Below are 144179 nucleotides of genomic sequence, written 5' to 3' on the forward strand. Positions count from 1 at the left end.
AAGTGTCTAAAGCACAAAATAGGAGCATTGGTTTGACCAGCTTTGGCGTTATTATATGTATAAACGCTGTTTTTATTTTGACATTGAATTGCAAATGGCGGTCTTGAATGATATCACACAAATACGGCATATAAAGAGGTATTTAAAACATCAAAAATGCTCTTATTAGACAATATAAAGTATTCTTGAAGTGGCAAGAAGACTACTTTTATGAAAAAATGTTCAACCGTTGAGTTTGGGGTAAAATATGCCTATTTCTGAAAAAGGCTGCAAACTCACCAGTTTAACAAATTGACTTTAAAATGTTCTTCTTACTATGATGAGATGTCTTAAATGTATGATATATGAGTATTGTTATTAACTGAAATGCCCCCTTTAAGCCATATTTGTGTAAAATTATTCACAGCCGCCATTTGCATTCCAAGGTCCAAACAAAATAAGTGTTTATACGTACATACAGTAAAATCCGGTCAAACAAATGCTTCTACCCTGTGCTATACACTTGTGATCATAACAGCTTGGCTATTTTTCAGGTTTGGTCATTTGCGTGACTTAGAATTATTCCATGCTACATTTTACCACAAAGTTACTCTATAGAAGAAAATGGTAGCATCTATAGCAATTTATTGGTGATTGTAAGAAGCTACATCTCCAAACAAACATTTTGGTATATTACATGACATTTTTTGTGCAAATATTTAGGTATTTATTCGTGTTTGCAAATCTTTAGGTATTTATTCGTGTTTGAAATTCAACATTATTCTGCTATATAGATGACCCTTAAAACAAATCTTAATCATGACGATAAAAATACACAAAAACTTTTTTCACACAGGTCAACTTTATTTTACAAATACATACACTTAAATTTCAATCTTAACCTTTTTGCCGTTCTTTACGACGATGACCATACCGACACTGTCCGGAACATGAATGGTTAAAGAGTCGTTCGAGTTCACTAGCAGTGCATTTTCAAACATATTTTCCTTAGATCCGTCGTCCGGGTTCTTTATCGCTGAGGAGTAACTAGGGGTAGCACCTGTACTTGAACTTGATTGTAAAGCAATAGAGTTTTCAATATTCTGGTTTTCTGTGTTTCTAACAGGGGGTTTCAGAGAGTTACTGATATCCTTGAGCATATGCGTGAGTTCGCGCTTGTATAGATTTACAGCAGATGCGGTGCCAGGATCTTGAAGTTACAGCTTTATCATCAAACCCCTGGTTATAGATTGTAGTACAAGATGTGACACGTCCGCTATGATTGGAAATATATCTACCACTTGTATCAATACCGGCCTCATTGTAGAATTTTTTCATCATATTTTTCATGTCTTTCTCGGGAATATCTGCGGCACCAAATCGAGGATATTTGTATTTGTCAGACAATGGTAATGGTTTCTTGTAAAAGTTTCCTTTTTCCAGGAATAAGGGACATGTATAATGAGTACAATTTTACCAAACACCTAGGAATTTCTGGACTAGCAAAATGTTTTACCTTTTTTGGTGCTACTTTCCGGTGGTTCAGTCCCCCTTGAGTATTTTTGGTTACTCTGGATTCGTAAAGAATGTATTCCTGTCCGTTTTCACGATCCGTTTCAATTTTGAACTGTTCCGCTTCCAAGTTTTTGTGCTCCTCCATGCCTCTAATTCCGAATGCCTTGCAGTTGTAAAAAAAATACTGCATTTGATAAACCTTCCGCCGTATTGAAATTAAACACTCATGATTCCCAGAATGTATTCTCCTCTCCAGGTAACACAGAATCCTTTGTTTTAACGTGTACACCAATTCCAAGAGAAGTAAGCTCTTTCATACGGGAATCCAGTGATTTTCTGAAGTTATCAAATGTAGCACTGTTACGCTGAAACAAATTTATTTCCTGACGATTCAATTCGTCGCGCAAATGTCTCTAAATTCCAGATCCAATCTGAGCTAGAGTGTTGGGAGGGTACGGCGTTCCGTCTTTCCTCATCAGTTCGATAATAATCTGGACAGCCAGAAATCTAATGCTTTTGTATCGGTCATACTCAAATCCAAGGGAAGTGCGTACTGTTCATTATATGTTTCCGGCAACGTTTTCCGGTGAACCACCCGGTCGTTCCATATCGAAACACACCATTTAGTATTTGATCTTGTTTTCTTTCGAATCCTGTCAATGTGTTTTTTAGCCACATCCTCCGACGATAACGCGGGCCTAAAGCGTTCGGAATTCCTCGATACTTGAGCATTATCAGTTCTAAATGCCGATAAATTCAGTGTCGGAATAAAAGTTTCTAATTGTGTCAAACTGACAGACGCCCAGCTCCGCCCCTCTGAAAATCATGAAGATTTTTCTTAATATCATCTAACCTTTACTACCGTAGCAGTTTCCAAACCAGATAGTCGGAGGATAAGTCAGGGAATTTCTGATGCAAGAACGCTTTACAAAAGAGTATTGGAGGTGTATGATTCTGGCAGTGAAATGGCTATAGTTTGGGCCGGTAAAATTGAAGGGCTAAAGCCAGTAAGAGGCTAAATGTCTGCATATTAGAATCCCGAGAAACGCCCAGTAATTTCATCTATTCGACGAGAACTTGAGTACAGATTGAATCGAAGTAATAACATTGCTTCCATAAAACCATCATGTGTGATTATTTCAACAAAACAATCACTGTACGGGGTATAGTATGGGCTACATTTTAAGCTGTACAGTGTACATTCTACAAACGGCAATTCAAAAACAAAAGCTTTTTAAATTTTACTAGTAGACTACATATATCTTCAGCGCAGTGTTGCTAAACATGCTCAAATGGGGGAAATGTGCCAGGTATGGGGATGCATAAACAAGGACAGATAACCATGTAAATTCACTTATGAATCATGTTGAAAGGTTCTACCGAGTTTACCGTCATATAAATCTTGTTCATGCCCAAGTTAATGTCCTAGACATGTATAAATCATGGGGATCTTATGAGCATACTTAAAATCTTATCCCTTCAAATAACGAAATGGTATAGAAAATTTCCAAATAAGATGAAGAGCCCAGCAATGCAACATATCAATTTAATTACAGTGAAACATTGGTATTTAAACCTCATTAGAGACTTGACAGAATTGGTAATAGTGAGTGTGACCATGCGGACAGGTCTTTCCAGTTGCTATTTTTCAGTATATTTTCATAAGTATTTAATTAGCAAGTGGGCTTCATTATATTAAACAGTAGTTGCTTAAGCATTGAACTGCATTCAGTTGCCATTAATGGGTATATGAATGCCAACTACACAAAGGCAAATCCAACGAATCAAGAACAATGCTTATATTTACAATTTTTGCAATATGTTCATCACATAAAAAATCACTGCATTTTAATTTTTTTTATCATTTGTGATTGTGCAGTTGGAACAGCCATCGTCCATCAGGGTATGTGGTCTCCAACGTTACAATTATAACGTCGTAATAACGATGATGTCAACTATTACTAACCTATAGTTGAACTATAGGTCCATGGTAGCTATTGAGTTTGGAAATGATATATCAGTCTATGATGAGGTCAATATAGTATTATACCAACCTAGTAGAGTGAAATATTAGCCGAGAGCGAAGCCCGAAGTCAATATTTTAGATATCAAAATATCGACATCTACATGACTAGGATTTCGCCAATGAGAATTGAGGAAAATCGGAGGATATCTATATTGTATGCATTCAGGTTTATATTTTACATCCGGCGGACCCGTATATTAGTGCAAAAGCCTTCCTGCGATAGTGTTTTAGTGAGGTATTCTATATCTTTAATGATATATTGAAAAAATATGTATGATCTAATCATATCATTGTTTTTGAACATTAACCATCTTGAGCAGTTTATTACCCTGTGCATGGGCTCTGCTTCAAAAGCACATCAGCATATCGGCTATAAGATATGTACAATGCAACAATGATGAATTTTTAGAAAATGTAATGATTTCATCAGTGTGATTTTTGGACAAAGTGTGTGTGTTTTATTGTCGTTATAATATGATAATTATGACAAAGTGTCCGGTTTTCTTTAAATTCATTTTTCTCAGTGATTATTTAAAGGATAATTTAGGTCGATAAGCCAAATATCTTGCTCACATGCGGTGTCAGATCAATTAATAGCGGCGACGAACATTGATGTACAATGCTATTGAAATGTTCATTTCTATATTATTAACCAAAGGTGAAATTATGCAGTACATTTGTACCTACTGTTAAGATTTTTAAATTAGGCGTTAACAAAGATATTTTTTAGCAGAATGGTCAAAGCACAATGTAAAAACAACACCGCATTTGAAACAGAGTTTATTTTGTTTCATTTTAATGCAATATACACAATGTATACAAGTTAACACTTTGTAGTACTAAATAGTATCGCGACATTGTATTTATTCACGTACTAGTATGTATAAATAGTCAATCGTTACCACAGTTCCATTATTCTAGACTTTGGGAGACAACATTACTTCAAAACGTCTAGTAAAGCTGTAAACATTCTTATTGCTTCATTGGCCGTCCTTGGTTGCACAAGCTCGTCGCGATTTGTATCTGAAAGTAATTCCACAATTTGCAGAAAATCGTCATTGCAGTCAAACTTTGGAAATGGGACGGTATAAATATCAGCAACACGTTCCACGTCTTGTTGTTCAAAGGGAACAGGGAGAGAATAGTTGTACCAAATAATTCTGGTTGGAAATACAGTACATTTGGTATTCCACAGTAACAGTCACTTAAATGCTGTTGTCGTATGCGGTGCCTGTTCCACATGTATCTAAACTCATCAAGCTGTCTCTGTATTGCGCCAATAAAACAGAATATTACGCACTCAATATGAATAGGATATGTATCTTGCAGTATCCCAGAATCTCTCAGGTCTTTGAAAAGTGACTTCCAAAACTGTATTACATGTCTGTTAAGGAAACCCCAAAACATTTCGATCCTTTGATTGGCTGTGGAACGTCCTTTCAGAAATACGGGCTGGCCTGCTACTGCATCCGGATAACGTGATCGCAGAGTTTTATGCAAGTCTTCGATTATTACATTTTCTGTACCGTTATCAGAACGAATACATCTAGGAACAGTCATGGTTCGTAAAACCTCATCTATATAAAATCATGCATTATATCGTGGGTTTCAACCAAACAATTCGTCGCGAAAATCCGTCGATTGAACCATGTATCGCAATACCGTAAGGTTTAAGCTTATCGAATCCATCGATGTGCATCAGGAAATTCGGTCCCTTATTGTAGTATAACCGTCTCCGTAGTCTGTGACTTCTGCAATTATTTACGCCTTCATTGTCAATTAGTCGTAGTGCATGTCGAATCATTAACTGTGTAACACGCAATCCACACCTAGTATTCAGCAGTTTCCATACCGTTCTGTACCCGACGTCAATTAGACCTGCATCCCGGAGTTATAACGACGCAGTCGTTGTCTATGAAGTATTCTTTTCAGTTGCCGTCAACTCAAAACAACATCATGATGGATCAAAAGAAATCCAAGGATTTCATAATACGTATAACCATCATTGAAGTAAAACGTGACCATTTCGTCCAGATTTGAATCATCATTTATGAATATGTCGGGGTCATCTGCGCCGTTTACTGCCACCACAAGGAAGATTGACAACACTAGTACAATCTGTAAAATGCAAAATGACCACAATACCATCTCAAATAACAATTGGTGTAAACATGTTTCGCAATGGATCTTCTTGAAAACTTCAACATCTCGGTAAAAGACACTTATTGTTCTTATTATTTATAATTTATAGTAACATTCCAGTAAGTTTTCTTTATTTAGAATAATTAAAATTGATACCAATGTCTATGCATTGGATATGCATTACGGAAAATAATTCATTAGCAGTTCTCGATTATACAAATAAATTTAATGCAATTGAAGGAAATTTCGCCCCCTGAAAACATCAACAGTACTAAATCGAAATACATCAGTATGAGCTATTGTAATAACCAGACAAATCGTTTTACTACAATTAAGCAATTAAGATTTAACTTGCCAAGTCGAGAAGTTTACCTACATGTAGCCGAGTATAAGTTAATATCTCAACAAAACCTACGTCGAACATGAACTTTCCAACTTAAATTCGAGATTATATAAATCGTGTTCAAATGTTATACCTTATTCTTACCGGTTTATTTTCTTAAGATGGCAAGATATATTTCGCAAACACGAGTTATAGTATTTTGAGATATGAAAAAAACTATAAAAAAACCCACAAACATTAAGTTAAAATGTGAAAGTACAAGGCTCTAATACAACAGATTAGATATTGAAATAACTAAGTATATGGATAATTCAAGATAGTGTTATAAGGACTTAAAATGACATTATGTATATCGACATATGTTTACTCTAGATAGATGAGTTTATGTGTATAAGTTGGATTATTTAACTGTAAAATGTGAAGATAAAGTATGTTATGTCGACATATCTATCTCAAGATAACAGTAAATATGTTTGTAAAACGGGATATGATGACTATACATAATGTATTATAAATAACTTATACCCGGCTACATTTAGGTAAACTTCTCGACTTGGCAAGTTCAATCCTAATTGCTTAATTGTCGTAAAACGATTTGTCTGGTTATTACAATATATCATAATGATGATGGGTTTCGTGGTTGAAAACATAAGACATACAAAAATACGCTGCCATGCCCTCTACATGTTTATTCAGAACGAGGCTGGTATATACAATTTTTAGGAATGTATACTAGTAGTAAATTACGGATTGAAATAAGTGCGGAACAAATTACAAATTATCAACATCCCTTTTTCCTTTTTTTAAAAACTTCTTCTTTTTTTAAACTATCTAAGTAGCACTGTCCGAATTGTAAGTAAACTGACCAAGATGACTAGAAGGCTCGACTAGACAATAAATTGTGTTGTGTTTTCCTTTACCATTTCCTTAGCTATTATCGTAGCATTGAAAGTATAAATTGTCCAATTAAAATGTCTGTTGAACTTTATAAAACACTTTGAATAATAAAGTCATAACTTAAACACTTGAACTAACTATAACTATTGAAATGAAAAAGTTTCAGTAACGGTTCAAACACTATTGTCCTGATGATCTGAACACTACTTGCTGATACGCGCAATTAACAATAGGAGTTCATATATAAATCACAAAGTCTTTCAAGTGGGACGTAAGAATTGTACCTGCTGCCCCCATTGTATGATCGTAAGAGGCGACTAAACTTAGGATCTTATCTTTTCTCTTCTTCCTGAACAACTTTCTTCTTCCTAATGTCTCCCTTGACTATGCTTCACTTTGATGTTGAGCGTTCGCCGCTGTGAGGAAGGCTTTGGGTTATGTCCTCAAGCCGAGACATACCAGAGTCATTAAAAATGGTAGTTGCTGCTCCTGCTTAGCGCGCAGCATATTAGGAGTGGGACGACCCTGTACGATTTAATCTGTTGGATGTGAGAATTCGAAAAATGAAAAAAATAACGTGAACACCTTTTGGTTTAATGGACTGAAATTACAATAGTTTTAGACACATGTACAAGTCTCAGTTCTCTAACTATACTACTTTTTTTTAAAGTTTGACATTGAGTATATTATAGCTGTCATGAACAAGAGCATTTACAGGAACCATGCCAATAAAAGTTTCATTTCCTATAGCTAGTTAAAGCAGTTGTTCATTAGTTATTGACTTACATACGTGCATTCAATGAATCCAAGAACATTATCTGAAGCTATGGACAGAATATAATTAACATCAAGAACATGTTGGGAACAGTTACCCTTTTCTACATAATCACAAACTTCAAATGTTTGCACATCATATGGGACATCTAAATGACATAGAAACCAACAGAAAAAAAAGATTGAACTATGGGTTTGAATTCAGCCAAGTAATATAACTTTTGATAAGAATTTGTACGACTGAACAGGTGAAATTTTGCTTGATATATTGGATCTTGATAGCTATAGATCAACTGAGACTTCAGAGTGAAAAGCCTCTCATTGCTCTAATTGTATATATATTATAGATATATTATCATTTATTTACAGAAAATGAATTAATTACATGTATATACATTTGTACTAATTACAAAAATATCAAAGTATACTTTCAAATTGACTCACTATTTACAGGAATCTTTAAAATTCCTCTTCTTGGTCTCTCTGCAGCCTGTAAAGGATTTTAATTTTTTAAGCACTGGTAATAGATACTGCCACAAAAAGAAAATACAGCACTGCAGTGCAATGCAGGTTCTACATTAACAAGAGGCCCACGGGGCCTGTGTCGCTCACCTGGTTGGATTTGACCAAATGTCAAAATAATGTTCATGTTCAATTTGTTAATACATATACTCTCAAAGGGACTGAAAGACCCTACGGATGAATTTTACAACATAATTGTGTTTAAAGAAACTAAGTCCCTAAGGGCCTATTTTTACATAAGAATTGTGTGTATCCCTTAACGTCCAGCGATGCTATACATATTTATGGGATGGAGGGTCACAGTAACCATATATGCAAAAGCTGTTCCCCTTTCACCAAGGATGTTTCTGACCAAATTGGGTTCAAATCCATTCATAACTTCATGACTAGTACTGTAGTGATTTAAATGAATTGCTTCTATTTCCCCTATTTGGCCTTGCCCCTTTCGCCCCTTCGGGTCAGAGTAAATATTTACCCTTCCTGGCCAAATTTGGTTGATTTCCATTTAGAACTTCATGACTAGTAGTGGTATACAGACAAATCTCTATTTACCCTATTTTGCCCCACCCTTCAGGGCCCATGGGGTCAGAATCAATATTTATACAAACTCTTTCCCCCCTTCCCCCAAGGGTGTTGCTGACCAGATTTGGTTCAAATTCATTCAAAACTTTATGACTAGTAGCGATTTAAAGGATTAACCCATATTTCCCCTATTTGGCCCCGCCCCTCAGGCCACTGGGGTTCAGAGTAAAAATTTATAAAAACTCTGTTCCCCTTCCCCCAATGATGTTTCTGACCAGATTTGGTGAAAATCCATTCAATACTTTAGGACTAGTAGCAATTTAAAGAAAATGACGACGGACGCTGCGCCATGGCATCAGCTCACCGGCCCTACATCCTCCCGAACGATTCTTAAAGAACAACAAAAAATAAACATAACATTTATTTTTCATTTTTAATAATATTAAATAATATTGATTGATACGAAAAATACAGTTGTTGTAATATATGTCATTGATAACCATATTTGATAGTTCTAATATATGTAACTCATATATGACAATCATACATGTACAGATCTTATACTGACAGCAGTATCTGATACACACTGTCAACTGACAGCCATATCTGATACACACTGTCAACTGACAGCCATATATGATACACACTGTCAACTGACAGCCATATCTGATATAGTCAACTGACAACCATATCTGATACACACTGTCAATTGACAGCCATATCTGATATCTGCCCTGCAGGTAGGGCGTAAGAATTTACCTGCTGTCCCCATTGAATGATCGTAAGAGGCGACTGAATTTGGGATCTTATCTTTTCTTTTCTTTCTTACAAACTGTCTTCCTAATGTCTCCCTTGGCAATGCCTCACTTTTGGCCTTTAGTTGAGCGTTCGCCGCTGTGAGGACGGCTTTGGGTTCTGTCCCCTGGCCGAGACATACCAGAGTCTTTAAAAATGGTAGTTGCTACTTCTGCTTAGCGCTCAGCATATTTGGAGTGGGACGACTGGTTCACCCGTTGTCAGTATAATGTGACCGGGTGGGGTGTGCTGCTGGGTGTCTTCGGCAGTATGCTCCAGTGAGGTAGCACTATAAATCGGCAAAAGTTCCGGCCGATCACAAGGAGACTGAACACGAACATACCGCAGCCTCCCAAAACACACATACGCACTCACCACACACATTCATGTCGCACGCACGGGAGACCGTCCTTAAATGACCTTAGCTGTTAATAGGACGTTAAACAAAATAAACCAAACCATACCAAATATATGATATAGTCAACTGACAGCCATATCTGATACGCATTGTCAACTGACAGCCATATCTGATACACACTGTCAACTGACAGCCATATATGATACACACTGTCAACTGACACTCATATCTGATACACACTGTCAACTGACAGCCATATCTGATACACACTGTCAACTGAAACTCATATCTGATACACATATCTCGTATGTCAGTATGACTATTGAGAAGTCATCATTTAAGATTTTAGGCTATTTGACCCCTGTAACTTTGAATGTAGGTCAAGGTCATTCATTTCAAAACCTGGTAGCCCTTCAACCAAACATGCTACTGGCCCAATATCAGGTATCTGGACCTATTGGTTATTGAGAAGTAGTTAAAAGAGTATAGCCTGTTTGACCCTAGGCCTATAACCTTGAATGAAGGTTGGGGTCATTCATTTGAACAAACTTGGTAGAGCTTCACTTCAGCGTACTATAGGCCCACTACCATGTCTCTGGGTCTCTTGTTTATTAAGAACTCATTTTAATTGAAAAGTTCATGATGGATTGACGAAGGTTGGACGCTGCACCACACCATGAACTAAATTAATCGGATGTCATGAACAGGCACAAAATCTTGTAGTCCATATCTGTATATCAACTATCTATAACGAGTGAATATTCAAATAGAAGTATATTCGATTAATATTAGTGGACTGATGAAGGAGCAAATGTGGGAATACTTAGCCCTATTTATAATACCACAACAATATAAAATAGTTTTTCAGTCCCTTGTCTATAATGCAGTTAAACTATTGATATACGTGTACATTTATATATATATATATAAGTAAAACAAACACCATTTGTATGTGCATTAGCTACTGAGACTAATTTAGTTTCGTTATAACGTGAAAACCAATCATTTATCTGCATACCTGTGTCTTCAAACTGTTTTTCATCCAGGGATTTTCCCTGTAGACTTGCAACATTTCCTTAATTAACAGCATGGAGAATTTTTGATACTTTTGCAATTTCTAGTATGCTCTGTGGCAGCCTATAGTACTCCCTATGTTCTCTAATATCGTGGCCTAAAAATGTAGCCAGCAGGTCTTGGTCAGTGTTTGATAGTTTTAGTACTTGTGATACAGTGGTCAATTGTTTCCTCATGGCTGTGGAGCGAATGAGATGTGGATGCTTACATCCAGATTTCTGGCTCAGTTTTCGAAGAACGGCTGTACCTCTAACAGGGTATTTTGAATCTGCCTTTGCAAAAACGTAGTTTGAAGCAAATGTTCTTGAAAGCATTTCATCAATGTTCCTTTCCATGGTTATTGTTAATATTATTGGAACATTTGAACCCTTTTTTCCCATGATTTCTATTGTACTATGACTTTGCAAGAGTGCAACCTCAAACTTACTCAGGGCATTGAAAATATCTTTATCAGTCTCACTGTTACTAATAGCTTTATAATCATCCATCTTGATCCTTTCTGCTTCCCCTCTCCTTTTACGATTAAAGGAAATGACCTGGCCAAGCACACTTCTGTAAGTTCATTGAATTTTGAATTTTCATCCTTAGTTAGCTTATCTGCCTCCTCATCAAGATAATGGTGAAACACTGACAAATCCTCAACAGAGGGGAGTAATCTCACGTTGTTGAATTTCTTAACATGAAGAGTTGTGAGCGCTTTTGCAGACACTCTGTCATTCCAATCGTCATTGTATAAACTCAAAACACTTTCTGCTTTTTCTTGTTTGGTCCTATTTTGTCCAACTGTTCCTTTACTTTTCAATATCTTTGCACACTTTTGAAGACTGTGCCCTAGTTTTAAAGGCAGAGATGGAGTGTCATAAAAGCCAGTCTCTTCATTCAGTCCAGAAACGCATTTAACAGCTCGAAGGAGTGACTCCCAATTTTCTGGAGAAATACACTGTTCAACGGATGCAATTGCTGGGTCAATGTCTTTCATTTGAATAAGCAGCCGAGATAACTGACGCATTCTTTGTGAAATGTACTGGTGATTTTGCTGTAAATGTCCAATTTTCTCGTACAAGCGCGCTCCAAATTTCAAGATATGTTCATGATTTTGCAACTTAGCACCAATTTCATCATCCCTCAAATTCAACAGTACATTTTTGTGTAGTCCCTTCGATGGACTCGTTAAAGGCAGAAGTAATTCTCCATCATGAATAGACCCTCCTTTGACATGTTGTTTTTTTCCACAAGCACCTGATCATGATCTTTTAGGCTTCAATAAATCTGTAGCAATGAAGATGTAGTAACAGCTATCACATGGAACACACTTGTTGGGCTTCTTTCACTTCTCCCTTTCTAGGGCGATATTTTGTTATTAAAGTTCCTTTAGCGACAAGTGATTCCCATGCATATCTTCTCGCTCTCGACTTTTTTGGCATCATTAGAATTTTAGCTACCTGTTTTCTATATGCCTGGAGAGTGTTGTTATCAATTTGTCACAATAAACACAGCACTGCCTCCTTTGTTCTCTACTCTTCCCATCAACAGTTGACTGTTGAATGGTTATTCCTTCCTTTAGAACATTCCTAAATATGACGGAATTAATTTCGTCTTACTCTCCTTCACTGCCTGGTACTATCATCTGGTCAGTTTTTTTATCAGTATCTTTCACTGTCCCATCATTTACCACCTCTGTGTTTCTGTTCCTATCTTCACTTATGCTGCTGTCATCACTTGAATAAATATTTTCATCCTCATCAATCATATCCTCATCATAATCAGATGGCTCATAGTCTGAATCATTATCTGTATGTATGCTATTATCTGTGTCATAGTCTATGTCATCATGTGCTTCATTTTCATGGTCCTGTATGCACTTTCTTTACAACCCCGACTTTTACCTTCTTGTTGCATGTCCATGACATCTGTATGATCCTGTGGTGTTTCCATGAAATATTTAGGATCCTGTGGTGTTTCCATGACATCGTTAGGATCCTGTGGTGTTTCCATGACATCTTTAGGATCCTGTGGTAATTCCATGCCATCTGTTATGTCCTGTGGTGTTTCCATGACATATGTAATGTCCTGTGGTGTTTCCATGACATTTTTAGGATCCTGTGGTAATTCCATGCCATCTGTAATGTCCTGTGGTGTTTCCATGACATATGTAATGTCCTGTGGTGTTTCCATGACATCTGTAGTATCATGTGGTGTTTCCATGACATCTTTAGGATCCTGTGGTGTTTTAATGACAAATTTTAAGATCCTGTAGTGGGTCAATGACATCTGTAGTATCCTGTGGTGTTTTCATCCCATCTGTATGATCCTGTGCCAATTTCATGACATCTGTAGTATCCTGTGGTGTTTCCATGACACCTTTAGGATCCTGTGATGTTTTCATCCCATCTTTAGGATCCTGTGATGTGTCCATGACATCTGTATGATCTTTAGTGTAATCAGGATATGGCTAGAGGACATTAGTTGAAACTGTGTCCAGTAGCCAAGTTACATCTAAAACATTTGATGAAAGCCATGAAAGGAGATACAATCAGAATTGTGAGCCACATGTATTACTCCCCACTCCGACTTCAAAATACAGTTTGGCAAACACATCAGGGAAATGGGCCTGTATCACTCATCTGATACTCTTATATACGTTTTAAAAATTGACCTATCCCATTATAATGCTAATACTAAGCCGATAACCACATTCAAATATCTGAGTATTGAGAATAAGTCGATTAAAAACTTTAGCCTATATGGAATCTGTTACCTTTACCATAGGTCAAGGTAATTCATTCTAACAAACTTTGTAGCCCTTCACCTCAGCATACTTCAACCCACTAATATCAGACCTCTGTGCCTTTTGGTTATCGAGAAGTTGTTTAAAGTTGTTTTACCCTGTTCGAACCCTATTACCTTGAATGCAAATCAAGGCCATTCATTTGAAGCTGTGTAGCCTTTCATCCCAGCATGCTACAAGCCTAATATCAATCACTTTGCATGTGTTATACGGGCAACCTTCTCCACAGTGACAATGTATCATGTAAAACTGAAGAAATTTTGGCCTTCTGTTAAGGTAATGTAACTTTCCTGTTCGTTTGCCAAGCCAGCCGTAACGCACAAGATGAAAGTTATTATTTGGGTTGCATATTTCAGCAAACTCCAAATATTGGGATTCGGTTCCAGCCTAGCACTTTTCCATAAAGAACTCGAGTCAGGATATAAAGTTAATTTGAATTGATTGATATTCTAAATCACACAATAAATATAGACTATACTTCATCAGATGTTGGATACAGAGACTGGATTTATTAAACACCCACACTGAGGTTTATAAATTTCTAGCAGAACATTCAAAACTGATCTCGAATTAATTCTAGTTATTTTATGCACAAATTTCTGGATATATCTTGTCAGGAAATAAATATTTAAAACTATATTTCTAGTAAATACTAAACTTTACTGTTCATAACTTGGCTTGTCCATATACGGAGACGGTTCTCCGTTTTCCATATTCGGAGACGTTTCTCCGTTCCCACTACTGGACATTCATATCCCAAGATTATGACAACTTTATCGTAAGAGTTGTTTCCCTTGGATCGTTAACGTTCCAATATTGGAACTATGAACCACTAATAGGTCATTTGGTTTTGACAACTCTGATCGCTTACCATCTTGTTCCGATAGTTGGGACAGGTCTGTGGTCAGAGGAGATGTGTCGTCCGTCTGCTTCGGACGTTCTTTTATACCCTGCGTCGTTGCCAACCGGACAGTCGTTATCCAATCAAATTGCTTGTTACATAGCGCGTGGGGATGCCGCGAATTCCAGCATCAACAAATGGCGAAATACACGGAGAAACGTCCGCTGCGATAGAGATGTAACTTTAGCTAAAATATGACAGTTCCTGGTCCAACATCGTAACAACATCACTCAGGTAACTCATTAAAACCCAACCTGACGTAATTATATATGTTTCCGGCTATAAACATCAATACTTTGTGTTATTTTTACCATTAGTCGAGTCTAAACTTTGACTCGTGTTTTGGCGGCCATATTCAAACTGTTGGTCTGTTGGCGATTTATAATCAAACAAACAACCATTTATAACAAACTACACTCTCAATGAATATAAACAATATTAATGATAACTATCTATATGTTTCTCTGCATCTCGATTACGCATATCGCATTCAGGAGAGTTGAGTTTTATATGCATTTCATCAGGTCGGAGCTATCCCTCCGTTATTCTGACTGGAGATAAGATAACGCCATACAGCTTTCACTACTCTATAAATATTCGATGTTGAGGCTCGTAACACTACCCCTCCTTCTTAAAAACATTCGTCCCAAATGTAATATAGGAGTTTGTGGTATTTCATTTTGCGAATATTTATTTTTTTAGGAATTGTTGAAGGCTGTGCATATATGTTCAATCAAATGGAACGGAGCTCGTGCACTGCACGCACCTTGGTGTTTGATCCAATCGACATCCGGTGTTTCATCAACAAACCATTTTTAGGTAAGTTTCAAACAATTTGTCAACAGGTATCTCCAGCCATTGTTTACTCTCCTATTCCATGCATATGCTAAAAATAACAGAGAATTAAATTTCGAATTTCATTATTTATATAATACTAATATGTAATATCAACATAATTAAATCCAATATTGTAATATATATATTAATACAAGTAACAATATCTACATTTATATAATATATGTAACTTATCAATGTAATCCCTTCTCAGACTATTATTCTACATTGTAATATACAGTAAGTAATATCAACACAACAATGCTTAATATTCAATAATTAAGTCCAATAGTAATATATCTCCACATAGTAAACCACTTTGTAAGGTTTACTCTATTACTGTATTACAGTTGAAATCCGTCCTAAAATCATTTGGACCAAGCCGTCCAGTTCATAAAATGATGCCTCCATTAATATTTCCTGAAGGTCAACGTAACTTGTTGGCAGAACTTTACTGAACGAACCTTGAGCACCACTTCTTAAATAATTCAAAATGGTTCTAAGGTGCTTGTTGTCACGATCTATAAAGTAAGTGTACAAATATCTCGCATCATACGGTCTCATTGGGGAGTCGTTCTTTATCATTTTGGCTAATACACTTGATGGATCCTGTGTCAAAGTTACAGTAAAACACTCACATTTTTCCCTTCTATATTTATCAGGATGCGTTTCCCTTGTGCCTCATACAGTCCTTATAATTTAACTCTGGTCGGGTCAATCATTTTCTCTACTAACATATCCTTATACGTTGGTTTGTAGATAGGAGCATCTTTGATGGTGTCCACCTCGTATTGAGATTGTATCGTGATGCAGTCGTTAATATGAGCTTCTGCCACTGCCGAAACAGATGACTCCTCAGAATCAGATGGAATTTCCAGATCTTGCTCCAAGCTCTGTCGTCTTTTGCTCGTTTCCTTCTCTTCATCACCTATCTCCTTTTCTCTACTATCTTTCATCGTCTTCTTCCTCTTATTGTATGGCATCATAGGGGTTGTGGCCTTCCTCTTAGTTGTATCTAACTATTTCTGTTCCATCATGCCATTTTCTTTCTTCTCTGGATTTATCTCTTTCCTTATGACTTTAACTTTCCCTGCCCTGTTCCTCATAAATTCCTCATATTCATTTTTCTCCTCAAAGCTATACGTGTTCCTTTTAACAATTGATGTGAGTCTACTCTCACAGTTAGGATGTTTGGCATCCTTACGAGATATAATTATCTTGCAGGTTGTGCACTGGAACACGAAGCCACTGTGAACTGACAACAAGTGCCTCTCACAAAAATACCGTTTCCCGAAGTCGGCCTCACAGAGGATACACTGGTATCTGACTTCTGCCGTCTGTAACATAACAAATAGGATATTGGTAAGAAACATGATTAAATGAATATGTACATAATTATGGAATATCTAATCCTTTAACCAAGTTGGTGGGTTATTGCCTTCATATGCTTTTAGATAATTGTGATGAACCACCTTTGGTTTGGACCTTAAGGATTTTTGGTATTTTGTACACTACATCATTTATTCTCTGGACTACCACAAATGGTAATTCCCAAGAACACCTGAATTTGGAACCAATGCCACTCTTTTTAGGATTATATCGCCAAATTGGATCACCCCTTTTGAATTGGTTTAACTGTGTGTGTCGGTCATGTTCATGTTTCATTTTGTATGTAGATAGTGTAATCTTACTCGAGCAAATTCATGAACTTTATCAATAATCTTCCTGAGTTTAGTTGTATAATCTGTACATGTGTTCATTTCGGGTTCAACCCGCCCTAGAACAAGATCAACTGGAAGATTTATATTTCGGCCAAACACCATTTCACAAGGAGAGACCCCGGTGGATTCATGGGAAGATGACCTGTAAGCCATCATGAATAGGTTAATGTGTTCGTCCCAGTCTCTTCGATTCTCTGCCACAAATGCCGAGAGCATGTTTCCTATTGTTCTGTTTGCTCGTTCAACCATGTCATCAGACTGGCATGTATGGTGTGGTCCGAGTTTTGTCTAATCCCAAGATTATACACATTTCTTGGAAAACATCTGATTCAAAGTTCAAGGTACCTTGATCAGAGTGAAGTTGCATAGGTACACCAAAAATGGTTACAATTCTATCAATAAATGTTTGTGCAACTGTAGTAGCCTTTTGATTACGCATGGGTATTGCCTCAACCCATTTAGTGAAATAATCTGCCACTACTAGGAGATATGAATTTCCTTTGTTACTCAAAGGTATCTCTCCATTGGAAGACCAACACTGTAAGTTACAGGGTGATTTCCGAGCTGCACATTTGTCACAGCTTTTCACCCATTGTTTTACATCTCTGGACATTTTATCCCAGAGGTATATCTCTCTAATTTTATAGAGTGTTTTCTTACTCCCTAAGTGACCACCAGTCAAACTATCATGCAATTGTTTCATCACAAATTCTTTCAGGGATTTTGGTATTATCATTTGTATCAGGGGTTGCCCCCCTTGATTGGTTTCCCATTTGTGACATAGTATCTCATCTCTTATAGTGAGTGATTCAAATCGCATCCAATAACATTTGGTGCTTTCATCAGATAGGGCTATATCAGGCCATTTTGGTCTTTCCCTCCGTTTTACCCAGTTCCATACAACTTTGAGGACTGGATCAATTCTCTGACTTTCTTTTATTGACATGAGTGTAATACTGTCATCTTCTGTTTTAGGTACATCCGGTTGAACCGGTTTGGAACCCTTGGCTGTTGCCTTATGAACATCAAACTTCACTTGGATTTGACCAGAACCCGTGGATTTTGACATTTGGGGAATATCTTCATCCGAGTCATTGGCATAGTTTGTTTTATGAGATCTTGTAGTAACCCTTAACATTTCTTCATTATCTGTAGTCTTAGGAGACAGGTTGAGTTGTCATACCTTTGTTCTGCTTTGGTACCATGACTACAATTTTTCTCTAAACAAGGTCTCCTAGATAAGGCATTAGCATTGCCATGAGCTTTCTCTACTCTGTACTCAATTTTGAATTGGTAGGCTGATAAAAACTCAAACCATCTAGCCATTTGTCCTTCAGGGTTTTTAAAATTGATCAACCAAGTAAGGGCACCATGGTCACTCCTGACCAAGAAATCCTGCCCATATAGATAATGGCGAAACTGTTTTATGGAGCTTAATATTGCCAGTAGCTCTCTACGTGTCCCACAATATTTTCTTTCAGACCTACTGAACAATTTCCTATAGTAACATATGACCTTTTCTTTCCCATCTTGTAGTTGAGAGAGAACTGCACCTAGACCTGAGTTGGAAGCATCAGACCTTGGATATGCCAGTACTGGGGAGCTTGTCAACGCCCTTTTCAGAGTATCGAATGCACTCTGACAATCCAAGGACCAGTGTAGTGGTCTAGCTATGGTAGCAAATCCTTGGACAAACTTCCTGTAATAAGAACATAGTCCTAAGAATTGTCTCTCCTCTTTAACAGAATTAGGGACTGGCCAATTTTTGACTGCCTCAATCTTTTCAGGATCGGTGGAATTAAAGGTGGCAGGGGCATTGCACAGACCAAATGGCATAGATACAAACTGCCACAGTCCTCCTCCAGGTATGGAAAATGCTGTTTTCGGCCTGTCTCCAGGTGCTACTTTGACCTGCCAATAGCCGCTCTTGAGGTCAATGGTTGAAAACCAGCTATGACCTGATAGTGAATCAAGGGTACTATCAATCCGAGGAATTGGATGACTACCATTGATAGTTACGTCATTCAATTTCCTGTAGTCTAGACAAAATTTCAGACTTTAATCCTTTTTCCGTATTAAGACCACTGGAGTTCTCCAGGGACTATCAGAAGGTTCAATTACCTCTTTTTGTGCCATTTCTTCTATCTCCTTCTCAACCTCTTTTATACATGATAGAGGAACCCGCCGAGGCGGTTGTCGGATAGGTGGAGTGGAACCAGTGTTAATTTTGTGTTCAGCTAAATCTGTCATACCCAAGTCATGTGATGACTTTGAGAAAGTATCTTTGTATCTAATAAGTAATTCTTTTAATTGACCAGTTTCATGCTCATTCAAATGTTCACAAGATAGCTTATAAAGGGACTTCAAATGTTCCGGTATAACATTAGTTTGTGGTTGGCCCACAGTGACTTCATTAACTTGCACATTCTTGTGCTTTTGATCCACTATTTCATCTATAATATCCATAGTTGCCACAACTGAATTATTATATACTTAACGTTCATTATCGCTAAAGTTCAGAATTCTTAAAGGCACAATACCCATACTTGGGTTGACAACAGCTTTTGCCACTAACACCTCATGATTTTGCATGAAACCTGGTGAAGGCTCCACCACAGCTGTATTTTGTCGACAAATTGGATCAACACATTTACCTGGAACTATCATCTCACAATTTGGAGGTATAATAATATCCTCTGATCAGGAGACTCTACAACAAGCCGGTGTTGCATCAGCCTGGTATCGGCATTTCCCAATAAAAGGGGTCTTATCTCCTGTAGCGGTTATCTAATTTAATTTGACCGGTTCTACAATAGAGTTTTCGATACCCAATTTCTGGAAGCAGTTATTGCTTAGAATGATTACAGTTGCACCCGTATCCACAAGTAGCGGAAGCACTAAGTCCTCAATTTGTGCACAAACAAACAAACCAGTGTGATCATCATTATTTATGCTGCTCACAACAATATATGTGGGTCTCTCCACCTTTTCTACTGAATTCCGACCCTCGAATTCAGTATCTAATAGTTTCCCGGGGGTGACTGTAAGTTACCACCGTTGGACCGAGTAGTTGGAGTGTAAGTGGGGAAGTGTGACATTTGACCTTGAACCCTGGTTTCAGTTCCAATTGGAACTATTACTAGTTCTGTGATCTTATGAGTCAAATCTAGGACCGCTTCTCCTATTTTGGGAATCAAATCTGTGGTTTTCACTATAAGGAACTATATTCTGATTTGTATTTTGGGTGTAATTACCATTCTGTGCTTGTCTCCCATGATGTGAGTTGAACACTTGGTTATTCCCATTACCATTCCATCTATTTCTAGGTTTATAACTCTGTCCATTTGAGGTGAAACTTGTGTTTTTCTGATCTACCAATTGTTTAGTAGTTTTGTTCAGGGCCTGGATGGACTTATTTAATGTCACAATATCAATGCCCTCGTGATCATGCATCTTAGCTGGTTACATTGTCTGAGTATGGCACACAGGAAGATCATCTTGTGAGATCATGTGTATGGCCTTACTCCTTTGCTTATCAGCCAACCTATGAGCCTCAAGCCTGATGGCATGTGTCTCGGCCTCATTTAGGTTCTTTGGTATCAGTTCCCTGATCCGTAACCGGGTATCAGAGTCTGGAATGGCATCAATAAAGTGATCCAGTGCTAGGATATTTATTAGTGATGCATCAGCCATGCCTGTCGAGTCATTTTACGGATAGACTGAGCCATCTCAGAGAGTGTCTCATCTTTCCCTTTGACTCTTGTTTGGAGTATCGCTCTATAAATCTCCAAGCGTTCCACTGACCCTATTCTTACATTGAGTAACCTTAATCAGGTATCAAAATCTTGTGTTTCTCTAGCATTGAGCTCTGTTAGGATTGCTCTTGCACTTCCACTTAGGCTCCCAGCTAGGTAGAGATTTTGTTTTGTAGTCCCACCCATTAATTTGAGCTACTATTTCAAACTGGGACAGATATTCTTCTAAATTTTCCCCACCAGAATATTGTGGAGGTTTCAAACTGTGCTTTGATTTTTGTGTACTGTTTTGTGTGTTCGAATTCAACCGAGGTGATCCACGACTATTGTTATTTATATTATCCAATGGTGAACTACAAAAATTAGTACTCTGGTGTTCTTGGAAAGGATTCAGTTCCCTTTGACCATGAATTATATCTTCTAATGATACACGTTCATGTATACTGCTAATTTCTTGTCTAAGATCTCTATTCAGTTCCCATAAGCTTCTCTTATTTTCCTCTCTAAATCTATCAAACTGTTTATTTAAACTGTCCATGAGAACATTAGCTAAATTTGTCTCGTTTTGTAATTTTTCAGATGCTGATGCTACCATTAGTGGAGTAGACATATCATCAACCTCAGCATTCTCCATATCCATACCGTCATTCCTTGCCCGGAATGTTACTTCAAGATCTGAATCAGACATCTCTACAATTATGTGATTTAATAAATTACTTCAAATCAATTTTGGAATTCAAATTATGATTTCACTTATGCCAAAAATATGGTAAATGTTCTTTATGGAGCCACTAGACACTGGAACTCGGTATCCCATTTCTGACACCAATGTAACTTTCCTATTCGTTTGCCAAGCCAGCCGTAACACACAAGATGTGGCTTATGAAAGTTATTATTTGGGTTGCATATTTCAGCAATCTCCAAATATTGGGATTCGGTTCCAGCCTAGCACTTTTCCATAAAGAACTTGAGTCAGGGTATAAAGTTAATTTGAATTTATTGATATTCTAAATCACACAATAAATGTAGACTATACTTCATCAGATGCTGGATACAGAGACTGGATTTATTTAACACCCACTTAGGTTTATAAATTTCTAGCAGAACATTGAAAACTGATCTCGAATTAATTCTAGTTATTTTATGCACAAATTTCTGGATATATCTTGTCAGGAAATAAATATTTAAAACTACATTTCTAGTAAATACTAAACTACTAATTTACTGTTCATAACTTGGCTTGTCCATATACGGAGACGGTTCTCCGTTTTCCATAATCGGAGACGTTTCTCCGTTCCCACTACTGGACATTCATATCCCAAGATTATGACAACTTTATCGTAAGAGTTGTTTCCCTTGGATCGTTAACGTTCCAATATTGGAACTATGAACCACTAATAGGTCATTTGGTTTTGACAACTCTGATCGCTTACCATCTTGTTCCGATAGACGGGACAGGTCTGTGGTCAGAGGAGATGTGTCGTCCGTCTGCTTCGGACGTTCTTATATACCCTGCGTCGTTGCCAACCGGACAGTCGTTATCCAATCAAATTGCTTGTTACATAGCGCGTGCGGATGCCGCGAATTCCAGCATCAACAAATGGCGAAATACACGGAGAAACGTCCGCTGCGATAGAGATGTAACTTTAGCTAAAATATGACAGTTCCTGGTCCAACATCGTAACAACATCACTCAGGTAACATATTAAAACCCAACCTGACGTAATTATATGTTTCCGGCTATAAACATCAATACTTTGTGTTATTTTTACCATTACTCGAGTCTCAACTTTGACTCGTGTTTTGGCGGCCATATTCAAACCGTTGGTCAGTTGGCGATTTATAATCAAACAAACAACCATTTATAACAAACTACACTCTCAATGAATATAAACAATATTAATGATAACTATCTGTATGTTTCTCTGCATCTCGATTACGCATATCGAATTCAGGACAGTTGAGTTTTATATGCATTTCATCAGGTCGGAGCTATCCCTCCGTTATTCTGACTGGAGATAAGATAACGCCATACAGCTTTCACTACTCTATAAATAGTACCCTGCAGGTAGGGCGTAAGAATTGTACCTGCTGCCCCCATTGCATGATCGTAAGAGGCGACTAAACTTGGGATCTTATCTTTTCTCTTCTTTCCTGATAACTTTCTTCTTCCTAATGTCTCCCTTGACAATGCCTCACTTTTGGCCTTTAGTTGAGCGTTCGCCGCTGTGAGGAAGGTTTTGGGTTCTGTCCCCTAGCCGAGACATACCACAGTCTTTAAAAATGGTAGTTGCTACTCCTGCTTTAGCGCTCGGCATATTTGGAGTGGGACGACTGGTTGGCCCGTTGTCAGTATAATGTGACCGGGTGGGGTGTGCTGCTGGGTGTCTTCGGCAGTATGCTTCAGTGAGATAGCACTTTAAATCGGCAAAAGTTCCGGCCTATCACAAGGAGACTAAACACGAACATACCGCAGCCTCCCAAAACACATACGCACTCACCACACTCATACATGTCGCACGCACGGGAGGCCGTCCTTAAATGACCTTAGATGTTAATAGGACGTTAAACAAAATAAACCAAACCAAACCAAACTCTATAAATATTCGATTTTGAGGCTCGTAACAGTAAACTACAATTATGTACTTCTGACAATATTCCCTGCTTTATTTTTTAGTAGCAGTCGCATTGGTCTTTCTTTTAAACACTTATCACCATGTGAAATTTTAAGAAATTTTGGCATAATGGATTTTGAGATAAAACTCGAGAAATGAAACTGCTGGCCTGTACAAATAGATGAATTAAAATTAAAAACATGTCCATGAATAATGCAGCAAATCTATTACATTAGCCATTTAATTTGCCACAAACAAGTTACACTTTTTGCACCTGGACCAAGATTACTTCTTTTGGATTAAGGCATGAAACTCCATCCACCACTATACCACCACATCTTAATATTAGGTCATGTACACTCTCTGAAAAAAAATTGTAGTCATTCAAAATTAAGAAATATTTAAATTGTAATCTTACATTTGCAAAAAAATATAATTGACATGATGGCCCAATATTTTTGGTACCTACAATGTCACTTTTTAAACATTTTACTAAATTTAAGCTTCACACTATATAATTAAACAGAATGGGAGTTCCAATTTCCTATACAGTGCTTATACACATAGCAATTTTTAAGACTCATTTGTCAGGAGTGTATCTAGGGATCTTTTATGATGTATGTATGTCTCCCTATTGACATAATTGCTCTACAGCTCCATTCTTTTACTTATGTTAACAGAGCATTCCACAATTTTCACTTGAATTTTAAATAGAGTATACTAACTACTCCATTACCATATGAGATTTCTGGGTTTTCTCCCGTTACCAACTGGAATGTATACCCCTGCAATATGCCCGCTGTCCGTATAATGTGACCGGGTGGGGTGTGCTGCTGGATGTCTTCGGCAGTATGCTTCAGTGAGGTAGCACTATAAATCGGCAAAAGTTCCGGCCTATCACAAGGAGACTTAACACGAACATACCGCAGCCTCCCAAAACACACATACGCACCCACCACACGCATGCATATCGCACGCACGGGATGCCGTCCTTAAATGACCTTAGCTGTTAATAGGACGTTAAACAAAATAAACCAAGCCAAACCAAACCAAACCCCTGCAATATCGGTGATGATGTTTTAGCTGCCTTCGGTCCATAATGCCTTCCAGTTATGTTGTCTTCTTGTATCTCATAAGCTTCCTAAAATTGAATACAAATTCCAATTTTCCAGTGATGTTCTGACTTCGAATTAAGTAGCTCTGCATCTGATTGTGTATTTAATGCTCTGGTTTATATAAAAATTAATACTCGATCTGTATACATTACTTAAAATAATAAGGATATGTCCATTTGAAAAAGAAAACACCTAAGTTTTAAATTGTCGTAAAAATGATTAATAAGGCACGAGTAATTAGAGGCACATTTTATACTTGATAAAAATGAAATGATTTATTATATTAATTCAATGTTATAAACACACTGTCATGGTTGCAAGATTTTAGTGTAGACATACAAAGAAGTAATTGGGAATGAATCTTTTATTCATTTTCTAATTTGAAACTTAAAGATGCCTACAAATCAGGGTTTTGGTGTAGTTCAAGCAACAAGAACATCAAATCTGTTGAAAAATATTAATAGACATAACATTGTATTAAAATTTAGGATGTCAAAATGAAACTAAATGGAAAATAGGTTCTAGATAACGTTTTAGATTAGGAAACATTGTACTCCCTCTGATGAAGGACAGAGATACATACATGTAATCCAGATACTTTTGCTGTCATAGTAAAAAATATATAACTGATAACTGACAGTCACATCAACATTTTCCATGTCACTTAAATTAAAAGATTCCGTGTTTTGAGCTTTGCCAATGCATTTTCTTTTTTGGTTTGCCGTCATCGTTGATTTGTGTTCATTGTCCATATAAGTTAATAATATGATATCATAGTGTTTTATATAATTACAAGTTTATTATTACTGCAAAGACTGATGGTACTTGTGTATGATTTATCATGAACATTTTGCATGTGCATTCTTGTTTTGTATAAGTTGTGTATAATATAATATAATAGGGCCGACTTGAATAGTAAATTAATTCATGGACCTTCATACCTACATGTTTAAGCTCTAATGCTACATTTACATGTGAAATAAACATATGAAATAAATTGTAGCCAAAATCCTACTATAAATATAAGGTATATATGGTAACATTTGTGAATTACATGTTCATTAATTTTCAGATTGACTACTAGAAACATACTTCCATTTCTGGATATAGAGTCATGGAAAACCAAAGCACAACGTAAATTAACACTGGGTTTTGACACTAACTGTTGCTGGGTTGCCCAAATTGTTTTATTATTAGACATGGCAAATCCATTTTCAAGTCTCATTATTGTTCCTCGAACTCTTTCTGTACAGACTCTTGTCATATATAGACGACAAAAATGCGAAGCCTACTCCCCATTGTTGTATATATGTATACACAAGGTACTTTGTAAAAAAAAAAACCCATTAAGATTGTCAACAAGAGTGTTCCGAGAATAGCATACTGTCAATCGACAAAACACATCCTATAACATATAAGTGAAGTTTACATATCATGTCATTTGGAATTTGTGATTATTTTAATTTACCAGGGTTTATGGAAACCTGCTGGCACCCAGGAAAATAATGTTTGTGTCAAAGCCTGTAGTCAAAGTTAAATGTTAATTTTATTGGGTCATCGGACCCAAAGGGTCGGGATGACCTGTTGTCATCGTGCTTTGTTCGTCGTCGCCCACTGTCCTTAAATTTTTCCTTTAACAATATTCTTCTCTATCACCAAAAGGCCCTAAGTGCTGATATTTGGCCAGTAGGTACCTGGGTTGGCGTGCCACAAAGTTCCCTCATATGAATGACCTTTACCTACTTTTAAGGTAAAAACCTTATGACTGAAAAGTCCAGGGTAATGAAATTTGGTCAGTAGGTTCGTGGAGTTGAGTGCTACAAAGTGTCTTCAGATGAATGACCTTGGCCTATTTTCAAGGTCACATGGGTCATATATATGAAAACATTTAACAATCTTCTCAATAACTGAAAGGTGCATGGTAATACTATTTTGCTAGTAGGTATGTACATTTGTAATATTGAGTGCTACATAGTTTCTTCATATAAAAGACCCTAACCTTTGTTAAAGGTCATATTGGTCAAATGTCTTAAAATCTCAAGAAACTTCTCCACAATAACCAAACGACCAGGGGTACTGATATTTGGCTAATAGGTAAGGGTACCATATGTGTTCAAATGATTGGCCTTGATCTACTTTCAAGATCAAAAGGGTCTTACATGTGAATTTAGATGTAGATCTATGTCAGGTGACCGTTAAGACCTGTAGGCCTCTTGTTTTACTAATCCTTGTTTTTGTTCATCTATGCCAAATGCTACAGGTGAATTAAAATTATTGCTATATCAACACTTCTCACACTTTGACAGTGTTCCAGTTGATCTGCATCAAGTTTAATTTATAAAGCAGCGCCATTAATTCTGTTTCATTTCATCACGTATGATGCTTTCATTAGAATAAACTTCATATTATTGAAATTTCTATATAATATATTCAGTATTTTGGTGTGATCAATGACCTGTTAAGGATATATATATTTGTAACTTCTGTTTGGTTTTCATTGAATTTTTTTTATCCAAATCATTATATTGCCGGAGAACTAAATTGATATTATTCAAAGTGAATATAAATATGAGGTACTCGCCTGTAACTTAGTGAAAGCATAATGTATAATGTTCTTGTTGTTTGTATTTACAGAAAAAAATCTACAACACGCTATTTAGTTATTCGTTCAATGTTGGTAGCTCCAATCCTAAACATGGTGTTTGATATTTTATGTTAGTTTTTAGTATTTACTAACTTATAATTAAACTAAACCTTTACGAATTTGGGTTTATTGTGATATTTTTTTACCAAACGTCAACCAATTTTAAAAAATGAATGCAAAATATTTCAGAATTGAATTTAAAAAATAATTAACACTGACTGCACAAATTTGAAAGAGTGCCATTGAGATGACGTACCGTATAAGTCCTATTAACAGCACCTCCCCTAATATTGGCACCATGCAAGAATACTCAGAATGCTTATAGAAACTTCCATTAAATACTCTAACATCATCAATTTACACAATTTAGAAACGTAACATTAATCAACGCTCAAAATTGATTGCAGAAGAGAAAATTTATGAAACAAAATAAGGATTTGTATGGAGATATAATCTGGTCTGGAAGAATAAGCATGATCCCAATCTACTTCATCACTGTGAAAGTCTAGGTTAAATCTGGGTCAAGTGACAATCTCAAATGGGGATCAAGCGGTGATAAATTAAGTGAACCACTAGAAAGCTTTAATCAAGTGAACCACTAGAAAGCTTTAATCAAGTGAACCACTAGAAAGCTTTAAGGCATACAAGAATCACTGTTAACTGTAAAAATTCTTGTAGTGTTCATTCAGGCTAAAGCCTGTTTCATAAATGTCGCAGAAATTTCATAAATGTCGAAGAAATATTAACCAGTGACTAGAATTGTTTCCGACAAATTACGAAAACAATTATCTGAAATAAAGGCATCCGTCCTTGCCAATAACCTGCGCCCAACACCCTAAATAAGGATTAAATGATGCGTTTACTCATTGTACAACAGTCTTTTACCAACACTGAAACTGTTTGCTTATATATTCATATGATAAATGTGATCTGTTGTAGAATTACTGAAGAGGAAGCAGAAAACATTACAGTTGTGGCAGGAAGATTTGGAGTGGGCTGTTAAAGGTGTGTTCATTGTCAAAAGATTTATAACGTTGCTAGTGTTTGCTCTGGATCTGAAAAGTATTTGCAAATATTAGCCAAATCAGATTTCTATTGGCCAAATTTGTATTTGTATATTTCAAAAGGTAATCATTATTCCCGCACAAGCTGGCAAAGAGGATATATTTAAGTGCCATGTTCTGTACTTCCATGGGAGACCAAACCATTGGGGATATTTTCAATGGCCTTGTAACTTACGAACATAGTTTTTTTCTTTTGATTTTCAAGGTCAAAGTCACAGGTTAAATATGGGGATTTGACTTAACACGATAAAGACCAAACTGTTAGGGCATTTGCACAGGGATGCTTTGTTCTGTCTTGCTCTTGTTTCTATGGTTTTAGATATTTCTTTTTTTACCATCAAATATATGCTTCAGAGGAGCAGAAAGCATCCAGCGAGAAGCATGGGTCTCCGAAAGCTAGTGTTCAGGTGACAGCTTCAGCCTGTGAAGATGAGGTGTCCACTGACATTGAGAAGGATGTGTCTCCTATAGCTAGTGTTCAGATGACAGATTCAGCATGTGGAGGTGAGGTGTCCACCGTCATTGAGAAGGATGGGTCTCCTATAGCTAGTGTTCAGATGACAGATTCAGCATGTGAAGGTGAGGTGTCCACTGACATTGAGAAGGATGTGTCTCCTATAGCTAGTAGCGAGTGAAGATGAAGTGTCCATTGCAATGGATGTGTCTCCTGTATCTACTGATACAGATTGGGTGCCAGATTCAGCGAGTGAGGATGAAGGGTCCATTGAGATGGATGTTTCTATTATATCTACTGATACAGATTGGGAACCAGATTCACAAAGTGAAGAGGAAGTATCCATGGAGATGGATTGGTCTCCTTTATCTATATTTACCGATACAGCTTTGATGCCATATCTAGCAATTGAAGATGAAAAGTCCACTGAGAAGGATAGGGACAATGATCGGGTGCCTGATACAGCGAGTAATGATAATGATGAAAACAGGGAGAGTCCCACTTGTTGTCATGAACAAATTGCAGAAAGTCTTATAGAGAGGGATTTAAAACACCCAGAGATTTTTATCCGCAAAACGCTGTCTTCAAAAGTTTCTCCAACAGGAAGAAATAAAGCCTCAACACGTGCCTGGAACAATTACCATTGTTGCTTTATTTGCAAAAAAACTGCCTACTTACATCGTCAAACACTTGCTTACACACCAAACTAGTGAGGAAACACGCGAGTTAAAATCACTTAAAGATTCCAAGGAAGAGGAACATAAAGCGAGAGCCAAATCAATGCAGACCATGCTAAGGAATAGAGGGGACCATGAGCATAACTTCGCTGTTAAAAATGGCGGCGGAGAACTAATCATAGCCAGAAAATCAGGTAATTTTAATTCAGAAAACTACGGACCATGCCCACAATGTCTTGAGTAGATCAAACCGGATTGCTACAGTACCAGACACCAGTCGTTATGTCCTACATCTAAACCTGGAGGAAAGATGATGACACCAGTCGAAAGGAGAAGCAATAGTCAAGTCGTCCGTAGTCTTAGGGGATGTAAGCGACATTGCATCCAGGAAGCTCGTAGCATATGTTTACCCAGTAATGACACGCGATGAAGTAACCCAGTGCTCCAAAGAAGACCCTACGATTGTTGCACTTGGAAATAACTGGCTGAAGAGAAATATGGGAAATTAATTGAAAAGGAAATACTACACTTCTACCAGAATGAGGGGAGCTGCCAGACTACTGAACAATTAGAGATCATTGACAGGAAAACATCATCACAAAGATTTTCTTACTCCAGCATACTTTTACTCTGTGTGCGAGGCTGCACTTCTATGTGCACACATGGAGAACGATGATGAAGACCTTAAAAGTCCCTCTGCGGCACTCAAAATTGGGTTTGATATCGGGAGAATGTGCAGTATTAAACTAGGTTTGGCTTTGCGTGGAGGAAATGAGAGGCAGAAAAAGGAAGCGGAATAATTCACATCCCTAATGAAAATGGAATGGTCAACAAGAGTATCACGTATGGCCCATTTGAAGTTAGGAGAGGACAAACTGAACAGGCCTCAGAAGTCGCTTCCCATTCCAGAAGTTCTGTCTGTCTTAGGAGGGCGTATGATGGAGGAACTGAAAACCATGGATATGAGGAGGAACTTTGACACGTACAAGCGTGCAGTAATGCTTGTACAGACCAGACTACTCACTTACAACAAGCGTCGATCAGGAGAACTTGAGGTTTTGAGGTAACTGTTTCCAGAATAAACAATAGTATCCTTATCAAATCTGACTAGGGATTAATTTATGAAGATAAAAAGAAATTTCATCACATTGAGTAAAAATTTGAACTCAACATGTTATATATATCAGCATTAGCTTGTTATGCTGGTACTGGTTTTCATTGTAAACATTTATTTCAAAATCCAAGCACATTACATGTTGCACATTAAGAACTTCAGAATAATTTTCATCAAATGAATAGTGATTTAAAATTTTAAATCTACAGCCTCAATAACTACAAGACCAGGTCAAAGGGCTTAGATGAGGCAGACAAAGCTTTAATGGGAACAGACATGACAGATCTGGAGAAGTATTTGATGGAAAACCAAGAAATAATAAAGATCAGAGGGAAGGTATGATATATATCTATATATGTTAAATAGTTAACATTTATAATTGCCAGGCCCAGTTTGGACATCAATTGAATTATCTTAAATCTGCTATGTCCAATATTGACCACCTACTTCCCCTATATGACTTGATGATTTTCTGCATTAGGCTATTGTTTTTGTCAAATGTAAGAAAGGTTCTTGTGCAAGTTTGTCATGGTACTTCTCATTTTGGTGTGAATGCAGATCACTGATGAATTTTGATGACTGTACTATTGTTTGGACAAATAGAAGTCTCGATTATACCAGGCAATGTGTCATTGAACCATTTATTTTTTACATTTACGCTGCAGTCCCACTAGATAACCTTAACAAGGCCATACTTTCAAACCTCTAATTAATCACTTACATTAAGTCCCCAAACGAAGTGGGGACCTTATTGGTTTTACTCTTTTTCTCATTATTATTCTTATTCTTCTTCCGCCGTGAATTTTTTCTGCAAAATTTCTCGAAAGTTATTTGGGGGAGCTTAATGAAACTTTACACGAGTATTGGGGAGGGTAAGGAAAGGTGCAAGAACACTTTTTTTTGGCGGAAAATGGCCGATATTTCCGGGTCTCTGTTTGGTAAAAATCTATATATTGTCCTATTTCGGTGAAAGTTGGTATATGGGGGTTTTGAAGGAAGGCGAACACAATGATACGACTGCGGAGGGTTTGGGGGACTTCTGTAAAGACTAGGGGCCAGTAACTAGAATATTGTTCTTAAGTTGGGAAATAAGGGAACGATAAGATGATGCAAAGATTTTGTTAAGAGCGTAACTGGAAACCCCTCTTAGCACGCCCTTAACGCACACTTAAGGTGATACTTTGCTAAGGATGAAATATTTACGGAGTCCGTACCTTGGCTCTTTGACTACTTTCTCCAAAAATCACAGAAACGCTTTATTAGCATGCAGAAAAACACATAAAAATCAAGCTTCCTTGTGACTCCACTTTCGTTTTAACTTGAGAACATCATGGCTTCAAATACGACAAAGAGGGCTCGGAAACCAAATTTTACACAACCGGAGTTGGAGATACTTGTAGATGAAGTGAGTAAAAATAGAAACATCCTTATGGGGAAGTTCAGTGACACTGTCACAAATGAGAAGAAAAAGAAAATATGGGGACACATAACAGTTAAGATCAACTCATCATCGCACTCGTCACGAGAAGTGGACGATGTGAAAAAGAAATGGCAGGACTGGTCCAGCATTGTTAAAGGGAAGGCATCTAAGTTACAAAGGGAAAGGAAGAAGACAGGGGGTGGAGAACAAACAGAACCTTCACTTTCCGCCCTAGAGGAAAAAGTCCTGTCGGTGATTGGGGTCACTGCTGTGGAAGGGTTAGATGTAATGATGCCTGACACATTTGAAAGGTCAGTAGATATTGTAGATACCACTGATCATTTAACGACATGCACAGAAACTGATTCAACTGATACAAGTATGTATGGGAGTAATGAAATTGAAAAACTTTGGGACACATCAATAAATTCGATAATCGAGCAACATACAAATACAAGTAGTGCTACAGCAACGTGCACACACACATCGCCCCCTCCCTCATCTACGTTTGAACCTTCTGTATGTAAAACTTTGGGTAGGAAACGAAAAATAGTTCCAGATTCTCACGAGGAAGAAGCATCAAAGATCTATGCTTTAGAAAGAGAAAAATTAAGTATTGAAAAAGAACGCTTGAAAATAGAGCAGGAGCGACTAGCTGTAGAAAAATCACGACAGCGGTGTGAAGAAGAAATCCTCAATATTTTGCAATGCCATGTCACCGGTACTACAACAGGTGCTCAATTACCACAGGATGAGATGAACACATCAATGCATTTTACATGTCTTTAAGTAAGTACATACAAACTGTCGCGCACCTCCGTTTGACTATTGTATTTCACTTACTAGTTTTTGAAACAGTTTCAATTCAGTAGAATTCAAAATATAACTTGATTCACAACTTAATGTATTACGACATTCAGTCTCCATCTCAATGGATAATATGAAATTAAGACGTATACATGCATAGCAATATACATTTTACTTAACACTTTAATCGATGTGTAGAACTTAATGATTTAATTATTATTGATTATTGCAGGTTAAACGAAAAGTGCGGAAAACACATTTATGGCGAAAATATCCGGGAACATTGGTTTAATGTGAAACCGGACCTTAACGACAAGGACCTGTCGAATTTTTCAATAGAGATTGAAAGTTTATGTACTACCCGAATGGTTACACCAACGTCAAATTTGTCTTCGCCATCATCTGTGAATTCCTTTTATGGAAACAGCATTCCATTATCAGCTTCCGACACTATTCAGATATCGCCTGGATCTATTTTCACATTAGAAGAGTTCCACAGTGAAGTCGTCCGACGTTTATCTCAATTTTACTATGATATTTGACTTTTTGTTCGGTTTTATTTTCAAGCTCAAGACAATGGGTTAACTATTACTTGAAAGTTTAAAAACTGGTGATATTTATTGAATCTATCATTGATCTTACCGGAAAAGTATTCCTAGAAAACTTAGTTTTGTAATTTGTTTGATTTGTTAAATACAGCAAATTTCATTTACAGTTGGTTTTACCAAATTTACTTGTTGGAACATTTAGCCATAAGGCTTAGGGAAACACCTAACATAAGCAGTGAAGTTTTGATGATATTCTTGTGCATTATTGTGAGACAAAATTTGTACATGTATTAATTAGTACATTTTATTCTAAAATAAAGTTTGTCAAACTGAAATTATATTTAACATTGTCAGATGGACTATTTTGAATCGCTTTTCGTCGGTGGTTCGTTGTCTGTCGTTCGTCTAGCCGTCGTCTGTCAACAATCTCCGTAATTCCAATCCCCAAGAAATCCCATAAAGAGTCTGATATCAAAATGGCCAACATGTATAGCCATCTTTAATTTTGACGTTTGAAGTTTGTTATCAATATGCTGGAGACATTTTGGAAGAATACATCTTAAAGTCGAGTTGAAGTTCCATTCAATGCCAAGTATAACTTGAAGTTTGTTATTGCTGACATTTTTAGCCCACCATCATCAGATGGTGGGCTGTTCAAATCGCCCTGCGTCCGTGGTCCGTCGTCCGTCCGTCCGTCCGTCCGTCCGTAAACAATTCTTGTTATCGCTATTTCTGAGAAAGTGCTGATGGGATCTTTCTCAAATTCCATATGTAGGTTCCCCTTGGTGCCTAGTTGTGCATATTGCATTTTGGGAACCATCGGAAAACAACATGGCCGACAGGCAGCCATCTTGGATTTTGACAATTGAAGTTTGTTATCTCTATTTCTGAGAAAGTATTGAAGGGATCTTTCTCAAATTTCATATGTAGGTTCCCCTTGGTGCCTAGTTGTGCATATTGCATTTTGGACCCATCGGGAAAAAAACATGGCCGACAGGCAGCCATCTTGGATTTTGTCAATTGAAGTTTGTTATCTCTATTTCTGAGAAAGTATTGAAGGGATCTTTCTCAAATTTCATATGTAGGTTCCCCTTAGTGCCTAGTTATGCATATTGCATTTTGGGACCGATCAGAAAACAACATGGCCGACAGGCAGCCATCTTGGATTTTGACAATTGTAAGTTTGTTATCTCTATTTCTGAGAAAGTATTGAAGGGATCTTTCTCAAATTTCATATGTAGGTTCCTCTTGGTGCCTAGATATGCATAATGCATTTGGGACCGATCAGAAAACAACATGGCCGACAGGCAGCCATCTTGGATTTTGACAATTGGAATTTGTTATCGCTATTTCTGAGGAAGTACTGAAGGGATCTTTCTCAAATTTCATATGTAGGTTCCCTTTGGTGCCTAGTTATGCATATTTCATTTTGGGACCAATCGGAAAACAACATGGCCGACAGGCAGCCAACTTGGATTTTGACAATTGGAGTTTGTTAACGCTATTTCTGAGGAAGTACTGAAGGGATCTTTCTCAAATTTCATATGTAGGTTCCCTGTGGTGCCTAGTTATGCATATTGCATTTTGGGACCAATCGGAAAACAAAATGGCCGACAGGCAGCCATCTTGGATTTTGACAATTGAAGTTTGTTATCGCTATTTCTGTGAAAGTACTGAAGGGATCTTTCTCAAATTTCATATGCAGGTTCCTCTTTGTGCCTGGTTATGCATATTGCATTTTGAGACCAATCAGAAAACAACATGGCCGACAGGCAGCCATCTTGGATTCTGACAATTAAAGTTTGTTATCGCTATTTCTGTGAAAGTAATGAAGGGATCTTTCTGAAATTTCATATGCAGGTTCCCCTCAGTGCCTAGTTATGCATATTGCATTTTGAGACCAATCAGAAAACAACATGGCTGACAGGCAGCCATCTTGGATTTTGACAGTTGAAGTTTGTTATCGCTATTTCTCAGAAAGTAATGAAGGGATCTTTCTGAAATTTCATATGCAGGTTCCCCTCAGTGCCTAGTTATGCATATTGCATTTTGAGACCAATCAGAAAACAACATGGCTGACAGGCAGCCATCTTGGATTTTGACAGTTGAAGTTTGTTATCGCTATTTCTCAGAAAGTAATGAAGGGATCTTTCTAAAATTTCATATGCATGTTCCCGTCGGTGCCTAGTTATGCATATTGCATTTTGAGACTAATCGGAAAACAACATGGCCGACAGGCAGCCATTTCGGATTTTGACAATTGAAGTTTGTTATCGCTATTTCTGTGAAAGTACTGAAGGTATCTTTTTCAAATTTCATATGTAGGTTCCCCCCAGTGCCTAGTTTTGCATATTGGAACCAATACGAAAACAACATGGCCGACAGACAGCCATTATAGCTAAATCTTAAATTCTGTATATAGGTTCCCCTTGTTTGAACAGTACTAGAGGGCTGTTTCTGAATTTACACAGATAAGTAAGACTTAGAGGAAGGGAAAAGTAGGGAAAAGATCAATCTGACATGGAACCTATAAAGATCATTCAATGGTGGGCGCCAAGATCCCTCTGGGATCTCTTGTTATGAATATTCTTATCACATATACTACAATGGAGGTTCTCTTCTTTTTAGCCTACCACCATTCGATGGTGGGTCGTTCAAATCTCATTTGTCCGTCGTACGCCACTTGTTATCACTATATTGTATTGTATTTCTTAAAAAGGAAACTGGAAGGATTTTTTTTTCAAACTTCATATGTAAGTCTCCTTTTTCAGTATTTATATCCATTAGATTTAGACTGATCAAGAAAACAAATGGCCGACAGTCAGCCATATTTGATTTTGGTAACTTGAGTTCATTATGGCTATTTCTTGAAAAATACTGGAAGGGGTTTTCTCAAACGTCATGCATAGGTTTACCTTGGTTTGGTTTCGTCTTTGATTTTAGGTGCGACTCAGAAACAAAATTGCAGATAGATGGCCATACTAGTATTTGATTTTGACTATTTCTGGTTTACAGAAAGTTTAGATTTCTCACAATAGCTAAATTACTCATTATGTCATTAAGATAAGATCCGCTGTATACAAAACGAATAAAGATCGCCAAGATCCCTCTTGGATCTCTTTTCAAGAGATATGATGATAGATGAAAAAGGGTGTATGATTAGTCAAACTAATAAAGAGCAAATTAAGCTGATTTTTCGATGGACCTAAGTATATTTATATTTAGATAATATCCTTTAATCTGAGATAAGAAATGAAATTTGAAGTATATCAGAGTGTGTCAAACTTTGTCGACATGTTGTATTATCTAATAGCTCACCTTCAGATGTTGAGCTTTTCAAATCGCACTGCTTCCGTGGTCCGTCTGTCCGTCTGTCCATAATCAATTCTTGTTATCTCTATTTCTTGAAAAGTACCGGAGGGATATTCCTCAAATTTCACATGTAGGTTTCCCTTGGTCCCTACTTGTGTCATGCTAATATTGAGACTGATCAGAAAAGAAAATGGCCGACAGACAGCCATCTTCGATTTTGATGGCGGGCGCCAATATCTGTCTGGGATCTCTTGCATTGTTTTATAACAATGTATGTACATGAAGAATCAAAACCCAAACATTGCTACATACATCTTTATCTTTATGCTTTGAAGAATATGTTGAAACAGGAAGTTCTATTTGTAGCATTAACATTACTAATTTTGTTGGTCATTTTGTTGTTGAAAACAATAAATGTTAAACAACCGCTTCTTTGATTTTCATTTTGAGTAAGACATTCAAGTTAATCAATGTTTGTAAAGACACTTGCTATGACGCTTTCTCTACCTCTGACGCCTGGCAAGGAATCATCCATCTGGGAGTTTGACAAGGTGTCTTCATTTCGATTGTCATCCTCGTCATCAGGCAGCAGATCTTCACAAGGAAGCCTTTTGTCAATGCAGATGTTGTGCAGCACTGCTGTTGTCATAATAACACGGACTGATCTTTCAGGGGACAAAGTAATACCTTTGTGGAGACATCTAAATCGCATTTTCCAAATACCGAAGGTTCTCTCTATTACACAGCGAGTTGCACGGTGAGCTACATTGTACCTCCGATCACCGGGTGTTGCTGGTGCTAATTTCGGTGTCATTAACCAAGGTCTGAGACCATAGCCACTGTCTCCGAGCATATAACCGTTAGATATTTGACCAGACTCGAAAGTAGCGCAAACTCCACAGTTGTTCCAGATGTGGGAATCGTGCGTTGATCCGGGCCACTTTGCCACGATATTGAGAAATCTGTAGTTTGAATCGCAAATTCCCTGTATGTTCAGTGCGTGAAACCCTTTCCTACAAACATAAAGGTGTTCTTCCTCTGATGGAGTATGGATGGGTATTAAACTTCCATCTACAGCTCCAAGGACATTAGGAAACGCTCGAATCGCAAAGAAATCCTGTTTAATCTTAGCTTGCTCCCTGTTAGTTAAGGGGAATTTTATGTACGACCTAGCATGGTTTGATAGAATGAGTGACACATCCCTGATGGCACGAGAAACAGTCATCTTACTAACACCATGGGCATCTCCTATAACTGACATGTAACTTCCGCTAGCATAATATCGCAAGGCAATCATTGCTTGCAAAGAAACCGGGAGAGCCATATTCCTTTTGGTTGTCCTTATCAGATTATTTTGAAGCAAACCACACAATTCATAGATGCTCTCCCTGTCCAGACGATAATCGTTAATAATTGCTTGGTCGCTTAGAAAGTCTAGCGGATTTTGGCGATCTCTGAACAATCTGTGAGGAATGGCTTCATCACCATCCAACAGCACATGTAAATTCATCAAAATCAAAGCCATGTTTCTTGTCCGATATTACGCACAAAGTGGATGTAAGGGGCGGTCATAGGCACCCTTAGCCTAAGATAGACTTTTTCCAGTAAGTATAGCATCTGGTTACACTCTTAAATGCTAAAGAGAGGTTTAAGAGTGTCTTACGACCACCTTAGAGTTTAAGGGTGCTTCAAGTTACCGGAGTAAAATAAGGGCGTGCTAAGAGGACGCTAAGAGGATATGTACAGTTAATCTTAAAATTTAAGGTTATACTTGGGTAAGATACCTTCTAGTTACACCCTTAGGACTTAAGACAAGGATAAGATGATATTAAGGCCTAAGATAGCTTCTAGTTACTGGCCCTAGGAATATTTTATTTTTTTTATAAAACCTTCATGTTTTCCCTTTAAGGAACAATTCCTGTATATCTGATAATTACTTTATCCCTGGTGTTACAGTTAGGGGAATATAGTTCATTATGGGACATGGGTCAGATGTTACAGTATTTGTTAAAGTAGGTTTGTGAACTTTGCTCCTTCAAGTCTCTTTTTTTTCTTCCCATGCTGCTTTTGGTTTGATGGTGAATGACAACTCTTTTGATGTATTCCTCTATTTAGAATGACAAAACTGTTCCAATCCTGGTACCTGAGGATGTGAAAAAGGCCCCAGAATTCATCACATCAGCTAACGTCAGAAGGGCTGTCGGGGTGAAATCATGGAACAACTATGTGTTTGCAAACACTGGCAAGATAATTTTCTTTGTCTTTGTTATTGTAAATTACAAACTAAAAATGACAGTTCAGGGTTTAGGATTAAAAGCAATTTGTATTTCAGGTTTTCTGTAATATAATCAGTGAAATATATGAAAAAATATGGCTATGAGTATATTTATCTTGATATTTTTTTTTGAATTCTGTGTAAATATTGCAAACTCGAACACATTTTCTCGGCGACTCATAAAGCATACCTTAAATGATTCATCAAGTATTAGCTGTTGTCTAACATATTCAATGCACACCTTTTGTGATATATGTACTTGGAAAGGCAAATAGAATTTATCAAATCTAAAAATATTAGCTATAACCTCGCATTTTTACAAGTGATGCTTACATTATTTCCTTTCTGTCATCAGGTGATGGCGTTATGCGTGCATATGATTCCTTGAAAGCAATTTGTGGGGAGCTTTCGCTAGGAGCACCAGATCGTATCACATCCGTTTCGATGAGGAAATACATTGTAACTCTCAGTCAGGTTTGTAATTCAACTTCTGAATTTAGTTAAGTTTGATAGCTTAGAAAGTCAATGTTTTACCTAAAAAATGCTGATAAATTTTCTTTTTTTTTAAATTATGGCTTCAGACATATTGCAGTTAAACAATTTGGGTATGAACTTGATGAACATTGGAAAAAAGTGAAGTGTATGAATTTGTTATGTAAATAGCTATTTTCTGTTAAACTTTTTCAGGTGATCGATATGAAAGAGCATGAGTTGGAGTGGTTGTGTAACCATTTGGACCATACAGCCCAAATCCACAAATTACATTACCGTTCTACGAGCGGTTTCATAGAAAGGGTCAATATTGGAAAGCTGATGCTGCTTCAAGACGTCAACCTTGCGGGGAAGTATGCAGGGAAACGACTGAAAGACATCAACTTGGCAGGTATATGGTTATCTCTGCTACATTGCTAGGTTTGATGTCTCTGTTTGTCAATGTTGAAATGAATGAAGGTCACAGAAATAACAAGTGTTGAAATTTTCAAAACAATCTCATGATAAAGATTGTTCATGTTGATAATGTTCGGACAATATCATGCTGCAGTTAAGAGCTAGCTAGTTTACTCAATATCACAATGGTCAAATGTGTTTAATTCTTTATTGCATTCATCTGAATAACCAAATATGACATTTAGCAAGAAGTTTGCTGGAAATGGTCTTTTCAAATGAATTGTCATTGTTTTGCTTTTGAGGTCACTTGAATTATTTCTTTAGTCTTCTATTAGGATCTTTTAAATCAAAACATTTTTCCTGTAGCTTTATCAATAGCAGTTGCCACAAAGGAGCATGGTTATACTTCCGAATGATCTATATATAATGGCAATCTTTTTTCTAAACCTATTGGCATTTTGTTATGCATGTGCTTTTAGATATATCATAAACAACTTGCCTGGTAAGTAGATGTCTGCACATCCAAGGTGGGATAGCCAATTCAAGTGTGAAACATGTAAACTTGTAATATAAATCTGTCTAGTTTGCAGAGACACACAGAGACACACAGGAAAGTCCAAAACAAATGTACATGTAGCTCCAAAATACCTCTCGTCACAATGTGTATATATCATGATGACTTTATAGTTATATTCTGTTTTCATAGGTGTTGCACAGTAGCACAACTACAGACCCGTGTACGTTCGCTGTTCCGTCTTAAACGCAACGGAAGTGCTACGGAAATGCTACGGAAGTGCTACGGAAATGCAACGGTAATGCTACGGAAGTGCTACGGAAATGGTACGGTAATGCTACGGAAGTGCTACGGAAATTGTACGGTAATGCTTCGGAAGTGCTACGGTAATGTTACGGTAATGCTACGGTTGACGCTAACAAATAATCGACCGTTTCTGAATAACTTGTCTGGTTCTTTTAAAAAGCGGATCCTAGACGAAGCGAACACGTAGAAACGACTGAAATGGTGTCTGAGGAGTAAATGTTGTATCGGGAAGTGGAAGAACGTTTTATCAAACCGTACTGCTATAGAAAACCTCAGTATGCGAAAATTTGTACAACTTTTAGAAACCGGAAATATTAAGGTCATAATTTATTATTCTCGGCAACAGAAGACGATAGCATCTCATTTTAAAATAAAATAGCTCTCTACACTAGCGCTGCGGTCGCGTATGTGTTGTCTCTGTGTGTCAGAACTTTATTGTTTTGTTTTTATGTATTTATCTGTAGACTGTGTATATATTTATACAGTTGTATATAGTTGTATTATATATATTACTCTACATAATCCGGGCCTAGCCTGTCCATGTGTGCATGTTAGTGTCGCTTGATTGAGAGAGTGGAATGTATGAGTATCAATCACCTGTGACTGTGCATGCATCTCGAGAATACTCGAAGTTGCATGCGCAGCCACATGCCATCACACACCTCAATCTCTTTCACTCTCACTTGTACCTATGGCATGGAGCTGGGCGGTTGGCCTGTCATCCCCTGGAACCTGGTAAGACAGACTAACCAGTATACTGTTGATATGTAGTAATATTATAATAGTGTAATAATATCTTCATTTATATTATAATATTCATGTAAAAGTATACTCTATCTCTTATTATCTATTTATTTCCTACAATTATCCTGTCCATTGGTATTATTAGTATTTTATTTAATTGTAGGCTTCCATCTTATATTAATAAACACCTGGACTAGAAACTCTGGCGTTCAAGAGATTGTGTGTTCTCCTGAAACGGCTACATATCTATATTTTCACTGCATTTATTCACTGCATTTGTACTGATAAACCGTAAGGTTTAAGTAATAAACTAATTGAATTGTAAAACTTGTATCAACGTGTTAATTTAGGAACAGGTAAACAGATCAAGAATTCTGAACACAGATTGACCAGGCTATGAATAGACCCCCTATAGGGCGAATTGTAAAAGGAGAAACTGACCAGGTGTGGTGATGACTTACACACCTGAACCCGATGACTCCTAATCAAGTGTATATCCATGGCCATCAGGTGAAGTTGATGGTGGTTGGGAGGGGGGTGGGGGGGGGGGGGGGGGGGGGGGGATTAGTACCCATGGCAACAAGTTAGGGGGGCAATTAAGTCAAGTACATGTACATGTCTGGCAAGTCTATATATAACAATCACTGGTACATATTACTGGTGTGTAAGCATTGACGATTTGTTTAAAAGTCTGATGTCGGATCAGAGGAAACTCTGGCTGGGGAGGGATGAAAACTAAAAACAAGACATCAATAGTTATATGCTTAAGAATATACAATGTGCATGTGCAATCAGATACGTGTACATCACACGTCTGCAATGGAGCGGACTCTGTGTGTTTACGTGATAATGGATAACACTCTGAAAAGCTTTATTAATGGACTTGTTTTGTGATCTAACCTTCAGTTGAGTGACAATCAGTTAACCTTTGCAACCTAGGAGAAGTGAGGAGTGCACGAGATTTAAGGTACTGAAGTAAACGTATACTTAGTGCACAACAGTTTTTTTAAACTTATTATCACAAAGGACATAACCCGGTAATTCACTGTTTCAATATATAAAGACTTCAACAGTGTAGAGTGAAATATCTACTTTTGAAATTAATTTTGATGCTGTTTGGGATCATTTTAATCATTACATGCTTCTATTACAACATATCAGTTTGTGTCAGAGGCCTAATAATGGCTGACTCAGGTGTAAAACTGTACATGTACTTCATGTAAATATTTTGTCAAACAGAGACAAAATATTAATATTTTATACATTGTATGTTCTGTCGACAGATCTTGAGACATGTACATGTCCAGACTACATTTACATTACACTGAAGCCAAACATCTAGGAAAGGCTTGTTGCCAATGGCCAACTGGGCGCAATATGCAACCCCACAGCCTTGAGGACATGCATCCTATCACACCTTCCCTGTAAGATGCTGATCAGTCTAGCTTTTTTTGTGTCTGGCACATGGTACACCTGGCCAGGTGACATGTCACCAATTAGCCAACATACCGAAATTTACCTGTATTACCTGGCCAACATGTCAAATTTTACACCTGAGTGAGTTTTAACTATCGCAGTAGCCTGTTCTTACTCTTACTTTTATGAAAGAAATTATGAAAATGTCAAGTTGAATATGACTTATAAAATAATGATTCAAATGAATTTATGTAGGCTACTTATCATAACAAACAAGTCTACATATATCATGAAATCATCATCTCAAGAGTTTAAATTACAAATGTATGCTTTTAATAATAGAAGTATTAGCAAGTGTCTTTAATGACTGTTATTTAAATCTGTGTATATGTGTGAGGGTGTGCGTGTTATTTTTTTTTTTTTTACAAAATAACAATTTTAGAAAAGACACCAAAGGAAATATGTGTTGTGCATACTAATACTTATAAAATTCTATCAAACTAGCAGCGGATGTGTTTCTTAATGAAGTAAAGCAACGTTGCCACGAAGAAAAGTTTTTGCTATTCCAACTTTGACATGGTATTCGGCGAACTCCGCGATAGAGACTTTGATGATGATGATGTTAGTGTGATGATACAAAACATATCTGTATAATATCAGTCATGAAACTACGCGATACAAATGATTCACCCTCTCTTTTACATTTTTTCAAAACTTTCCTTTTTGCCGATGATGGCAAATTTTGTAAAGCAGCACGTTATATTCAAGACTGTGGTGAACTCCTATCCGATATTGACAGTCTACGACTGGTGTAAAACTTTAAAATGTACGTTTAATATAAAGAACAATTGTTATATAACGTTTAGCAACAACAGATATACAACTGAGTATCCCGACAGCTTGGGTGAGGAATCTCTAAAGAAAGAAACACATGCTAAAGACTTGGGCCTATGGCTCACTCCGAATCTTAACTTCTTATTACAAGTTAGATAAGGGTTGGTAAGGTCATGCCAATCTACATATTTGAATTTTCAAAATGTTATTCGTTCCCTGTACATTAGTGCGGTCAGTTAGATTGCTGCTCTGAAATATGGTCAACATATCAATCAACACTCGTACACCAGATTGACGTTGTAAAGTTTTTTTTTTTTTTTTTTTTAATTTCAGTGTTTTAAATAAAAATTAAACGATAATAGTCTATATTACATGTAAATGTGTACACAATTCAACTTACCTAGTCTGGTATGTAGGCATTAATACATATATTTTTATTCAAATCTGTACATAGCCTGCTTGATCGAACTTTTACAGGATAATTTAACTTTTTAGTTCCACATCTTTTTTTGACTAGGTCGAGTAGCTCAACCCTGCTTTATCCCTGTAAATGCTGGATTATTGTAAGAAATCGTAATGTTCTTAAAAGAGTCCTAATTAATTTTAACTACCTTCGTCATGTTCCTGACAGTTTTTTAACGTCTCACTTGAGAGATTTATGTCGGACGAAGATTTGTTTTCAGAATTAGGTTTCTTTTTTACTGTTCATAACAAAACTTCCTTGATTGTCTTGATGATTTTTATTTAGGACATCAGTTCTATTTCACATGTGCATGCACTTTATATACCGTATTTGCTCTTACTATGTAATTAATTTGCTCTTGTTAAACTTTATCAGAGACATATATATATCACATATGTGATATATACGTCTCTGATTTTATCAATTTGTTATCAATTCTGTGATTAGACCTTTGGGTTTCAAAATTGAACTTAATAATGAATATCTCCATAGATCACGATGGCATTCTCATTAAAGTTGGAAGTTTTATGAAGCAGTCTATAACCTTACCTGTAGGCCATAATTATCTCTTATTGTTCTACCTTTCACACCTAGTATCACTTGGTCCACAGAATACCTTACCTTTAGTTAACCCACAAAGTTAACGGACAAAGTTTAGCCTTCAAATTCAATTTTGTATTTTTCAAAAATCTTGTACCACGTAGAATATGGACTACATAGTACCACATATTTCATGGACAAGCAATACCTCAAATTCCACTACACATTTGAATAGTGTATGAAATTTTGAACTTTTGTACCACATAGTTGGTGGACATGAAATTGCACAAATCTTAGCCTTCGAATTAAATTATGTAATTTTAGCTTGAAATCTTGTACCACATAATCTCTGTTCTACATTTTACCACATAATTGATGGACATGAAATGTACCACAAAGTTGATAGACATGAAATGATACAAAAGTTAAGCCTTCAAATTTAATTTCCAAAATATTGTACCGTATACAGTAGGGATACCACATATTCCACGGACAAGCAATACCTCGGTTGTTTTTTTTTTTAACTTAGTACCACATAATATTTGGACTGCATTGTACTACATAGTTAATGGACATGAAATGACACATGGTTTTTGTCTTCATATTTCATTTTGTACTTTTTCAAAAATCTTTCACCACATAATCTTTGGACTACATAGTACCACATAGTTTATGGACACGAGCTATACCTCAAATTTCACTACCACTTCGAATGTTTTATGAGTTTTTTCCACATAATCTTTGGACTACATAGTACCACATAGTTGATGGACACGAAATGACAAAATTTAGTCTTTGAATTTAATTATAAATTTTTATTTGCGCTTTTGTACCATGTACATTATCTTTTGACTACATAGTTGATGGACATGAAATGTACAATATAGTTGGACATGAAATGACACAATTTTGACTTTGAATTTTATTTAGTATTTTTGTATATTTTTTTTAAATCTTGTACCACATTAAATATTGACTACATTGTACCACATAATTGATTGACATAAAATGTACCACATAATTGATGGACATAAAAGTACCACAAAGTTAACGGACATGAAATTTGGGATCTTATCTTTTCTTTCTGAACAACTTTCTTCTTCCTAATGTCTCCCTTGACAATACCTCACTTTTGGCCTTTAGTTGAGCGTTCGCCCCTGTGAGGAAGGCTTTGGGCTCTGTCCCCTAGTCGAGACATACCAGAGTCTTCAACAAGAGATCCCAGAGGGATCTTGGCGCCCACCATTGAATGTTCTTCATAGGTTCCATGTAAGATTGATGTTTTCTCTACTTTTCTCTTCTAAGTCTTACTAATCTGTGTAAATTCAGAAGAAGCCTCTAGGAATTTTCAAACAAGGGAAACCTATATATAAAATTTAAGGTTTATGCACCAAGGGGAACCTATATATGGAATTTGAGAAAGATTCCTTCAGTACTTTCTGAGAAATAGCGATAACAAACTTCAATTGTCAAAATCCAAGAAGGCTGCCTGTCGGCCATGTTGTCTTCCGAGGACATGAAATGACACAAGGTTTAGCCTTTGAATTTATTTTTGCATTTTTATTTGAAGTCTTGTTCCATTAATCTGGACTACGTTGTACCACATATAGTTGATGGACAAAGAGTGACAACAATTAACATTTGCATTTTATTTTGTTATTGTTTGAATTCTTGTATCTATGGACATCATAGCACCACATAGTTCATGGCCAAGCAATATCACCACACACCTTCGGGTAATAATGAGATACTCAGGCATTTTACTTTATCAATATCACCACAAAGTTTGGCCTATATATTTAATTTTGTAATTATTGTTTGAAATATTGTATCAATGGACAATATTGTATTTCATACACAGGTGAAGGACGTAAATTATCACACAAATTTTGGATTTCAAATGTGCTATTACTGTTTTGAAGTTAATACGTAAAATCTATGTATTCAATTATGCATCTCATACATTGTTACCTTGTTTCGTCTGCCCTGCAGGTAGGGGGTAAGAATTGTACCTGCTGCCCCCATTGCATGATCGTAAGAGGCGACTAAATTTGGGATCTTATCTTTTCTCTTCTTTCTAAACAACTTTCTTCATCCTAATGTCTCCCTTGACAATGCCTCACTTTTGGCCTTTAGTTGAGCGTTCGCCGCTGTGAGGGAGGCTTTGGGTTCTGTCCCCTGGCCGAGACATAACACAGTCTTTAAAAATGGTAGTTGCTGCTCCTGCTTAGCGCTCAGCAAATTAGGAGTGGGACGACTGGTTCGCCCGTTGTCAGTATAATGTGACCGGGTGGGGTGTGCTGCTGGGTGTCTTCGGCAGTGTGCTTCAGTGAGGTAGCACTCTAAATCGGCAAAAGATCCGGCCTATCACAAGGAGACTTAACACGAACATACCGCAGCCTCTCAAAACACGCATACACACTCATCACACGCATACATGTCGCACGCACGGGAGGCGGTCCTTAAATGACCTTAGCTGTTAATAGGACGTTAAACAATAAACCAAACCAAACCAAAATCGTAATGCATTTCTTTGTAAATAGTATCTATATTAGACCAAGGGGGGAAAAATGTACGATCAGCTGAAACTGAGAGAGTGTTAAAAAGTATATGCTGACTTGTATTAAATATAAACTTTTTAATGAAGGTAAAGTGGTTTTCAGGTGGATTTTCAAACAGTAAGGGAACATTTTTTTTCAGACTCCAGAGCTATGCTTCCAGGAGCAAAGGCCTAGATGCAGTTGATGAGTCATTGGCAGCAGATCTTTCAGAAGTTGAGAAAAAACTTTTGGAAACACAAGACCTGATGAAAGTCAGAGGGAAGGTAGGTAAATCATAATGATATGGTACTTAAAAAACCTGTGATGAATGTCAATAAATGAGAAGTATTTACATACATAATTTTAATATAACGATTAACTCGCTGCATAATTAAACCCTGTTATTGTTATTGTTATTGACCCGATGGGTCAGGATGACCCCATAGTCATCATGCTTCGTCGGTCGTCATCCGCCGTCGCCCGTGCATACACTTTTCATTCCATCGACTTCTTCTCATGAACCGAAACGCCCAGGGTACTCAAATTTGGCCTATAGCATGCTGGGATGAAGGACTACCATGTTTGTTCAAATGAATGACCTTGACCTTCATTCAAGGTCACATGGGTCAAATAGGCTAAAATCTTTAAACAACTTATCAATAACCAAAAGGCCCACAGACATGATATTGGTCCTGTAGCATGCTAGGATGAAGGGCTGAAACATCATTGCTTGTTGACAGACAATTTATGTCAAAGAGGCTGGTTTGATTGATTGGAATGTAGGTGTCCCTGCTGTAAGTGTTTGTCAGTTGACCGTTTAGGCCCATGGGCCTCTTGTTGATACAAAAATATATTTTACCTGAAGTAGAGAAGCATGGTAATTTTGGAAAACAAATCTTCAAAATTAAGTTATAAATACAAAAAATTCCAGCTGCAAAATGCTAAATTCAGAAAATATGTTCCTTTCTGTGTACTAGTCACAGCAATTAACCTTCTTTAGGTTTACTGTTGCAATTGATTTTCCCCCCATAATCATCACAAGTAATTTGTTGGTATGTTTGTAACTTTGCAGAGAGGCAGACCTGTTCCTGTTTTGATTCCTGATGACACAAAGGAGGCATTAGCTTTTCTGGCAGATGGAAAAAAACAGAAAAGAAGCAGGGATCACACCAGGCAATCCTTACCTATTCCCTAATTCTGGTTAGTATTTAAGGTCACCTTCAACCTTGTCAGTCTTTAAACAAATCATGTTATCTTTATATCTGAAAAAAAATTGGATTGCTCTTTCACATATTGCATATATAGGTTCCACCTTCCTCCCTATTTCCTTGTGCCGTTTGCCACAATTCAGAAAACAACCTGGTCAACAGGCAGCAATCTTTGGTTTAGACAGTTATAGTATGTTATTAGCTCACTTGGTCCGAAGTCCTTCGGACCAACGTAAGCTTATATCATACTGTGGCGTCTGGCGTCCATCGACAAATTAACATCCTGCTTTGAAAGAACCAATTAAAATCAATTGATGCTGGCATCAAGATCCCTTTGTTAATACAGTAGAATATAAAGGAGAAACAAAAAATATAACACCTGTCATATCTCCAAGAACCAACTGAAGTCAATTGATGGTGAGCATCAAAATCCCTTTGTAATCTCTTGTTTGTTAATAATATATCAAGGAATGACTTTATTGACTTTTTCATAATTTCAGCCAACAATTACGCACGGGCCTACGAGTCCTTAAAGAAGATTTGTAGTGAACTAAACATGACAGCACCCCACAAAATTACGTCTGTGTCGATGAGAAAGTATACAGCCACTCTGACACAGGTATAATGTTATTTAACAGTATGAATTATGGATGTCATTTTTGTAGATACAGTGGAACTTGGTTAATATGAATTAAGAAAATTCGACAATCTGACTTAATACATACTTTGTCGGTCCCGGCGGAATACCTCTTAATCTTTGTTAAAAGGACTCAAAAACTTTGAATTCACAAAACTTGGAAAAGTTAAAGTGAAATTTTGGTCTGAATGAGAGAAGACGTATATAAAATGTTCGTATAATTCGAAGTGCCAACTTTTTGGATTTTGAAGTGCTTACCAATCTCCGAAAAATGTTAATTTTTACATGAATTTGTGTATTGGCACTACAAATTGAGATATCCTGTAGCATATTGTAACAGTCAACATTAGTATTTATAATTATGACTTGCATATACATTATCAATTCAATTGAAATTTGAGCATTTTACCAATTGACATGGTGAACATCACACAATACAGATGCTGTCGCCTGTACTGTGTCATCACACGAGCGGAACTAAGCTCTACCACACAACACCGCTACAATCACAACCATTGAGTGGTACTCGATCAGTGTTTTTACAGGTGTACACATGAAACAATTATCATTTCAGAGTTTGTGTGAAAACGTCGGAGAATACTTGATAATTTCAACGATAGACCCAGTTATTCGTTAGTAGATACAGTCTATCAAATTGTGAACAACTATCTGACTAATGCTTCAGACTTTATCGTACCCTGTGAAATAAGACTTTCTGCGGTAAGGTACCAATCATCATAGCCTACAATATCTGCGACAATGTTCAGTACTCGTGTGTTTACTGATCACAGTTGACGTAAATAATAATGATTGTCAGTTATTTATGACCTATGATTCTGTTACAGCCTATGTGTGTTGAATACTTTTTTGTGATGTAGTCTTATATTTTAGATAAATTTTGTTTTATTGTTATCCTTTTACAAATGACATGGACAATTTTGACAGCGTTTACATCATTTTAAGACATGGCACTAGTACACATATGTAGAGAATAACTTGAACCAAACTTGAAACCTTGTTTAATTTGAACACTCTGATAACTCGAAAATTTTCTCAAGGTCCCTTCAAGTTTGAGTTAACCGAGTTCTACTGTATTTTACTATCCAAATATTTGTGCAACTCAGAATTCAGGTTTAAATTTAATACCTCCTCTTCCAATATTTATCATTGAATAGTCCCTCATAATTTATTCACCATTTGTGACTATGAAGCTTGCTGATGATGTCTGACATGATCATTGTTTTTGTCCTGTTTGAAACAGATGTTGAACCTTGATAAATATCAAATGGATTGGATTTTGAATCATCTTGGACATACCAGAGCTGTACATAAAGAGCACTACAGGCAGATGTCTGGACTCCTGGAGAGGACCCAAGTTTCAAAGATGCTTCTTGTACAAGATATGAATTTGATGTCAAAATTCAAAGGAAAGCGATTGGAGGAGGTAGACATAAGAGGTATTTTCAGAATTGTATTCAGATATTTATTCCAAAAGTAATTTGAAATTTGTTCTGGTAATAAAGAAATATTATTGTAACATTTTCATTGGGTAGGTGAAACTAACTTTTTGTCAATGTTTTTTGTGGGATTGGAATTCCAAGATGGCCGCCAGGGCCTACTTCCTGTTTTCCGATTTTGGAGAAAATTGGTACACATGAGTTTAAAAGGATGCCGAACGAGTTAATGATTGCGAAAAGATTGATTGTCATTTGCATGGTAACAAAATGGAGGTCTCTGATTGGTCGAAATTTAGATGTTGCTAGAAAAAGATGAACATTGGTACGTAGGGGTTATGAGGGATACAGAACATAATGATAGACTGTGATGTTGTTTAGGGGACATTTGTAAAGGTTCCCATTACAGTATTTACTGCTTTAATCAATAATGATCCTTTTACATTAGTTTACTATTAACTTGGCTGAATATTATTTTCATCTGTAAATCATTTAAGACATTGTGTTTCCTGACCAAGAGAAAACTGATGATGAACCAAAGGATTTGTGAGTACTTAACAAATTATACTGACCAGTGCTCGAGCACTTATATCGTTCTCAGTCCTATCTCAGTTCTCCTTTCACAAAGCAGCCGATGTGTTCACAAATGCTGCATAATAACATGCATTGTGATTATTTTCTAACTGTAGGAAGAAAAGTTTTTATAACACCGTGGCAATGTAAAACTGAGCAGACAACTGCATAGACATACCTGTATTTTCATGCTTGAAGTCGACAATGCAAGTAAAAGGTTTTCATGCACAGATACAAAAAAATATATGTATAAAATGGTTTGGAGACTCCCCCTACAGTGTCTAAGGAAGTGGGCGACATTTTTACTTGAAAGCATACCTTGCCATCAAAGGTACATGTATATATTAAACCAGAGCAACTTGTCTGACTGGTTTTCATTTCAAAACTGACTGCCCCTAGGTGACACACTTGTATACGCATATGAACAAGCACATGTACAACTCCAATAGTTTCCACTCGCCTTACATGGATGAACTGGCGTAAGATTTTCCAAAGAGGATATCGATTCAACAAGATACTAATAATAAAGCTGTTAATTACAAAACATTCCTTTAACCAATCACATTTTCAATTCATGTGCATATAAATTTGTATGCGGTATTTGTCGCATTTTTGTTTACCGACAAATCTGCTTCGTGAAAGCACTTCTACAGAAGGTGGTCCACAACAAGCTGATATTGTTTATAGTCGTTGAGATCGGTATACAAACCGAAAAATTTTAACCCAACATTATCATATAGTAGGCTAATGAAATAACCATGTGTCCATGGTCCACAAAATAATATTTGTCATGAGAATTAGTTATTAAATACTTATTTGGAACCTTCATGATGACTTTTCATTATTTGAAATTACTTTCCTCAATGTGTGACATCAATTCTTCAGAAATGTTTTGTATATGTACTTGATTTCCTCAAGGTAAACTATTTATGTGACAGGTCCTTCCCAACTGACTCACTTGAATGCGAAGAAGTTGCAGATGTCTTCCAGACAGAGAAGATTCTTGAAGAGGAAAAATCTGGTGATGGTGATGATGATGATGATGAACAGAATTGCAATGAAGAAATGGATACAGATGATGGCGGAAATCCCGTGCAGCACAAAAAGAAAAAAAGGCAAACATGCAGGAAACGTTGGTCGATCACTGAAAATGAAGAGATCAAGAAATACTTTAAAGAGTATTTGCGTACTAAAACAACACCCAGGGCAAAGTATATAGAAGAAGTAAAACTGAAGAGCAGAAGGAACAATGGTGAAATTCATAGGAGACAGAATCACCTTATTATTAAAAAAAAATCTCAAATATAAACCATAGCAAGTAGCAAACGAAAAAAGAGACAATGGTATCCACAAGTGGGAAAATATAACGTAAAGTTATATATGTGCCATATAACAGCGAAAATTTTGACATTTTTTCTTCCGGTTCAAGTCTATCTTTTAAATAGGACTCTATTGAAACCCACCAGTTTTGATGAATTAAATTGTGAAAGTCATTCAAAGGCACAGAAAACTATGTATGATGCTTTATAGTAACAACACAGAATTTATGCACTGTACAAAATCTTGTTTCTGATGTTATATGTATGTTTAGATGAAAATACATGTTACAATTAGTTATAACATGTAAAAATGTTAAATAAGATTGTAGATCACTGCTTGGCTTCTTAGTCTAAGTGTATATTCATTTTACTGCACATTTGACGTAAATGTCTTTATTTTTGGCAATACTGACAAAATTCATTTTGAACTCTTATTTGACATTGTAAAATTAAAACCTAGTAGACCTTGTAATTCTCAAAATGTGATGAATAACATACCAAAAGTTCTTCTTGATTTGTTGGTATGAAAATTACGGCACATATAACTTTATTTCAGGACATAGAAGAATATGACATTTCAACTGCATTTCATTGTATTCACAATGCTTATATTATTAATCAGTTATGATGTGGAACTCCCAAAGGACATTGAGAATATGTTCATGGATTGTTTTTTCATTTGAATGCTGAGGTCTATACAATTTATTTGAATATTAATACAAAAGACCAAATCAGTCAAAAGAGTGTAATAATGTAGAAAAAGTATGCCATATTTCTGTCAAAGAGTGAAATACTGTAAAGTACATAATATTGATTCTTTTTGTTTTGCTGGCAGAAAATTGACCACAAAAAGATATGATGCCAGTGTTGCCTTTGCCATTTGCACATAGGTTTGTATGCAATATCTTTAGTTCCTGTGGATCAATAAAAGCATTCTCCCTCTGATACAAAAGTGCTTGATTGCAGACACATGGTGAAAGTGGTCATGTGTAATTGGTCTATTTTGTTGCCCTTTGTAGATTTATTTAAAATATGGGTATGATTGACCTAGATGAATGTGTCAAGTTCACCTTTGTTATCCTGTGGCAAGACAATTGAATGCGTTTCTAACACCTTAGTTCAGAGTGGATGAGCTTGGGACTGGACATAATGACCAAACTCAGCACGACTAGTTTAGTTTAGTTTAGTTTATTTTGCTTAACGTCCTATTAACAGCTAAGGTCATTTAAGGACGGCCTCCCGTGCGTGCAACATGCATGTGTGTGGTGACTGCGTATGTGTGTTTTGGACTAGAGGAGGACAACTGACGCATGTACTGATAAAATTTGTCTGGGTCTATTATTTACTTGCACCAGACAGGTGGAATAGATAGTATTAAATATGGATAAGATGTATTTGTTTTGGAAAACTTTGATGATTTGGTAATGTACATGAATTGCTATTATATAAAATGATGATATTTGCATTCTTGCATGAACATCTTTTTTTATTCCATAACACAAATGATCAATCATCCTGTTTGATAGTATTAAATACCAATAAAATTGTAAACTTTGCTTATTTGATATTGTAAATGGATTGTTTATTGCATTCTTGCATGAACATTTTTAGCTGACCTGGACCGAAGGTCCGGTGAGCTTATGCCATGGTGCGGCGTCCGTCGTCCGTCCGTCCGTCGTCTGTCAACATTTGCTTCAAATCGCTACATGTCAAAAAGTTATTGGATTTTGACCAAATTTGGTCAGAAACATCCTTGGCAGAAGGGGATCAGATCTTGCATAAATGGTGACTCTGATCCCCGAGGGGCCCCATAGGGGAAATAGAAGTAATTCCTTTAAATTGCTACTAGTCATAAAGTTATGAATTGATTTGAACCCAATTAGGTCAGAAACATTCTTAGGAGAAAGGGAACATATTTTGCATAAATGGTGACTCTGACCCCTAAGGGACAAAGGGGCTGGGCCCTATAGGGGAAATAGAGGTAATTCCTTTAAATTGCTACTAGTCATAAAGTTATGAAAGGATTTGAACCCAATTTGGTCAGAAACATCATTGGGGGAAGGGGAACAGATTTTGAATTAATGGTGACTCTGACCCCGAGGGGCCAAAGGGGCGGAGCCCCATAGGGGAAATAGAGGTAATTCCTTTAAATCGCAACTTAAAGTTATGAATGAATGTTCTAAAAACAATTCTTGAGGTCTTTCAGACCCTTAGAGAGTCTGGATTTCATCATTTCTTTAAAGCAGTTGGGATCCCCACACCATAACCATATAGAGCATTGTTTGAGATTTACAAATAAAACGAATTGAACATGAACATTATTTTGACATTTGGTCTAATCCAACCAGGTGAGCGATACAGGCCCCATGGGCCTCTTGTTTTATTCCATTACACAAAAAATAAATCACCCTGTTTGATAGTATTAAATACCAATAAAGTTGTAAATTTTATGTATGTGAATTGCTAAATGATGTTATTTGTATCTTGCATGAATATTTTTTGTTGTCAGTACACAAGGATTAAATAGAAATCTAAGTTAACAATTACTTTTTTTTTTCTTCATCATGTAATTATTCAAAGTGCAGTGGAAACCACTTAATGTATTGGTTTAATGTCACTTTCTGCTTAATATCATGTTTTCTTGTTACAGGATTATACCACCAGGCATCATTTGATATGCCTTATGCTAGCCAATTAACTCTTTCTGGATAACTGCTTGATATTTTGTTCAAACAATAGGTCAAAGTTAAAATGACAACTGAACAGAAATATTGTTTCAAGTAATTATCTAACAATTACATTGATTCTTTTGTCTGTCACGAATATTATCTTCTGTAAACTAATTTAGTGGGGAAAAATGATATTAATTTTATCTTTTTCTTATTCAAAACAACCTTCAGTTAAAATATGACTTTTCATGAATTATCATGGTGGCATCACCTGTTTTGATGATGAAAATGATTGAAAATGCTTTCAATTGTTAATGTCACATTCCTCTTAATGTCACATTTTTGCCTGACAAATGGAACATGACATTAAGAGGATTCCATTGAGTTGCATTGCATTCAATCACACTTTGAAGTAATTGACCCAATATCTTATCTATCTATCAAACCTTGTTTAGTGGAGTTGAGGCCCCTTGATTTACTAGAAATTCATCTTCTGATGTTTCTGTGGAATATTGACTGATTTTCTGCAAACTTTGTAACAAGGTCAAATGACTTAAGGGCTCCGTCAAGTACAATCATATGTCCTGAAAGCAGGGGATATGAATTCCACTAATTTGTTTATTATTGAATTATTATTGTGTATTTGTTTAAAGAATAGGCGGAGCTGATATGTTATCAGCCCATTTTTCAGATCTATCTGATAGAAGTCTGGTGAACTGCCCAATTGTCTGCATAATTAGAAAGTGGAAAAATGTATATGGAATTTTTTTTTATGTTTGCAAATTTGATTAAATGAATTAAAATATAAACTGTTTGTAACTTTTTTCTTTGTGTAAAGAATCAAGGAGATTTCATGACATTCCTTTGTTGAATGTATTTTGAATGAGTATCAAAACATTTTATAGTGTTATTTCTTTAGGTGTAGAATTTAATAACTTAAAATGGAATTCGCCAGATAAACAAATGTTTTGAAATTACAAAAAAATCTTGAATTTCTGTATTTGGCACAACGTTTGAACTTTATCATTTATCTTTCATTTGGTGTATATTCTTGCACCATTTCATTTCTGAAAGGCATTTTGATGCTCTTTTTCATATTGATTAACATATTTCTGCAGTCTCAACAAAGGAATACCCCCTTTAACTTTTTTAGGAGAGCATTGCTCCAACATTTTGTGCTGAAACAAGAATATAAACTATTCTGTTTTTAGTATAAATATGTGACTAAAATGTTCCTAACCAACATTTTGAACTTTATACAGCTGATAGATTCTAACGAGAATTACACTACAAATGTTGCATTATTAAAAGTAGTTTTTGTTCTCACTTCAACTTTATCAGACCTAAAACATGATGCACAATAGATTGTAAATGAGGAACTACACCGACACCATCACCATTAATTTGCAAGTTTTGTTGAGACAAGTCCACTGTGAATTACAACCAAACCTGCTGGATATGATTGATGTGACACTCTTTACTTTGACTTGTGTGACAGTTTTAATGATGTAAGTGACACACTGGTTTATTTGGCACGATACTTTGATTCATGTGACACTGTTAACTTCCATTTATGTGACAGATTATACTTGGATTGATATGACACATTTTAATTTTATTTGTGTGACACACTTGATTTTGATTCATGTGACACAGTCTACCTGATTTATGTGACACAGTCTACTTTTATTTGTGTGACACACTTGACTTTGATTCATGTAACACAGTCTACCTGATTTCTGTGACACAGTCTACTTTTATTTGTGTGACACACTTTACTTTGATTCATGTGACACAGTCTACATGATTTATGTGACACAGTCTACTTTTATTTGTGTTACAGACTTGACTTTGATTCATGTGACACAGTCTACCTGATTTATGTGACACAGTCTACCTGATTTATGTGACAGTCTACTTTTATTTGTGTGACACACTTGACTTTGATTCATGTGACACAGTCTACTTTTATTTGTGTGACACACTTGCCTATGATTCATGTGACACAGTCTACATGATTTATGTGACACAGTCTACTTTTATTTGTGTGACGCACTGGACATTCATGTGACACAGTCTACCTGATTTATGTGACACAGTCTACTTTTATTTGTGTGACACACTTTACTTTGATTCATGTGACACAGTCTACATGATTTATGTGATACAGTCTACTTTTATTTGTGTGACACACTGGACATTCATGTGACACAGTCTACCTGATTTATGTGACACAGTCTACCTGATTTATGTGACACAGTCTACTTTTATTTGTGTGACACATTTTACTTTGATTCATGTGACATAGTCTACATGATTTATGTGACACACTTGACTTTGATTCATGTGACAGTCTACATGATTTATGTGATACAGTCTACCTTTATTTGTGTTACAGACTTGACTTTGATTCATGTGACACAGTCTATCTGATTTATGTGACAGTCTACTTTTATTTGTGTGACGCACTTGACTTTGATTCATGTGACACAGTCTACCTGATTTATGTGACACAGTCTACTTTTATTTATGTGACACACTTTACTTTGATTCATGTGACAGTCTACCTAATTTATGTGACATAGTCTACTTTTATTTGTGTGACACACTTTACTTTGATTCATGTAACACAGTCTACCTGATTTATGTGACACAGTCTACTTTTATTTGTGTGACACACTTGACTATGATTCATGTGACACAGTCTACCTGATTTATGTGACACAGTCTACTTTTATTTGTGTGACGCACTGGACATTCATGTGACACAGTCTACTTTTATTTGTGTGACACATTTTACTTTGATTCATGTGACATAGTCTACATGATTTATGTGACACAGTCTACTTTTATTTGTGTGACACACTGGACATTCATGTGACACAGTCTACCTGATTCATGTGACACACTTTACTTTGATTCATGTGACAGTCTACATAATTTATGTGACATAGTCTACTTTTATTTGTGACACACTTTACTTTGATTCATGTGACACAGTCTACCTGATTCATATGACACAGTCTAGTTTTATTTGTGTGACACACTTTACTTTGATTCATGTGACACAGTCTACCTGATTTATGTGACATAGTCTACTTTTATTTGTGTGACACACTGGACTTTGGTTTAATTATGTTACATACTTTTCGTTCATTTATGCGATAATCCTTACTTTGATTTATGTGACACTTTACTTTGATTCATGTGACAGTTTACTTTGATTTATGTGACACAGCTTAGATGTCACACAACTATCAATTTGTTAGAACACTTCATAAAGTCACATTATTTCTGCCACATAAATTTTACGGACACTGTCACTTAACTCTCAAACCGTGGGTCCGTCCGTCCGTGTTCGCGAAATGAGGGTTATGTGACAGAATTTGAGTCTAGGTTAATGATAAGTGACACTTCTGTTTATGTGACAGTCACATAAAATTTGTACATTTCCATACAAAAATCACTCTAATGTGACCTTTACATAAACCTGAACAGGTGTCACTTTAAATTTTGGACTGAACTTATCCATGCTATGGAGGTCCGTACAGGTGTCCATAGGGGTTGTCTCCCCTATCACGTTGTTCAAGTCGTTTCCGGAAATTCCCGAAGTTATCATATCGGAAGTTGTCGAAAGTTTTTTTTAGGGGTAATGCGCCTGCGCACGGCAAATCTACTTCCGTTTTAGCTGCGAGACGAGGGACACATGATTCCAAGGTAAGTTATTTATTTATGTGACCGTACGTCTTTGAACAGTGTGACAGTGTTGTTGAGACAGTATTTGCTGCAGTAGTGAAAAATCTTAGTCATGGCCGACATGGTGGAAATATTTATGTACAGTGTGTGACAGTGTTGTTGAAACGGGATTTTCTGCAGTAGACTAGTAAACAATCTTAAACATGGCCGACATCGTGGAAATGCCTTGCGGGATATTGTTGTTTTTTTTATCAAATCATGAATTCGTGTTAGCTAGCTTGTTTTGCTCTGATTCCGACCTCGATGTTACGGAAGAATGTATTTGTGGAATCGATGCACTTTTTTTCTTCCACTCTTTTGATTATAATACATGTATGCATTTTTGTGTAATGAGTGGTTTTCTGATTTCTCGATTCGAGAAAGTTGAAGATGTGTAGGTAAAACTGCGAACACTGCTGTGACACAGAACAAACAAACGTAAAAATCAAAATGGCGGCACGTGTTTGACCCAGTTTATTTCTTGCATAATGGAGGAGGATCTGATTGTGTTTTTCGTGCTTGTGACATTCATTTTAGTTCTCATTTTATTGACTCTTGTTTATATTAGCATTATTATCTATAAAATATATAGAAAGTGGACATCGTTATTTATAAATAGCCTGACTCGATAGTCTACGGGATGTTGCGACACCTCAACACATTGCAAGCTTACAGAGTTATGAACTGGAGATGTTTCAGATTTACTTTACAACCTTTCTCGAATTTAGACTTGTGTTGGCCTATGTATTGCAGGAAGATATATTCTGTGATATTATAACAAACTTAAATCAAAGTACTGGAAGTACTGTAAACGAACATTATTGTTTAACCCAAAATCGGTAATCTTCTAAGTTTAAAGTTGATAAATTTACTGATATCGGTTTAGGAATTAATTGCAAATAATCTGAAATGTTTGCAGCTGTTCTGATATGATTGTACACATGAATGTTTCTGTAAGGTCCTAATTGAAATTGGAAGTTTGTTGATATAAGATAGATCTAAGATAGATCTAAGATGGATGAAAATAAAATATGTCTTCTTTCTTTCGGGAATTTAAGGCATCATCAGTTATAATACAGCCAGGACTCTGTGACCTTATTGATGCCGACTTCTAATATGCACTAAATTTAGGCTAGTTCAATCGTTAGTTTGGCATGTTTCAACTTAATATGATGAAACACACATAAAGAATTACTGAAAACCAAAACTGCTAATCAAGGCCCGGATCAGGAATGTATCCTATTGAAACTGTACTAAAGCATGTATGGTACTTCAAAACAACAAGAGATCCCAGAGGGATATTGGCGCCCACCATTGAATGATCTTCATAGGTTCCATGTCAGATTGATCTTTTCTCTACTTTTCCCTTCATTTTACTAATCTGTGCAAATTGAGACATCCCTCCAGTACTTTTCAAACAAGGGAATCCTAGCTATATAAGATATTTGAGATTTAACAATAATGGCTGTTTGTTTGCCAGGTTGTTTTCGGGACAGACTGGTCCAAAAATGCAATACAAGGGACCAAGGGGAACCTACTTATGAAATTTGAGAAAGATCCATTCAGTACTTTGAGAAATAGAGATAACAAACTTAAATTGTCAAAATCAAAGATGGCGGTCTGTCGGCCATATTGTTTTCCGATTGATCTAAAAATGCAATTAGCATAACGAGGCACCAAGGGGAACCTCCATATGAAATTTGAGAAAGATCCCTTCAGTACTTTCTCAGAAATAGCGATAACAAACTTCAATTGTCAAAATCCAAGATGGCTGCCTGTCGGCCATGTTGTTTTCTGATTGGTCTCAAACCGCAATATGCATAACTAGGCACCAAGGGAAACCTACATATGAAATTTCAGAAAGATCCATTCAATACTTTCTCAGAAATAGTGATAACAAACTTAAACTGTCAAAATCCAAGATGGCTGCCTGTCGGCCATGTTGTTTTCAGATTGGTCTCAAAACATAATATGCATAACTAGGCACCAAGGGAAACTTATATATGCAATTTGAGAAAGATCCCTTAAACACTTTCTCAGAAATAGTGATAACAGACTTCAATTGTCAAAATCCAAGATGGCTGCCTGTCGGCCATGTTGTTTTCAGATTGGTCTCAAAACGCAATATGCATAACTAGGCACCAAGGGAAACCTACATATGAAATTTGAGAAAGATCCATTCAGTACTTCTCAGAAATAGCGATAACAAACTTCAATTGTCAAAATCCAAGATGGCTGCCTGTCGGCCATGTTGTTTTCGGATTGGTCTCAAAAGGCAATATGCATAAATAGGCACCAAGGGAAACCGATATATGAACTTTCAGAAAGATCCATTCAGTATTTTCTCAGAAATAGTGATAACAAACTTCAATTGTCAAACTCCAAGATGGCTGCCTGTCGGCCATGTTGTTTTCGGATTGGTCTCAAATCGCAATATGCATAACTAGGCACCAAGGGGAACCTACATATGAAATTTGAGAAAGATCCCTTCAGTACTTTCTCAGAAATAGCGATAACAAACTTCAATTGTCAAACTCCAAGATGGCTGCCTGTCGGCCATGTTGTTTTCGGATTGGTCTCAAAACGCAATATGCATAACTTGGCACCAAAGGGAACCTTCATATGAAATTTGAGAAAGATCCCTTCAGTACTTTCTCAGAAATAGCGATAACAAACTTCAATTGTCAAAATCCAAGATGGCTGCCTGTCGGCCATGTTGTTTTCCGATTGGTCTCAAAATGCAATATGCATAACTAGGCACCAAGGGGAACCTACATATGAAATTTGAGAAAGATCCCTTCAGCACTTTCTGAGAAATAGCGATAACAAGGATTGTTTACGGACGGAGGGAGGGAGGGACGGAGGGACGGACGACGGACCATGGACGCAGGGCGATTTGAACAGCCCACCATCATCATGATGGTGGGCTAAAAAACTTGACTCCTTTTGTTCTGGAATCATTTGATGTTAATAAATCTTTATATGAGGAGATATACTTCTGGTATAATTACAGTATTGTACACAATGTGATAACAACAAGATAAAGACTATCTTCATCGAATAATTCAGCAAACAGGAAAAGAAAACTTCAAGCTTCATTTTCAACTTCAAACCTGATCACAAAGATTACAGTCCATTCGATGGGATGACACATTCCCTATTTATTGTCCTTTTTCAATGTTGATCATCCAATCATACTGAACCACACAGTTCAGCAATGTAATTGCACAAATCACACCTTTATGTGGAGAGAACATTTTGGGGGTGTTATAAGATTCCATAACTGTATGCAAATTTGTGAAGCATTCCATATCTATATACATGTATATACCGTATGTGTATATATTTACACATCAAAATTGGAATGACTCAGGAGATTTGCAACTTTAAGTTCACCATCAGTCATGGGAGGTTTATGTAAAATGTTATATTTACCGGGGTAATTAGTAATTTTGAGAATATATTTATGAAGCTCTATTCTGTACTTTCTACCAGTGCTTAGAGAATGGACACAATTATATGTTCTCCAATGTCAAAATTAATCATATGTAAAATATTAGGGGTTTATTTGACCGAGAAGTATTTAAAATTTTTGTAATCATTCGCCATTTGAGGCCTGATTGCCGTCATAGTTGAATTACCAAAATGGACCTGAAATCAATATTTTTAAAAGAGAATGATCAATGATTTGAATATTTCATAAACATAATTTAATACATCGTTTATTCACTTCATTCAGATCTTCAGACACCAAATAATTTGTGAAGTTATATATAGAAATATATGAACCATTTTGTTATTGATTTATAGTTCACACAAGTAAGCACTAGATGTAAGCAGTAAGTATGTGTACCGCTATCTACTGGCATGACTTTGAGTACAGTAGACTACACTCGCTTTGTGGATATTGACAGGCTAACATATATTTACATACTAATTCAATTTTAGAATTGAAACTGAAATCTTGTAACAGCATGGCACAAATAGTCATCTGAACATTTGTTGTATATTGAAAAAATATTTAAGGTAAATATTAACTCATTTGCTTGATATCAATTTTCAGTTTATCAATTCATTGATTACTCCGTGTTTGAAGTATGGTGTAGTGAGAATTTCAAGTCTTTATCATGACTTGATGAAAATTCTAAATTAACAAATTATTAAAATGAATTGGAAAAATAACACAAGTTCCACAGCAATATTATATAGAGAATCAATCACAATATATCAGAAGTTATAAAACTACAAATAACAATTAACGACTGAATATCAAATTAAGTGAATATCAGAAGTATTTTTGCATTTGTTTTTAGATAATCCGGATTTCCGTTTTCCGGCTTTAAATTTTTTTATGTAGACGTAGTGCATAGTAAACGTAGCCATGTAACAGCTGATTTTAATCAGATTGACTTAACATGAACTTAACATCGTCTCAGTAGTTCGTCACAATCGAAAATTTGGTCGTGAATCGGTATTTTGCAAATTATTTCAAAACACTTCCAGTTAAATGAAAAACAAATTCATATGGTCTCTATACACACACCAAATATTACTATATTGGGTCCATTCTCTCGTAGGCTCATTCCCCGAACACCAACTCTGGTAAAGACAAAGGAAGGTGTTTATGTAGGGAGTTCTGTGAAGTGTAGTTATAGTCTGTTTCAATATGAAATACCAACTCAGTTAAAAAAAATAGGGTATATGAATCAGACATAGTTTTCTAAATTCAAAGCACTATCATATAGAATATTTTACTAGTAGTAATGAAATGAAAATATTATATCAATATATATATATAATAACTTATGATAAATAAATCCAATTTTCAAAGCACTATGCCTAACTATATATTTCGCTATTGATAATGACAATATCAGATTAAATATACAAATAAAAAATAATTAAATTAGAAATTGTTTTCTAAATTCAAAGCACTAATTTTAGATGTTAACTATTAATTATGACAATATTTGTTATTGATGAAGTTAACGCTGACCTGTGCATTCGCCATTCCGTGTATGATAAACAAAAACTATTTCTATTAACTAAACCTAAAACAGACACACACAAGAATATTTCTCTACAAGAACTGATCTTTAAAGTAGTTAAATGATAATCAATACGACAAAAAATTAAACAAAATGTTAAAGTTTGATCAAACCTTTTAGAGAAATTATGATTCAAAAGTATCCAACGATACAATTGTTTTACAATTCAAGATTCAGTAAGTACATATGTAAGCCGAGATGTTGATAATTCAAATATCAAAGCAAATATGATGATTTTCCAAAGTGTGCTTCAGTTTCATACACTATTTCTGAAACAGTTTGACAATTATCAATACAATACAATGAAATACAATAATATTTTATTAGCAGTTAATGATTTTCTGATCACCCAACAGGTGAGTTGATTTACCTGTGTTCTGATTTACCTGTGTTCTTACACTGAGGATATTTCTGTCACAGACTATAACTCCCTATCAACACACCTTAACCCCTATGTACACACCCCACCCTAACCAGAGTTGGTGTTCGGGGAAGACCCCCTCTCGTAAAGATATCGATTTTGGGTCCACTATCGGCCATTTCGGCAATTCAACTCGAACGACAATCGGGCCGCGATTCGCAAATGAAAAATTAATTTAAAAATCGGTCAAATAAACCTCTAATATTTTACATATGATACAATTAGGCATTGAGGAACATATATTTGGGTCAATTCTCTGAAAATAATGCCAATATATTATAATTGAGCCCCATTTTTCTTCGCGTCGGTATTTCCAAGTCCGCTTCACCTGTGGTCCGTTTCAGTAAATATTCTCGTCTTTGCGAAATAAAACCAAGCTATATAATTATTCATTTTAAACATGACAACAACTGCCAACCACACGTATCCAAAAATGTTTTTGTTGATATCATCTGAATATTGCCGTAGTTATCTGTCACTTCGATTGTAAACCCCATGCCAAAGTCATGGAAGAATCGACTAATCAAATTGGTATAACTTTTGAAACCGTAATCTTGCAGTTACCTCCCTTACAACAGTAAAGACGTTCCAAGTATCGCCTACAACAAGCAATCCCGTGCACATAACAAAGATATTATCATTTGCATTTCATTTATTGGTCATTTTCATCAAAGAAAAATGGTATATGGAAATCGATGACAACGTTATCGCTATGACCAGTCACCCTGACCACAAATACCACTTTATTGTAAGCCTATACATATGTACAGTTCTTTCTCGCAAACACGTACAGTAACCTATGATACCACGTATCGTCTCGTATGCCGTTATTGATATATTTCTTTCTCTAAATTATATAAATACACATCTAGATGAAAATTATGTAACATTCTAGAATATATATATTACACATTTAAGTAAATCGCGGACATATTTGCAGACCTATGCTTTGGAATGAACACGGAAGAGCAAAACTTTCTAAACATCCGGAGACGAATGCGCCTGCGCAATAGTTGTTTACATAAATATATTGACCTGGAGTTGTTCGCAAAGTTCAGATTCATTTAGTCTTCACATTTCGCTAGCGTTATGCATTTCTCAAATCGTATGCATCTTGAAAACATCTACTGAATGCATTTCAACATTTTCGGTAAAACTACTATATAAATCGAAGATGTTTTTGAACATAATTTATTTGAGGCGTAAGGCCATGGGGGCAGCCATATTTCATTGAAACAGACAGTATATGGCGTATTGGTGAATGTGGCTACCAAATATGGTCATATTTCTCAGTCCAGTTCTTGATGGCAATAACCGAACATTAATGTTCGTTTAAAAATGGGATCATTCATTTCGGTCTGGAGTTTAAGTCCATTTCAAGCTGTGAAAGAGTGACATCATTTTGCTGTCTGAATGGAATTCCATACAATTGTGACACATAAAATTAAGCTGTGTGAGTCTAACATATTCTTCTAATGTAATTGTTATAACTGATATGTCTAGTATAATGTTGTACACACTAAATACACCACTTTCAACAAGAGCTACTTGATTGTGCAATTCTTATATAAATGCACATGTTGAATATGGCCCAGTTTAGTCTGAAGGGTTCTGACTTAGTCGATCAACACGAGAACAAAATCTTCAGATTAGGCCCAGGCTGTCATATTAGAATTTCTGCCGTGGTACCTGAACTTATTACAACCTGGTTAACCATAACTTTACCGTTCAAAATAAATAAAGTTGTTATACATGGCTAGCCATTTATAAAGTTCCATTAATGAAACAATCTTTGCTCACAAATGGAGAATCTGATAACTTATGTGACATTTGCAATTTTTAATAAGGACAAATCACGAATGTCATAAAAATGATCAGATTCTCTACGTTTGTGTCTCTTATAAATGTATGTCATATAAGATGTAAATAATTTTCAAAACTCAGTTTAATAAGGTGTAAAATAAACACATTTCTATTATTATATACTTATCTTTATTTAAAATAAACCTTTTGTAAATTAATAGTGGCATGATTTAATATTATGGGCAAATGTCACAAAATATTTGGGTTTCAAGGGTACAAGATACAGAAACTTCAAATGTGCTTGCTACGTAGTGTCTCTTAATATGGACAAATGTCACATACAATATTTGGGTTTCAAGGGTATAAGATACAGAAACTTCAAATGTAGTGTCACTTAATATTATGGACAAATGTCACATAAAATATTTGGGTTTCAAGGGTATTAGATACAGAAACTTCAAATGTAGTGTCACCTAATATTATGGACAAATGTCACTTAAAATATTTGGTTTTCAAAGGTATGAGATACAGAAACTTGTGCTTGCTGCAATGTCACTTAATATTATGGACAAATGTCGCATAAAATATTTGGGTTTCAAGGGTATTAGATACAGAAACTTCAAATGTTCTTGCTACTAGTGTCACTTAATATTATGGACAAATGTCACTTAAAATATTTGGTTTTCAAAGGTATGAGATACAGAAACTTGTGCTTGCTGCAATGTCACTTAATATTATGGACAAATGTCGCATAAAATATTTGGGTTTCAAGGGTATTAGATACAGAAACTTCAAATGTTCTTGCTACTAGTGTCACTTAATATTATGGACAAATGTCACTTAAAATATTTGGTTTTCAAAGGTATGAGATACAGAAACTTAACATGTGCTTGCTACAATGTCACTTAAAATAATTGGTATTCTAGCTCTAGTGACACCGACAGCTCAATGACATCCAAGCAAATTTTGGAGTGTCCATCGTTTCATACATTTTTTACTTGATTTCTCTGTCTTACAGATATGAACGAACTGGTTTGGGCAAGACTGAGGGGGTTGCCAAGAGGGATGAAATGGCCGGTGTTAAAAATAGGAGAAACCACGGTTTATTGCCGATGTGATGATGCTGAGTGAGTAATTAAACCATTCATTAAGGACAGAAAAGAACAGTTCATGTCGAATTATAGTCGGTTCCTCATGACAAGTTATAACTATCTGTAGAAAAAATAAACTTTTCTGATTAGCAAGCATGTGGTTTGATATTCAGATTTCTCTACTACATTGTAGGTGGCAAAATTTACTCTCACAGAAATTTTAAGTTCTTTTTATACGCCCGTCAACGACGGGTCATATTATGGTATACCCTGCGCTGTCCATCCGTCCATTAACTTTTCCTTGTAAGCGCTCTCTTACCTTTATTCATAAAATGATTTTAATGAAACTTGCTACAAATATTCCATACCAAAGTACTTTGAACAAGTTCACATTACAGAATTTTGCGATTAATCCTAGCAGAGTTATGCTCCTTTTATTGCCAAATATGGGCATTGTGTTCTAATCATTTTTGTCTGGGCCATTACTTCTAAATTGTTTAAGATATATCATGAAGAAACTTGCAGTATACTTGCATCACCTAAAGCTGATGTGAAGTGTACTGCTGTTATGTCACTCTGACCTTGACTTTGAGGTCAAGGATCAAGTGTGAATTTTCCATTAAAGATATATATATATATTTACTGGTGAAACTTGTAGTATACCTGCATCACCCATAGACGATGTGCAGTGAAATGTAATTAGGTCATTGTGACCTTCACCCAAAGGTTGGAGGTCAAAAATGTCTGATTGTTTCAAAAGTTCAAAAGTGTACACCAGGGTGATGCCCATGGTCCTTCACTCTGTCTAATTATATACATGTAACAATCTCGGATCAAAAGTCAAGCTCATATACTCAATGTCATCGGATCAAAGGTCAAGGTCAAATTTCACATCTCTTAAATGCTTAACATTTTGTTAAGACATTATGGAGCAAAGTTGATCAGAATCAAGCAAAATGTCAACTGGTCAAACATCAAGGTCATTAGGTCAAAGGTCAAGGTCAAATTTTAAATTTCTTAACTGCTTAACATTTTGTTATGACATTATGAAGAAAAGTTGGTCAGAATCAAACAAGGTATCTATTAATCCAATGCTATGCCATTCAATTATAGCTGAGTGCCAAATTACAAATTCCTGGATTCACAATGGAATATATACTGAAATAGCATCCTTCCAACATTTATATTAAATGTATGTAGCAAGTTTAATTTAATATCTAATGAAGACAGGATAGACCAGAAAAGTAAAAATTAACTAAATAGACAAAGGACCATACAAAAACACGAGGTTGAGTGAAAAAAGCATAATGTTAGTTAATTATCATTGTTTTTTGCATTGCTATGCCGAAGTTCTAGGTCATTCACTGAATTAAAACTTTCATGCATTTTCAACACATGCTCTCCATATCACTGCATAATTAGGAGGGTGTGACGGGCGTATCATGCTCTCGCATGCGGAGCTCTTGTTCTACATTATATACGAGAAAAAAACCACCTGCACTCTATACGCACATACATTATTAATTAATTAGTCAAATTTATATGTGTTTACTGCATGTTTAGAGTACGTGTAGATTTAGTTTTATTGTAGTTTTTCTTAAATATATAAGTACATGTAACAGCAAAGGTTGACATTATAAAAACGATATACTTGTAGACTAATACTTGTTTGATTTAATCAGCAAACATGCATATATGTGTGAAATACAAATGTTATTTTGTTTTGTCAAAATGGTTGTTGCTGCATGATTTAAACCATTTTCTTTTTAATAAATTTCAAATTACATGTAATTGTCTGTAATTAACATTAAAAATGTAATGAATGATTTGTAGATTCACTGTTAAAAAGGGAGACTGTACAATATTCAATGCACAGAGTATGGAAAGTTGGAAGGCCAAAGGGCTAAGTAAGTAAACCAAATTGTTTTAAAAAAATCAATTTTTGTTTCAAAGTTGTTATCCCCTGGCTTTTGACAGAAAGTTGGAGGGAGAAATGTTACCAGGGTTTGCATTGAAGCCGTCCCCATAGCCTTTTGAAGCATAGAAAAAGAAAAGGACCCCATTTTTAACTGGAAGTCCATTTAAATTATTCACAGGGACCCCATTTTATCTGAAAAGGACCCCATTTATGAAATGCCCAGCGCAAACTCTGGTTACTGTGCATACATGAAATCGAAGTACACATAAATGTACATAACGTATGCGTTTGCTAGCACTCTAGCAGCTTCATTCCTTGATGAATTTTGATCATGGGTAAGACACTCATAAAGGACCAAAATAGCAGTTTCATTCTTTTGAGGATTTTAATCAATCCATTTTCACACAATTATCAATGAATATCATATACGGTTTAGCACAAACTTTTCCAGGGTTGTAAGGTAAAGGTCAAGTACCCCTTCGATCAAAGTTTGTGGTCTTGGCCATTATTTTATTACACACCATGATCAGTCAAGGTTGAACTGTGAGGCGATTTGTGATACTGTGAATTCAGTGTTGTTCATGTATTTTATCTTTTGGTTGGTAAAGAAATTAAATAAAAAAAATGTACATGTATTAAACAATGTACATATGTAATTTACATGTAAAATTGCTTAGGACAAAAAAATTAAGTACCTATGATATTGCCTATTTTTATCTATAGACTGACACAATGAATTCAGATCATCATTTAGACATGTTTGAATTTTTATGGTTTCATGTCATGATGTTTTGCTACTTTTCTCATTAAAGACCAAGGCTTTCAGTAGAATAAAAATCTCTTTTAGAGTCAGTGACTCTCAGCTCTGGAGTCCTGAGAGTTAAATTACATTCATGGGAGTCAAAATATCAAAACTTTACAGTCATAAAATTTACTTTTAAAATTTAATTCATTAACTTCATTTATTGTGCATCATTTTGTAAATAAGTTAACATTGATTACAGTTCAGAGAAAGTAATCGTTTCCATTTGAGTATGTATATATATATCACAGTACTGAGTATGATGCAGTCACATAAAAAGTGTCAGTGTGTATGTCACCAAGAATTTGAATGGATTCACAAAGATCTAGAGGTCAAGTGAATCTCACATAAACACTGTCCATATATGCATGTCACACAAAGTATGGATTCACAAAAAGGTCTAGTGAATATATGTCACATAAACACTGTCCACATGCATGCCACATAAAGTATGGATTTACAAAGAGGTACTAATAAGTATGTGTCACATAAACACTGTCCATATGCATGTCACATAAAATATCGTCCATGTCACATACAGTAGCTAGGGCACAGTCACTCAATACTGTCAGTGATTTTCAATCTACTGAATGCACTCTTACACTAGATTTAAAAACTGAATAGTTTGAAAATCTGAAAAAGTCAGAATTGACATAAAGTAGACAAAATGTAATAGGAAATACTTTCTCAGTCAGTAGTCCTTTTATGTGTTGCACATACTGAGTTAAAATGTTGATTTATTGTATTTGCATGAGTTTTTGCTTTTGTTTCATTTTATGTTGACACATGGGCATATGGCATGGTTTGGCATTAATATTAGACATTTGTGAGCTTTTTTTTTAAATTGTTATAGTCACTAATGACTGAGCAGATTTTGATCAAATTTGTTTAGAAACGTCCTTGTGGAAAGGGCAATAAATTAAAACTTCTATAAACAGAGGGTTTCAGGTCCTGAGGGACAGGGCCCAAAAGGTCAAAAGTACAAATGAACCTAATTAACTAAATCTTCAGTTTCTTCTAAGTCTGTGCTGTAGGAATGACAGAATTCTATTCAAACTTGGTCCCAGGTATCATCCTTTGATAAAGGGAACACAGTTTTGTGTAAAATGTAGGTCTCACCCTCCAGAGGGATGATGGGTTCACCCATTTGTGCAGATAGGTGTAATCTTTGAAATTCAAGTATGGTATCTACACAAAATGTACATTGTATTTTGACCATTTTCCCCAAATTTTCTTGGGTGAAGGCTAGGGGTCTCAGTCTTGCGTAGATCAAGGGTCTGCTGGAGGGAATAGCCCAATATGGGAGAAGATTTAAATTGTTCTTTTTCTGCTCTGATATTATTGAGAAATATTCTGTATCTTAATTGTATGATATGAAGGTGGACATTTTTGTTTATGCACATTAGTGTGCTTACTTGTGATTGTTTATTTTTCTTTTGTTCAGATTTTGTCTCTATAATCGATTTTGAGTTCGGATTATGGTTTAGTTGACGTTTTGGTATTCTCTTATTATGTCTCCCCTTCAAATGAAGGGAGACCTATTGTATTAGTACTGGTTCTTTTAATAAATAATTTCTTGTCCCGGCCATAACTTCTAAACTGTTGACGATAAAACGTGCAGTATACTTGCATCACCTAAATCCGATGTGTAGTGCACTATTGTTATGTCTTTGTAACCTTGACCTCAATGTCGAAGGTCAAATAAGTGTGAATTTTGCAATAATTCTTGTATGGGCGATAACTTTTGTATCGTTAAAAGAGATAAAGATGAAACTTGTATTATACGAGGGCTGATTGATATGTTGTGAGCCTCGTATTGAAGGAGGTACACAAGGATGTTCTTTTTAAGTCCTACTATTCTCTGACTATATAGGGCCGTGTACCCAAGGACTGGTCTCATTTTGTTAGTTTATATTGACGAGGTAGCACTTTAAAGTAAACAAGACAAGCCGCTTTTGCAAAATGGACAAAAAGGTTTAACACCTAAGGATATCCATAATGATATAATAGCAACACTAGGGAAAAATACCCCTTCATATGCTAGAGTGAAAAGGTGGGTGGCGGAATTTAAGCGCGGCCGACAGAGCTTTGAGGATGACCCCTGTCCTGAAAGGCCTGTCAATGTTGCAACCCCAGAAATGGTCAATAAAGTTCATGATATTGTTATGAATGACAGACGCGTCACAGAAAGATATATAGCCAGTTGAGTTGGCATTTCACAGGAAAGAGTACATTCCATTCTGACCGAGAATCTTGCAATGAGAAAGCTTTCGGCCCAATGGGTACCAAGACTTCTGACAGTTGATCAGAAGCACACCAGGCGCACATTATCGCGTGCTAATCTTAACCTTTTTGAGGAAGATCCTGCCAACTTTCTTCAAAGGTTTGTCACTATGGATGAAACATGGGTCCATCATTTTACCCCAGAGGCCATACAACAATTGAAACAATGGAAGCACCCTGGCTCTCCCCCACCAAAGAAGGCAAAGCCTATTCCACCAGCTGGGAAGGTTATGGCCTCGGTTTTCTGGGATGCAGATGGTATTCTGCTAATAGATTATCTCCAAAAGGGACAAACAATCAATGGCACATACTATGCTGAGGCAGTTACGGGAAAATATTAAACTTAAGCGCCGCGGAAAGCTCACTAAAGGTGTGTTATTCCATCAGGACAATGCTTCTGTTCACGAGTCTGTCATTGCCATGGCTGCCATTCACAATTGTGGCTTTAAATTGATTGAGCATCCGCCTTATTCACCTGATCTCGCTCCATCAGACTTTCATCTATTTCCAAAACTGAAAACAGCTATTTCAGGCACCCACTTTCAGTCCGATGATGACGTCATACATGCAGTGGGTGACTTTCTGAACAGCCAAGAAAAGGAGTTCTATAAAAGTGGCATTGAGGCCCTTAAACACTGCTGGCAAAAGTGTATAGATACTGAAAGGGATTATGTTGAAAAATAATACAATATGTCCGGCAAAATTCAAATCCTTCAATATGAGGCTCACAACATATCAATCAGCCCTCGTACCTGCATCGCTCATTGACGATGTGCTGTGCATTGTCATTAGATCATTGTGACCTTCACCGAAAGGTCTGAGGTAAAAAAATGTCCGATTCTTTCAAACATTCAAAGGTATACACCAAGGTGATAAGCCAAGGATCTCTCACTTTCGACACTTTGTCTTATTACATGTAACATCTTGGATCAAAAGTCAAGCTCATATTTTATATCTTTTCCTGAAGGTCATTAATGGCATCAAATGTCAAGATCAAATTTTACATTTCTTCATTACTTAACATTTTGTTATGACATTATGAAACAAAGTTGGTCAGTATCAAACAAGGTGTCTTTTACATCTCTGCTAAACTGAGGGCCAGATAACATAGTGGGGTTACTCCTGACATGTCGGTGTAGTCTAATTTGCTTAAACTTTGAATGTAATTTGATGGCATTGCAAACTCTTATTCAGGCATCAATTCTGACTAAGGGGTCAGTTTTGAGGACTGCTGTAATGGTCCCCATCACAATTATAACTTGTTCATGTATGCATTTTATAATTTAGCAGGAGGCAGTTCCTGTAATAACTAGGTGAAATATGAACTAAGGTGTTCTTATATTATGAACCTAAAATTTGTGCAATGTTTGTCTGGGCTGTAAGTTTTAAACTGGTAAAGGGGAGACATAGGTTTTTGTTCACAAAAACAAATCTTAAGTTGTTTTTTTTTCATTTTTTTTTTCTTTTTTTTTTTCATTTTTTCGTTTAGATTTTAAAATTCCTAAAATACAAGAATGTACAATATATATAATTGTGATTAAATCCAAGTGATTGATGCAGGTCCAAAGTTTCATATTGCTTTTTCCTAATTTTACAGTAAAAAAAAGACAATCTTATCTGTCCCAGCTGTTTATGGAGCATACCCGGTATTACATATGTATTAATATCATGTGTAAATACATCACTATAAAATTAAGATTCTTCAAAGTAAATTTCTTCAGCTTTGTCTTGTGATAGAGGACGCAATGATACCAGGTGTTTATGGTTTGGTAGGATAAACTTTCTGTGTGATTCATTTTGCGATTATATTATCATACTTTGACATGCATGTGGCACATGCACTGAATGTTTAAATTTGTTCTTTGATGCTTTTGGAAGTATTTGTCAACGTTGAGACTGCAATATGTGAATGTAAATAAATATTTTCTTTTTTTCCCCACAGAGGCTTTGGCAAACAGAGAAGAAACTCTAAAATGTTTCTTGGAAGATTTGGCTTGGGCTGTAAAAGGTACGTAAAGTATAGGTAAAACAAGTTGATCTCAACATTCATTTGTGGATGTTGTGTTTACCAACAGCACTTATTATAATATGACTACACTGCATAAAGAATCCCTTGTATAAAATTATTCTTGTTACCCTTTAATTATGATCTGCAGGTTAACAAAAATTAAGTTTTCAATATTATTTTCTGCAAGGGGATGCTTATTTTGATTACTCTTTTCAGGTCAGAACAAGACATTGGATGACAAAGCACAGGAGGATGAGACATCGAGTGACAAAGCACAGGAGGATGAGACATCGAGTGACAAAGCACAGGAGGATGATACATCGAATGACAAGCACAAGAGGAGGAGACATTGGATGAGAAAGTACAGGAGGAAGAGACATCGGATAACAAAGCACAGGAGGATGAGACATTGGATGACAAAGCACAGAAGGATGAGAAATTGGATGACAAAGCACAGAAGGATGAGAAATTGGATGACAAAGCACAGAAGGATGAGAAATCGGATGACGAAGGAGTGGAGGAGGATGAGACATCGGATGACGAAGGAGTGGAGGGGGATGAGACATCGGATGACTTATCGGATGAAAAAGGACAGGAGGATGAGACATCGGATGACAAAGCACAGGAGGATGAGACATCGAGTGACAAAGCACAGGAGGATGAGACATCGGATGACAAAGCACAGGAGGATGATACATCGGATGACAAAGCACAGGAGGATGAGACATCGAGTGACAAAGCACAAGAGGATGAGACATTGGATGACAAAGTACAGGAGGAAGAGACATCGGATAACAAAGCACAGGAGGATGACACATTGGATGACAAAGCACAGAAGGATGAGAAATTGGATGACAAAGCACAGGAGGATGAGACATCGGATGACGAAGGAGTGGAGGAGGATGAGACATCGGATGACGAATGAGTGGAGGGGATGAGACATCGGATGACTTATCGGATGAAAAAGGAGAGGAGGATGAGACATCGGATGACAAAGGAGTGGAGGAGGATGAGACATCGGATAACAAAGGAGTCAAGGAGGATGAGACATCGGATGGCGAAGGAGTGGAGGGGGATAAGACATCGGATGACATATCGCATGAAAAAGGACAGGAGGATGAGATATCGAGTGACAAAGCACAAGAGGATGAGAGATTGGATGACAAAGCACAGGAGGATGAGAAATTGGATGACAAAGCACAGGAGGATGAGACATCGGATGACGAAGGAGTGGAGAAGGATGAGACATCGGATGACGAAGGAGTGGAGGGGGATGAGACATCGGATGACTTATCGGATGAAAAAGGACAGGAGGATGAGACATGGGATAACAAAGCACAGGAGGATGACAAAAGAGTGGAGGATGAATACTTTAACAACTTTCGAGAGGACATAGAAATCATTTATGACTCTCAAGATTCTGATTCTAATGATTTTTCAGATGTAATTTGTAGTTTGGATGCATTGAAGCCTTTAGAGGTACTTCATGGAAACCATGGTATCGAGAGAAGCTGCTCAGACAACGAAGAAATACACCCCAAAAAGAAGAAAAAACTTATGAAGAGGAAAAGGAGACAGCAAAATATGTTTAAAGACAGTTCAGATAGTGATGATGGTTGTAATTTAGAAAATGAGGCAGCACAGGGACCAAACAAATACGATCATGCAGGAAATGAAGAAATCATTGATATCAGTAATGTTCATAAGTTGGACCAGCAGCAAAACAAGACTGGGAAAAGGAGAAAGGAGTTACCTGAAATAAGTGCCAAATGCGAAAGTGAAACCCCCAAGCAAAAAAAAAGAAAGAAAATCAATGAAAGCCTTTTGGAGGATGAGAATGAGGAAAGACAAAAAGAAAATGACAAAAGCAGAAAGCAGAAAACAGAAGAAAGCATTGCTAGTTGTGAAGCTGAAACAGAGATAGATGATAGAAAGAAAGTCCGTTCAAATGAAACCCTTGACGAGACTCTCATTCTGAGAGACAAAAATATCAAAGGACTCTACATCAAGAAAAGAAGGATGAAAACTCCAAAAGGAACTAGCAAAAATACTAGGGTGTATGATAATACACATGCCTGTTACTTTTGTGATAAGATTGTTCTACACATCAACTTGCATTTGAAGACCCATCGAAATCAACAGCAAGTTAAAGATATATTGATGCAAGATGGAAACATTGACTTCACATCCTTAAGAAAACTAGGAGATGACAAACATAACAGGAAATGTATAGAAGAAGAACATGGCGAAATCATTCTTTCAAGAAGACCAAATGACCAATGTTTTGATGTCGCGCGTTTTGGACCCTGTCCAAACTGCAGAGAATGGGTATGTCTCCGAGGAATAAAGTACCATTACAAAGAATGTACTAAACAGAGAAGCGATGTTAAGATAGTGAAAAAGAGGGACCTTATCATTCAATCTCAGGTCTTAGCTGGTTATATTAAAAGGAAACCTTCCAGCTTGATGTTGAAAGAAGTCATACCAATCATGACCAGTGACAACGAAAGCAAGGTAGCCCAAGAAGATTCATTGATAACAGCACTAGGGGAAGGCTGGGCGAGAAGAAATATATCAAACTTGGAAAAACGTAAATATTACGCAAGTGCCCGAATGCGGTTGTGTGCAAGACTACTGATTCAGTTGAACAAGCTACATAACTCAAGTGAAAAAAATCAGTCTCCAGATGAAGTTGAAGGTGGTGAAATGGAGGATGTTGATGAAATGAAGGATGTTGATAATTCTGCAAAACATAACAAACCAGCCCCTTTGTAAAATTCCCCAACAATGGCTACAAAGTCCATGTGGGACTTCTTGAAGCCTCAACATTTTGAAGATGTGGTACTTTGTGCTCTGAAATGCTCGTTCACAAATGCTGATGATTTGGAAGATCTCGGAGCTCCTAGTAATGCAATTAAGCTAAAATATGACATTGAACGAATGGTAAATTCTAAATGGGCTTACATAGTGAAGAATAAGGGAGACGAAGGAAACCGAGAAGCTCAGGAATGTCAGTCTTTCCTTAATCTCATGAAAGTCGAATGGAGGGAGAAAGTAACTGTTATGGCCAGGGCAGTACTGAGTCGTCGCAAATATGATCAGGTGAAGGAACTGCCGAGTCCTCATGATGTTCAAATCATTACCAAATACCTTGTTGACACACTGAAGACAACACCACTCACACATGAGAATTTCAAGAGGATTGTAGTACTAGCCGAGACAAGGTTACTACTGTATAACAAAAGGAGGACAGGGGAGCTTGAAGTCATTAAGTAAGTACACACAGCAACAACATTCAGTAGTGTTGGTTGGATAGGAAAACTATTGCATTGTGGATCTTGTGTATCAGAAATTGTAGTGGGACTAGGCTGGATATGTTTGTCTTGTTGCCATGGCAGAAGGCTACTTCTGTTGAATGACATTATAAAGAATTTAATCCTTACTGAAATTGTAACACTGCACATTTCACTTGTCACTATACTGGCTTATAACAACTGAGTTTTGTGAGTGTTAAACCAAACAAACAAAAAATAATAATAATATCCTCAACAAAGGCGGGAAGGAGTCGGTCAGAAAGTTTTCTCCATGTCCTAAAAAAAAATATTAAATATGGTGTATAAATTATATTCATTATATTTATTAGGTCATCTGACCCAAAGGGTCAGGATGACCTATTGCCATCGTGCTCCGTCCGTCGCCGTCCGCCGTTAAACTTTTACATTCAAAACCCTACTCCTCCTTAACCCCAAAGCGGATTACTACCAAATTTGGTGTGCAACATCGTTGGGGGGAGGGTGATCATATTTTATATAAATGAACCTGATGTGACCCCTGGGGCCAGAGGGGCGGGGCCCCAAATGGCGAAATTTGCTGAAATTTTGAAATATCATTATTAGAGGGCAATCATATTTTATATAACTGAGGCTGGTGTGACCCCTAGGGCCAGAGGGGCGTGGCCCAAAATGGGAAATTTTGCTTTAAAACCCTACTCCTCCTTAACCCTTGAGTGGATTACAACCAAATTTGGTGTGAAACATCCTTGAGGGAGGGCGATCATATTTTATATAAATGAGACTGGTGTGACCCCTGGGGCCAAAGGGGAACTTTGCTGAAATTTTGCTTTAAAACCCTACTCCTCCTTAACCCTTGAGTGGATTACAACCAAATTTGGTGTGAAACATCATTTGGAGAGGGCAATCATATTTTATATAAATGAGGCTGGTGTGACCCCTGGGACCAGAGGGGCGGGGCCCTAAAAGGGGAACTTTGCTGAATTTTTGCTTTGAAATCCTACTATCTATAATATATAACAACCAAATTAGCTCTGAATCATCATTGTAAATAGTACCTGTGCTGACCAAATCTACTATGGAAAACAGATTATTTGTTATATTTGCTCAAAGGTTGAAAAGTTGTCATTTTCCAGTTTTTTGTCTAAGTTAGTCAGATGACCGTTAAGGCCCTTGGGCCTCTTGCTTTCATTATTCTTTTCTTGTTTCGACAGGAAAAATGCTGTATATAAATTGTATAATATGGTTGTTACTATGACAATATTACATTGTTCAGACTTCAGAATTATGCATCTCGTAGTAAAGGTCTCAATGAATTTGATGAGTCTCTTGCTGGAGAATTGACGGCAGTGGAAAAAAAAACTTCTGGAGACCCAAGACCTCATGAGAATAAGAGGAAAGGTACTGATTTTTCTGTAGCTTCATTATATTGGTTACTTTTACAGAAACTGAAGGCTCAAATGACAGCTTACACGGTTTTCCTAAGAAGACAACATAAAACAAAATCATGCGGGGACCCATCTTTAAGAATTTGTTTAACTCTTTTTGGCACCACGGGTGACTATAGTCGACATTTTGCATTACGTATTTATAGCTCTATATTGAAAACCAAGATGGCCTCCAACTCACTTGATTGACACTTGATTACGACTGAGAGGTAAAGCTTCATTTGAGCTTTGAATCCGACAAATGTTATGTTACAACATTAACAAAAAATACCTACTTCAACAAACATGAAAAATACCAAAAGTTTCATGAAAGTTTTTTATTTAGTAGTAAAGATTTGACACAGAGGATTATACTTCCTTTGATCACATATCTGTTGACTCTTACTATAGTGATACAACCAGTTTTCAGGCCATACAATACAAGATCTTGTATTTCACATGTGAAATACCCCAGTAGCCAGAACTAATTTTTGGCTGGAATGCATAGATTCAATCGGCGATTTGAAACACGAATGGGCTCCAAACATTTTGGCACAATTTTACACTATAGCAACGTGACATCATTTTGAGGTCATTTTGTCTGTCATTTTTTTTATTTAAGTTTTCAGGAAGCAAATTGAACCTTTATATGTGGCAATGAGGACTAGAATTTTACAGAAAATATAATATGCATGTAAATAATTATTGTAGGCATGAGATAAAAGCAATACAACTTATGTGTTCATCTGACGTCTCATATTGCACTCGTCTATTATTTCACTCTTGTTAAAGCACTTGTGAAATATATCCATACGCGCAATAGACTTGTGCAATCTGAGACGTCAGATGAACATGTGTAGTATTGCCTATGTATTTTATCATTTATTGTAAAATAATAGCTTTTATCAATAATACGGTTTATTAAACCAGTTGATATATCTACAATATACCTGTAAACCTACACATTAACGTTGAAAAAAAAACAATAATTATAGCTGATTTTCATAAAATTCTCTAAATCCAAGATGGTCGCCTTGGTCATATGACCTTGATTGACCTTGAATGACCTTTGATGACGTCCAAAAGATAGGGTTTCATTTAAGCTTGATATCCATCAAGTATCCTGTCCCTACACTTACAACACACAAAATTATGAACTATTGAAATATATATTATAATTAATTATTATGTAATTATATATAATTAATATTTGCCGCTGACCATATATGCTATGTAAGGTAATTTGGCGCCTAAAGAGTTAATGCAATAACGAGCTATTGTGATTAACAACTTCCACAAAAATGAGCATTTTACACCAGGTATTAGGGAAAAAAAACCATTGATGTGTTCTGATATCAAAAATTTGTAAATTTCTGATACTGAATTTAATTGTTCAAGCTTAATAGGAATTCCAGTAAGCTGTACAATTCCTTGTTCTCTTCATGAAAGGGAGAATTTCAAAGGTGCAGATTTGAAATTTGTCAATTTGTCCGTTACTAAAAAAAACCTAATAATGTTCAATATATTAAAGAGAATGATAGATAAGCTGTCTAATGATTTTGGTCATTTTTATTTATTTTTGAATGTTAGTGATCTTTGTTTTAGAGAGGAAGACCAGTGCCTGTATTGATCCCAGAGGACGCCAGACTTCCCATGATATGTCTTGCTGGCAGGAATATCAGAAAAGAAGCAGGGGTAGTTGATAGTTATCCCTATTTATTTCCAAATACAGGTAAGTTGTAGAATCTACAAAAAGAAACTAAGAAAAAAAAACAAAAAAACAAGCAACTCTGAACCTAAGTAATTTCACATAGATGTCCATTTCCTTATAATAAGTTTAGTACTGAGTGTGCTGAACTACTTATGTAAATGTGATTTTGTGTATTATAAGTGATTAAAAAACATGAATGTATTGGGTTTCTTCTGCAGCAACATCCTATGCCAGAGCATATGATTCTTTGAAGTCTGTGTGTAGTGAACTTCATCTTCAAGCCCCTCATCAAATTACATCAGTTTCCATGAGGAAGTACACTGCAACGCTTACACAGGTATGGTGAAAATCAGAGATATGAAGTCAAGTTAGTAAGACAAGTTTGTAAAAATGAAGGATATAAATAGCGATTTTACGCTTCATACAAAGCAAGAGTTTTATTAGCCAAAAAGCCAAACATCATGAGATGATGGGCTTTTTAAATCGCCCCTCTGAGATCTCTGGTACAGGTACATGTATATATTTATATATATGTTGTTCAATTTTATGCAAAAAGTTTTAATTTAAATTTAAAAAAAACATTAGATTCCTCTGTTCATGTAAATAATGAATTTCATTGTTGTTGTTGCCCTTGAAATAAAGTTTCAAGTTGATAATTTGTTATTTTTATTGAAAAAAATGCTGAATTTGGATAAAAACCAGTTGGATTAGGTCAATCAACATCTTGGACACACAAAAGCCGTGCACAAGGAACACTACAGACAAATGTCTGGATTAGTGGAGCGCACACAAATCAGCAAGATGTTTCTTATCCAGGATCTTAACCTCACTCCCAAGTTTAAAGGAAAAAAGCTGGATGAAGTGGATATCAAAGGTGAATTAATTTTTGTCATGTACATAGTTTGATAGTAACCAATTTGCCGTGTTACAATCTGGACTTCTAGTTCCAAAAGAGGCTTAGCTTCCTATATGTGGCTACCCCCACATCACTGGAATATCCCATCATTGTAAGGAAAGACATTTTTCTGTTTAAACACACGTAGGGTTTCAAAGCAAAAACCTATTTTTGAAAAACTAATAAAGCCCTGTCAGGAATATTTTTGGTAACTTCTACAAAATCAAATTGGTCCTAAACATAAAGTCTGTGTTATTCGTTGGTGGTACATAATTTATCTGCATTGTTTTGTTACTGATGCTTATTTGAAGTTAAGTTTTACATACATGTTTCTCATTTTTTTATTTAGACATTGTCTTTTCTGATGACCAACAAGAAGACGACTCTATTGGTGCCTGTCCAGATCAACTGTACGTTAAATTTTGGATTACTCACTTTTCTTCCTCTTTATTAACTCTTTTCTTCAAAACGGGAGAGCAAATGTAATTGTCCAACTATGGCATATATTTTTAGTTTTTGTGCAAATCTTGTAATATGACACTTAACGTAATTGACTTGACACTACTTTCATAGAGTACTGAATGTCACACCTTGTATTAACAGCACTGTAAGTTGGACATGCTCTGGCTACCACTGAAGCAGCAAGAAAACACAATGAGAAAAAATCACTATAATAATTTCCCAAAAAGCTGTCCTTGGTTAAATCCTACATAGAGCATGTCTATTTATTTCAAGCATATAGATATTAACTCGCTATATGACAGGTTAGGTTTGCTTACTGAGCTGGTGCTACAGAAAACTGAATCTTTACTCAAAGCACATTGATCGGTGTACGGGTATAGTTTACCTAACCAAGTCTGACCGTCAGAATGGACAGATCAGGTGTATGATATTATTAAGGTAACTTAACAACACATAGTTAAGTCATTTGCAATGTGAATTTGTCTTTGATTTTTTATTTTTTTTTTATCTCTGTTCAGAGGTACAACATGTATAGTTTTATGGAAAAAATAACTTGATATTTCTTTGGTGTGTTATTAAATAGTTTTTCTAAGTTGTGGCTTCAGTGGTACTCCAACAATGTTAGAGGTTTTACACGACAAGATACTTTTGACAGGCACCTTGTAACCTCTAATTGCCCATAGCTGATTTTCCCGATGCTGACGATCAATTTTTTAAAGTTCAGATTTTGAAAAAAATATAGTGTGTCACTTACATTTAAATGATCAACATGGTCCAATGAATATTCCTTTCCATAAATCCATGATAAAATCAGAAAAAAATTGTGTCAAACACTCACATTTGAACAAATAATGTGTTTTTCTTTTCAGACAACATTGCCGGAAGTGAAAATTTGAATATCACGTGATTTTGTGGTGAATACAAAAATGGATTACATGCAATGTTCTACAAGCGGAACACAATTTGAAATCCATATCATTTCATTTCGTTTGAAAGCCCCTCAGATAATTTATTTCCACCGAGGAAGCCATATTGTAAAAGTAAGCAAGAGAAGCGCTACAGCGACATAGACATGTATTTTGCTGGATATTTCCCGTAATATACTATATATATATATGTGTCTGTGATATACATCTGGGATTTATATTACATCAACTGTGAGTAGACACTGTTGTCATGAACTGTCAACCACTTAATTAAAGATTTTCAAGCCTATATTGTTCCGCACAGATTTCAAGCGGAACCTGCATCAAAGAATTAATGCTTCGGAAATAAGAGGTCGCAGTCAGCAAAATCAAATCCGATAGAAAAAAGGCCGACCAGCGGCCTCTTATGTTATAGGAGTAACTTCAGTGGTAGCTATACCCAGCCCCATCATACAAACCAGTATTACCTGGTGGACCAAGTGATGATTAAAGGTCTATTTGACTGCTACTTGGTCATTATACTGTCTGTTTGAATGTATGGCCAGATGTCGGATTATATGAGCCCATCTTTTTTCCTGTTCTGTAGTTCAGTCCCTGAGAATCAGGTCAGTCTAGAAGAAATATTGTTGCTGGAATCAGGTGATGAAGAAAACAAGACTGACGATGATGATGATGATGGCGATGACGATGATGATGGCAAAGAAAAGAAAACATCGATGAAAAAACACACCAGGCGAAAATGGTCTGATGAAGAAGTGGCAGAATTGAAAAAGTATTTCCGTAACTATCTCGATACCAAAACAACACCAAGAAGAGCAGATATTGACAAAATCAAAAAGGTCATTGTGAAAAAAGGAGGTATTTTGTATCATCGAGCAAACCACTTGATCATCAAAAAAATTTCCAACATGAACCATGCAAATCATTGATATGTTGGCACTCTGTGGGGACAATTCAGTACTATTGTATAACCGTGCAGGTGACATTTAGGTAAACTAAGCAATGTTAACAAGTTTTTGTCCCTGAAAGCAAAATACCTGTAGTTGTATTACTTAGATTGATAATAAAGCTTTCGTGTTGTAACAAAACAATTTTCCAACACAAATAGACTTGATATACGTCGGAGAGCACAGGACTGACCCCAGGCAGAAGATTTGCTCTTTTGACATTTAATTCAGGTTTCACACACTCCGGTTAACGTGTATGAGGCCATTACATTGCAATATGTAATATACTGGTTATATGATTATTTAGTTAGATGAATTATAAGACACTTTCATCACTTCTTAAGCAATTTGATGGATAATAGAGATTGCAATACTGACTGTTAAATAAACTTCAGAAAAAAAATCAGAGAAATAATTGGCCACATGTGTTGTGCTAGAGGTGGGGCAATTAATGTAGATTAGAAAAATGGACACAGCCACTGTTAGATTTTTATTGAGTTTGAAGTGAAAACATATTTTTTTGTTGTTGATTGTGCTGGCTTTGACATTTATTCAATTAAAGTAGATAACATTTTCATTATTTTGATGAAAAGGGGAAAAAAGTATATAGTTCCTAGGCTGACCATGAGAACAGTTAATATTATGAATACATTTGTTTACATTATGGTTTAATGATACCATGGTTTAAGAAAAAAAACTATGTTGACTCTTGTGAAGATAATGCACATTAATTTTCTGAAGTATGTAAGTTGAAGTGTTCAATTATGTTTTGTTATTTTCATACCAGAATAACAAAACTGTTTTAAATTGCTCTTCTGAATGAGTGCTTATGTTCATTACCTGAAGATTTTGTTAAAAATTTGTTTCAATATGATTTGAATATGTGTAAAATAGCACATTAAAATATTTGATGACTGCTGGTATCATTTCATGTTAGTCGCAGTGTTGAATAGCACAATAAAGTGATTACAGAATGTACAGGTATCCTTTTATGTTTGTCAGGTAAATATGTTATATAATCTCACTGCCATAAGAAGGATTCTCTACACATAACTTTATTTCTGACCAATGTAAGCACATGGCATAAAATATCACGTAAGCATCAGTATACTAAAAAAAAGCAATATACCTAACTTTTTTAACATCTGAGTGAAGGTAACAAGACAATTTTATAATAAATTGGATAAATGCATGTGATTTCACTGATTTGAAACATATATCATTAGAACTAGTTTTTGTTCCAGTGACACCATTGCGTTAATTGTCATTTTTTGATGCCTTATGGGAATTATTTTTCTACCAGTGCTTTGTCAAACAAAATGAAGGTTAGTGTAGAGATAATGGTAGGTAATGAGTGAACAAGGCTACAGAGATTGCCAGGAATGTCTATTAATCAAAGAAGACCAGTAAATATACTCCATATTGTGCTTTTGGTTTGATTTTGGAGCTGCAATATGTTTGTGTATGCCTTGCCTGATGCCAACTTTAGAGTGCTACCACACTGAAGCATCCTGCCTAAGGCCCCCAGCAGAACACCCCACCCGGTCACATTAAACTGACAGCGGGTGAACCAGTCATTCCATTTCCACAATGCTGAGCGTTAAGCAGTGAGTAGTAACTTCCATTTTTAGAGACTGGTATGTCTCTACCAGGAAACTGAAATAAAAGCCTTCCTCAGAGGGCGAACGTTCAACAAAAAGGCAAAAAGTGAGGTGTCCTTAACAATTATCATTTTTCGAGATGACTCCTAACATTCAGATAGTTTGTTTGTGAATGCATACTTTATTTTTAATTAATTTGCGACATATGAACAAGGGCAATGTCTGTGTGACCTGACCCTTTGCACCCTTTTGTTGGTGACTAGAATGTGACATGCACATGGACAGTGCTTATGTGACACATATGTTCACATGACCTCTTGAAGCTGTATTTTATGTGGCATGCATGTGGACAGCGTTTATGTGACATGCACCTGGACAATATTTATGTGATTATGCTTCGTACTGATCATGTGGACATGGTTTTGTATGCGTCCAAACTTAAAGTGACATCTGTATGGATGATACATTTGTAATTACGTGACACTTTGCACGTCTATACTTAAAGTGACATTTGTATGGACGATTATTACGTGACACTTTGCACGTCCATACTTAAAGTGACATTTGTATGGACGATACATTTGTAATTACGTGACACTTTGCACGTCCATACTTAAAGTGGCATTTGTATGGACGATAATTACGTGACACTTACTGTGTTCAAACTTAAAGTGACATCTGTATGGACGATACATTTGTAATTACGTGACACTTTGCACGTCCATACTTAAAGTGACATTTGTATGGACGATAATTACATGACACTTTGTGTGTCCAAACTTAAAGTGACATCTGTATGGACGATACATTTGGAATTACGTGACATTTTGTTCGTCCATACTTAAAGTGGCATTTGTATGGACGATAATTACGTGACACTTACTGCGTTCAAACTTAAAGTGACATCTGTATGGACGATACATTTGTAATTACGTGACACTTTGCACGTCCATACTTAAAGTGGCATTTGTATGGACGATAATTACGTGACACTTACTGCGTTCAAACTTAAAGTGACATCTGTATGGACGATACATTTGGAATTACGTGACACTTTGTTCGTCCATACTTAAAGTGACATTTGTATGGACGACACTTTTGTAATTATGTCACACTTTGTGTGTCCAAACTTAAAGTGACATTTGTCTGGACGATACATTTGTAATTACGTGACACTTTGCACGTCCATACTTAAAGTGACATTTGTATGGACGATAATTATGCGACACTTTGTACCTCCATACTTCAAGTGACATTTGTATGGACGATAATTATGCGACACTTTGTGCGTCCATACTTAAAGTGGCATTTGTATGGACGATACATTTGTAATTACGTGACACTGTGTTCGTCCAAAATTAAAGTGACATTTGTATGGACGATAATTACGTGACACTTACTGCGTCTAAACTTAAATTGACATCTCTATGGATGACACATTTGTAATAACGTGACACTTTGTTCGTCCATACTTAAAGTGGCATCTGTATGGAAAATACATTTGTAATTACGTGACACTTTGTGCGTCCATACTTACAGTGACATTTGTATGGACGATAATTACGTGATACTTTGTACGTCCATACTTAAAGTGGCATCTGTATTGACGATAATTACGTGACACTTTGTTCGTCCATACTTAAAGTGACATCTGTATGGATGACACATTTGTAATAACGTGACACCTTGTGCGTCCATACTTAAAGTGACATTTGTATGGACGATAATTACGTGACACTTTGTTCGTCCATACTTAAATTGACATCTGTATGGATGACACATTTGTAATAACGTGACACTTTGTGCGTCCATACTTAAAGTGACATTTGTATGGACGATAATAACGTGACACTTACTGCGTCCAAACTTAAAGTGACATCTGTATGGACGTGGATACATTTGTAATTACGTGACACTTTGCACGTCCATACTTAAAGTGACATTTGTATGGACGATAATTATGCGACACTTTGTACGTCCATACTCCAAGTGACATTTGTATCGACGATCAATTTGTAATTACGTGACACTTTGTGCGTCCATACTTAAAGTGACATCTGTATGGATGATCATTACGTGACACTTTGTATGTCTATAATTAAGGTGACATTTGTATGGACGATAATTACGTGACACTTTGTATGTCCATATTTAAGGTGACATTTGTATGGACGATAATTAAGCGACACTTTGTGTGTCCAAACTTAAAGTGACATTTCTATGGACGATAATTACGTGACACTTACTGCGTCCAAACTTAAAGTGACATCTGTATCGAAAATACATTTGTAATTACGTGACACTTTGTACGTCTATACTTAAAGTGACATTTGTATGGACGATTATTACGTGACACTTTGTACGTCCATACTTAAAGTGACATTTGTATGGACGATTATTACGTGACACTTTGTACGTCCATACTTAAAGTGACATTTGTATGGACGATTATTACGTGACACTTACTGCGTCCAAACTTAAAGTGACATCAGTATGGATGATACATTTGTAATTACGTGACACTTTGCACGTCCATACTTAAAGTGACATTTGTATGGACGATTATTACGTGACACTTACTGCATCCAAACTTAAAGTGACATCTGTATGGACGATTATTACGTGACACATTGTACGTCCATACTTAAAGTGACATTTGTATGGACGGTATTTATGTGACACTTTAAACCATGGTAACATAAGTATCATTTGTGAGACCACGTTGCTTTGTACGTCCATACTCCAAGTGACATTTCTATCGACGATCAATTTGTAATTACGTGACACTTTGTGCGTCCATACTTAAAGTGACATATGTATGGATGATCATTACGTGACACTTTGTATGTCTATAATTAAGGTGACATTTGTATGGACGATAATTGCGTGACACTTTGTACGTCCATACTTAGTGACATTTGTATGGATGATCATTACGTGACACTTTGTATGTCCATATTTAAGGTGACATTTGTATGGACGATAATTAAGCGACACTTTGTGTGTCCAAACTTAAAGTGACATTTGTATGGACGATAATTACGTGACACTTACTGCGTCCAAACTTAAAGTGACATCTGTATGGAAAATACATTTGTAATTACGTGACACTTTGCACGTCTATACTTAAAGTGACATTTGTATGGACGATTATTACGTGACACTTTGTACGTCCATACTTAAAGTGACATTTGTATGGACGATTATTACGTGACACTTTGTACGTCCAAACTTAAAGTGACATTTGTATGGACGATTATTACGTGACACTTACTGCGTCCAAACTTAAAGTGACATCAGTATGGATGATGCATTTGTAATTACGTGACACTTTGCACGTCCATACTTAAAGTGACATTTGTATGGACGATTATTACGTGACACTTACTGCGTCCAAACTTAAAGTGACATCTGTATGGACGATTATTACGTGACACATTGTACGTCCATACTTAAAGTGACATTTGTATGGACGGTATTTATGTGACACTTGGTAACCATGGTAACATAAGTATCATTTGTGAGACCACGTTGCAGAGTCACATAAATTTTTTAATAAGTGTCACATTAATGACAGTCACTTAATCATCTATTTGTGGGTCCGTCCGTCCGTCCGTCCGTAAACAATTCTTGTTATCGCTATTTCTCCGAAAGTACTGAAGGGATCTTTCTCAAAGTTCATATGTAGGTTCCCCTTGGTGCCTAGTTATGCATATTGCGTTTTGAGACCAATCGGAAAACAACATGGCCGACAGGCAGCCATCTTGGATTTTGACAATTGAAGTTTGTTATCGCTATTTCTGAGAAGGGCTGAAGGGATCTTTCTCAAATTTCATATCAAGGTTCCCCTTGGTGCCTAGTTATGCATATTGCGTTTTGAGACCAATCTGAAAACAACATGGCCGACAGGCAGCCATCTTGGATTTTGACAATTGAAGTTTGTTATCACTATTTCTGAGAAAGTATTCAAGGGATCTTTCTCAAATTTCATATGTAAGTTTCCCTTGGTGCCTAGTTATGCATATTGCATTTTGAGACCAATCTAAAAAGAACATGGCCGACAGGCAGCCATCTTGGATTTTGACAATTGAAGTTTGTTATCACTACTATTTCTGAGAAAGTACTGAATGGATCTTTCTGAAATATCATGTAAGTTTCCCTTGGTGCCTAGTTATGCATATTGCATTTTGAGACCAATCTGAAAACAACATGGCCGACAGGCAGCCCTCTTGGATTTTGACAATTGAAGTTAGTTATCACTATTTCTGAGAAAGTATTTAAGGGATCTTTCTCAAATTTCATATGTAAGTTTCCCTTGGTGCCTTGGTGCCTACTTATGCATATTGCATTTTGAGACCAATCTGAAAATAACATGGCCGAAAGGCAGCCATCTTGGATTTTGACAATTGAAGTTTGTTATCGCTATTTCTGAGAAAGTACTAAAGGGATCTTTCTCAAATTTCATATGGCGGTTCCCCTTGGTGCCTCGTTATGCTCATTGCATTTTGAGATCAATTGGAAAACAATATGGCCGACAGACCACCATCTTGGATTTTGACAATTGAAGATTGTTATTTCTATTTCTCAAAGTACTGAATGGATCTTTCTCAAATTTCATAAGTAGGTTCCCCTTGGTCCCTTGTATTGCATTTTTGGACCAGTCTGTCCTGAAAACAACCTAGTAAACAAACAGCCATTATCGTTAAATCTCAAATTTCTTATATAGCTAGGATTCCCTTGTTTGAAAAGTACTGGAGGGACGTCTCAATTTGCACAGATAAGTAAAATGAAGAGAAATCTGACATGGAACCTATGAAGATCATTCAATGGTGGGCGCCAAGATCCCTCTGGGATCTCTTGTATAAATGAGACTGGTGTGGTGCCAGAGGGGCGGGGCCCCAAATAGGGAACTTTTGTGAATTGTTGCTATAAAATACTACTCCTTTACCCATGGGTGGATTACAACTCAATTTAATGTGAAACATCATTGGGGAGTACGGTCATATTTTATATAAGTGAGGCTAGTATGACCGCTGGGGCCCGATAGGTGGGGCTCCAAAAGGGGAACTTTGATGAAATTTTGCTATAAAATCCTACTCCTCCCTAACACTTTGGTGGATTTCAACCAAATTTAGTGTGAAATAACATTTGGGGAGGGCAATCATATTTTTATATAAATAAGGCTGGTCTGACCCCTAGGGCCAGAGAGGCTGGACCCCAAAAGGGGAACTTTGATGAAATTTTGCTTTAAAATTCTGCCCCTCCTAAACCCCAAAGTGAATTATTACCAAATTTGGTGTGAAACATTATTGGAGGACAATAATATCTAATGTAGATGAGGCTGGTGTGAGCCCTAGGGCCAGATGGGGCTGGGCTCCAAAGGGGGAAATTTTGTGAATTTTTGCTATGAAATCCTACTTCTCTCTAACCCTTGGGTGGATTATTACCAAACATGGTGTGAAACATCCTTTGGGAAGGAAGGGTGATCATATTTTATATAAATGAGGCTAGTGTGACCTCTGGGGCCTGAGGGGTGTGTCCCTGCTGTAAGTGTTTGTCAGATGACCGTTATGGCCAATGGGCATCTTGTATCATTTTGTTATTGCAAATGTAATTGCATATTTTCAACATATACAAACATTTTTATTACTTGTTTGCACCTGTAGGCAGATGTATAGTTTCAGGGATCACCATGATTTTCAAAAAAGATAAGTTTTTGACAATTTTTTTCTGAACATGTGCTTTTGTAATTGTCATGCAGTATCGCTGTGCGATGTTTTCAGAAACATCAATTATAACGAGAAAGAATAGATATTTAGTTATGTTGTTTTATTCAGTTCTTAATAAATATGCATTTTAATCATTTGCGCACTCATTGTCATACATATCTTGTAAATTAAATCAAAATAAAATCTGTCATTTCAGTGTTTAACCAACTGTTTTTCAAACCACTCGTGCCTTAAATATGTAAATTTTAAAATTGAGCTGATAACATGTGATGCATTTTAAAATATTAAACTGTTATTTCTAGGTCTCTGTCATTGCAAAAGTAATTTCCCTTGATGAAGTAGATGTCAAAGAAGTAAGAGGAAATGTGCTTCCTTTTCGAAAAGCCAGAATTGCAGATACCACAGGGGCTATAACATTGATGTTATGGCAAGACCACACACAACAACTCCAAGTTCCTCAAGTGTACAGATTTACTCAATTAGCAACCAGATATTTTGAAAATCACACACTGACAACAACACCATCTACAGTAATTGAATTGTCTGATGAACAAATCAATATTGAAACAATTTCAGAAGAACGACAAGACGCTATCATTCATGGAACAATATCAAATGTTGTTGTAACAAAGTCATCCCAATCCAGAAAAAAACAATCACTGACAAAGGTGCAACCACCAGTAATATTGTGAGATGCACTCATTGTGCTATGAAACAGCATGCAAAAAAACCTCAATATTTCTCATCACATAAAAATGAATGTGTAAACAGGTTAAACTGACCATTTTTAACCCTCCCTTAACACTTTTCTTGTCTAATGAAAACAAACTTCAGATGCTTCAAGATGTTGAAGAACTTGAGGACTTTCTACTTGGAGCTGAAGGCCTCAAATTCCATTATTCCAACGACTTTGTAGTTAACAAGATGGTCTCTGTACCCCATACTGCTGTATCACCAGCTAGTACGGTGGCACGGTGCACAACCTCTTCATCAACAGACGCATCACCAACATACTGTTGAATTGTTTGAACTTTTATTTTTAAGTAATTTTTTCATTATATCATACATACTGATTTTAGTCAACTTGCTATATAGCTGGTAATTGTTCTTCTTTCAAAATGTTTTGAAGAAAGATTGCAAAATAAACATAACAGCTGGCAATGCAAACACCCATCAATTTACAGATCTGAAAAAAATATCACAATTAATGTAAACATATTTTAGTAATGCATCTTGCATGATCATTGTATGTAAACATATTCCTATTGATCCCAAGAATTATACCTGCTGCCCCCATTGCATGATCGTAAGAGGCGACTAAACTTGGGATCTTATCTTTTCCCTTCTTTCTTAACAACTTTCTTCCTAATGTCTCCCTTGACAATGCCTCACTTTTGGTCTTTAGTTGAGCGTTCGCCGCTGTGAGGAAGGTTTTGGGTTCTGTCCCCTAGCCGATACATACCAGAGTCTTTAAAAATGGTAGTTGTTACTCCTGCTTAGCGCTCAGCATATTTGGAGTGGGACGACTGGTTCGCCCGTTGTCAGTATAATGTGACCGGTTGGGGTGTGCTGCTGGGTGTCTTCGGCAGTATGCTTCAGCGAGGTAGCACTGTAAGTCGACAAAAGTTCCGGCCTATCACAAGGAGACTGAACACGAACTTACCACACGCATGCATGTCGCACGCACGAGAGGCCGTCCTTAAATGACCTTAGCTGTTAATAGGACGTTAAAATAAATAAACCAAACCAAACTAAATCCAGCATACTATTGGCCTAATGCCGCAGCCTCCCAAAACACAGATACGCACTTGCCACACACATGCATGTCGCAAACACGGGAGGTCGTCCTTAAATGACCTAAGCTGTTAATAGGACGTTAATCAAATCAAACCAAACCAAACTATTGGCCTAATATCGGGTCTTGGAGACACTTGGCTATCGCATAATCATTGTTTAAAGATTTAAGCCTATTTCACCATGTGATCCTGAATGTAGGTCAAGGTCATTCATTTGAACAAACTTGGTAGTCATTTATCAAAGGATGCTACATGCCTAATATCAAGTCCCTGGGCCTTTTGGTTATTGAGAAGTTGTTTGAAGATTATAGCCTATTTGATCCATGTGACCTTGAATGAAGATTGGGGTCATTTATTTGAACAAACTTGGTAGCCCTTCCCTCTAGCATGCTACAGGCCCAATATAAAGTCCCTGTGCCTCTTGGTTATTGAGAAAAAGTCGTTTGAAGAGTATAGCCTACTTGACCTTTGTGATCTTGAATGAAGGTTGAGGTCATTTATTTGAACAAACTTAGTAGCCCTTTACCCTAGGATACTACAGGCCTAATATCAAGTCCCTGTGCCCTTTGGTTATTGAGAAGTTGTTTGAAGATTATAGCCTATTGGATCAATGTGACCTTGAATGAAGGTCAAAGTCATTCATTTGAACAAACTTCGTAGCCCTTCACTATAGCATGCTATAGCATGATCAATGTGACCTTGAATGAAGGTCAAGTTATGGTCTCCTTGCTACAGAGACAATCGACGAGACGAGGTTGTTCTTGCCCGTCTTAGGATAGGCCATACATATATAACGCATTTCCTACGTATTGAAGCGTGAGGACCAACCCCAGTGCATCGTGTGCAATGAACCATTTACCGTCAAACACTTTCTATTGGATTGCATTGATCTACAACTTGCAAGAGAGAGTTTTTACAACAGCATGGCAAGTCTGAAGACTCTGTTCGATTATATTAGTAAATACAAAATTTTGAACTATCTGAAAGTTATTGGTCTTTATCACAAGATTTGACTAACCATAGCCACCTTTTGATTTTAAACCTATCGTGAGTGTACCAATAAATATCTACATTTTTTTTAATATTGCGTTGATTTATGTCATTTTGTCTTTTGCCGTTTTTGCTCGTATTTTTAATCACTTATTTTGGCCCTAATGACCTTTATAGTGTTGAGGGGCCGTTAAACATTCTAACTAACACGTTCATTCACTCTAGCATGCTACAAGCCCAATATCAAGTCTCTGGGCCTCTTTGTTACCGAGAAGAATTTGTTAGAAGATTATAACTTATTCGACCTTTGTGACCATGGTATATACATAGTGCTCATAATTGGCTAATATCAAACAAGATCGTTACGCAAGAAGGGTGATACTGTATCATATGTAAAACATGATTTCATTTCTTAGTAATGCACGGAATTTGAACAGTTCTCGAATTAGTTTTTTTTTTAAATTCTTCCAAATCGTAAGTTTCAGCATGAAATAGTACAAGTGCAATAACTCCATTCAATATTGACAGATATAATAAAATTAGCATCAGTTTCTGTAATTTCTACATGCTCACCACGTTTCATTACAAAAGGCTCATGGGAGCATGCTTTGCTCACATGGATATCTGATTAGTTTTAACGAATAGCAGCTATATGTTGTATTTTACATTATTTACTCTGTTGAGCTCCACCCATGAAGACATCACAGTAGTATCCGGTATATTATTTGTGGACATTCTGAAACTATTCATAACTAGTTGTGTTTTAAATAAAATTTGGACAAATGTCCGAGCAACAGACATATGGACGCCCGACGCCACGCAAATGCATAAGCTGAGCATTTGGTCCAGGTTAGTTAACAAATACAATGAAATTGAAGTGAATTATACTCTGGCAGACCGAAGTGTGCATGGACAGAAGGACGCTACTCATTGATGTCATATGAAACATTTAACTTACACTGACCGATAGAAAACAATATCTGTCGTTTGTAAACTCTTCCGTTTCTCCACAGACATCCTTAAGTCTTCTTGGTCATTACTTGAAAATCTGTATGATATAACAAAGAAATGTGAATCAGTTGGTTTGGTTTGGTTTATTTTGTTTAACGTCCTATTAACAGCTAAGGTCAATGCAAAGATAGACCCATCCTTCATATCCAGTTCAACAATTACTCATCTTTTTTTTCTTTTTTTTTAATTTTTAAGTTGAGCATTCCTACATTTTTCCCTTTTAAATGCTACAGGTTCGTCGAGAGTATACAACTTATCATAACTCTTGGATATCGCGGATGACGGCTACCTATCAATATATCACCTAGACTTCAACAGAGCTGATAATCATGCTTCATTCATTATTTCACATGTACTTCATCCATTGCTAAAAAATGTTATAAGTATTTGTTTACATTTAATTATGTCATTGCAATATCGTAACATATCCAGCGAAAGCAATCTAAACGAGGCCCCTGGGGCTTGCATCACTCAACTAAATTTATCATTATTTGGAATACATGGCAGGTGGGCAACACTATTTGGGCACCTTTAGTGTCATGTTCACCATTTATGAAAAATATTCCCCCCATCTAACTAGGAGGTTTTCCACCAAATTTGATAAATATCGTAACAAGACTTCTCGACTGCTGCCCTGCAGGTAGGGCGTAAGAATTTTTCCGCATAAACGTCCCATAATAATTTTATGTCATATAACATCAGAGAAACACAACAATTACATATACATCATTTTAATTGGTTTCACCAATACCCTGATAAAATACCATGAAGCACTAACAGTCATTATATAATCTGGTTAAAAGACATTGTATAACATTATAATACCTGTTAATCCAAGATTACGGCTCTTCTTCACAACATATCTTACACCCTTTTCAATTTCTTGCTTCTATATGAAGGAAAAGGCTCCATCTTCATCATGAAACACTTCTTACATTTGCCTAAAAATTACACCTACTTGTTATCAAACTTTAAGAAATAAATGCATCAGTCAAATAATATATATTTCGTAGATCATACTTGAACAATGTTATAATTTCAATAAAATACACAAACAACATTTATAGCTTCATAATTATCGTCTAACACTTATATTATATGTAAATGACGATTCTATGTTAATCAACAAATGAGGAATACAGCTTGAGGGGGCCACATACATTCACTGATTGATATATGCAAAAATTCCCTTGACAGTTTTAGGGTCACCAACTATATCTAACTTATATACTGCTGTCCTTGGAACATACCCATGTATATAAGTATCAAGTCATTACCTTACTAATATGGACCGTGAGGAAACCCAACTTCAATGAGTATTTCAGAACACCATCCTGATCAGGAAGACTTTTGGTTCGGTCCCCGGGTCGAGATATAATGTGACCGAGTAGAGTGTCCTGCAGTATGCTTCAGTGAGGTAGTCCCGGCCTATCACAAGGAGACCTATCACACACATACCACAGCCTCCCAAAATACACGTACGCACTTTCCACACGCATGCACATCGCACGCACGGGCATGATGGCAATTGGACACCACAAATTCTATTGGTACAGAAACTAGGGAATGTCATCATGGACCACAGCGTTCACATGGAAAGAAACGGGTATGTATAATAGAATGCTTTTGCACTGTGTATGAATTGCAAATTGATTGATTGCGGATTTACTACTTTAAGTGTGCAATGAAGTATCCAAATATATGATGAAATCAATGCTATTCCATGAATGTTTACAAAGTGATAAAGTTTAATGTTTTGTTATTGACTTAAGCAGAGATAACAGTTTATGAATATTCATCATATTTTGTAAAATCCTTCTTATGCAAATCATTCTATGCTTGGTTTGGTTTGGTTTATTTTGTCCCATTAACAGCTAAGGTCATTTAAGGACGGTCTCCCGTGCGTGCGACATGCATGCGTGTGGTGAGTGCGTGTGTGTTTTGGAGGCTGCGGTATATTCGGGTTAAGTCTCTTTGTAATAGGCCGGAACTTTTGCCGATTTATAGTGCTACCTCACTGAAGCATACTGCCTAAGACAACCAGCAGCACACCCCACCCGGTCACATTATACTGACAACGGGCGAACCAGTCGTCCCACTCCCAATATGCTGAGCGCTACTGGCTCATTGACCTTATGGGGCGCTATTTCAATCACACCACATATGAATTAAGATTGATTTGACCGATTGTGCTTTAAAACAAATTAAAAAGTTCTTTTGAACAAGTTCGTGATTGAAGGCAGTTTGGTGCATTTACACGGAGGGACACTATTCGTTTTGAACTCATGAGCTGTTGTTGATGCTGTTGTTGATATTGCATGATAAGTTAACCCTTAGAAATTGATGTAAGTTTTAACTTGAATCCATAATCAGAAATGGCAGCAATAATTGCTATTTCCTAGAATAATAAAAAGAAAATAAGAAAAAAAAACAACATCGTTTCCAGTTGCACTGCTGACATTTATATGAGAATTTTTATGGATGCTTATGAAGGACCGCCCAATTAGTGCTATTTGTTGGTATGCAATATCTTTGTTATTATAACCCTAGTCAATTAATGTTTCTTAACATTGGAAATGTGAATATATGCAGTTTCTTTATAGTTGTGTGCTAATTCATATATGAACATATCATGGTTGATTTTGATATGTTAAACACTAATAAGTATTATCAGAATAAATTGAAATACATGTATGTCATTAAAAAGTTTTGATTGCAAAACTATTTAATGATATATTTTAGCATTTGTGTGACTTTTGAAAGACATTTTGTTATGTAAATTTCTGGAGTTGTTGAGTATGTATAAGTAATGTGATAATTAAAACTACATAAATTGCTGAAGTTAAATAATTGTTCTGAAACTGGTTGAAGGGATTTAATGTGGGTGTAAATACCCTTCAGTACCAAATTCATTCTTCCTGGCCAACCATATATTGGTTTTTTTTCGTAGGCTCAGTTAAAACATAAACAAGTGCATAAATGAAGGCTCGTCAATAAAAGTACTTAATTAATCTTTTTTTTTTCGTTAGCAGGTTATACCATACAGATGGATAGAGAAGTTTCAATGAAGATTCGGTCATATGTAGATGAAGGTGTTCGAAATGTGGCCGAAATGAGGAAACATTTGGCCACATTTGTCGAAAGCGAGCTTCTGCCTAAATATCCTGAAATCATGAAAACCAACAGACGTTTCTATCCAACCAATCGTGATATAAGAAATAGCATCTATAGATGCTTGTCAGAGACCAGGTAACGGGTAGCTGAGAAAAAACGTTTGTAAATACATTATTTTTCCATGACCCGTCGTCTGTCTGTCAGCATTTGCTTTGAATTGGTAACAGTCGAGAAGTTTGGTTTGGTTTGGTTTATTTTGTTTAACGTCCTATTAACAGCTAAGGTCATTTAAGGACGGCCTCCCGTGCGTGCGACATGCATGTGTGTGTTTGGGAGGCTGCGGTATGTTCGTGTTAAGTCTCCTTGTGATAGGCCGGAACTTTTGCCGATTTATAGTGCTACCTCACTGAAGCATACTGCCGAAGACACCAAGCAGGACACCCCACCCGGTCACATTATACTGACAACGGGCATATGAAAAACAACATGAAAAAACCGTTGATACGTGTATAACGCCCCTTTCACAGGCCATCGTCAATTCAAAGGTAACGAATGGAATAATAGCAAAATTATTTGATGCCGATTAATGAACTTATCATCTAAAATATTCCAAGTATGTTAATTTCACCACAAGAGTGACAAAAAGCAATTAATCACATGAAGTGATTTTCAGAATGAATGGTGTCTAATTCTCACGGTGTGGTTTTAGACAATTACAGGAAACACCATCCATCGTTCCTCATGTCGATCAATAATGGCCAAATCATCGTAACATTTAAATTACCCTTTGGATCGCGAAGAAAAAAAAATATCATCTATATGCACCGTTAACGGAAGAATTGCATCGTGCATTCAAATACCATCGAATGTGGACCTGTTCTATCAATTTTGTTTTCAAAAGTTTACAAAACGAAGATCGCATTTATTTTATCGGCTCGTTGTGATAAAATTGACAAAAACTGCGAACTTAAAACAACCGCAACGGCATTTCATTTCGAGCGGAACCGAGGACATTTCGAACAAAGCAAATGGTTATCTGGTTTACAACAAATACTTTATTTACATGGATTTGGCAAACCATAGCACAACACTTGAAAGATGAAAGGATGCGAATTCTGCGCTTTTCATCTTCCTTGCAGTACAATGATCAATTCAATCGGAGTAACCACGGATAGGTCTGTTTCGCAATGATATCTACCTGGTCGGAAAGTAGAAGTACAGAAAATGTATCCATTACCCTTGCAATGGCACGCGTTTTTTCTCGGATAATTTAAGGAGTGCCTCGACGGAATCGAATGATACCAGTGGAAATAAAATGCCAGACTTCAATTTCTATGAACACGATATGGATAAGTATCTTTCTACCAAACATGAGAGATCAACCTTAAGAAAATGATACAACACACTAGGATACTATTCGTCATTAATGTCTTCACCATGGATGGGATTATTAAGAACACGTGTGTGAAATGACTTGTTTGGAGTCCCAGACAGATAATGGTAAGTTTATTATAGAGCAGAGAGAAGGATATTAAGAGCGTCCATATTGTTTCTGTAAGCCATGTATTACTGGTGAAGTTAACTGGCAAATGGGATGGAAAACTAAAAATACTGAGCAGCCAAACAGGCAATATAACAGTTTTAGGAAAGAGAAATATAAACGTGTTTGGACAATACATTTCCACAGGGAAGTGTTATTGGACTATAGATACAAAACAAACAAAAAACTGCAGGCTTTGCAGCAGCACAACAAAGGAGAAAGCTAGCCTGGCATAAAAAGGATATTTTACCTAAATGTGTGTTAGACAAAGTAAGAACGTGGTTCCCTAATCCACATTTTCCCATTTTAAGCCCTACATGTGGGAGTAATCATTAGTCATACTCTATGGTCAAGCGTGGCGATATATACGATACACTGATACAAGATAACCCTTAGCCAGCCTTAGGAATCGGGGAATCGGGAATCAAAGGCCCTAATAGAGTTGATACTGTTCTGGATGTCGAGTAGTAATGAAATAATTAAACACTTAATTAGAACTTTACATGGATGATCGTTGTGATATAGTGAAATTGTTTAGACTGTAAACACGTGAAGCAATCAAAAGGATTCTACTTCCGTTGTAAACATAAACATTGGAATAGCTGTCAATAAAAAATGCTTCAACTTTCTATTCAAATATTCGAAAAGAAATATTTTTTGTTTGTAATAATTATTCACAACATAAAAGTCTGAGCATGCTGAACAATTAGGTTTGATTACGTTACGGATGTTTGTCAAGGCTTGCGCAGAGAAATTCCAGACACCAGTGTGGTGGTTATTGGTGACAAAACTCACAACAATACTGCCGAAGACACCCAGCAGCACACCCCACCCGGTCACATTATACTGACAACTGGCGAACCAGTAGAAAGTTGATAGATTGATTTGAATCCTACATCACATCGTATAGGTGATATACAATTCTGGTGCTAACGAGATTTCAATTAAGGACAAGTTGATACAACAATGGCAGAGGAACAGAGTCAAAAGGCTTCTACTAGAAAAGAATGAGGAAATCAACGAAAGACGTTTAGAAGCGAAGAGGCGGAGAGTGAACAGTCTTGAAAAGAGGAGCGAGTTAGAGGGGAAAAGCCGTGATTTGAGAGAAAATGAGACAGGTACGTATATAATATGAAAACTATGCGTGTATTTTGGTTATAACATTCATAATATTTTCATACATTACTGAAAACTAGATGTATCGTGTTTGTTTCATAGGATACAAAAGACTATCGGAAGATGATTGACGAAAACAATGAAGTCAGAGCAGCTGTCGGTAAGTTAAATGTAAGCAATTATTTCGTTGCAATGTAATCTGATTTGATAGTAAAATATAGACAGGATACCGGTTTAAATTGGCTCTTAATAACGATATGTCGTTTCTCTATCTCATGAAAAGAAGGGAAACGAAGAGGAAGTAGTGTCCTCACACAAAGGTAGATGAATTGTTAGATATTCCATTCATTCATTAATAGAGATCCCTTCATACGATTATTTTGGTGAATGTGTAATCATTTGTCACCTCTCTGATGCTTTAATGAAGGAGTTTCGGTGTATGTTAATGTTAGTTTGATGGAAATTATTCATGTTTGTTTATTTTATTTTCATCTCGTGTAGAAGGGGGGGGGGGGGGGGGGGGGGGGCGTATAAAATCCAAGGGCGGGAAGTACATAATCCCCCGAAAAAGACAAACAGCTCGAGTGACTCCCATACAAGTACCACTAATAATAACTATATATTAGATGTTAGCGCGGGTTCCTCTTCAGACTCAACAGGGGCTGATCATCACTGTAAAAACTGCGGTAGTCAGTTTGAAACAGACTCGGAATTGGCAAGCCATATATCTGAAAGACATCAAGAGAAATTAAGAACTAAACGGGGAGTCACAAAACAAATCAAAGTACTGAAAGTACTGTAGGAGGCGTTAGTCAGATGTAAAAGGAGATATTTGAAATAAAGCAAGAATACAAATTAAACTGATATCAACATGACTAAACATTTCCACTTAAGTGTGAAACCAACCAGACATAATGGTTTTCACAGTCCTGATGAATGTAATGGTTTAGACTGTTCCGATGTACATAATGGTTTTAACCATCTTAAAGTTTCAAACCTACTTCTAAAAGTAGTTAAACATTTCTTATTTCAATCAAACCTTTACTTAAGAAGTCAAACATTTAATGTTTTTTCAAATCAACTTCTACTTAGGTACATGTCATTAACATTCATACTTTAAACCATCTTTTATACTTAAGTAGTTCAAAATTTGCATTTATGTGTTTAAAACAAACTTATATTTTATAGGCCTGGGTATTAGAAAGGTCGAAACAATATGATACGCATTTTGATAAGTTATAACAATACACGATATGCATTGAAAATACAGGGAGTGTCTGCTACTTTTTTTGTTGAAAGTGTGCAATGTCTTTCAATATCTTGTAAACAAAATTGTTTATTCCTTTCTATTTTGATCTTAGAATAATATCAAAATTAGATTGACGGCTTTTAAAAGTGATTACACTTTTTTTTCAACAATTCTCATTTTTAAGGACAATTATTTCAAAATTAGATATCAATTCCATCTATTTTAATAGATCCAATGTCAATATTAACAATAAACTGTGATTTGTAATTTGTTGCTTTTTAATTTACCAACGAGATGTAGATAATAGCCTAGTAGCTATAGGTACTGTATATAAATATACAGTGTTTTACATGCAAAATATTGAAGAAAACTTTCATATTTGATATCTATTTAATATGATTGTATAAGACCCTTGGGGTGGGGAAAGAACCCTGGGCCTATTTTTACATCAGGATTTTGTTCATCTCTTGGTGTCCAGCCATTGTGGAGTTGGGATCTGAATGGTTTCACAGATAAAACAATAATTCCACGGAAGTGGAGGTGTCGCCTGTGTATGCGAATAATTAAAGGGTCATAACTCTTTAAAATTAGGACTTGAAAAAATAAATGGCTATAACTCTTTTAAAAACTTGCGAAAGACTTCCCATGAAATTTTGAATTAATTCCAGTAATTAAAGGGCCATAACTCTTTAAAACTAGGACTTGAATAAAAAAAACAATAATAAACTTGTCCACAGTATTATGGTAACGAACATTCTATTTTCGCAAAAAAAATTAAAGGGCTATAACTCTTTTAAAAAGGTCCGAATAAATTTGGTTAACGAACTTGTCCACAGTATTATGGTAACGAACCTTTCCATGAAGTTTCAAATTAATCCTGTAATAATTATTCAAGTTATTGAGTGGAAACCATTTTCGCAAAAAATTAAAGGGCTATAACTCTTTTAAAAAGGTGCGAATAATTTTGGTTATCGAACTTGTCCGAGCTATCATGGTAATGAACCTTCCCATGAAGTTTCGAATTAATCCGTTCTAAACTACTAAAGTTATCGCATGAAAACCATTTTCCGGACGACGCCGAAAAGTAATACCTATATGTCTCCTTTTTCAAAGGCGACACAACAAGAGGCCCAGAGGGCCTGTATCGCTCACCTGGTTTTATGTGATATGAAACAAGAATGATGCTTAAGATTATTTGTCGCTGGTATTTCTAGGTCAATATATCATAAGCATTTTATATGGGTACATGTACATTGGTTTATTGTTATTCTAAAAATGTCAATTTAGCGAAATTGACCTCTTTTGGTCCCATCCTTCAGCCCCCGGAGGTTAACCCCAACATTCGTACAATTTTGAATACCCACCCCATAACCATGCTACCATACGAATGTAGGTTTTATACCAAATTGTGCAATTAATCCATGAAATGAAATTGACTTTGGGTACAACCCCATAGGGATTGCTACCACACCAATGTGAGTTATATCCATAACTTAGTTTCAGAGAAACCAATTGACCCCTTTTGACCCTGCCCCCCTGGGGGTCAACCCCACCATTTTTACAATTTTGAATCCCTACCTAAAAGGATGCTACCAGCTAAGTATGAGCTATATCGATTGCTTAGTTTCAGCGAAGAAGTTTTTTTTTATGTCAATTAAGCCAAATTGACCCCTTTTGACCCAAAAATTGAATTGCAATTTATGGATAATTTTTAATTTTGGCAAGAAAACATTCTTTAAAGGGCATGTCTGCATCATTTTTAATAATTTGCCCTTGAAACTTCGCACACATGTCAATTAAGCCAAATTGACCCCCTTTTGAGCCAACAATTGAATTGCAATTTATGGATAATTTTTAATTTTGGCAAGAAAACATTCTTTAAAGGGCATGTCTGCATCATTTTTAATAATTTGCCCTTGAAACTTTGCACACACCTTCATAAGAGCCTGTTCTTTAAAATAGGAATGAAGGTCAAAGTCAGAGATAAACTCAATATTTGTAGCCAGTCACACATGTTACATGTATCTGTTTGCCAAATATCAAGCCTTCATGTGTATGTGCATGCAGTTTTGGGTCATTTTTTAATTTTGGTAGGAATTTCTTTTTAAAAGTGTTATATCTGCGTCATTTTGATTATTTGACCTCGATACATTGCACACACCTTTAAAAGGGCTCATTCTTTAAAATGTGACCCAAATTAATAATTTTGAAAGAACTTTGAATTTTTTTCATCATTTGACCCCCGTGACCTTGAATGAAGGTCAAGGTCAAATATAAATATAACATTTGTAGCCAGCCATGCGTTATCGATGCGCCAAACATCAAGCCTTTATGTGTATATAGATAAAAGAGCAGAAACCTTTATCCTGCAATTTTGGATTATTTTTTTAATTTTGGCTGGAGAAAATAGCTTTAGTGCCATATATTTCTGCCATATTTTTTATCTGATGACAATAAATATGCACATTCTGTTTCAGTGGACTGTTCTTTCATATGAAATGAAAAAAATAATCAATTTGAGATTTTTATTTTTGACATTCGAACCCATAACAAGTCGTTGGCCTTGACATTGTCTGACAATATGTCATTGAGAAAAGTTTGCCCTAACCACGTGCTAACCAATTTCCAATGAAAATGAAACAAATTATGCTAAAATATGTGTGATGAGTTTCCTATATAAACTATAGTAAAATGTCCTCTACTCGGGGAGAATGTGACACATAGGGGGCCATGAAATTAACAATTTTGATAAAACAGCTTGAGAACCTTTTGTACACCATTCTGCGATATCTTGGTCTTAAGAAGAAGACCGACGCATGACGACAGATCAAATTATAATGGTGTATATTATGAGCTGAATGTCAAAGGATTGTGTAAACTCTGTACAAATTGTATTATATTATCAGGCAGTCAGCCTAAATGTATGTTGCATATCTACCATATTATAAGTTTGATGTTTTGTACGATATATATATATACTTAATTTTTACACATACATTAAAGGAGTTATCTACTTTCATAAATTAAGATGTTTTTTCTAGAGTTTACTAGGCCGGATGAAATATGATCATGAGCAATCAGTATGGTCAATATGAGATTTGATAAAATGCCTCTCGTAGGTCAACCACTCATGATCACTCAACTTCTATTTGTAGGAGTCAATATTATATGTACGAGAATTAAACTCTCGCGATGTCTGTTGCACATAAGTACAAAGAAATACATTATCACTTAAGCCGAAAAAAATCACACTTAAGTAGCAATAACACATAATAGTCAAAAACCCTAATATATGTGATCAATGATAAGAAACAGAACTTATAAGCATTTTTGGCAATTTATCCTGAAACAGCCTTCCATATTTGACATCCCACAGATTGTTGCTTGTACATATATATAGTTTTATAGGTCAACATTGGAAAATACCTAAATGGTTATACATGAATTCATAATAAATAGAATTATTGACAAAAAAGTTTCATTTATTTTCACACTTTCTGGAGACCGATAAGGAGATTAATGATTATTTTAAGGGATTTGTTCGTGACATGAAAATCAAACATTTTTAATTAAATTTCAAAAGCAAATATAGATTTATTTTGAAAGTTATGAGGAATATTGATATTTGAGAAAGTCTTATATTATATGGATTTGATATCGATTGCAACAAAATGTTATACATGAAAACAACAAAAAGTTGTACTAATAGGTTAAAATGCAATTGGTATACATTTTGTTAATCTACAATTACTTTGTATTGTTTAAATATTCTATGTAATACAAACATTTCACAGCTTGGTGCATACAAATGTATATATATATATTACATGAAAACATTTGAAAAGGTTGAATCGTGAGCTGAATAATATATAAATAAGACAAGCTGGTTCAATAATAATTTAGTATTTTCATATATATTCCGAGTGCGAGTAGCTACTGCAGTAAATCTTATCACAAAAATCCAGATTCTGTATATTGTCTCTGTCGGGGAAGGTATAGCACAAATGACCACCACGACAGATATGTGCCAGTTTTCTTAGTTTTAAAAACTAAACGATCGAATTCCATCACGCCATCACGTGCATGTAGATCTATCGATTCATGGATTTGAAACACAGGGACTTCCATCAGTTATCGCAGTAATCCGAAGGGTTCTGGTGTTGATATCGCCTTAAAGCTGATTAAAGTCTGCATATAGTATATAGCAAGATCGTCAAAAAATTCGGACTATAATCGCAGTAGATATTGTGATTTTGTGGTCTGGCCAGGCTTAAACAACTTATCGTAAACGGTTTCGTCCTAAATAAACAAACACTTATTTCAGTGGGTCAACAAACAGATTTAAACTTTGTAAGCAACTTGCCTTTAATTCATGTTGATAGATATTAATTTCTAGCGACAAACATCACACTTTGATGCTTCGTGTGAAGCCCGTGTCCACGTGCCTCCATTTTGACAGAGTGCTCGATCACGTAAACAGACGGAACACGTAATCGCAAAATATCGGACCAAATCTCATAAAATCTCGTGAAAAAACTACCAAGTTGTAAACAAAAGAAATGTTGTTAGCCAAAACCTGGAGGGTATTATGAAAATCGGGAATTTGTTTGCGCTTGGTTGTTATGTCATCTTTATTTCTTGTAGTTAAACAAGTGCCCTCTGTACTTCAAACAGTATTTTTAATATAGATTTGCAAAAATCGATGCAGGTGTAGATATTTACAAGACATTATTCTTATTGTTTATTCAAAATAGTTCCTGAAATGTTGACAACATTATCAGCATAGTTAATACATTTCTGTGCACATCTACTTTGAATGACGGACTACAATGACGTGCCTCATACTAATTTATAAGCGAATCATTACCCCTAGTTACAGAAATTACCACCACAGGTCTCAAATTCCAAACTTCCGACGAAGATAAATTTATACTGAATATACCTTTTTTCATGTAATAGCACTTTATTTGTAGTCTTGATAGTTTTCATAAATGTATATATAGTTCAACTGCATCATATATGAACCGAAAGAAACTACAAAATGAACTGTGAAAGGAAATATAACGAAAACGAAAGTGAGAGAATGTGACGTCACAACTCGTAGGTGATTGTAATATGGCAGGCGTAAACGCCTCCATAAAAAGAAAGGATCAGAAAACGAGTACGATGACGATGATCATGATGATGATACTGATGATCATGATGATGAAACTTTTAAAGAGCTAATAAACAAATTTAGTCACATAATAAAAATGCCTCATCGCCGTGGTAAGGGTTCAAGATGAATATACTTTTTCGTTAACCAATACAACATTTTCGATGCAGATACTAGAGGATCAGCTCCTACATATTTTTAGAGAACAGGGTAAGTTTTAAATTAAACATATCTTTAGGATTTGCCTTGATCAATATTGAAGGTGACATGCGGTACCGATGATGTAACGGTCACTCACCCCCTTTTGACAGGGGGATACCGATGTTGTCATAGGCGTATCTGGATTTTCCCATCTAATTTGAGGGATTGCACCACAGTTAGAAATAACCAACAAGTTTCTACATGTTAGATGCTCTTGTTCTATAAAAAAAATCTTTGTACAAATATTCAATTATGTATGTCCAAATATGTGAACAAACTGTACCTGTAAATGTAAATATGGACCACCGTAATTTAAACCAGGTCACATAGCGTACCCAGTACAAAATGAACCTGAATATAGCACAATGCAAACGTTGTGTATACGATTCAAGACGAATGCTAACACAGTACATCGGTAAATAATACATATGTACACCTTGTATTAACCTCAGTGTATTAAACCTACAAACATTATGGACTTGTTAGGGTATTCTTGAAAATAGTATTAAATAGGAAAGAGTTTATCTATGTACAGCTGTACAATTATATGTTCTACTAATTAAGTAAATTTTACACATGTGAATATTTATTCGTAACAGTGACCATCTATAACACAATGTAAACGTTATGATTCGTGACGAATGTTAGCCAAACATAAACACGGCAATATACAAAGGTACATGTACAAAGTCTTTATTAATATTACAAACCTGTTGAGGCATCACAACTATTATGATATCCGTGAAAGCATACAATATCTACATTACAAATGGCGTACGTATACAAGGTAAATCTTTAAAGCGCCCCCTGTATACAGTGTGTCTGTATTTTTGTAAACATTTTAATTCACCTTTGTATACAAAGGCCCACAGTCGAGCGGTCTAATAGGTTAGATTTCGAGCAAAACATCCCGAGTTCGACTCTCGCACCAAAAATTGAAAATTTAAGACGTGCTTTTTTCAGTGTTAGATTCCACAGCCGTGAAAAACAAGTCCAATCATTACAAAATCTAAACAAATAATGAAGAAATAAAATAGACAATCAAATTATGCCATTTCTATCGATGGTTTCGAAGGGTATATATAGTCGTGAATTATCGGTTAAGTTTCATTCTGAAACCGACACTTGCAAGAAAAAGGATCTACTTGCAGTGAAAAGGTAAGTATCAACCAATTGTTGAAATATTGTAATTAACTATGAAGTCTTGTCTGAAGTGTTTGTCACGCATGAATTAGGTGTATTGGATTAGGGCGAGTCCACAACGGAAAGAGGGTGTTATCAAGTGACACGTCCCCGCGATATCCAGGAACATCTTTCCGACCAAATAATTAATGTGGGCTCATGAGGCGATGTTCCGTTTCTGGTGACAGAAACGTTGATATCTTCGTAAGAACGCTATAGGACCCTGGTCCTTTAATCAGACATACCAACGAAATGAAAACTTATAGCTAATAAAAACTCTTATTAACTTCTATTTATATCTTTAAAAAATGTGCAACATTTATAAATCAATTTGCATGACTGAGGTGTTTGTCACACATGAATTGAGTGTACTGGATCAGGGCGGTGTCACAAGTCCACAACGGAAAGAGGGCGTTTTAAAGTGACATGTCCCCGCGATATCCAGGAACATCTTTCCGGCCAAAATTCACGTGGGCCTATCGGGTGATGCTCCGTTTCTGGTGACAGAAGCGTTGATTTTCTTCGTACGAACACCATAGGACTTCAGTCCTTTAGTCAGTCAGCATTTCTTAGCTTCACGTCTGCACGCTTCAAAATTTATAACACATCTGAGATAAAAATACTAACCATAGTTCGCATAATTTGTATTAACCAATCAAATGAGGACAATAGCGTCATTGATAAGAAAGGGTATAAATACAGGAGTGATATCGACAAAGTTTCATTCTGAAACACACACATAGAGGAGAGAACATCGCTAATTTTTTTTTCTTATTGTAGAAATTATGGAAAAAGGACAGCTATCGATCAAAGTGCTAATCCGGCTAAGAAGGGGAAATTTTCTTGTCCGCATTGTGACAAATCTTTTGAGTACAAAAAGACTTTGAATAGACATATGGTCAGTCATGACAGTTCTCGATTCAGATGTGATGTATGTAGCAAAGACTTCACGAGGAAAGATCGGCTTACGAGGCATAAGAAGGTTCATGGAAAACCACTACATATACGTTGTGGAAAATCATTCTGGAGGGCTGACAAATACCGTGAACATTTCAAAACACACAACAAAAGTCAATATGGGGGAGCGTTGGAAATAGCCGAACACCAAAACAAAGAGAATGCCCAACTGTCAAAGGATCAACCAGTAAAACTGACCAAAGTAAATACAGAGATGGCAAACAACACGGCAAACCCAAACATACAAGTTAATCAGCCAACAGAAAAGGACGAATGTTCAGAGAAGGCGCTTGGCGGAACTTTTAAAGTAGTCACTACCTGTCGAAGGTATAGGTAGATTAGACCCAATGGTGTTATTCAAACATCAACATGACGTCATCAAAAAGAAACTGGAGAGAGCGATTGTCCATGGAGGTTTGAAATGGTTTGGTTTGGTTTATTTTGTTTAACGTCCTATTAACAGCTAAGGTCATTTAAGGACGGCCTCCCGTGTGTGCGACATGCATGCGTGTAGCGAGTGCATATGTGTATTTTGGGAGGCTGCGGTATGTTCGTGTTAAGTCTCCTTGTGATAGGCCGGAACTTTTGCCGATTTATAGTGCTACCTCACTGAGGCATACTGCCGAAGACACCCAGCAGGTGGTACTTATCGATCCAAGTACAATTTTCCAAGCCAAGGGGATAAACTATGGAACGCGTTACACCCCATTTCCGAGGACGTTGTCAGATTACATTAAAACCAACAGACATCGATGAAGTCTTGAGAGAATATGTCAAGAAGACGTTCATCGAATACTAGAGACAGGGAAGCAACTGGACATTGGACAAGGTGCTCCAAATACAAATACATATGAGCAAATACAGTCCTCTCAAAGGATCCAGCTATATCCCCCTACCAATCAAGCTGAGGTCTAAGCATGCTATCATCAATGTTCAAAACAAGGATAAGAAATGTTTCATGTGGTCGGTTTTAGCTGCTTTGCACCCAGCCAAGAAAGATTCACAGCGTGTTGCTAAATACACAGATTATCCAGGTGAACTCGATTTCACTGGTATTTCATTCCCCGTCAAAGTAGCCGACCTCAGCAAGTTCGAGACGGGAAACAAGATCAGCACCAATGTCTTAGGATACGAAAAGAGTTCGTTATTCCCGATCCACGCGACAAAACAAAGGTTTGCCCTACACGTAGATTTACTACTCATGTCGGATGGACTTAAGTCTCACTACTGCTGGATCAAGGATATGGTATTCCCACGGACATAGATATTACCACTGCATGTATTGCCTGCAAGGGTTTACCAAGGAACGAATTCTAAATGACCATATCTCATACTGTCGTGAGCACGGGACACAGAAAGTGAAGCTACCTTCAGAAGAGGATAAATGGTTGTTCTACAAGGATGTCAGAAAACAATTAAAGGTGCCATACATCATATATGCAGACTTCGAGTCATTTCAAGTGCCTATACATGGATGTGAGGTTGACCCGCAAAAATCACATACTGAGAAGACCACCCAACATATTCCTTCTAGTTTCGCTTACAAAGTTGTAGGTCTTACAAAAGAGACTTCCAACAATCCAGTGATTTATAGAGGACCAGATGTGGCGGAGAACGTTATAGAATGTTTGCTGAGAGAGCAGGAAGAAATCGAACAGCGCTTCAAGCATGTCGAGCCGATGATCATGACAGGTTGTGATTGGCAATCATTCAAAAGTGCAACTATATGTCACATTTGTGGAGAAGGGATGGGCGATGATACAGTGCGGGATCATTGCCACGTGACGGGAGCATTCAGGGGAGCAGCTCACAACGAATGTAACAAACTATAAGTATACAGGACGGATTACGGTCGTCTTCCACAATCTGAGGGGTTACGGTTCCCATCTCATCATGCAAGCAATAGGAAAGGTGTCTGATAAAGAAATCAAATGTATTCCAAATAACATGGAGAAGTACATATCTTTCTCCATGGGATGTATGGACTTTATCGACAGTTTCCAGTTTATGGGAACATCACTGGAGAAACTAATCGGAAATCTATCTGCAGAGGGTAAGGACAAGTTCTCACACATGACGCAACATTTTGGTGACGAGAAAATCGAACTCCTCCTTCAAAAGCAAGTATACCCCTACGACTATTTCGATGGCCCCCACCAGTTTCGAGAGACCAGTCTCCCTCCAAAGGAAGCGTTTCGTAGCAGTCTGACGGGAGAGGATGTATCAGAAGAAAAGTTCCACCACGCATACAAAGTCTGGAAAGAATTAGGTATACACAATCTTGGTGAATATTCAGACATATACGTGTTGACAGATGTTCTAGGTCTCGCCGATGTATTTTAAAACTTTCGAAATTTATGTCTGGAATCCTATGGCCTCGATGCAGCTCATTTTTACACTGCTCCCGGTCTGGCATGGCAAGCAGCTCTAAAAATGACAAATGTCAGACGCGAACTGCTTACCGACATCGACCAGCACTTGCTCATTGAGGAAGGCTTGAGAGGAGGCATATCCATGATAAGTCACCGATTTGCTGAGGCCAACAATCCCTACGTCCCAGGATATAACCCAATGAAACCAACAGAATACATCACCTACTTGGATGCAAACAATTTGTATGGCTGGGCCATGTCTCAATACCTGCCGACTCATGATTTCGTCTGGCTCACCGATAGTGAAAAGGACATGCTTGATATCGCGATAGTTATCGATGACGCGAATCGTGGATATATACTGGAAGTAGACCTAGAGTATCCTACAGAACTCCACGACCTACACAACGAATATCCACTAGCCCCCGAACGAGTAACCGTTGAGAAAGATGAATTGTCTGACTATAGTAAGACATTGTTTAGGGAACTGGCACAATGTGGAAATCCACCTGATTGCTTGGACCATTACAACTCGGCACAAAAACTCGTCCTAAACTTTAGAAACAAGGTAAAATATGTAGTACACTATAGAAACGTAAAACAATACCTTTCACTTGGAATGAAACTCACAAAAGTCCACAGAGTGTTAACCTTCGAGCAGGCGCCATGGTTGAAGACTTATATAGATTACAACACGGAGAAAAGGAAACAATCTCCAAACAATTTCGAGAAAGATTTCTATAAGTTAATGAACAACAGCGTGTTTGGCAAGACCATGGAGAACTTAAGAAAGAGAATGGACGTCAAACTTGTAAACAGTGAGAAGAAGGCAATGAAACTAACCTGCAAACCCACATTCCACGAGTTCGGAATTTTCTCTGAAGATTTAGTCGGTGTTCACATGTTGAAACAGACATTGTATCTGAATCGACCAATCTACGTCGGATTCAGCATCCTGGACATCTCAAAAACATTGATGTATGATTTTCATTACAATTACATCAAACGGAAATTTGGATCTAATGCCCGCCTTCTCTTTACCGATACCGACAGTCTAGCATATACTATGCAGACAGATGATTTCTACCAACATATGTTAGAGGACAGTGATTTATTCGATACATCGGAGTTCAGGAAAGACAATCCCCTCTACAGTACAAAAAATAAGAAAGTACTAGGCAAAATGAAAGATGAAACTCATGGCGATGCGGTCCATGCCTTTGTTAGACTCAAATCAAAGATGTACGCATATACATACAATAGTATGAACGATATGCGTACGGTCATTGGAGGATACAAAGTTAGGAGAGTGAACTATCCTAGAAAGGTCTCATTTCAGGATCCTGCCAAGTGGGAAAAGGTGTACAATCGACACAGATCACCTGAGTACCATTATGTGGGTGGTAGATGACTCTCAGTAGTGTAAATAAATCACGTTGTCCATTTTAGAGTAGGCTCTATGTACAGACAGACATAAGATGGGTCCCTGACTTGTGTACTGTCTTATCGACAGGGACTATAAATATTTATTGTAACGAAGTGTCGAGTTCTTTTTTCCCATGATGCATTGCCAGATTGAGTATAAATAGACCTAAAGCCTGAAAACTTGTCATTTCATACCTGGAAACCGAAGAGAACACATCAACAGGAAGCACCAGTGTCATATTTGCTTCAGAGCATACATTTGGCCACATGATTTAAAACGCCAGGTAAGACAAAAACATATGGAAGGACAATTATTATATCATGACGGTGAAGTCACCAAGCAGCAGCCTTCCTACAAAGACGTAATGAAGCAGTCAGACATGTGGTATTAGCCCAGCAGCAGCAGCAGCAGCGGAAGCCATCTTATATAGACGTTATGGAGCAGTCTGTAGATGATGTATTACCTCAGCAGCACTGCCCTGCAGGTAGGGCGTAAGAATTGTACCTGCTGCCCCCATTGCATGATCGTAAGAGGCGACTGAATTTGGGATCTTATCTTTTCTCTTCTTTCTTAACAACTTTCTTCTTCCTAATGTCTGCCTTGACAATGCCTCACTTTTGGCCTTTAGTTGAGCGTTCGCCGCTGTGAGGAAGGTTTTGGGTTCTGTCCCCTAGCCGAGACATAACAGAGTCTTTAAAAATGGTAGTTGCTACTCCTGCTTAGCGCTCGCTCGGTATACACGGAGTGGGACGACTGGTTGGCCCGTTGTCAGTATAATGTGACCGGGTGGGGTGTGCTGCTGGATGTCTTCGGCAGTATGCTTCAGTGAGATAGCACTTTAAATCAACATCAGAGACATTACGCATGCGCAATAACATATTTTCTGAGCAGTCTATAAAAGGACAAAGATATCAAACTAAGGCTCATTTTCAGGCTGACACTCCAACCGAGCAGACGTATTCCCAGCAGCAGCAGCAAACTCTAGACGATACACCGCTTCACGTCCCTGTTTAGTAGCCCTTGTGATGCATTTTCTACTGCAGCTGAGTGACAATGGCGAAAGGTGAGTACCCAGCGCCTTAAAATAGACTGCTTAAAAAGTATAATTTAAGTTGAAAATGACGAATGTAACGTCGTATATAAAGTTACATTCGTCATTTTCAACTTTTCAGAAACGCCTGGAACAATATGAACACAAGTAAAAATGGCATGGAATACATCAATGTTGGATTGATCATAATGGACGGATCTTAAAAAGACTTAAAGAAATGGAGCTACATCGGAAAACGCCGCTAATGGATAGTCTTATTATGCAAAGCATATACAAATGTGTGAGAGTACTCGGTACCCTCAGAGAGTTGTTTCCTGCTTTTAAAGACTATTTCTATCGTCTAATACCAAACATGCCTGCACTCTATTTCAACCCGCATATTGAAGATGAGCTTTGTATTAGAATTTAAACTTTGTGTCATTATTAGTTCATACGATTAGGAACAAAGCTGGTGAAGGAAGTGGACTATTCATGTCACCTCAGGAAATGTTTTGCGAATCATGTAGGAACGGCGACCTAAGCGAGATGTACGTGGTCCTGCAAAGGCATGGAAACTCATGATGGTTTCTAATTATAGATGTTTTTCGGAGTAGTGATATTTGAAAACAAAAGAGCATGTTCCCTGATTTGTCTGACTCAGTGACACAAATGTGATTCCGTAAATGTGATACTACATAATACTACTTAATTTCTTGCAAAGCGGTCGTCGTTAATTGAAACTTTTGCGTCTTAAAATATTGCGCAATCATAATTTAAAATGATCCATTATAGTATGCTACTTAATCTTGATTGGGATCATACAATTAAGGTTTGCTGAGGTAATTGAAGAATATCATCAATGATCGTAGTTTTGTTTACTTTACAATTAAATGCTTGGTAGATTGTATTTATTGGCAATATCAATGCAATCTGGTTGACAGAAAAATAGAATGACGCCCGTTATTAATTGTTATATTTATATTAAGATACGTTAAACTTCACTTTCTCTTTGCTAAATCTTGGGTTTAAGTTAAGCTATTCCCGTTTGTCCAATTGAAAGAACGGCACATGTGAAATCGATTTCATTGTAATGCTTGGTTTGCATTCAAATTGATGTGTAATACAAAGCCTGGGCGTGACTATGATCAACAAAGCACCAAAATGACGTCATAATTACGCGATTGTTCGAAGTCGAAATCTTTGCTAGGTTTGATTCACCCGCAACGCATTGCCAAACATTTTTTTGACGATGACGGAAGTGACGTCATGTGATCTGGGCTGCATTTATATGGTAATCAATATCATCTGGTTTAACATAGGAGTAATGGGAGACTGTCACACAGAATGTAAATATATCAAGTCGCATGCTTCGCGTATTGCAACATTGGCAATCAGGTTAATAGCAACACCCAATTAACCTTGGAAAATGAAGCGGGTCGGAATCCGAAGAAAGCGAAAGAAATCCGTCTTGTCTGATACTGGAGAAAGTAATGACTGTCCGTAATGAGAGGCCAAAAAAACATCGAGTTGGGAAAAGACAAAGACGGATTTGAAGTCAATATTATCAACAAGTATATAGCTAAGTAACATAATCTGTTATTTTACTCTGATCTATCAAAATTATATACTTCCATGGCCACATGATGGTAGTGTATGATATCAACAAGTGTTTATATATGGTGTCAACTTGGCAATGCAACCTTTATGTAAATGTTAGTCTATCCAAAGGAAGAAACCATCTTTTTATCTCGTTATAAAAAGATTTACTCATCTCGTTCTCACAAGATGGCTTACCTAATTATAACAAGGTTATGATAGTACGGAAGCCTGTACGTGTCATTATGACTTTTACCTTGTCATAACGAGATGATTTATCTTGCTATTATGAACAAAATTATCTCATTTGAACGAGAGAACTTATCTCGTGATAACGAGATAATAATCCATTGTTTAAGTTACATTTCCTTGTATTCACAGATGAAGGAATATTTTCAACTAGGCAATTTAGGAAAGGAGACTTTCTGATGTCATATTGGTGAGCTAGTCAGCTATGACGAAATAATGCGGATGGAAAGATGTTCTCCTTTAAACTTGGAAGCTTCCTCTATTTCATAACATGGAAAGGCAAAAAAATATGTGTGATCCAATATTCACTTTTTACACAATATTATATTATTTCTAGTTCTGATCTTATCTGTACTCCGGAATTGTAGTGTTTCCATGGTGACAAAGGTAAATAATGTAGTAATCGATCAGGGTCACCAGGATGACTTATAGCTATTCCTCCTTTTTCATCCGCCATGCTCACTCCATATTTTTTTCATATCTAAAACCTGATTATTAAATATGATCCACCAGTGTAACTGGTGGGTTTCAGATCAAACTTACATGAAAAGATCCTGAGGCGGTTCTGATGAAAATCACTACCACAACGCAACTTTGAAAACACATTTGAATCTTACTATCTATTTCCATGTTGGTGCAATTTAGTCGGCCACGATGTCAAAGAAGAGTAGATCATAAAGTGTGATGCCTTATAGATGATGCAATATAATCTCACAATCACTGATTGCAATTAACTCCACTAGCATTTGTTTTGATAAACATATGACTTAACACTTTTCGGTGTTACAAATCTCAAAACAATAATGAATGTCATATTAACAATAGATTGAATACAAGTAACAGCTGTGAAAGGAGTGGTTTAAGATGGCTCTTTCATTTTGTAAAATGCATCATCATAGATGATGCACGGCAGATGACCTTAGTAATAATTTGTTTATATGATGGCCTGAGCAATACACTGTAGTTTTCGCGAGAAGACGTCGATATAATTATCACATCAGGGCTCATATGTGATAACTAGCAAAGACACTATCTTGTTTTACGAAATGATGCAATGAGTTATTTAAGCCTGTCCTATATTCGGTCACTAGGCCGAAGGCTCAAGGCGACACTCATATATGGTCATAAGATAACCGAATTGTATTGCCCACATTTACTGATGGAATTTGCAGATACGTCAATGACGGGGTTGGTAGGCAGCGGAACAGTGTCATAGTTTCGGAAACGTTTAATGATCGCCCATATCTCTGTCTCTATGCTTCAGGAGATATTTTTACGGGGGAGCAAATCCGCTATGACTATGGTGTACAGAATCTACCGCGGAGGCACAACGTAAGTAGCATATTTATATAGAGAGAACGCATGAATTGAACACGTAGACAAATATGTGTGCTTTGAAAAGGAAGTATTTACTGATAAAAATGACATATTCCATTTTTTCATTCAGATAAACTGTTCACAGTCGACTAGTCATCCAGCCAATGAAACACTGTGGATATGCCAGAAAATTAACTGATCCAAAAGGTATTTGAAACACAATTTTATTTTTTTGATGCATGGTTTCAGCGCAAAGAATATGCAGACATGGCCCACATGTGCATTTGTATGCAGATACAGTACAAGGAGGATGATTTGGTACTCAAACGCTCACAGAGCAATTGCGCCGCGCGAGCGTTGGGGATTAAAACCCCGCTGCAATCCCGCGCAAGCGATGTCGCTGCGATCCCGCTCACGCAGCATTTCCGCTCTGACAAGGTAGCAAACCCGCTCAGCCAGCGATTCAGCTCCGAAAGTCTTCGATATCAAAGCTTTGGATGATTATAACCAATCTGCCGAGACATGTAGATTTGAAAAACCCTGCTATTATAATGGGGGATGTCAACATTGACTATACACAACACAAAGTACAGATTGGCTGTTGCTGAAGCGCATTGTTTTCGGCAGGGAATATACAGTGTCACAACTGATTATGATCCATGTCTTGACCACATCTATATTAGAGGTCTTTCTGATCAAGAGATATCAACTGCATCATTAGAATCATAGTGATCACAAGCAAATAATAGCTCACTTGCCTTACTCGCCTTAAATTATTTGCAAAAAAAACAACAATTTGATGATGGAAAAAAAACAAAAAAAACAAGCTACTGGCCATAGTTTAGTTTTACAAAAGGTTTTATAAAATGTCAATAACTTTCTAATTGATCATGATCTTTTTATTGTATCAAGGATATAACGGTTGAATGAAACAACGAGTGTAAGTGATGACGTAAAATTGCAAATAATAATACTAGTAAAGGCAAATGATATGTAGTTTAAATACTGTACAGTACTGAATATGACCTTAGCTGTTAATAGGACGTTAAACAAAATAAACCAAACGAAACCAATGTATCCTTTCGATTATGATACAGTAATTGATCATGCTATGGTACACAATTCTATCTCTTGACAATTTACAGAAGTACTGGTTAATTTATTCAAAATATACTGAATTGCCACAGGAATCGGAAAAGTAATTACCAATATTTTCTACAAGCATTTTCAAATTTGTATTATTCAGAATGGCCAAGAAACTAGCTGAGATGAAAGGGGTGGATGAAGTGAAGGCAAAACCTTATCCAAAAGGACTAACTAAGGTGAAAATCATAAAGGTAGGCCATACGGCCTCCTTTACAGGATCTGGAGGATAGCCAGCCAAGATCCTAAACTTCAGCGTGGCAGACAGCGGGGATGCTGCATTAGCCACACTCAATGATTCGAGTAAATTCACCTTAATCAAGGGAGGGAAGTCAATTATAATAAACTTTATGTAAGACACCTGATACTTACCTGCCAGGGATGCCACCAGCAGTATCCCCACGTGTCATTTCTAGACCTTTAACCTCAGGAAATACACATCATTCCACTGGTGTCACCATCCCCTCAAGAGTGTCTGAGGAGGCTACTAACGTGGAAGTGTCTGAGGAGGCTACTAATGTGGAAGTGTCTCCGGAAGTAACCAGTGTGCATACATGCCAGGAGGAGACCAACGTGGAAGCATCTAAGAAGGCTACCAATGAGAAAATGCCGGGAGTTCAGATTTGTCATGTCATGCCAACATTTCTTATAAAGAAAGACCTTAAGTCTCGTCTCACAAAGTTTGAAGACAAGCCTGACTATTTTGAATCATGGAGAAGAACCGTTAAGGGTGTTGTGACCGGCCTGCAGTTGTCTCCCTTGGAAGAGCTTGAGTTGTTACATATTTGGTTGGGTCCGGAATCATCTTCCTATGCTCGGAGTATAAGAGCTTCACACTCTGATCCTGAAATAGCATGTAATCGATTATGGGAAAGACTGATGGATAGGTACGGTATGCCGGAAGTTGTTGAAGCTGCTTTAAAACAGAAACTTGCTATGTTTCCGAAGATAAGTAATAAGGACGTCAAACAGCTATATGAACTGGCAGATATTGTGGCAGAGATAGCGTCTGTTAAGAGTGATGTATTGTATAGGATACACAGATACTTAAGTTTTTTGGGTTTTTTTAGGCACCTTCTGGAAAACAGAAAGGAGGATCTATTATATAGAAAAGGTCAATGTGAGCGTGAGACTGCTAACAGTCAAAAGAATCTTGAAAGAATCAAGATCGAGTTACAGACACTGAAGCGGGTGATGAACGAAGTGAAGGCGAAATATTGAAATGAAAAACTATGTTCTCCTTCCAATGCTCACTACATATTTCTATGAGCTGTGGTGTGTTTTCAAAATAATGGATATCACTGGACTGTAAGTTGGAAAACTACATTCTAAATATTTTAAAGAAATACAAATGAAAAACTTACCTCATATCTTGTTTTATTTCCTTCAAATCTTCAAGTAACAAAATAATGTCTGTTGTATCTTCAGCTGTGACTTGGAGCGGTTTTTTTGTAGGGTGTCTTACACTGTCAGAACAGGTCACTGCTGCTTGGATATCTTTTTTAATGATTCTGTTCCTTTCATTGGTGGTCATTGTAAAACCGTTTGGCCTTTCAAAGGACACATATAGCAACGCAAGCCGATTGATCAACGGTTTTATTTTGAATTATCACATAATGATCAATGCATAGGGGTCTGTACGCCTTTCCTAACACGCTCTCCCATATTGATTAAAGTGAAAGACCATTGTTTCACAGGTCTCCCTCACTACTAACCTAATTATTAATTAAATAAATTCAATAAAAATGTACTCACAGTTGATCTTATGTTTTGTCCTTTGTATACGATGTAGATCGTTTTGAAATCATAACGAGAGTGGCATTGCCAAGTGAAACATGGCCATGCTACGATTTGTAACCGTTACACGGAAGAACAAAGAAAATCCGGTCAGGGACAGACCCGAGTTTGCTGAAGCAAACAAACGTGTAAATAAATTATTATTACTGTACTTCTTCGTTTTTGTTGTATATGAAAATATGTTTCATATGTACGCTAAAATTTGAATTATACGTTGTGAAAACGCTAAAAATGAAATACGCTAAAATTAAAACGTGCCATTTTGTACAGAAAACGCGAAATTTGGCATACGCCAAAAAAACCCGATATACGGTATATTGATTAAAGTGAAAGACCAGGTGTCCCTTCCTATTGACCTAATTATTGATTGTCTCACAGGTGTCCCTCAAACAAAAGCTATTGTCACTCAAACAAAAGCTATTGTCCTTCAAACAAAAGATTAAAAATCAATAAAAATCGCGAAGTACGTACATATACGCTGCTTTTATATTTCATTTATATGAAAAACCTATATGTCCCGTTATATTTCATTTATATGTAGGTTTGGTTTGGTTTATTTTGTTTAACGTCCTATTAACAGCTAAGGTCATTTAAGGACGGCCTGCCGTGCGTGCGACATGTATGCGTGTGTTCAGTGCGTATGTGTGTTTTGGGAGGCTTGGTTTATTTTGTTTAACGTCCTATTAACATCTAAGGTCATTTAAGGACGGCCTCCCGTGCGTGCGACATGCATGCGTGGGGTGAGTGCGTATGTGTGTTTTGGGAGGCTGCGGTATGTTCGTGTTAAGTCTCCTTGTGATAGGCCGGAACTTTTGCCGATCTAAAGTGCTACCTTACTGAAGCATACTGCCGAAGACACCCAGCACCACACCCCACCCGGTCACATTATACTGACAACGAGCGAACCAGTCGTCCCACTCCGTGTATACCGAGCGAGCGCTAAGCAGGAGCAGCAACTACCATTTTTAAAGACTCTGGTATGTCTCGGCCAGGGGACAGAAATGTAAAACTACACTTAATATGTTACGTTATATTTCATTAATATGTAAAACCTATATGTCCCGTTATATTTCATTTTATATGTAAAACCTATATGTCCCGTTATATTTCATTTTATATGTAAAACCTATATGTCCCGTTATATTTCATTTATATGTAAAACCTATATGTCCCGTTCTATTTCATTTTATATGTAAAACCTATATGTCCCGTTATATTGATATGTCCCGTTATATTTCATTTGTTTGTCAGGTGTTTCTCGAGATGATTATAGGGCGATGGTGAGGGGTGAGCTAGAACTGGACTGGACATGCTGCGCCTGTGACACTCCAGCTGAGCCGGAAACGTCTTTCACTGTTGAGGAGACGTTTCAGGAACCCGTGCCAACTCTAGAGGATTCGGTAGTGGAGGAGGAGACCTCGCTCAACATCACGGCAGATGATGGCATCACCACCTACCACGAGGTTGACAGTAGAACTTCCAGAGGAAGACGGAAGCTCGTGGACAATCATGGATTTTCGTGCACTCTGAAGGTAAATAATTAAACTGAAAACGATTTGAAATGGACAGGTTAACAGTATATACGATATTTGAAAACAGAATATAATTTGAGTTTAGTTTGATATTCACGGTATTGAAATTGATTGTTATTGACAGATATTACGTGAAGGTTTATCCTAATATTTAACTTTCGCATATCACACCATTAACTAAATCCTTTTAATATCCTTTTTTAGAACCAGACCGGTGACCGTGCAACCTGGCGCTGCAGCATCAGGAACAAGACTACCAGCTGTCCTGCGACTGTTCTACAGAATGGAGAGGACTATCGTGAAGGGAAGAAGGCACACGTCCATCGACCACAGCCAGGGATTCACCATGCAATCCAGATAACGGCCAAGGTATACATACTAAATGAAATGTTTAAATAAAGTTTGACTAAGTGTATAATTATGATTAAAATGAGTAAAAACAGCTATGGTAACAGCAAATTGAAATTCAAACCAAAACATAATCAATCTTTAAACTTAATTTAATCGAATTAAAATAGTAACTACCTAGAGCTACCTAGAGCAACAGATGGATTCAAATACAAATTTTAATACAAACTTAATTTCATACAATTTCAATATTTAGGATTAATTCTGTTTTTGCTTTGTAGGCGAAGTCCCAAGCATCTGACGATGTCTTTACTAGATCAGCAAATCGGATGGTGGAAGATATCATGAAGGAGGCGCCATTGCAAGCAACTCAACACTCCAGACCGAAGTTGAACAACCTCGTCAGGGCCATAACGATAATGGCAATAATTTATATCGGAATTATAAGAGCAAATTGCACATCTCATGAACTCTCAGTATAAAAAGTTATAATTCTTATCTTTTAAATATATTTGTTTTCCTCCTCCATTTCAGCTTGACGACAACTTTATCGACCAGCACTGCCCCAACTTCTTCGTGAAAGATATCACCGTCGAGGGAAACAGGCATCTGATATTTGCGACAGAGCGACAGCTTCTACTTCTCTCCAAGGCCAAGACCTGGTTTCTCGATGCAACATTCCGTGCAATCAACAAACCCTTCAGCCAGCTCTTTAGTATACACGCCTTTCTCCGGAGCGGTGATAGCATGAAGCAGGTTCCCCTGGTTTTCTGTGTCATGTCCGGGAAGCGTCAATTAGATTATTATGCGGTAAGTTTTGATAAAGAATGATGTTAATTCGAATTTAATGAAAACAATAGTCAGCATGTTAAAAAGAACATGTCTTTAATGCGGTACATACCGCAGGTATGGTGGGTGACAGCAAAAGAAAATCAAACCAAACCGTGATCAATATTTAAACTTTCAAAATAACCCACTTACAAATTAAAATCGGTACACAATAAATGTACCATGTATGGCAGACATAATTAATTAATAGCAATTCTTTGTTCAAGATGTAAATATTCCAATATATTTTCAGGTCCTCAGGGTGATAGATCGACTGCTGCCGGAACACATTAGCCTGGAGGGCTTCGTTGTCGACTTTCAGGCTGCTGTTTGGCAGGCCATCCGTGAGCGGTTTGGGGACCAGTACTCCATCCAGGGATGTGCCTTCCATTGGTCCCAGGCGCTGTTCAGGAAGGTTCAAGTTCAATATCAATACACTGAAATTGAACCTATATTGGTTATGTACTCAACTGCTTCCGGTTTTAATAATAGCAGCAGGTATGTCTGTAACGATGTAACACAAAAGAAAACAAAAGAATATATTGTTTAAATTCAATAGACCTATTGTTCGATTTCTATAGGCTATTGTTATAGACAATACATCAAAGGGAATCTATTGTTATTGATTTAAATGTCTATTGTTATCGATTTGAATAGGGGTATGGAATTTTTGTTAGGGGGGACGCACAAGTGTTCGAGGTCATTGACCGAGAAAACAAATGCGGTCAGTAGGGAAAAACCTAGCGTTACAAAATAGACCATGTATCTGGGCTGAATTTAGCGTGTAACCCCTAGAGTTAATAGTTTTTTTTTTACAGCAAATACATGAGTTGTTTCAGTTCCTTTTCAACTTCACAGAACTTTCTTTTCACATTATGCTTCTTCCTTCATCGAGGACTCCTTTTTACTCAACAGGTCTTCTTTCCTGTTAAGTAGAATCTTCATACAAAAAAAAATGAACTTTTAAGTAACTTGGAAACATATTGGTTATACGCTGAATACACGATGAATATACATATTTGTTATGTGCGGCTTTCATGTCTGCTATAGTAATTTATACTTTTTGTAATTTGTTCTCATGTAATATTCAAGTCATTGTGATTCAGAAATAAATATTACACGTGTGTTGACTAACGTATACCTGACATGAGTGCGAGCATACATGTAATATATATTGAAGCATCGAATACACATATATATATATGAGGTCTTTTAAAAGTGCTGTTTTTTAGACTGCGTCAATGTGGTGATCTAAAACACTTGTTCATTGCGCATCATATGTATCATATCTCATTGAGATTAATAGTCATCAAACGTTTTACTTACTTATGGTATGTCTGTGATGATTCATCGTCATTCGAGATCACTATGATATCACCATCTTTAGGTGTAGACGCTACTATTTCTATTTGGACAATGCTGTCATCCTACGTAATATAATCACTAAAAATGAAAATGAAATCAAGACATAACGTATTGAATTTTGAAATGAGATCAATGTTAAATAGTGTAACATATATTGTTTCTTTTTCATTTCTGTTTGCTAAAAATGTTTAAATGATGGAAAAAACAATAAAAATACTTACTTAAAAATCTTTCCGAATGGGTCAGTACTTCTGTTAAAGTTTCTTGATTCCTCCAAGTCCCCAAAGTCCCTCATGGCATTGATTAATTGTGTGTCCGTTATTTGGCTGTTAGACGCCATTTTTTCTTAAAGACTGGGGCAACAGGAAGAGGGGTTACTAGTTTTATTAACCACACAAGTTAGTTGATATAATTATGTTGAACCAATAATTTTGTCAGTTTTTAGAGGGAAGCAAGATTATTCGTTCATCGGGAAACGTTTAGGTAAAGTCAAAGGCTTTTTTTTTTTGATAGGTGTCCAAGACATTATTTAAATAAGGTAGGTTTTTTCAGAGGTACTCATACTACTATCAGGACCAATGTATTTATAAACTAAGACTGTGTGTACAGAGAACGACAATGACCTCGTATTTTATCCAGAGTTGGACTTGGGCAGTACGTAATTATAATACAGCAAGCAAATAAAGCATCACAATGAGATAAGCAAAGGTCTAAGGTCACCTCAACCCTTCAAGGCTTATAAACAAATGGAGTTGTATAACTCTGAAAACAGATCGGTTTTCATTAAGATTTTAATTAGAGAAGACAGCTTCAACGGGAAGGCAGGATGTATCAATTGTATCTCACTTCCCACCGAGCGCTGATGTAAATAGAAAAAATGTCACTTATATCACGCACACAACCTATGGTCAACACGAAACAATAAACAGAGACATCAGCTTAATTTTTCCGTTAATTAGTGTGGACATTCACACAACTAAATAAATACATGATAATATGATGTAAAGGGAAGGATCATGTCACTCTAATTTGGAGAGGGGGCCAAAATGACCCGTATGTTATCAGTCCATGACGTACCTTTATCAAACAGGACAATCACTGAAAGAAGAGCACATAAATATTACGGATAGTGTCAACCGGAAAACTTTAACGAGCAAGTTTTTCAATCAGTCCAACATGTTCAGTGGAATAGTTAGTGCAGTCAACAACATTCATTATTAAGAAAAAATGCACAGAGAATGACTGTTAAGCTCACTTGACTTCATGATTCAAGTTCAGTTAATTAAAGGTCGTATAAAAGAAAACGTACAGAGAATTCCATCAAGCTAACCTGACTTTACGAATCAAGTACAGAAATTTAAAGGTCCTTCTGACCGCTCGATTATCAATGTCTGGAGAGTGTACGGCATTTTATTCACAACAATTTTGTAAACACTCGTCACACACGCTCGTACACATGTGTAAGGTATGCGTACTAAGACCTCAATGAGATCATAAGAGTTTTGCCCCTTTGAGTAGAATTTTGAAGGAAAACATTTATTTATTTTCAGATGACTAGCACATTCATCTGCTCCTGGTGTGCCTGTCATACTTTTGTTGACTATGAAGACTACAGGGAGCACGAGAACACTCATTTTAATATTGATTTTATGAATGGGGTGCAAAGGAAATATGTGTGTTCCTTTTGCCCATGGGGAAATTTCATGGACTATGATGAATACTGCCTCCATTAAAGATCGCACACAGATATGAGAGCCCTAAGCTGTATAGAACAGCCATCTCCTAAACGGAAAAGATTTTTCCTAGAGCATGCAGTCCACAGTTGTCAGTCACCAGTGCCTGGATCCAGTCCCATTCAGTCACCAGTGCCTGGACCCAGTCACATTCATTCACCATTGCCTGGACCCAGTCACATTCAGTCACCCGTGTCAAGTGTTACAGAGGGGAGGGGAAGATGACAAATTAAGTTATGATATGATTAAGATTAAAGAGAAAACATTTAACAATTCTGTTAAAGACGTCCATTATGAAGTAAGATTTAAGAAAAGTAAAGATGGGGAAAAATTATCAGATATGTACGAAAAATTAGAGAGTATGTTTGATGACGTTATTGCTAGAGCTACCGAAGGTCTTCAAGGGTCAGACCTGGGAAGGCTTTTAATCCATCACAATGGATTGGTCAATCCCATTGTGGTGCCCCTTAGACCTCTCGACAGACTCAATGGTCGTGACGTCATAGAACAGGTCGAAAAAGTTCTCAATAGTCATGAAGAACTTTCGTTAAATGATAGTTTCTGGTTAGATGTAGGTACCATGGAACTACCCAAGGGAGGGAGGGGGCAACCCATAGCATCTCTTTCGGGAGATAACAGTTCTATTAAACGGAAACGTTCTGTAATAGAAATTATAAATACTGACAATTCTTGTTTGTCAAGAGCGATCACCATGGCATTCCTTAGCGCAAATAAAGTTGAAACTGAAGAATGGCAAAAACTGACCCAATATGATAATGATCCCAGAATATCTCTAGAGGAGTTGCTTTTAAAATATAAAACCTGTCCTTTATGGTATTTCAAGCAACTGAGAAGTCCACACCAATGCAAAAATAAACTGGATTTACTTAACTTTTGGCTTTTGATAAACACAAGACTTGCTGCGAACAAAAGACAACTTACTCTGAACGACATACAAGTATTTGAAGAGTATTTTAATGTAGATGTTTTGGTTGTTTCTGCTTCCATGGGGAACCAATTATATAAGGTACCTCGTGAAGACAGTCAGAAGCAAAGGATATACATTTACGTTGTAAATGATTGTCATTTCCATGCCATTTCGAATATTCAAGGCTTTTTTGGAAAATCCAAGTTTTGCGAAAATTGTCTGAAAGCTTACCAAACTAAACGCCAATGTGCAATAAGCTGCATTGTATGCGCGTCAAAGGGTTGCCCCTGATGATGATCAAGACAAAATGGGTTTTGTCAGCTGTCGTGGGTGTCATATGACATGCAATTCACTCGCATGCCTTCATCGTCATCTCGAAAAGCAAAAAGAAGGAAAAATAATTCGGAATCAATGTAGAATTGTGATTTATATTGGAAATTTACAATTTGTAAACGTGTAATGAACACATTGAAACGGAAACCGGAACAGCATAGGTGTGGTGAATATCTGTGTAAGGGGTGTAACGAGTACGTAGATTCCAATCATCTCTGCTATGTTAGAGCATTAGACTCATGTAAAGAAAGGTCTAGATACGTATTTTTTTCGATTTCGAATGCAGCCAATCAGACGACATCATAACATGTAAGCGTGGTTACTCTTTTCTACGTGACCCCAACTGTAAAGTATGTAGAAACGACAAAGACCCTTGTCAAGCTTGTTTACGCTGCTCGAATTGTAACCAGAGCTACTGTAGTAAAAACCAGCATACACCAAACTTGGTGATCGCCCACACTACATGTGAACTTTGTATTGACAATCATGACATAAGATCTAATACTAAATGTAAAGCATGTGGAACAAGGTGTCTGAAATGTAGTGTCGATAATAAAAATGAAAACTGTTTTGAAATGAATCCTTGTGAAGGGACGTGTGGTTTCAGGGAAATCATATTTAGAGGCAGTGAGACTAGTGCAGAGTTTTGTAAATGGCTTTTCAGCGAAAGTCACAAAAAAATTACAGTCATGGTTCATAATATGAAGGGGTATGATGGGTATTTCTTATTGGAATACCTGATGGATAATTCCTTCCGACCAGAGAATATCATTTATGCGGGTTCGAAAATAATGTCCATGACTATAGGAAGAGGGCTTAATTAACATAAGGGTCCTTGATTCTGACAACTTTCTACCAATGAAATTGTCACAATTACCCGACGCTTTCAGGTTGACAGAGTTGACCAAAGGTTATTTTCCTCATTTCTTTAACAAGGAGATAAATCAAAATTACTGTGGTGTCTACCCTGACGCACATTATTATGAGTGCAATTCAATGTCAGTTAAGAAAGAGATAGCAGAGTATTGTCGTAGCGATGTCGACATATTACGAAAGGCGTGTTTGACATTTAGGAACATTCTGTTAGACATTACGGGGTCTGGGACGGAAGGGGAGACTTTAGAAGAATCGGGTCACAGTGGTGGAGTAGATCCCTTTAATGACATCACTATTGCTGGCGTCTGTATCAAGAGTATACCGAACAAAGTTCTTAAAAGAGACATGGGAGGTTAAATTAAGAAAGGACAGGGACGTCACAGAATGGCTACCGGCCACGAAACAGGACAGACAGATGAAAGTGTATATAAAAGACAAGTGGACTGACCAGATGCTATTACAACCAGAGGGATCTTGGCGCCCACCATTGAATGATCTTTATAGGTTCCATGTCAGATTGATCTTTTCTCTACTTTTCCCTTCCTCTAAGTCTTACTAATCTGTGTAAATTCAGAAACAGCCCTCTAGTGCTTTTCAAACAAGGGCAACCTATATATAAAATTTAAGATTTAGCAATAATGGCTGTCTGTCGGCCATGTTGTTTTCCGACTGGTCCCAAAATGCAATACCAGGGACCAAGGGGAACCTACATATGAAATTTGAGAAAAATCCCTCCAGTACCTTCTGTACAATAGCGATAACAAACTTCAATTTTCAAAATACAAGATGGCTGCCTGTCAGCCAGGTTGTTTTCTGACTGGTCTCAATATCCAATATGCATAACTAGACACAGAGGGCAACCTACAAATGAAATTCAGAAAGATCCTTTCAGCAATTTCTGATAAATAGCGATAACAATCTTCAATTGTCAAAATACAAGATGGCTGCCTGTCGGCCATGTTGTTTTTCGATTGGTCTCAAAATGCAATATGCATAACTACGCACTGAGGGAAACCTACATATGAAATTTGAGAAAGATCCCTTCAGTTCTTTCTGAGAAATAGCGATAACAAACTTCAATTGTCAAAATCCAAGATGACTGCCTGTCGGCCATGTTGTTGTTTTCCGAATAGTCTCAAAATGCAATATGCATAACTAGGCACCGAGGGAAACCTACAATTGAAATTTCAGAAAGATCCCTTCATAAGTTTCTGAGAAATAGCTATAACAAACTTCAATTGTCAAAATCCAAGATGGCTGCCTGTCGGCCATGTTGTTTTCAGATTAGTCTCAAAATGCAATATGCATAACTACGTACCAAGGGAAACCTACATATGAAATTTCAGAAAGATCCCTTCATAAGTTTCTGAGAAAGAGCTATAACAAACTTCAATTGTCAAAATCCAAGATGGCTGCCTGTCGGACATGTTGTTTTCCAATTGGTCTCAAAATGCAATATGTATAACTAGGCACCAAGATAAACCTTTATATGAAATTTCAGAAAGATCCCTTCATAAGTTTCTGAGAAATAGCGATAACAAACTTCAATTGTCAAAATCCAAGATGGCTGCCTGTCGGCCATGTTGTTTTCCGATTAGTCTCAAAATTCAAAGTGCATAACTAGTCACTGAGAGGAACCTACATATGAAATTTCAGAAAGATCCCTTCATTAGTTTCTGAGAAATAGCGATAACAAACTTCAATTGTCAAAATCCAAGATGGCTGCCTGTCGGCCATGTTGTTTTCCAATTGGTCTCAAAATGCAATATGCATAACTAGGCACCAAGAGGAACCTTTATATGAAATTTGAGAAATATCCCTTCGGTGCTTTCTCAGAAATAGCGATAACAAACTTCAAATGTCAAAATCCAAGATGGCTGCCTGTCGGCCATGTTGTTTTCCGATTAGTCTCAAAATACAATATGCATAACTAGGCACTGAGGGGGGCCTACATATGAAATTTCAGAAAGATCCCCTTATTAGTTTCTGAGAAATAGCGATAACAAACTTCAATTGTCAAAATCCAAGATGGCTGACTGTCGGCCATGTTGTTTTCAGATTGGTCTCAAAATGCAATATGCATAACTAGGCACCAAGGGGAACCTAAATATGAAATTTGAGAAAGATCCCTTCAGTACTTTCTGAGAAATAGCGATAACAAGAATTGTTTACGGACGGAGGGACGGACGACGGACCACGGACGCAGGGCGATTTGAATAGCCCACCATCATCAGATGGTGGGCTAAAAAGACGACTTTATTATAGAAGAGTCGAGATTTGTGAGTTCTCCCCTTGCACAGGACCTGCCTGTGGTTACGTTAAACGCAACAATTTCAGCATGGATTCGATTCGCTGGTTAGTAGAGTTGTGCATGGAACATGGACGTAGGATAGGTCACCCCAAACACATTCGTCATGCCCTCAATGGAGGTGAAGTGATAATTTCAGACTCAGGTTATCATGCAGATGGGTACACAGGTTCTATTGACGACAATAATAGGGTTCAACCTGGGGGTACTATTTACGAATATTTAAGATGTTTCTGGCATGGTTGTACAACCTGGTTTCCTAAAAACAGACACAAAATCAAATTAGAAAGAACGAAGCAGTCACTGAGTGAATTGTTCGCTCTAACTAAAAAGAAAGAGAAGTACATAAAATCTCAGGGTTTCGACTATGTCTGTATATGGGAACACGACTTCAAAGAAATTCTCAAAAGCCAAGAGCATATCAGACGGTTTGTCGATAATCTCGATTTAGAGGAGAGACTCGACCCCCGATACCCTTTTTTTGGGGGTAGGACGAACGCTACGAAATTGCATTACAAAGTGAAAGAAGGAGAAAAAAAGGCATTACTTAGATTTTACCTCATTATATCCCTATATAAACAAATATGGCAAATACCCTCTAAAACATCCTATCATCATTACAAAGGATTTCAAGTCCATTGATAACTACTTTGGCATAGCCAAAGTTAGAATATTGCCCCCTAGACAGTTGTATCATCCCGTACTTCCACAAAAAATCAATGGCAAATTGACATTTGCTCTTTGTTGTACTTGTGCAATTTGTATTAAACTCTTTCATCACACAAAATGTCACTAAATCGGCCAGTTAACGAATCCAGGAAAATCCTTTCAAAAAACGTTAAAATGGTAAAATCATATAATGAAATAATGTTGCGCGTAAAGACTTTATATAAATATATATAGATGTGTATAATTACATATTTCGGACATTAGCAGATACATTGAAAACAAATAGATTCAATAATTGCAAATGAAGCAAGGTCTATCTTCATACTTACCCGATCTTTAGTTTTACAACGAGTTATTCCCCTTGAATGACCTCTTTTTCAACTAATAACCGAGACACAAGACAATGAGATATTTTCTCTAAATAAATGTATAATTACTCGGATATCGCAATTGCTTTCTCAACGTAAGTAACAAAATTAATAGAAACGTGCCGAATCATCCAAGTGCCGTAAATAAAAGTGCCGAAATATCCAAGTGCCGAAAATATAAGTGCCGAATCATCCAAGTGCCGAAACGTCTATGATTCGAGATATCAATCCCCGCCATGCCGATTATGCAAACAACAAAGGAACACGCGGGCAGGCTCGTTCTTTGTAAAAAATATATTTTAAGTTTAATAGGCTAAGTTTAATAGGCGTGTCCGGACGAAAGCTACAATTTTATTCTAATTTCCCGACGTTTCGTCTCTCAGAGTTTTAGATTTAATGTTCCATGTCGTGAATATTTACCATTTTCGCCAGAGTATTATGAATCGATACTAAACTCAATAATAATGAGAAGTGTGTTCGTGTTAATACACTGACCTACAGACGTTTTACCCGATTTCAGCAAGACCCGAGTAGTCGATATATATAGTTTCAACGCTATGGCGTGTCGTCACACATAACAGCATATTTGGAGTGGGACGACTGGTTGGCCCGTTGTCAGTATAATGTGACCGGGTGTCTTCGGCAGTATGCTTCAGTGAGATAGCACTTTAAATCGGCAAAAGTTCCGGCCTATCACAAGGAGACTTAACAGGAACCGCAGCCTCCCAAAACACACATACGCACTCACCACACGCATGCATGTCGCACGCACGGGAGGCCGTCCTTAAATGACCTTAGATGTTAATTTAATAGGACGTTAAACAAAATAAACCAAACCAATCACCCATAATTTAACATAGTTCATAGTATTCGACGTCCATGTAAGCTTGTGCCTTCTGTTGACGCATCTTCATGGATGTACACTCATTTGCAAGTTGTGCAGAGGACACATACATGTGGTATCTGGGTTCTTTAACAGAAAAATACTAAAGCCGTATCTGGAGTCATTTGGGTAATTTATTTTCCCTGTAACAATTTAAAACACACATGAGACAATATACAAAACGAACTCTCCTAACAATACATTTACATATGGACAATTCACATTGTAGCGTACGATACTTATAAAAAAACTATAAAGTGATGAAACAATCATTCCAGGATATGAAGTCTAGAAAACTATATGAATATGGTTCACATAATACCCGTACATCAATACCCCGACAGATAATATCAGTGTTAAAAAACTCTCCGTAAAGAAATGATTATCTTAGCCAAATAACCACACCCATAATTACATATGAGAAACTTATGATATTCCCAATAAATATAAAATAAGGAACATTAATATTTACCAGCATAAATATTAAGTTCAGCAAATACTCAGTAAATAAATAGCTTACCCTGTATGTGGTACCGGGGATTTACCTAAGCCATCGGTGATGTAACCCACCTCTCTCTGTATATATGTATACATCGATGTTACCTCTACGAGGAGAAGATAGGAAGTGAATAGAAAAGAAAGAATCGAGAAGCAAAGAAAACATTAACGCGGGAAATGTCACGCAATGCGACAGGTGTCATTGGTCAGTCTGTCACTTGTCAAACAGGTATACAATAACTTTCACACTTACGTCACACTCACATACATTCCAATCAAAGTGAAAGTAACTCACGAGACTTGGCGACGGCGATCGCGGATGCGGATTAAAATCAGCGACAACATTATATGCAAAGTAATACTAATTAGACTCAATATATTTCAACTGAATCTTATGAATATAAAGAATAAAATAAACTAATAAATCTAACAGGGTGCCACATATACAACTCATATATATATACACATCAGTAACAAGAAGGTAAAAACTTAACTGGATGGTTGACCCAATGCTTATCAAGCCTATATTTAAAAGTATTAAGGGACGAGGGAACTGGTGTGGGAAGTCGATTCCATGTATTTACAATCCTAATTTTAAAAGCTAATATCTGTGTTGTACCTAATCTTTTAAAGTGTTTTGGAATTCCCTCTAGTATTGAGGTTTTCAAATGTAGGAATTACTTGTTGGTTAGATATATCCAAGTTCTTAATCAGTTTATAGGTTTCAACCATGTCTGATGACGTAGGCGTTCTGGATATGAGAAATCTTTTAGTGATGGAACTAATTTTGTGGCCCTTCTCTGGATGTTTTCTAGAGACATTTTATCTTTCTTTAACAAAGGAGACCATGTAGTGATATTGGTTTCTAATATACAACTAAAGGTCTTGAATATTTGGCCTAAATTTCTGTTTGCCTTTTTGACTACTGTGTTTACTTGCTCACGAGATTTTAAAAAAATTTGTCTACAAGTACACCGAAATCTCTTTCGCATGTTACTAGATGCATTTCATGTCTAACACCTAGTTGAGTTGTTTCATATTTATTCTCGTTTTTTTCTTGGCCCAGAAATAGTCGCAGACGCTTCCACTTATCTGAGTTAAGTTCCATCAGCCATTTATCTGTCCATTCACAGACTTTGTCGATATCACTCTGTAGAGATGTTCATTTTGATCTTGTTGCATAGTGAATCCTGTACATCATTGATATATTTCAAGAAAAGTGTCCGGGTGGGAAATTCAGGAGGTTCGTTTGGGCCTTCGTCGACAAATACACTGGCAATTTGATGATTTAGAGTCTCTGCTTTTTCCTTGTCAATTGTAGTAAACAAATTTTAACATTCCCACACTAGGGGAAGAGGGGGGGGGGGACTTTGGACAAAATAAATCAAAAGTCAACATGTACATTGTCAACAACAGTTAGTGCCACATTTCATCCACGTATCTCAACAGCTCCTCGTCCGAAATTGGCGCTGGGGCCCTCCTCACAGGTCCTGGGGGCACAAACTTAGTATTTACTGATCTTTCCTCCCGGATAAAAAGCCCTTCGGCTTCGGAAACCTGGTGCTTTCTCTTCAGGTGACCGATCACCTGATTTCTCCTCACATTTTACAGTTACCTGGGGCACCAGTACCTGGTTATGGAGCGTGCGTGAACGGCTGCCCAATGCCGGAGCATGAAAAAGTAAGTCATGTAAGGCCGAATCCGACACTGGGTCACCGGACATGGCATACCCCCTTCCACCAACGTTGGACGGGTGTCGGCCTGAATGCCCTGCACCTCCTAGTCGGATACATCAATATCCAGTAAATCCGCCATCTGTAAGGTTATGACAACAAAATGTTCCATCAGACACAGCACCTTCTTCGCCTTATGTAATACATTTTATTTCCCCAAATGGTTCTACCAATACTTTATATGGAAATTGGTTCTTTTTAAAATATAAGGCAATCAAATTACTCGGGCTAAAGCCTTCTAAACCTTAATATTATAAAATTAAAATAATTGCCCCCAACTCCTTTCCCTTCATTTTACAGTGTATATAATTATGACCTATTACTTTATTATTTGTTAATTTTCCCTGTCAATATTCCATGTGACACCACAAAACATCCGACAAGACAAGACATAAGACAACATAGACAGGTTTAAGTGGGGCTGAATGGAACTTTGGGACGGATTTCCCTACCAAATCGACTAAAGGTCCTAATGTTTTCTGGAGTGGGAGGGAGAGAGATCCCCATTCCGCCAATGTCACGGTCATCGTCAAGGTCATGGCCTAGGTCAAAGTCGTCAAGGTCATCGTCGTGGCTGACCTGAGGAGATTCAGACATGTTTTCGTCTTCTCTCTCACTCCAAGCCAAAGGAATGGATTCCCCCTTGTAGGGTTTTAGATGGTCCACATGGACAGGTGAAGTCCTGGAATTGGGGTTAAGCTATCCCGTGTCGTTGTCTGTCTGTCTCATGGGATGGTGCTGACTGTTAGTGTGCATGTCTATGATGAGTTGTATGTAATGTCAAGTATGTGTCCGTAATGTCCTAGTAAGTTGTTGTCGGGGAGAAGCCGGGTGCTGGCCCCTTTCTGTGTATGTCCCAGTGGCGGCCTTAGGTAAGGGGCGACGTGTGTACGTGTCATTTGTAACCTGTTGAACGGTTATTCTATTTGTTAATAAACTTTTTGAAATTGCTTTCATTCACCAGAAACCCCAAGCCAGAACCTGGGTTAGGTGTGGTGGGCGATACGCCTACAAATGGTGCCGTGAGCAAAGTTTGGGGTCAATTTCGGGTTGTTTCTCTGCACGTGTTTCATGTATATGTTTGTGTTTCATGCTTTACTTTGTTATGCACTCGCACTTTTGGGCGGATTTCCCGTTGTCAGTATAATGTGACCGGGTGGGGTGTGCGGCTGGGTGTCTTCGGCAGTATACTTCAGTGAGGTAGCACTATAAATCGGCAAAAGTTCTGGCCTATCACAAGGAGACTTAACACGAACATACCGCAGCCTCCCAAAGGCACATACGCACTCACCACACGCATTCATGTCGCACGCACGGGATGCCGTCCTTAAATGACTTTAGCTGTTTATAGGACGTTAAACAAAATAAACCAAACCAAACCCCTTTACCTTTTTGTACCGATTATGTGTAGTTATAGTTATTCATTTACTGTAGACCTATATTATGGCCATTAACGGAGTTCCAGGTAGAACCTTTGGTGTAGGTGCTATGCCTAAGACTCCAAGTAATCCTAGACTGTCTGTTCCCTTTGAAAATGATGATAGTGGTAGGCATACCGTCTCTGAGGGTGGTAATTATACGTTCCCTAGCATGTATGACGATATATTAGCTGCTAGTGGTGTAGGCCGTGGGCGTGGCATATTGGGGAGAAGGGAAGGTAGTGTAGTTTCTGTTTCTTGGGGTCAAGGGCTATATGAGGCCCCGATAAGGCATACGTAAAGTGAAAATACTGCACACGTGTTGGGTAGTCCACTACAGACTCATAGTACGATTAGGCGTGTCTCTTTTTGAGGAAGGCGTAAGGCCTGCTATGTATTCTACACCAATTACCAGTTCTCATAGAGTATCATATAGTGATTATCAGGTAGCTGATTCAATGTCGTCCTATCCCGAGGTCCCATGCTGTCCTACATTCTCTCTGTCAGTGACTACTACAGGGTATTCACCTATTTATTCAAGTTCAGCTCTTGTAAACACAGTTAGTAGTATTGCTGCTGCTGTAACAGTTCCTTCGTGGTCTGATCGAGCTTTACCTAGATCCCAGCCAACTTCAATTATGATGAATACTTCCCCATCAGTAGCCTCAATAAAATTGGAGGGGAAAAATAACCCCAAACCTATGATGGAATAACTAGTTTTCGTGACTTTTTGAGCACTGATGGCTCAAAAGATGGAGTAAAGGTCTCCGCAGCATGCTATTCCGATCACTATTGCTCTTCAATCCGCTTACCAGATGGTGCCTCTATCTTCTCTGCGGAAGCATGTGCCATCGATTTGGCCCTCGGCCATATCGAAGAACAACGCATCAGAAAGGCAATAATTTGTTCCGACTCTCTATCCGTCCTTCAGAATCTACAATCACGAGATCCAAAGAACATACTCATACAAAACCTTGTTTTACGAATATCTCGTATCTTAAAAAAATGCAAAATAATATTACTTTGGATTCCGAGCCATGTCGGAATTAAAGGCAACGAACTTGTTGACCGCCAAGCAAAACTTGCTCTAAATCTGCAACAAACAAATATTAAAATACCATATACAGATTTCAAACCTGTAATTAGTTCTGCCATTCAAAGTAAATGGCAGCAACGCTGGTCTCTCGAGACGAGCAACAAACTTTTTAAAGTACAACCAAAACTTAAAACATCAAAACCAAGTCGGAAGGATCGTAGAGAGGAAATAGTCCTCTTTCGGCTCCGTACCCTGCACACATATCCTAATCACTGGTTCCTTTTGAAACGAGAGGATCCACCGGTGTGTTATGCATGTGATGCTCAATTCACAGTGGAGCATTTTTTAATAGAATGTTCCGATTTCAAGCACATTCGTGATAAATACTTTCGAGTCCCGGATATGAAAACCCATTTCAGTTCCGTGGATTCGAAAACAATTTTTAGCTACTTGAAAGAAATCGATCTATTTTATAGATTTTGATGTCTTTTACGTTACTGTCTTTGACGTTCTATTTATAACAAAGTTCACATAATCTATTCGTACATATTATTTCACATAATCTATCCGTACATGTATATATTTTACCATTTTAACCAACTTTTTTTTATCAAAATGATCTAAATATACAACACGGATGCTTTTAAAAATGACAAATTTTATCTGATTTTAACTTTAGAAATAAAACATGTTAGTATATTGTTTGGCCCTAAATGACCCTAGTTGTCGATGGGCCGTAAAACATAAACAAACAAACAGATTTCTGTGTGGAATTGTTGGTCTGATGTAGAGAAGGCACAGCAGATTACTATGTGTTTGCGAGGAGCTGCTCAGAGGATTCTTTCAGAGTTACAACCCAGGGATATGGTAGGTTTTGAGTCAGTAAAACATTATCTGTGAAAGATTTGATCCCCCTGGAAGGGAGGCAGCGTATAAGTCGGAGTTTCGCAATAGAAAGTGTAGATAAGGGGAAAGTTTGGTTGACTACGGTGAGGTTATTAGAATTGCCGCTGGTAAGGCATACCCTGGCAAAAATGTAGACCTGTTAGAAGGTACCTACATGTAATAAAAATATGTCCAATCATACACAGACTCGAGCCGATACACTCATGTCGCATTCTCCCACAGTAGATACCATGCACACGTAGGAAACATTCACTCGTAGGCCTACAACATCCATACCAAACTTCCACAAATGAAGCATTAACTACAAATGTACACAGTGGATACCATGTACACGTAGGAAACATTCACTCGTGGATAACATTCACTCGTAGGCCTACAACATCCATACCAAACTTCCACAAATGAAGCATTAACTACAAATGTACACATTATGAATTTGGTATCTCTTAAAAATACTGTTCATTTCTCCACATTCGTTTCATCAATACATAGTTCCGTTAGGATTACAATTGCTGCATTGGAGCATCCCCATTTGATTCTGATGGTCGTCTGCCAATTCATAGAATCTAACGTTATCAAGTTCGGCTCCTATTAAGTCTTTTAAAACGAGCATACTGTCCTTGACTTCCACTGTCGAAATGTCCCTTACGAGTGGGTTTGATGCTTTCTTCATTTTCTGTTAGGAACCATCATCTGATATTTACGACTTGGTATCCCTGTTTTACACTGACGAAGTAATTGGCTCCAAGGTGAAGGTGTAAGTCTGTGTCCCTGTTGTCGCCGTACCCCTCGATGGCATCATCCACGTCGTCGGTATACCATGTCATAAGTTTCATCCATTTTTTCTAAGTCTAGGGCAATTTCATTTTTGTAGGATACGCCGAGTTATTCTGTCCTTTCTCATATACTCTAATATGAACCCAATGTCTGCCTTGAAAATGATTGACAACGACACAATGGCTGTTTCCAATGTCCTTTCCGGACACTCTGCCACTCGATTCTGTCTGTTTGACGGAGAGGTTGTTGCTATGGTTGTCCACCATTCTTGGACTCTCTTTTTCTATCTTTTTTGACAGGTGAAGATCGAGTTCCAGACATTAATGTAGAAGTGTTGGAGTCTTCAGTGGTCCTCTTAAATGACCTTAGGTGTTAATAGGACGTTAAACTAAATAAACCAAACCAACCCTTAGAAAGTATGGACTTCGTTATTTCTTTAAAGCAGTACGGATTCCCACACCATAACTATATATAGCATTGTTTGAGATTGACAAATAAAACGAATTGAACATGATCACTATTTTGATATTCGGTCTAATCCAACCAGGTGGGCGATACAGGCCCCATGGGCCTTTTGTTCCCTTACACCTTGTATACATGCAATTAATACACGAAAGTATATACCACATTGCATAAGGACTATATACACCATACTATCTCCGGACATCTCCAGACGTATATATACCAAATCTATAACATATCACCCCATTATGTTATAGTGTCCTTTCATCATCAAACTTATTTCGATGGCAACTTTCTCCTAGTCAATAAAAACATAAAAACAAAAAATAACAGGATTCAAACTCTTAAGAAAATACACGACAAAGTCAATGTCTGCACAAAAGGCATTTGCTTCGCAAAGTTATCTGAACCAAACACCATCAATTCCCCCGCAAAAAAAATGTCATCTTTAAAAACTGTTTTCTTCCCTGCCCTAGATAGGTCTTTAGCGATAATATAAGATAAACAGAAGTCTATGAATGTGACAGTCCTACATGAACATGTGGCAAACTTCATCTACGTCGATGTTTGCATATAAGCAATTCAAAATTATCACTTGGACTGCAACAAGAGTCACAATCCAAAAAATTACAATAGTAATGTCATTGTGAATGTGACTGTCCTAATTGACTATCTGAACAAATAAGGACATAGCTATAGCCTAGTTCCATACCTTGCATTACGAAATGTATGTTGAATACCTTAGTAATCATCCTCCCTTCTTTTTTCCACCTTTCCTGAACATTCTTCATTATTTTACATGTTGAAAAATGAATTAACTGTACTTTAATTTAAAAGAAGATACTAGAGGAATCATACTGCCCATCATGGTAGTCTTCGTTTGTCCCCTAGCCGAGACATACCAGAGTCTTTAAAAATGGTAGTTGCTGCTCCTGCTTAGCGCTCAGCATATTAGGAGTGGGACGACTGGTTCGCCCGTTGTCAGTATAATGTGACCGGGTGGGGTGGGGTGTGCTGCTGGGTGACTTCGGCAGTATGCTTTAGTGAGGTAGCACTATAAATCGGCAAATGTTCCGGCCTATCACAAGGAGACTTAACACGAACATACCGCAGCCTCCCAAAACACACATACGCACTCACCACACTCATACATGTGGCACGCACGGGAGGCCGTCCTTAAATGACCTAAGATGTTAATAGGACGTTAAACAAAACAAACCAAACCCAAAACACACCACACGCATGCATGTCGCACACACGGGAGACCGTCCTTAAATGACCTTAGCTGTTAATATGACGTTAAACAAAATAAACCATAAACCAATGTATCAACAAATAAGGACAAAGAATCAAGGGAAGATCTTCTCAGTATTTAAAAAGCAGTAACACATTTAAACTGTCAAAAAAAGTTTTTTTTATTCAGTCACAAAATGTAATGTGCAGATCTAATGACCAAGAGGGATCGATGTCATGAAATGAAGAAAAATTCATCTAGAATTTCGTCAGAAAATAAAGCAGTAACAAGAATTGCTTAATGATGGACGACGAACGGCCAATGCAATGAAAGGGATGATTTGGTTTGGTTTGGTTTATTTAGTTTAACATCCTATTAACATCTAAGGTCATTTAAGGACGGCCTCCTGTGCATGCGACATGCATGTGTGTGGTGAGTGCGTATGTGTATTTTGAAAGGGATGAATGAATGAATTGATACTTCAAGTAAGTGTAGCTTAGTCATATGCAAAATAGACTTTCTATTCTTATGCAGTCCAAATAATTCGCTTTAATATAACTGGAATATGCTTTCTAAAAAACTTTCTTCCTAAAGTCTCCCTTGACACATCTTCGCTAGCCAAGGCTTCTGATTACGTTACACTCCACGAACCCTTGGCAGATATAGGCGTCAGTTCTGGCCCTCTAGCGGTGATTCGAAATTACCACCCTTCACGTATGAAATTTTCGACCAATCAAAACAAGCGTTACCGATTTACTTTATCGGTGATGTTTACAAACACACATCGAGGTTTGGTGTCATTTCGATGAGATATGTGATCAATGACTTATATGAATTGATCAAACACTGCGAATGTTCCCCCAAAGATTGTGATTTTTGTATTTAGGTAAAATGCCATGACATAGTCGGCAATGTAGCTCTGTACTGGGTGCCGCATTTTTTGTTTACTGCGAAACCAAGCCAGAATGTAAAACGCGATTTGATTGGATGCCCTGGGATTCCAGGGCGCGACGGTTTGAACACGACTATATCCGCCAAGGGTTCGTGGAGTGTAACGTAATCAGAAGCCTTGGCTAGCGAAGATGCCCTTGACAATGCCTCACTTTTGCCCTTTAGTTGAGCGTTCGCCGCTGTGAGGAAGGCTTTGGGTTCTGTCCCCTAGCCGAGACATATCAAGAGTCTATGAAAATGGTAGTTGCTGCTCCTGCTTTAGCGCTCAGCATATTAAGAGTGGGGCGACTGGTTCGCCTATTTCCAGTATAATGTGACCGGGTGGAGTTTGCTTCAGTGAGGTAGCACTATACATCGGCAAAAGTTCCGGCCTATCACAAGGAGACTTAACACGAACATACAGCATACACACCAACCACACGCATGCATGTCGCACTCACGGGAGGCCGTCCTTAAATGACCTTAGCAGTAAATAGGACGTTAAAAAAATTAACCAAACCAAGCATGGCAGAATTCCAAGTGTCAGGAAACCTACTTCTTTAACATACGCATACTTTTTTCTTTAGTCTTCCAATTTCTTCTGCAGTTAAGTCCATACTTTTCCCTTAGTAACAGGCGTTTTCCCTGTTTTCATATTTTTTTTCCAAAGAGCTCTGTCACCTCCTCTTCCTAAGCTGTCCACAATTTACGTGTAGCACATGAATTTGTTCTTCTCTTTCGTAGAATTTCGTCACCGTCATCTGTAAAATAGTATAATCGCTTAATTATTTGACCTAACAACAGGTTCATGAACTATATTACATCCTTGATATTCAAGAGTTTTGCTCACATACATTAACTCTTTATATCCCTGGAAAATGTCATGACAAAACTGAAGGCTCCAGTGTGCAACACTCGGTTGATGAATAGTCTCATGTTCACATGAAGGTAGTAATTGACAGGCTTTCACGTTGGTTGCAGCTTGTAATCTTCAAAGGACAGACATGCAGCCTAACAATTGGGAAGTAATTCTTTTACCTGACCATGCCTTCAGTTTTGCCATGACATATTCCATGAGTGTAACCACTAGATATCAATGGTGCCACTATACATAATAACAAGTACAATGCTAATGTAAATAAAAGAAATAACAGATCCTAATACACAACCACCTATCAGGGGCAAAGTATGTACACATGGAAACTTGGATACATTTTCTGTTGCACAACAAAAAGCATTCCAGGCAATCTTAGCATACTAGACATTATTAATATCGTCATAATAATTCAGTCATCGCAAAGCATACATTTTGCTTAAAAATAATTAGTACTTTCTATTTCCCGATATCTTGAAAATAAATTCCTGTCCATAGTAGATCATCAGCTATGTTGATTTCACTTGTGTCGAATGGCTAAAATGTGCCTCCCGTTATAGATCTAGATCAGACATGGTTTCCTTGACTATTTATCTATTGAATATTTTGTCAAACCCAACCATGTGAGCGGTAGGGGCCCATGGGCCTCTTGTATAGTGTAGATTGACTCATCTATATTTTTTGCCTTTCCATGTTATGAAATGGAGAAAGCTTCTAAGTTTTAAAGAGAACATTCCTTCCCTCCGACGTATTTCGTCATATCTGACGAGCTCACTAATATACGATACAAAAAATACTCTTGAAAATATTCCTTGACCTGTAAATACATGGAAGTAAAGACATTTTATCAAGAAAATCGTCTTCATTGTATCAGTATGTTAAAATTTAAATGCACGAATATTTCAAACTATTCGAAATATATTAGTTCCTTGTAACTTTGCTCGTTAAAGCAAAGTGACTTAAATCAGTATGACAAGATGAAAATCACAATGGCACGTATATGCTACCATACTACCCTAATCTTGTTATAACGGGATAAAAAAGATGACATGAATACGCTTCCGTTAGATAGCGCAGGATTATAGATTCACATGAAGTTGACTATTGCCAAGTGTGCCTTTCCGTGTAATGAAATATAGGAAGCTTCTTAGTTTTAAGGAGAACATTCCTTCCCTCCGTCGTATTTCGTCATAGCTGACGAGCTCACCAATATATGACATCAACAATACTCCTTTTGTATTCCTGACCTGTAAATACAAGGAAATAATGAATTTTTTCTAGAAAATTGTGTTTATTGTATTGGTATGTTAAAATCAAAATGTATGACTATTTCAAATTCATCCGAAATACATTAGTTCCTTATAACTTTTCTCGTTAAAGCAAGGTAGCATAAATCATAAGTCACCATGGGATAACGAGATAAAAAAAAAGATGACATGTATACGATTCCGTAGGATAGACTTATAGATGCACATATATTTTTATATTGCCAAGTTTGACTCTACATACATACACCTGTCGGTATTTTACACAACCAAGTGGCTATGGAAGTTATAAATTCTGATAGATCAGATTGAAAAAAAAATGTACTCATCTATATACTTGTCTTTCTTGATAAATGGTTGACTTCGCGCTGTATTGTATAAATGACTTTTCTGTTCATTATCCAGGTCCTTGGACAAAGTACTTCCAGCTGTGTTGGACGC

General features: G+C 36.8%; 5 protein-coding genes and 1 pseudogene across 5 annotated transcripts; 4 read left to right on the plus strand and 2 right to left on the minus strand.

Annotated features, from left to right (window-relative positions):
- Window positions 1–12544: 12544 nt before the first annotated feature.
- LOC117341394 (acidic repeat-containing protein-like) lies at window positions 12545–16453 on the minus strand. Its single transcript, XM_033903244.1, has 3 exons — window positions 16206–16453; window positions 12834–13198; window positions 12545–12738 (listed from the first exon to the last, which is right to left on the minus strand). The coding sequence occupies exons 1-3, from the start codon at window positions 16451–16453 to the stop codon at window positions 12545–12547; spliced, it is 807 nt and encodes a 268-aa protein (XP_033759135.1).
- A 15461-nt stretch (window positions 16454–31914) lies between these two features.
- Window positions 31915–32970, plus strand: LOC117341334 (myb/SANT-like DNA-binding domain-containing protein 4). The gene has a single exon (XM_033903194.1). It carries the CDS (start codon window positions 31960–31962, stop codon window positions 32836–32838), a length of 879 nt encoding a protein of 292 aa, XP_033759085.1. The 5' UTR covers window positions 31915–31959; the 3' UTR covers window positions 32839–32970.
- Window positions 32971–37179: 4209 nt separating this feature from the next.
- Window positions 37180–38241, minus strand: LOC117341395 (putative nuclease HARBI1). The gene has a single exon (XM_033903245.1). The coding sequence runs from the start codon at window positions 38239–38241 to the stop codon at window positions 37180–37182; it is 1062 nt and encodes a 353-aa protein (XP_033759136.1).
- A 451-nt stretch (window positions 38242–38692) lies between these two features.
- Window positions 38693–75130, plus strand: LOC117341396 (glutamic acid-rich protein-like). Its single transcript, XM_033903246.1, has 12 exons — window positions 38693–38728; window positions 38832–38958; window positions 39347–39465; window positions 39679–39874; window positions 47360–47520; window positions 50343–50538; window positions 51033–51081; window positions 52047–52223; window positions 69028–69101; window positions 74140–74205; window positions 74422–74499; window positions 74538–75130. The coding sequence occupies exons 1-12, from the start codon at window positions 38693–38695 to the stop codon at window positions 75128–75130; spliced, it is 1872 nt and encodes a 623-aa protein (XP_033759137.1).
- Window positions 75131–75523: 393 nt separating this feature from the next.
- Window positions 75524–110768, plus strand: LOC117341399 (annotated as a pseudogene).
- A 10943-nt stretch (window positions 110769–121711) lies between these two features.
- On the plus strand, window positions 121712–123707 carry LOC117341401. Its single transcript, XM_033903251.1, has 5 exons — window positions 121712–121966; window positions 122171–122335; window positions 122596–122715; window positions 122831–123124; window positions 123396–123707. Exons 1-5 carry the CDS (start codon window positions 121712–121714, stop codon window positions 123690–123692), a joined length of 1131 nt encoding a protein of 376 aa, XP_033759142.1. The 3' UTR covers window positions 123693–123707.
- Window positions 123708–144179: the final 20472 nt, after the last annotated feature.

The sequence above is a fragment of the Pecten maximus genome, chromosome 13, assembly GCF_902652985.1.
Source record: "Pecten maximus chromosome 13, xPecMax1.1, whole genome shotgun sequence".
NCBI lineage: Eukaryota > Metazoa > Mollusca > Bivalvia > Pectinida > Pectinidae > Pecten > Pecten maximus.

Bases quoted from the DNA above. Each gene is read 5' to 3' on its own strand.
- LOC117341394 (XM_033903244.1), bottom strand. From the start codon at position 16,453: ATGCCATACAATAAGAGGAAGAAGACGATGAAAGATAGTAGAGAAAAG. The intron at 13,199-16,205 runs GTTAGTAGAGAA...GACCCACTACAG, and splicing joins AAACCAACGTATAAGGATAT to GATCTTAAAATTTGTCATTA. The intron at 12,739-12,833 runs GTAAAAGTCGGG...GCATACATACAG, and splicing joins CATGGACATGCAACAAGAAG to ATAATGATTCAGACTATGAG.
- LOC117341334 (XM_033903194.1), top strand. From the start codon at position 31,960: ATGGCTTCAAATACGACAAAGAGGGCTCGGAAACCAAATTTTACACAA.
- LOC117341395 (XM_033903245.1), bottom strand. From the start codon at position 38,241: ATGGCTTTGATTTTGATGAATTTACATGTGCTGTTGGATGGTGATGAA.
- LOC117341396 (XM_033903246.1), top strand. From the start codon at position 38,693: ATGGGACATGGGTCAGATGTTACAGTATTTGTTAAA. The intron at 39,466-39,678 runs GTTTGTAATTCA...AAACTTTTTCAG, and splicing joins ACATTGTAACTCTCAGTCAG to GTGATCGATATGAAAGAGCA. The intron at 74,500-74,537 runs GTGACAAAGCAC...TCGAATGACAAG, and splicing joins ACAGGAGGATGAGACATCGA to CACAAGAGGAGGAGACATTG.
- LOC117341401 (XM_033903251.1), top strand. From the start codon at position 121,712: ATGGTGAGGGGTGAGCTAGAACTGGACTGGACATGCTGCGCCTGTGAC. The intron at 121,967-122,170 runs GTAAATAATTAA...ATCCTTTTTTAG, and splicing joins GATTTTCGTGCACTCTGAAG to AACCAGACCGGTGACCGTGC. The intron at 123,125-123,395 runs GTAAGTTTTGAT...ATATATTTTCAG, and splicing joins GTCAATTAGATTATTATGCG to GTCCTCAGGGTGATAGATCG.